Genomic DNA, 126,371 nt, shown 5'->3' with positions numbered 1-126,371 from the left:
TCCTAGAAATTGAAGGAAATGTAAAACATAGAAGTTATAGGACCCTTGGAACCTATTGTTCCATTTATTTTTGAGACTTGTAATAAAAAAATAATACATAGTATATATTACACATGAATAGAGTTTGAATTAACAATCTGAATTATATAGTATCTTAGAAGAACTCTTATTGTCACTAGCAAAATAACTATAACTAGACTTCAAAGATTGCCAACTAGAGGTTCTTAAATGGATTGATATATACATATATATATATAATTTTTATCATGTAAATATTTTGTAAACAATTTAGTGATTCCAAAATTCCTTGAAGGAACTTTAGACAGTGATGAAGCTTTCAATATTTACTTGTATAATAGGAGCTACACACAAAATCACTAATTTAAAATTTTTTTTTTTTCAACGTTTATTTATTTTTGGGACAGAGAGAGACAGAGCATGAACAGGGAAGGGGCAGAGAGAGAGGGAGACACAGAATCGGAAACAGGCTCCAGGCTCTGAGCCATCAGCTCAGAGCCTGACACGGGGCTCGAACTCACGGACCGCGAGATCGTGACCTGGCTGAAGTCGGACGCTTAACCGACTGCGCCACCCAAGCGCCCCCAAAATCACTAATTTAAAAGCTACCTGCTGCTTAAACTGTTATGCCTAAAATTAATTTGTATAGCAAGAAGTATGTTTTTGATTAGGAAAAACTTGTTAATACAATAGCCTGGTGTTTTAGAGGTAATTCTTCCACACATCCCTGAAAAATAGTCTAGAAGAGAGAAATCTGGACAAAGATTTCTTCATTTTACATTATAAGACATGTATTATATAAAGTAATTTTATATCTTATAATTAATAGGTATGCACACAAAATTAGTGTGTCTTTTCGTCTCCCCGTAAAGGTTGTTACTAAATCATGGGCTTGTCTTTAAATATATGGTATCTTGGGGTGCCTGGGTGGCTCAGTCGGTTGAGCGACCAACTTCAGCTCAGGTCATGATCTCATGGTTTGTGAGTTCCAGCCCTGCGTTGGGCTCTGTGCTGACAGCTCAGAGCCTGGAGCCTGCTTCTGATTCTGTGTCTCCCTCTCTCTCTCTGCCCCTCTCCCACTCATGCTCTGTCTCTCTCTGTCTCAGAAATAAATAAACATTAAAAAAAATTTAAATATATGGCATCTTATGCTAGGAAAACAGTAAAAATAATCAGGATTTTTCATCTTTATTACTACTCATAAAGGAGCTGGGTCCTTTGGAGGCCTGAAGAACAGTATAATGATGGAAAAGCAGAGGTTTAGTATAAGTAGACACATGAATTTAAGGCAGATGAAATCCTAAGATGAGATGCCGATAAAAGCTGAGTGACCAGGGCATTTTAAGAAAACTATATTAAATATTCCATATTAATTTGTTGCTTTGTCTATGCTTCTCAATCATCTTCTATGTTGTGGTAAATATCTGGTTGCCTTAGCAGTCCCTTGTTAGTGCAGGAACAGAGTCTAGTAGAAGAAATTCTCTAGCATGAATTACTGTGGAATACGTCAGCAGCCCCAAGAAGGGAACAAATAATGTGGTTGGTCAAGAACCCAGCAGAAGCAGGAAGTAGAAAGGCGTGAAATAGATTCTATAAGCTCTGTACTTGGAGTGAAGTAGATATTGAGTGAACTGAATGAGTGAATGATTAAAGCTGCATGTCCCACTTAGAATCTTCTAAGATCTTGGGGGTAGTGATACTTCTTAATTTGGATATACAGAAATGAGTGACAGCAGAAGGCAACATAATATATTTGGATATTAGACCTGAATTTCACATAATAAATGAAACAGTTTTCCCTAAAACGTTTTGTTCCACTAATTTATTAGCCAATTATTTCTGCCCAGATTATATAAAGGTAACTATTGATCCCAAATATCATTCGAATGCTTATATATTTTGAATTAATTGAGGAAAGTAAGTAAGGCTCTCTTTTTCTTCTTTGGTTCCACAATAGAAAATTCAGTAGCACTATAACCCCGCTACCAGCTCTTATTATGCATATAGATTATTATGGGAAAGCAAATAAATACTGAGGACACAGCACCCCCAATTTTGTACTGTCTGCTACAAATCATGTGGACAAATTCGTTCCCCACTCGGTGGGTGGTTAATGTTATTTCACACGTTTATAATATCATTCCTGGGTCCATTCATGTCTTCACTCATTCTTTTTCATTAAATCATTCATTTTGATTCATTTGTTCTATTTTTTAAAATATTTATGTAATCAATTCACAATTGCTATTCAAATACAGTTCATGTACAAGCACCATGTACTATAGGCATCACCTAAGAGCTTGTTAGAACTGTAGCATCTCAGGCCTCAACATAGAATCAAATTTATATTTCAACAAAGTTAAATTGTAATTTGTATGCGCAAGGTAATTTGTATGCACAGTAAAATGTGTAAAGCATGACTTTAAACCACTTTTAATCTACTCTCTAACAATATAGGGTAGATATAAATGATATATCAAACCGAATTCACGTCTTCTAGAAAACAAATTGTATCGACTATGCTACCCACCCCAATGGCGAGTCTCACTTTCATTCTGTGGAAGAGATTAAGTATCAAGTGCAGAGAGTCTGCTCAAAGACATACCACAAGTGAGTGGCAACCAGAAACAGACTTTGATTTATCTCATCCAAATGAGGGTGTTCATAATTTGTAAGGAAATTTTTCTCTGACAAAGCAGACTTGCCTCTGACCAAAACCTTAAGCTATTAATGCTGCAAAAATGTTGTCAGAGAAGCATGTATATGAGTAACAAGATGAAAATAAAGCAGCTGATTCTGAATACATACTAGTCACATCTGGAAAGTGGGTGTAACCAATTCAGGAATCTAGGAGTAGTAGTCCTGAATTGCACTGCCTTTGTGTGACCCACGGGTAATGATGAATTCAGAATTACAGGGGGAGATGGATGCAGTGGGGTCAGGTTGGAAGACATAATGTAACTAATGTCACTGAGCCTGATACCCTGGAAGGTGGTTTATGAATGATATTTAAAATTATAAAAATTAGTTTATAAACATCTTTTAAATCCTATCAGAAAGTGACATACAATTTTATGTGGTTATATATGATAGTCTACATGACATGACAGGTCTTCCTACTTGAGCAATAGGGAGAAAATTACAATATCTAGATTAGCTTTTAAAAAGATCAATGGTAGGGGCTCCCAGATGGCTTAGTTGGTTGAACATCTGACTCTTGATTTCGGCTCAGGTCATGATCTCAGGGTCATGGGATTGAGTCCTGCCTCGGCTCTGAGCTGGGCATGAGCCTGATAAAGATTCTCCCTTCACCCCCTTCTGTCTCTCTCTCTCTCTCTCTCTCTTCCTCTTGCCCTTCTCCTCTCCTCACCCATGTGCTATCTCTCTATCTCTCCCTGTCTCTCAAGAAAAAAAAAAAAAAAAGAGACCAATGGTAAAAAAGAGAAAAATGAAAAACAACTCCCCTCTTAGGAGAAACTAACTGAGATAATTGACATTAAAACTGAACGGTTCTTTTAATGAGAAAAGAATATTTGTTTCCATTTGTTTCACCCTAATGAAATCCAACTTTATTCCCCTATGAGGCATGCAGTTTCATAAGAAGACCCCCAATCCTGGCATGCTTCAGAAAAGTCCAACTGACCCTAGAAAAAGAAATGTGATCACGGAAAGCCCGAGAGACTGTGCACAGAATCAACAACAATACTGAGTTTCCTGTGGGAAAACTGGAATTAGGCAACAGCATTTAAATTGCAAACATGTGTTCAAAACGGAAATCACTAAAGAAGCCCAATGCTTTATGGCTGCAGGACAAAACTTCAAGACAAGAAATTTTAAAACGCAAATTTTACCTCACAATTTAATCTCCTTTTTCAGTGTTTATTTTCAGTCAGTGGTGCTGGCACCGAAAAGAACCCTGGGAGCTGATGGTAGTCCCAGGATGGCAGGGCGAGGGAAGCCTGGGGAGGCTCACTTCTGAAGCCAGGACAAAAGCAAGTTCAGGATTGGCTCTGCATATAGTAGTCAGTGACTTTACAGGCAGTTAAGATACAAAAAGTTTGAACTACACACACATTCACACACACAGAGGCGGGCACTGCTGTTTCAACAGCTGACAGAACCAGGAAGTGCGGAGAAGGAAATGGATCAGGGTGGTGACCAGAAGTAAGCACAGTCAGATTGCCTGGATTTGAAGGTTTCCACAGGGTTTCACAGGGTCTGAGAGAAATGCCTAGGGGAAAATCTGAAGCATCAGTGTATGTAAGCCTGTTGCTCCTCTTACAAGAATGTCTTCTAACAATTTTTTAAAATGCTTATTTATTCTTGAGACATAAGAGACAGAGCATGAGCAGGGGAGGGGCAGAGAGAGACACAGAATCCAAAGCAGGCTCCAGGCTCTGAGCTGTCAGCACAGAGCCCGACGTGGGGCTTGAACCCGTGGACTGCGAGATCATGACCGAGCTGAAGTTGGACACCTAACCGGCTGAGCCACCCAGGCGCCCCATAATAATTTTGATTATGATGAAAAGGCGTGTGTTTGTGTGTGTGCTTCATCTAAAAGCAACGTAAGTTTACAATATCGCAGAAAGGGCAAACATATACAAACATTTACTGACAATGAAATAACTTCGGGAAGCAGAAACAGGGTAGAACTGATGGTTTCTGTCACTCTAATTTCTACAACTTCTCAGCATTTTATTTTTATATGCTGAGTCACTATACACAAAGAAGGATTAAACAAGAAGCCATGTGTGGAGGGGAAGAAACTTTGCCCCAGAAATAGGCTCCTGTTCTCTACCCTTGTTATCTCAACCACTCTGTAAGATTTGCTTATAGTCTGCTTGCTGTAATCAATCCTTTAGTTAAGGCCACTTAACAAGATAGATCCAGCTATAACTGCCAAGCCCTTGTCCTGGAGATTATACCTAAGTAGTTCTGGGAAATCAAACAGCCTAGAAGGAAACTAGCACATTCCTTAAGACCCTCCATTTTACTTACAGATTGTTAAGGGCATTGTATAATTTTTTTTCTTTTTTTTCTTTTAGAAAGCGAGACAGAGAGAGAGAGAAGATGGGGAGGGGCAGAGGGAGAGAGGGGCATTTATATTTGGGCCTAGTCATGATCACCAAACTAGTAGAAATGATATTTTAATTTTTTACAGATATTTTGATAAACACCTGGATTCTCAAAATATTATAATGCCAAATATGGAAGTTAAATTGATTGGAAGTTTTAATCTGATATATATTGTTTTCCAGTTTGATTCAGCCAAATTTCTGAAAAAGATTCAACTTGCTGAGTCATATCCCAATACAATGGTATTTCAACCGATTGAAATAGATTGTAGACAATTTTGTCCTTATATTTGTTACTTCAAAGACATTTCTTTTAATTTTAAAATACATATTATGTAGCAATAAAATTTTACATAGGTTTTAAAATGAAATATAATATTTTAAGGAAATTTTATTTTTGATTTGGGTTCTACTTCTGAACCTGTCTGCGTTCCCCTCCCCACACTTAGGATCACATTTACCTTTGTCTTTTGTTAAAGATCTTCAACATTAGCTTTGAGAAGGGATGACAAGTCTGGAGTAGCAAAAGCAAATGTCTATGAATAGGGTGACCTATAATTTATCATCCAAACCAAGACACTTTGGAGACAAAGGTAAGACTATGAATAATTTTGTAGGACAAAGGTATAAACTGAGTCTGTCCCAGACAAACTGGAGAAATGAATCACCCATACATTAATAGACAATTTATTATTTTTTTAAATTATTTTCTTATTTTATTTTATTTTTTAATTTTTTTTTAACGTTTATTTTTTTGGGACAGAGAGAGACAGAGCATGAACGGGGGAGGGGCAGAGAGAGAGGGAGACACAGAATCAGAAACAGGCTCCAGGCTCTGAGCCATCAGCCCAGAGCCCGACGCAGGGCTCGAACTCACGGACCGCGAGATTGTGACCTGGCTGAAGTCGGACGCTTAACCGACTGCGCCACCCAGGCGCCCCGATTTTTTTCTTATTTTAAAGAGAGAGAGAGTGCAAGTGGAGGAGAGGGGCAGAGTGGGTAGGAGACAGGGAGAGAGAGAGAGACAGAGAAACAGAAAGAGAAAGAGAAAGAGAAAGAGAAAGAGAAAGAGAAAGAGAAAGAGAGAGAGAATCATAAGCAGGCTCCATGCTCAGTGCAGAGCTCAACACAGGGCTCCATCCCATGACTGTGAAATTATGACCTGAGCCAAAATCAAGAGTCAGACAATCAACTGACTGAGCCACCCTGGTGCCCCTCATAGACAACTTATGAAATAGCTTGAGATTAAGAAAAACAACAATTCACGAAAGATAATACTTTGTCTCTGTAGTGGGTGAGTAATGTGATGATGATGCCGGATCCAGTGTATTTTTCCATGCAGAAAACGAGGGCAAAATTTTTAGAGATCTAGATTCTTCTTGTAAAAGTGTCCAAATGCTAAATGCTCAAGTATGGACAACTAACCACATGCACCAATTAAAATAAATATAAACACTTTTGTATGACACATGGCAAAGAGTGCAATTTGCAAAGTTTGGCACTAGGTGTTAATTTCAGAAAAACTGTATTCAAATGTGTATGGATTGCCTGGCAACTACATTATCAATGAACTCATCAAACTCTAATCAGTATATATTAATTCAAAAGTAACCTAAGTCAGAGATTCTTAAATAAGAAGCAAATATTGGAGGGCTTCATAAAACACAGATTCTTGAGTCCCAACCCCCAGTCTCCAGGATGGAGCCTGAGAATTTGTAATTCAGACAAACTCCAGGATGATGCTGATGCTACTGGTTTGAAAAGCATGCTTTGAGAATCATGAATAGAAATTTGCTCTTGCTTTCAAGGAGACACCAATATTCCAGGGTCAATTCTTCCATTAATCTATCTATCTATCCATTCATTTATTTATTTAGTTTCCAAAACTATCATATTCCAGATACTATAACAGGGAAAGAAGAAAAGTATTGTGTTTGCCTTGCTGATTTATAAATCATTATTGATTTAGGGCAGGCTTAACGTCAGTAACTCAAATTTTACCTATGAAATTCAGAGATTCTAAATGATTTGGCTAAGGGCTTATCAATACTGGGTAACAAATCAGCTTCAGAAAACAACTTATGACTTCCAAGTCATGTAAGCTTAACACATAAAATAATAGAGATGGAAGAGAGATTAAGAAAGACTTACAGGGTCACCTGTGTGGCTCAGTCAGTTAAGTGCCTGACTTCGGCTTAGGTCATGATCTCATGGCTCCTGAGTTCCAGCCCCACATCAGGCTCTCTGTTGTCAGCATGGAGCCGGCTTTGGATCCTCTGTCTCCCTCTCTCTCTCTGCTGCCCCCAAAATAAAAATAAACATTAATTTAAAAACAAGACTTACAGAAAAGATTCACAGTGAATGTATTCCTTTTTCTTTGAAATTGGTCCTTTGTGTACATCAACCAGTCTAAACGGAAGTAATTAAGAAGTTTAGATTCTTTCAATGTCATTCTCCAGTAAAATAAATAAATAAGCAAATAAATAAACAAATGAATGAATGAATAAATAAATAAATAAATAAATAAATAAATAAATAAATAAATTCTATGAGGTGTTATAGAAATTAGAAAATTAGTTTATGGCAGGTGAGAAAAAAAAATTTGAGAGGAACTTAACATTTTAAAATATTTGCTTTTTGCAGGGTGCCTGGGTGGATCAGTCAGTTAAGCATCTGATTCTTGATTTCAGCTCAGGTCATGACCTCAAAGTCGTGAGATCAAGTCTGGTGTCGGTTCTGGGTTGGGTTCTGTAATGGGCCTAGAGCTTGCTTAGTATTCTCTCTCTCCCTCTCCCTCTGTGCCCTGCTGCTTGCATTTTCTCTCTTTCTCTTAAAAGTGATAATAAAATAATAAATAAAATATTTGCTTTTTTCTGTTTATAAAAATAAAGAGGCATATTGTAAAATTATTCTAGAAGATATAAGAAATATGAATTTAAATTTGTTCTAAATTTCATGTACAGAAACAACTATTAATATTTGTGTATTTAAAGAACATTCTAAAGTTTTGCACATTTTACCCCCAAGATAAAATTATATTATATATAACAGTTTTATGCTGAATTTCACTATCAAGTAAAATTATTTCTTCAGAAAAATTTTTAGAAGCAGAATTGCTAATCAGAAGTATGTAATTGTAAAGTCTCTATCAGTTTAAATTCTCATCAACAGAATACCAATGAACTTTTTATTCATTCTAGTGACTTGGAAAAACTTTATGGACTTTATAATCTTACATTCAAAAATGGTCAGTTATCTCATTGTTTTAATTGACATTTTAAAAATTATATCAGAGCTTGACTTTTTTATACTATCTCGATTTAATGTTGCTTTTAATGGGGTGGGTAAACTATTATTAATCTTTTCCTATTTTTCTATTAAAATATTTATGTTCTTGTCATTTTAAAACTCTGTATATGTTAAGGACAGTAACCATTTTTCTTCCATAAATAGAACAAATATTTCCCAAAGTTGTCATTTTTTGTGGCATGCAATTTGCCTTTGCATAATAGCTTGGCATTTATTAATAAATTTTAGTTTTTTTATTATCTTATAAGAAGATAAGTTCCTTGAAGACAGAGAATGTGTCTTATGCTTTTGAAAATAGCAGCTACGTGGATGGAACTGGAGGGTATTATGCTAAGTGAAATTAGTCAGAGAAAGACAAAAATCATATGACTTCACTCCTATGAGGACTTTAAGAGACAAAACAGATGAACATAAGGGAAGGGAAACAAAAATAATATAAAAACAGGGAGGGAGACAAAACAGAAGACACTCATAAATATGGAGAACAAACTGAGGGTTGCTGGAGGGGTTGTGGGAGGGGGGATGGGCTATATGGGTAAGGGACATTAAGGAATCTACTCCTGAAATCATTGTTTCACTATATGCTGACTAATTTGGATGTAAATTTTAAAAAATAAAAAATAAAATTAAAAAAATAACATATGCAAGGCAAATACAAAGAAATGCTGAATACATACTTTCTTTTTATATTTGCATTGGTATGGAAAAGGGTCTCTAAATTTTCACCACAGTCTTATAATGACCACAGTGCATGGTATATCTTACTGCATGTTTATAAAAATAGTAGCCTCAGATTATGAACCTAGTAATATTGAATAAATGTTCTAATTTTTTTAAAGAGCAAGTTCAAAAATGGAAAGTGGAAGAAATGTTGAAACTGGAAATGATATTTTTGTGATATTTAACTCAAGGCAAAAGAGATGACAGTTTTTCTCACATTATGATGTTTTTCTAGTTCCCTTCTACACTTTGAAGACATTTGTTTTTATTTTCCTTATATGAGTGTGCAATTTACTATCCTAATATCTATCTATGCTCTCCAAATGTCATTGTTTTTATACCAGTGGTTTCTGCATGCATATTTTTCTCAGTTACACTACTTAGGAATGTGTGAGTCCAAAGGAGAAGCCAATCCTTTTAGCAACTTTTGCTTCCCTACAAATTCTTGAGCAAAGGGCCATCTCTCTCTTTCTGTGATAGAAATAATGCTAAGAGTCATTTCCTTGAAATTCCTTGTGTCATCATAGCTCATCTACCTAAGAAGGCAGGGATTAGGGTGGAGATGAATCTACTTCCCTCTGTGAAGGCAGGTTACACGGACATATGTCACCAAAATGCTTTCTCCTCATTTCCTTCTTCCCTCATCTGAATATTGACATCCCTGTATGCCTCAGTCATCTTTAATGAGGAAGAAGATGACAGTAATGAAAAGTCATTATTGGGTAAAGAAATATCCACAAGAAATATGGGGTGCTTGGGTAGCTCAGTTGGTTAAGCACAGGGATCTTGATCTCAGCTCAGGTCATGTCGTGAGATCAAGTCCTGCATGAGAGTCCATGTTGAGCATGGAACCTGCTTAAGATTCTCTCTCTCTCTTCCCCTCTTCCCTGCACGTGCTGTCTCAAAATAAAAAACGTTAAAAAATTAAAAAAAAAATAAAGAAATGTCTACAAGAAACAAAAATTATTGACATTGAAAACTAAATGAAAATATCCAAAAGTGGGCTGGCAGAATCTGGACCTTCTTTCTTTAGATGTCTTCAAAAGCAAGAGTTCACTTGTTTAACTCTAGTTCAAACTCCTTCAATGGCAAAACCTAGAGCTTATTCCTCTTCATAAATGAATTGTCTTTCAAGTACACCACGTTGTGCACTGTAATATGAATGACCTGGAATTGTAGAGTGCACAACATAAAGAACTATATTTGCTGGTGCTATAGACTAGCACCTTGACCCTTTGAATGCACTTGCTAAATGTTTTGATGAATGAAAGCCTTTTAGATTTATGTTAATAACCATAGTTACATGATATATTAATAGGAGTTTTTAGTCTTAGATATAAGAAGTAGATTAATTTTATTCAGAAAATTGTGTTTGGTAAACACTAGCATGTAATTAACCTCACACTTATTTTACCTCTAATCATTAATTTGGCCCAAAGTCCAAGTAATCATCCTTCAATGAGACCATAGTACAGCAATGAGATCATGAACTTCAGTATGTGGAAGATGAACGAGTTCAAATTCTTCCACTTACGTGTTGCTTGTGGGGTACACTCCACTGAAACGAAAGTGAGCACAAAAGTAAATTCTCATATATAACTGCCACCAATCAAATATATTCTCTTCTTCCTCAAGAAAGGGAAGTTTGTTTAATTAAGCAAGACAAGGTTGGGGCTGTCTTTTTCAATGTCTTTTTCATTGTTAGTAAAAGTGATTTTACAGAACAATGGAAAGTGAATGTCTCAGCACCAAAGGTTATAATCTTGGGTGCTCCAGGAGTGTTTAGTTTCTTAGTTGCCAAAGAGAAAAGCCGTGTTTGATAACCATGGTTTTTGTACATGATCCTGGCTTTCCCTTGCTCCTGAGAAGGAAATAAAACCTACTACATGATTTCCAGTCTCTTTCCCATCTAGCCGCACTCCACCCCACCCAACTTCAACACACACACACACACACACACACACACACACACACACTCACGCACTCCTCTCTAGGAAGAAATGGAAGACAAGAGAGCTGCTTTCCTGGGAACCAGTGCAAGGCGCATACAGTCTGACTCACAAAAATACAAAGTGGGTAATCCCACTCTTGGGATTAACATCATAATGCTAAGGTCTTGAGTTGACGACGTTCCCTCCTCTTACTCCAAGTGGGGGAGAGAAGCCAGTGGAAACACAGGTTGGCTCTTTACTCCTTCAGGCCTGGGAAAGGTGAGCAGCTGCTTCCACTGTCCATACTTCTGTCTGTGGTTTCCATTTCCTGAAAAAAGAAACAAAAGTTCTCTTAAGGAAATGAGCCTTTGGCCTGAGACCTTACAGCTGTCTCAGCAAAACATTGAAATGATATTTTCTGTTTACATGTAATTTGCATTTCAATATCTCAACCTTTGCCCATCATTTCTCCTTCTCTAATCTCTACAGTGCTGGAGACTCCCGCCCTGTATCAGAACCTTGTTCACCCTCAGCCTGAGAAACTGTGTGGTTGGGCAAGAGTCCCTGTTGAATACATCACTTGGTATAAGGTTTTTTAAAAAATGAATATTTAGGGGCGCCTGGGTGGCGCAGTCGGTTAAGCGTCCGACTTCAGCCAGGTCACGATCTCACGGTCTGTGAGTTCGAGCCCCGCGTCGGGCTCTGGGCTGATGGCTCAGAGCCTGGAGCCTGTTTCCGATTCTGTGTCTCCCTCTCTCTCTGCCCCTCCCCCATTCATGCTCTGTCTCTCTCTGTCCCAAAAATAAATAAACATTGAAAAAAAAAAATTAAAAAAAAAAATGAATATTTGGTAATGCCTATTTTAGATTGAGAAGTAGTTCTTTGGATATATGTCAACAACTTTGTCAAAAATCCTATATAACCAATTTTTAAAAATATCGTTAGAAATTATAATTTCATAGCTGAATAAGTTTTTAGAAAAGTTTTCTGCTCCCTCTTAACCACTTACCTTGTAGATTTTTATTCAACTTGCTCTTGCAAATAATTGCTATCATTTACTGCTTTTGAAGAAGTTGTATTGTTAATACTTTTAGAAGTCTTGACTTTCATAACTAGATGAGGTAAACATATGAAAGAACAACTAGTCTAAGATGTTTGCTTTATGACTTTGAAATGCAAAACAAATCGTTGCTTTTATTTTACCTTCATGAAATAAAAAATATATATATGTATATATATTACAGGATATAATAATGACATTTTCATTTCACTTTTGATAAAATTAAAGTGATCTTATATGTTGTAGTTATTGAACTTTCCAAAGTTCAGATTAGCTTGAGATCTGGGAGACCCTTTTGGGTTTGTATATATCTAAAGAAATAAAGAGCTTACTGTCATGTTATCTGGATATACAGTATTTTAATTGACATAGAAAGTTGAATATACACCCTATAAATATCTGAATGTACTCAGAAAATAAAGACATTCCATCAAGAAGTAAATATGGAATGGTGATTCAAATTTCGGTAAATATAGGTGGCTCGTGTATTTGCTATTCTTGGTATCTTTTTTTTTTTTTTTTCAACATATATTTATTTTTGGGACAGAGAGAGACAGAGCATGAACGGGGGAGGGGCAGAGAGAGAGGGAGACACAGAATCGGAAACAGGCTCCAGGCTCTGAGCCATCAGCCCAGAGCCCGACGTGGGGCTCGAACTCCCGGACCGCGAGATCGTGACCTGGCTGAAGTCGGACGCTTAACCAACTGCGCCACCCAGGCGCCCCTTGGTATCGTTTTTAACTTTTCCTGAAGAGCTGTAACTCTCTGGGACAGCCAGACTACACCAAAAATCTGTGAAGGGGAGAAGTATAAAAAGTGTAGATTGGTGAATTACAACTTAAACCCTCACCTTATGCACATCATCTGTGTGTCCTTTGTCCAGGATGTAATTACCTCTGTTTTGTTGTATCATGACTTTAGTTTTAAATCCCCTTCACTATCTGGTCTGCACCATTTTCAGCCAATCATGTTAGAGATTTAGGGCTGAAAGTCAGAACTGAAGATACTTTCTAACCTAGTCTCTGCCCCTTTCTATCAGGAGAGGCTGGAAGCATTTTTAATTTTTCCAGTGCCAATTTTATAATTTATGAAGCACTAACTTTGGTTAGGATGAGGTAGGGTTGTGTAGCAAAGCAGAATTGACTAGATTCAAATACCAGTTCTATTGGACATTAGGGAAGCTACATACTATCTTTGTATTTCAGTCATGTCTTATGTAAAAAGGGGATAATACTGAGCTAAATTCATAAAGACGATGTGCAAATTTCAAAAAGCATTCGCGAAACACTTAGTACCATGCTCCAGTGGTAGTCAGCACTAATGCAAGTATGAACTTATTATTTCTCCTGTGTTCACTTCCTAATTCAATAGCAGGATAGGCTGGAAAAATGAATATGGCCTCTGAGCAGTGCCTAGACAGAAATGAGCTATTTTACTGAATTTTTAATAAACCAGATGCAGTTATGCTCAGTTTTGTCCACAACAGAAATAACTTTATTCCCATGGAACTGCCAACCATAGCTGGCTTCCCCCTCAATGATGCTACATCTCCTTTGCTTTAGAGGACAGTTCTAGAAATTATGTTTTATGTTTTCCATTGTGTTGTCTCAGAAAGCTCAGTCGGGACACTCAGTATTGCTACTATGTACCTATATTTGCAACTAAAGTGTCAGTGTGTGTTTGAATTCTTCCCTTTCTCTGGTTTTCTTACTGTCTTCTTTTTAAAAAAAAAATTTTTTTTAACATTTAGTTATTTTTGAGACAGAGAGAGACAGAGCATGAACGGGGGGAGGGCCAGAGAGAGAGGGAGACACAGAATCCGAAGCAGGCTCCAGGCTCTGAGCTGTCAGCACAGAAACTGATGCGGGACTCCAACTCACGGAGCGCAAGATCATGACCTGAGCCAAAGTCGGACACTCAACCGACTGAGCCACCCAGGCGCCCCTTTACTGTCTTCTTTTATCAGCCCAACCCCCCAAACTCACACACCACAGGCATCCACAGGAACCATTGCTCCCTACGCCGTTCACATTTGCTCTTACCAAATTTGTTCCCAGGAATTTTGAAACCCCCATAGTACTTGGGACATAGAAACTCTTACTAAAGACACTGCTATAACAATTGTAACTTCTGTTTTATTTATTTTTTTTATTTTTTTTTTCAACGTTTATTTATTTTTGGGACAGAGAGAGACAGAGCATGAACGGGCGAGGGGCAGAGAGAGAGGGAGACACAGAATCGGAAACAGGCTCCAGGCAGCCCAGAGCCCGACGCGGGGCTCGAACCCACGGACCGCGAGATCGCGACCTGGCTGAAGTCGGACGCTTAACCGACTGCGCCACCCAGGCGCCCCATGTAACTTCTGTTTTATAGATAATTCATTTGCTCTCCGAAGAAAAATCTACCATGGATTGCTGAGTTAAAATATGGTCTTGATGTATCAGGTCTGTTAAAACCTTTCACAGATCTCTGACAAGGTGATGTAAGTGGAGCATGCTTATCAATGCAAGTTATTTGACCCTCAGAACTATACAGGCACAGATGTCATTCTTTTTGGACATTGTCTTAAATGAGGAATGTTTGTGGTCTGAAAGTGGAACAGAGCATATGGCATCATAATTATTAGTAAGAATTCATACTCGTTAGAACTTGGGCTTAATATAAAACCGTTTCTTTTCTTTTCCCAGTTTCGTTCCCATTGCATACTAATGGAGTCTGGTTTCATGGACGCATTTTTGGGAGTGTTGTTTGCTGTAAAAGAACCACCACAATCCACCACCAAACTCCACAGTGCCGAAGCCACGGCTGCTTCACATCGCGCTTCTAAAGTTTTGCATGGTCCCTGTTTTTCAGTTTTTTGGCCAAGAATGCATAAAATCTTTTAATTGGTGCCATTTTGTAGTAGCCTCCAGTCACCAGCAGCTGTTTGGAATCAGAAGGAGAAAATGAAAACACAAACCAGGGTTTTTAACTGTGGCAAAAGAATGTTCAAAGAACCCTCTCTATGATAAAACAGAATTTATTGCAACAAGTATTGCAGAGCTAATGAAATCAGGGAAGCCCCACAATGAAAGATGTTTCTCTCTGGTAAGACTGTGAGTTGATAACGTTAATAACACCTCATTAGAATTTGTTACCATAAGCCTTCACCATGTGGGTCTGCAATCAAATATGCATGATCTACATAGACCTGCAAAGTATTAAAGCTGCAGTAATATTACCCCAAGTTAGTAGTGGCCACTGATGCCTGAGAAATGCAAATACAAATGCTCTCTGATGAATACCGTTCTAAATATGGGTCTTTCAGGATTCCAATATATGAAGTTCACACAATTATTACCTCCCAATAAAATTCCACAGTACAGGAGGAAATAATCCACTACGAAAAAGAGATTGTGGAAACAAAGTTAATGGGATATAGGTTTTTCAACATATTAAGGGTTGGTTTTATCACAGAGAGTTTAAATTAACTATGATAAAATATTTTAAGAAATAAAATAGCAATACAAATTAAACTATCAAAATGATTATGCAGCTATAAGAAAACACTAAACAAAATTTAAAAAATTAAAATCACAGAAATAAAAAAATCAATAGATGGGCAAGCAACAAAAGAGTAAAACTGAACAACACTAAAAAACTGAACAGTTCTAAAAAAGAACCAAAGCAAGAGACAATGCGAAAGGAAAGAGGAAGAGAACACACATGTAGAAAATAAGATAAAATGGGAAATTCTAACATATGTGTAATAAAAGTTTGAGAATGAGAAAACAGAAAGAATAGGGGAGATCAGTTCTTTAAAGAAATTATGGATGAGAATTTCTAGAAATGATGAAATCCGTAACTTCCCAGGTTCAAGATACACAATATATTGCAGACATGATACATTTTTTTTTAAATTCCAGTTATAAAGCTGCAAATATCAAAATAAAGAAAATATCTTAATTTTCTTAATGTTTATTTGTTTTTGAGGGAGACAGAGTGCCAGTGAGGGAGGGCAGAGTGAGGGAGACACAGAATCGGAAGCAAGCTCCAGGCTCCAAGCTGTCAGCACGGACGGAGCCCAATGGAACTTGAGATCATGACCTGAGAGGAAGTGGAATGCTTAAGTGACTGAGCCAGGCAGGCGCCCTGAAGAAAATATCTTAAAAGCAAGAAAAGAGATGATGTGTAAAGAAATAACAATTGGAATGCCAGTCAAATTCAAGAGCAACAATAAAAACTCGAGGCTGTAGAATAATATACTGAAGCACTATGAGAAAATATCTGTGCAATTTGAATTGTGCGTGACAAAAATTCTTTAGGAGCAAAGCCAAAGTGAAGACATTTTATGTCTTTAATTAAAAGCTAAGACTTTACCACCAGTGGAACTTCACTACAAGAAAAGAATAAAAGAAAAAAAAATATATATATATGAAAAAGAATTAAAGAATAAAATTTGAGAAGAAAGAAAGCAATCCTGGTAGAAAGTTCTGAGGTTCAAGAAGGAATGTTGAGAAAGCATGATAGTAAATATAAACAAATTCTAATTGTATAAAACTAAAAAAAATGTGAATCATAGGATTAACAATATATGGGGCAACTTAAATACAAAATTAGCATATTACTTGAAGAGATGAGTAGACTGTTATATAGGATTCTAAGTTCCTTCTATTAATCAGAGGTCAAGTTTTTGATTATTTTTTATATCTTGTTAATTAAACATGAAAAATTTTGTGAGAAGTTACTAAAATAATAATAATGATAATAAAGCTTCTAAGCCAGTAGAAGTGGAAGCAAGAATAGGGAAAAATCAACCCAAAAGGAGCAAGAAATGAGGAAAAAAGAGAAAGGAGGCAAGGAAGGAGGAGGAGAAAGAGGATAAATATAAAGTATAAAATAAAATAGCAGAAATAAATCCAAATGTATCTGCAACTGTAGTAAAAAAAAGGATTAAATTCATCATCAAAATACAGATGATACTTGTTATGTTGAGAACTGGGAGTTATATATAAGTAATGAATCACTAGATTCTATTCCTGGAAACAATATTACACTATATGTTAGCAATCTAGAATTTGAATAAAAATTTGAAGAAGAAAAAATAATAAATAATAAAATAGTGAAAAAAACAGATTACTAGATCAGGAAAAAAAATTCAGTAAATGTCTTTTCCAAGAAAATACCTAAAGCATAAAGAAAGAGTAAGACTAAAAGTAAAAGGAAGCTAAAGATATACTTGCAAAATGCTAATCAGAAAAAAATTTTTAGGCACCTTAAGATCAGGTAAAACAGACTTTAAGACCCCTACCATTTCTAAGGAAAAGCAAGTCATTGAATAGTGATATAAATTTTATTTTAAAATTGCAAGTTACTGGACACAGACCTTACTCCCTCTATAAAAATTAACTCAAAATGGATCACAGATCTAAATGTAAAATGCAAAATGGTAAAACTGCTAGAATATAGCATGGGAGTAAATCTAGATGACCTTAGGCATGGTGACAACTTTTTAGGTATGATACGAAAGGCATAATCCATGAAAGAAAGAATTGATAAACTAAAATTAAAAATAGAACTACCCTACAACCCAGCAATAGCACTAACAGGAATTTATCCAAAGGATTCAGGAGTGCTGATTCATGGGGACACATGTACCCCAATGTTTATAGCAGTGCTTTCAACAACAGCCAAATTATGGAAAGAGCCTAAATGTCCATCAACTGATGAATGGATAAAGAAAAATGTGGTTTATATATACAATGGAATACTACTTGGCAATGAGAAAGAATGAAATCATGTCATTTGCAGCAACGTAGATGGAACTGTAAGGTATTATGCTAAGTGAAATAAGTCAGTCAGAGAAGGACAGATACCATATGTTTTCACTCATATATGGAACTTGAGAAACTTAACAGAAGACCATGGGGGAGGGGAAGGGGAAAATAGTTACAAATAGAGAGGGAGGGAGGCAAACCATGAGACTCTTAAACACAGAGAATAAACTGAGGGTTGATGGGAGATAGGGGGGATAGGGGAAACTGAGTGATGGGAATTGAGGAGGGTGCTTGTTAGGATGAGCCCTGGATATTGTATGTAAGCAATGAATCATGGGAATCTACTCCCAAAACCAAGAGCACACTGTATACACTGTATGTTAGCCAGTTTGACATTAAATTCTATTTAAAAAAATTTTTAAAATTTTGGTCTTTGAAATACTGTCGAAAGAATGAAAAGACAAACCACACACTGGAAGAAAATATTTACAAAAGACACATCTAATAAAGGACTATTCTCCAAAATATACCAAAAAACTCTTAAAACTCCAAAATAAGTAAACAAACAACACACACGCACAAAAATGGGCCAAAGGCCTTAGCATACACCTCACCAAAGAAATTATACAAGTAGCAAATAAGTATATGAAAAGATGCTCCACATCCTATGTCATCAGGGAAATACAACTTAAAACACCAGTGAGATGCCACTAAAAATGATTAGAATGACCAAAATCTGGAACATGAAGACGTCAAATCCTGGCAACAGGAACTCTCGTTTATTGCTGGTGAGAATGTAAAACAGCACAGCCACTGTACAAGACAATTTGGCAGTTACTTAGAAACCTAAACATACTCTTATTATATGGCCCACTAATCCACACTCCATGGCATTTTCCCCCCAAAAAGTTGAATATTTATGCCTTCACAAAAACATGCACAGGGGTGTTTATAGCAGCTTTATTCATAATAACCCAAAGTTGGAAACAACTAAGATATCCTTTGGTAGGTGAGTGGATAATTAAACTCTAAACAATAGAATATTATTCATCTGTCAAAAGAAATGGGCTACCAAGCCACAGAAAGACATGGAGGAAAATTAAATGCTTATTACCTAGTGAAGCGAGGTAATCAGAAAAGGCTGCATACCATATGATTCTAATAATCTGACATTCTGAAAATGGTAAAATTATTGAGACAGTAAAAAGATTGGTGGTTGGCAGAGGTTAGTGGGGAAGAAGGGATGAATAGGCAAAACAGGATATTTAGGGTAGCAAAACTACTCTGTGTGATAATGGATACATTAATACGTGTTTACATATAACTATATACATAAATTATGTATGTTTTATATATTTTATATATAAATATTATACCAAGTTTGTATATAAAATACAGTCCATTTTTTCTTATCTTAAAAAAGTAAATCTGGCTGTGATTATATTCGTTAAAAATTTTTCAGGAATTCTCCCATACATTTCGTTGAAGTTATAAACCCTTTTATTTTCATAAATGGGGTCTTTCTTAAAGTCCTTGGTTGAGATAAAAAATTGAATATTTTTCCACTTTCTTCAGCACACTATCTATGGGTTTTTTTTTTCCATTTTGAAAAATAGAAATACAGGACATACTAATGGAGAGGATTCATAAGGTTAGTTTATTTTTGGTTTAAACTGTTCAAGGAGTCACATGTAATTCTATACTTGCTCAAAAGATAAAACATTTTACCTCCCTAAAGAATTGGAAGCAATGCAAGATAAGTTTCCAATTCCCTCTTTGGATGCCGTAGTCTTGGCATATATAAAATGGAATTCTCTCTCTCTCTCACTCTCTCTCTCTCTCTCTTCCTCTCTCCTTCTCTTCCTAGCTTACTAATTTTTAAAAACTATCTTAACCATTTCTTTCTTTGTCTTATTTAACATTTAATATGGAAATTCTGATCTACATCCATTACTGTTTGATTCTCATAATTCTCGCCACATCTTCCTGGTCCGTATCTTTTGACATATAGACCAGTGATAGTTAATTGTTTAGAAAGTTGTAACTTATAAAATTCTAAAGAAAAATGTCCCTCTTGGGGCACCTGGGTGGGTCAGTCCATTAAACCTCCAACTTCAGCTCTGGTCATCACCTCTCTGCTTGTGAGTTCAAGCCCTGAGTAGGGCTTTGTGCTGACAGCTCAGAGCCTGGAGTCTGCTTCAAATTCTGTGTCTCCCTCCCTCTCTGCCCCTCACCCACTTGCACTCTGTCTCTCCCTGTCTTAAAAATAAATAAACATTAAAAAATATTTTTAAAAAAGAAAAATGCACCTCTTTCTTTCTAGAGATAAAAACAATGCTGACAGGCAATGTGTACTCTGTCTCTCACAGCTGAAAGAAATATCTTATCAGAATTTCTGAGATATTTAATGTCTGAACAAGACAATGTAACACTTAATATGTAGTCCCATGTCTCTCTTTGATTTATTCAGTTGTAAGCTCCCCAAAGACAAGAGCCATGTGCTCAACATTTGTTTGTTTCTAACATGAATAGTGTAGTGATAGAAACATAGATCCATGTGTTCATGAATTGGTTGATGGAAACCAGTGAAAACCAAGCATAGGAAAGTGTGGTTTAAAGAAATAGTCCCATTTAATGGTTCCTTAAAGTTCTGTTTATATATATGGTTTTAATTTTTCTGAATATTGCCATTCTGAATAAAATATGTATGAATTTAAATCATATATGTTTTTATTCATATTCTCCTTCCATAGGAACAGCTCCACTTTTTCCCTTTATTTCTTTGGGCTCTGCATAAGCAATAAACATCCTAAAATATTACCTAGGTTGGTACACACACATATTATTATAACATTGCATAATATAATAATATGGAATTATACTTTTATATTTAATACAATTATTAATATTATATCATAGTATAATATATAATATTATATGGTTACTGAATTTATAAAACAGTTCACACTTTACAAAATTATTTAATCAACTAGAATAGGTCTGTTTATAATTACGTATCAGGAGGTTATTAGTTTGCTAAATTAATAGCATAAGGAAAGTGACTACATCTTTCACTGCAACATAAAAGCAACCACCTACAGTCTTAGTCTTGAGTATGTATTCTTTTTCATTTTACTTTAAAAGTGTCATGTGAGTGTGTCTAGAATAGTATCAGAGCAACTGTCTTATTTGTTTCAGGTGAATGTAAGATACTCAAAGTATAAATACCACATTTTTAAAAAATTTATTCACTTATTTTGAGAGAAAGAAAGAGCACAAGCATGAGCAGGGGAGGGGCAGAGAGAGAGGGGCAGAGAGAAGCCCAAGCAGGCTCTGCACTGTCAGCTCAGAGCCCAACATGGGGCTCAAACCCCATGAACTGTGAGGTCATGCCCTGACCTGAAGTCAAGAGTCGGATGCTTAACCGACTGAGCCACTCAGGCACCCCACTACCACATTTTAAAATAAAACCTAGGAACATGCATGCCAAGTTCAATTACTCAAGTGCTAATTTCAATAAATTGAGATCTCCTCTCTTCAAATTAGAGCTCTTGATGGTTATTATAATATTAGAATAATTGAGAGTTGAAAAGGACCTGGTTGATGAAATTATAGTATAGTATTTATCAATAAGAAAACGCTTCACATCATTTGAAGATCAAATGGTTTACATCAAATGTAGATTTTAGGTAAGTGCATTTGAACTCTTCCATTTCAATTGAGTGCTGAAGATAGACAGTATTTACTACCTTTATGCCCAAAGTGTTATTTTTATACTAAGTCAAGAATTACAAGTGCAGTGCTAATGTTTTCTGAATCAAAATACGGGAAATGTGGTCTGAAAATTACCTGTATATCCATGACAAAAAGAAGGCAAAGTATCTGAAATGAGAGACATTATGTAAATTCAGCTTATGTAGTTACTGTAGTTCATGGCGTGGTTTTACTTATCAGAGCATGCATGCCATGTTTATAGTTTCAGTACTGCATTGAATAGGAATTACGTTTTGTCTACATTTGCATATCTACTATATTTTTTAGAAATCTGAAGTGTGTTCGATTCTCTGCTGTCTTTCTCCAAAAACAAAATGAAACAAAAATTCCCTGGATGCCAATGTATTTTTATTTTTCTTAATGTTTTATTTATTTTTGAGAAAGAGAAGGTGAGCAGGGAGGGGCAGAGAGAGAGGGGGACACAGAATATGAAGCAGGCTCCAGGTTCCAGTCTATCAGCACAAAGCCTGATGTGGGGCTCGAACTCACAAACTGTGAGATCACGACCTGAGCCAAAGTTGGACGCCTAACCGACTGAGCTACCCAGGCGCCCCTGGATGCTAACATATTTTAAGCCAAAAATAATATCTTGATTCATTCAAAATACAATTTTAAATTTTTTTTTCAACGTTTTTATTTATTTTTGGGACAGAGAGAGACAGAGCATGAACGGGGGAGGGGCAGAGAGAGAGGGAGACACAGAATCGGAAACAGGCTTCAGGCTCCGAGCCATCAGCCCAGAGCCTGACGCGGGGCTCGAACTCACGGACCGCGAGATCGTGACCTGGCTGAAGTCGGACGCTTAACCGACTGCGCCACCCAGGCGCCCCTCAAAATACAATTTTAAATCTTCATTGAATAAAGAGAGCACAGAACATAGAGGATATTGGCAGAAATTTGAAATGACCACTTGTTCATTTCAATGACATATATTGGAAAACCGGTGTTGGTCATTTGTATTACAGAACAAATCTCATTACTTCTTAAATGTATGATTTGGGGAAAATAATTTAAATTCTTTGTGATTTTCTCTATCTTTAAAATAGTCATAATTGGGGCGCCTGGGTGGCGCAGTCGGTTAAGCGTCCGACTTCAGCCAGGTCACGATCTCGCGGTCCGTGAGTTCGAGCCCCGCGTCGGGCTCTGGGCTGATGGCTCAGAGCCTGGAGCCTGTTTCCGATTCTGTGTCTCCCTCTCTCTCTGCCCCTCTCCCGTTCATGCTCTGTCTCTCTCTGTCTCAAAAAGAAATAACCCTTAAAAAAAAATAAATAAAATAGTCATAATTATTAAGACTATCTATAATGTGAAGAAAGGTGAGAGGCACTTCAAGATCTAAGGTAAGTCAAAATAGAAAATAAATATGGATTAAAAGAAGTTTGAAAACTCAGTTTGTGGCATCTAAAACATATTATTATTAAATCGCTACTATGTGTATATATCACAGTAAAATAAAGTTAAAAATAAAATCCAAGAATAGCTATTATTTATTCCTACTTGAGGTTTTTTGAAGCAACGCAGTTTTTCTTATTGTTTCACAATGCATGAAATTTGAGAACTTCTGTTATTTTCCTCATCAGAGAAGATTTTCAGTGATCTTGGTAAGTTTAACTACATCTGAAATAGCTGGTAGTCATGAAGTGCGATTAACACACAATGGCAGGGATTTGAAAACATGAAAGAGGAAGAATACAGAATAAGTCAGAGAGGAATGTGGGGATAAGAGTTAATAAAAAAGGATCAGAAACCACATTGGCCTTTCTTTACAGAATATTTGTTATGTGTGTACTGATAGTTTACTGACTATGAAAATTGGGAAAAATTAGAATACCTATTTTAAAGAATAGAATGAAGATCAATATGTAAGTGATGAATCATTAAATTCTATTCCTGAAACTAATATTACACTATATGTTATCTAACTATAATTTGAATAAAAACTTGAAACAAAAAAATTAAATTAAATAACAATAAAAAATAAAGAATTGAATGCAGATCAGTTAAAGTATAGCCATGTAAATTGTATAGCACAGTGCTTGGTATGTAGTAAGCTGTCAGTAAATATCAACTACTGGTATTGTAGCTGTTTCTTATGTTCTTACAATTATTTCTCTGTATTTCCTTCCTTTTTTAATGTTAATTTTCTTATTTATTTATTTATTTATTTATTTGTTTTTAATTTACATTCAAGTTAGTTAGCATATAGTGCAATAATGATTTCAGGAGTGGAATTCAGTGATTCATCTCCTACATATAACACCCAGTGTTCATCCCAACAAGTGTCTTCCTGTGGGCCCTTGTCCCATCTCCCCACCTACAACCCCTCCAGCAACCCTTAGCTTGTTCTTTACATTTGAGTCTCTTATGTTTGTCCCCCTCCCTGTTTTCATATTATTTTTGCTTCCCTTCCCTTATGTTCATCTGTTTTGTACCTTAAATTCCACATATGTGTGAAGTCCTATATTTGTCTTTGACTAATTTTGCTTAACAAAATAACCTCTAGTTCCATCCACCTTGTTGCAAATGGCAAGATTTCATTCTTTTTGATTTCCAAGTAATACTCCATTGTGTGTGTGTGTGTGTGTGTATATGTGTGTGTGTGTATGTGTGTGTGTGTGTGTGTGTGTGTGTATATATATATACACCACATCTTCTTTATCCATTCATCAGTTGATAGACATTTGGACTCTTTCCATATTTTGGCTATTGTCAATAGTGCTTCTATAAACATTGGGGTGAATGTGGCCCCTTTGAAAAAGTACACCCATATCCCTTGGATAAATACCTAGTGGTGCAATTGCTGAGTCTTAGGGTAGTTCTATTTTTAATTTTTTGAGGAACCTTCATACTGTTTTCCAGAGTGGCTGAACCAGTTTGTATTCCCACCAGAAGTGCAGAAGGGTTCCTCTTTCTCTGCATCCTCACCAACATCTGTTGTTGCCTAAGTTGTTAACTTTAGCCATTCTGACTGGTGTGAGGTCATAGTTCATTGTGTATTTTTTTTCTTAGTGCTAATCTGGCTTAAATTTCTTTGAACGCATATAAACTATAACAGGAGACTACTACTGATTGATATACTATCCAAAATTTAATCTATAGTAAACCATTCTAGAGTAATACATTTCAGTGAACTCTCTGCACAAAAATGTCATTAAGCTTATATTACACTGGTATCATTCTAAGCATGTAACAAAGAGAAATTAAAGCCTCTTTAAAGTGAATATTTTGGTTCTAATCCATCCATCTTGAAGACTGTCCTAAATATCTTCTTTGCAAGTCCAATGACCCAGAACTTGAATTAAAAAAAAAAAAAAAAAAAAAGCAATGAGGCATCACCCAGGTCAGTCAGTTAGCACCCAACTCTTGATTGCAGCTCAAGTCATGATTGTACAGTTCATGAGTTCAAGCCCCCCATCAGGCTCTGTGCTGACCAGTATGGAGCCTTCTTGGGATTCTCTGTCTCCTTCTCTCTCTGCCCCTCCCTGTTTGCTGTCTATTTATCTCTCTCAAAATAAATAAATAAACTTAAAAAAATAAAGCAGGTATGTTTATAGATTTTAAACTTCATTTTATTATTTTGTCTTTAAGAATAGTAAGAACATTAATTAATTAAATCATAGAGACTATTGATTTTTTATATGTAGACTCCAAAATTCTTTGAATATTCTATTACAAAACACTACTATTAGTAAGTAAAGAAACATTTCATGCAGATTTTTTTTCACTAAATGTTTGAAGGGATTTTTTTTTTTTTTCAACGTTTATTTATTTTTGGGACAGAGAGAGACAGAGCATGAACGGGGGAGGGGCAGAGAGAGAGGGAGACACAGAATCAGAAACAGGCTCCAGGCTCTGAGCCATCAGCCCAGAGCCTGACGCGGGGCTCGAACTCACGGACCGCGAGATCGTGACCTGGCTGAAGTCGGACGCTTAACCGACTGCGCCACCCAGGCGCCCCAGGGATTTTTTTTCTAATTTAAGGGTTAGGTAAAGGAGTTGGAGAAAGAACAGTATTTCTTAAATCTCTGAACGAAATGACAGTGTAGACCCTTTCATTTTCTTATCATATTCTTTTTCAAATCTCTCATACTGGGCTACAGTGAAGTGATTTTTCCAATCTCCCAAAATACCTGAAAAGAAAGATAAAATGACAAATTTGAGACATCTATAAAATTTCCTTCTTAGATCAGTTTTAATTTGAATTACTATATATATATATATATATATATATATATATATATATATATATATTTAATTTAAACTCAAGTTAGCATATAGTGTAATAGTTATTTCAGGAGTTAAATTCAGTGATTCATCACTTTCATATAACACCAAGTGCTAGTCCCAACAAGTGCTCTCCTCAATGTCCATCACCCATTTAACCAATAACCCCACCCACTTCCCTTCCAGAAACCCTCAGTTTGTTCTCTGCATTTAAGAGTCTCTGATGGTTTTCCTCTCTCTGTTTTTATCTTATTTTTCCTTCCTTCCCCTATGTTCATATGTTTTGTTTCTTAAGTTCCAAATATGAGTGAAATCATGTGATGTTTGTCTGTCTCTGATTTATTTCACTTATTTCACTTATTGCACTCTTTTGTATCCTTTGGATAAATACCTGGTAGTGAAGTTGCTGGGTCATAAGCTAGTATTATTTTTATTTTTGAGGACCCTCCATACTGTTTTCCAGAGTGGCTGCACAGTTTGCATTCCCACCAACAGCATAAGAGTGTTCCCTTTCTTCACATCCTTGTCAACATCTGCAGTTTCCTGAGTTGTTCATTTTAGCCATTCTGACAGGGCTGGTTTTGATTTGTATTTCCCTGATGGTGAGTGATGTTGAGCATCTTTTCATGTGTCTGTTAGCCATTTGGATGTCTTCTTTAGGAAAGTATCTATTCATGTCTTCTGCCTATTTCTTCACTGGATTATTTATTTTATGGGTGTTGAGTTTAAGAAGCTATTTATAGATTTTGGATACTAATCCTTAATCAGATATGTCATTTGCAAATATATTTTCACATTATGTGGGTTGCCTTTTAGTTTTGTTGATTGTTTCTTTCACTGTGCAGAAGCTTTTTATCTTGCTGAAGTCCTAATAGGTCATTTTTGCTTTTGTTTCCCTTGCCTATGGCGACATGTCGAGAAGAAGTGGCTCTGGCTGAGGTCAAAGATGTTTCTGCCTATTTTCTCCTCTAAGAATTTGATGTTTCCTGTCTCACATATAGGTCTTTCATCCATTTTGAATTAAGTTTTGTGTATGGTGTAAGAAAGTGGTCCAGTTTCATTCTTCTGCATGTCACTGTACAGTTTTCCCAACACCATTTGCTAAAGAGACTGTCTTTCTTCCATTGGATATTCTTTCCTGCTTTGTTGAAGATTAGTTGGCCATATATTTGTGGGTCCATCTTTGGGTTCTCTGTTCTGTTACACTGACCTATGTTTTTGCACCAATACCATATTGTCTTGATAATTACAGCTTTGTAATACAGCTTAAAGTTCAGAATTGTGATGCCTCCAGCATTTGGGGTCTTTTGTGGTTCCATACAAATTTGAGAATTGTTTGTTCTAGCTCTGTGAGGAATGTTGGTGTTATTTTCAAAAGGATTGCATTGAATGTGCAGATTGCTTTAGGTAGTATTGACATTTTAACAATATTTGTTCTTCTGATCCAGGAGTATAGAATGTTTTTCCATTTCTTTGTGTCTTCTTCAATTTCTTTCACAATCTTTCTATAGTTTTCAGTGTAAAAAGCTTTTACCTCTTTGGTTAGGTTTATTCCTAGGTATTTCATGTGGTTTTTTTGATGCAATTGTAAATGTAATCAACTTCTTGATTTCTCTTTCTGCTGCTTCATTACTGGTGTATAGAAATGCAACAGATTTCTGTATGTGGATTTTGTACCCTGAGACTTTGCTGAATTCATATGCCAGGTTCCAGCAGTTTTTTGGTGGAGTTTTTCAAGGTTCTCCACATAGAATATCATGTCGTCCGCAAAGAGTGAAAGTTTGACTTCTTCCTTGCCAATGTGGATGCCTTTTTTATATGTCTTTTTGTTGCCTGATTTCTGAGGCTAGGACTTCCAATACTATGTTGAACAACAGTGGTCAGAGTGGACACCCCTGTCATGTTCCTAACCTTAGGGTGAAAGCTCTCAGTTTTTCCCCATAGAAGATAATATTAGCTCTGGGTCTTTTGTATATGGCCTTTATGATGTTGAGGTATGTTCTTCTATCTCTACTTGGTTGAGGGTTTTTATCAAGAAAGGATGCTGTATTTTGTCAAATGATTTTTCTGCATCTATTGAGAGAATCATATGATTCTTACCCTTTCTTTTATTAATTTGGTGTATCAGGTTGATTTATTTGCAAATATTGAACTAGCCCTGCAGCCCAGGAATAAATACCACTTGGTCATAGTGAATAATTCTCTTAATGGACTGCTGAATTTGATTTGCTACTATCTTGTTGAGAATTTTTACATCCATTTCATTAGGGATATTGGCTTCTAATTCTCCTTTTCAGTGGGGTCTTTGTCTGGTTTTGTAATCAAGACAATTGGTTTCACAGAATGAGTTTGGAAGTTTTCCTTCTATATCTATTTTTTGGAATTGTTTGAGAAAAATATATACTATTTCTTCTTAAATGTCTGGTGGAATTTTCCTAGGAAGCCATTGGCCCAGGATTCTCGTTTGTTGGGAGATTTTTTTTTTAAATTTTTTTTTTTTTTCAACGTTTTTTTTTTTTATTTATTTTTGGGACAGAGAGAGACAGAGCATGAACGGGGGAGGGGCAGAGAGAGAGGGAGACACAGAATCGGAAACAGGCTCCAGGCTCTGAGCCATCAGCCCAGAGCCTGACGCGGGGCTCGAACTCACGGACCGCGAGATCGTGACCTGGCTGAAGTCGGACGCTTAACCGACTGCGCCACCCAGGCGCCCCTGTTGGGAGATTTTTGATTACTGATTCAATTTCTCTGCTGGTTATGGGTGTGTTCAAATTTTCTATTTCTTCTTATTTCAATTTTGGTAGTTTCTATATTTCTAGGAATTTGTCCATATCTTCCAAATTGCCCAGTTTGTTGGCATATAATTTTTCATATTATTAGTCTCACAATTGTTTTCTGTGGTGTTGGTTGCAATCTCTCCTCTTTAATTCATGATATATCTATTTGGGTCCTTTCTCTTTTCTTCTGGATAAGTCTAGCCAGGATGTTATCAATTTTGTTAATTCTACCACACTTGTATTTTTAAATCTTTAACTTTAGAACTCCATAACTCCATCCCTCACTCCCAAACTCCCAGGCCTCCTTAGTTTTCCAAAATACCCATGGATTTTTCCAGTACCTTATATAAAGAAATAATCTCTCAAATAGCTTCAAGAAACGTCACTGGAAGAAAATTCAACGTCTCACAATCTTTATTCTTTGCCCTCAAGAGCTTTGTTAGCAAAAAATGATGTCTAACATCATTTAAGCTGGCTACTGACCACAGAAAAAATTGTAAGGCATGTGAAAAATATCTAGAGAGTTCACACAAATGAAAGGCATTCTTCTGACATAGCAATGGATGCCAAGACTCATGTTTATCAATGTATAGGCTCTTGAGTAACCATTTCTCATTAGAAGGTCTGTCTTACACGATAGGCTTACAGGAATTACAGAGTTTATTTGCCACATATTTCCCCTAAGTTTTTGTTGCTGTTGTTGTTCCTAATTTTTTTCTTGTCAGCATATTCAATCTCTTTCCATCTCCTACAGTATTGCTCTTAGCTCTCCACCTATCTATAATGTAATTAGCAAACTAGTATATGATTTCTCACCCTTTCTCATGAAGGGAGATATGGAATGATCCATACGAACTCCTGCTACAGTGGTATAATTTGTAAATGGATTCTGCTTCATCACGTCAAAAGAGCTGTAATAGATGATTTTATCCACAGTTTCTTCTGGCAGATCTTTGTCTAGAAACTTTAACAATTTCTGAATTTCACGCTTTGGATCCTAAAAAATTATAAAATAAAAGAATTATTTCAGGTAGACATAGTCATGCAATAGGCAATGTATTTAATAAGGTTCTACATATCTCAATGCAATTGAGAAAATGATTTTACATTTTTATGTGTATGTTTTACTTTGCTTTCCAAAGTACATGTCCTATTCTTGGTTATGCCAGGCAATCACCTGCTACAAGGAAGAATAAATTCTGTTTCAAAAAATGCAAAAAAAATTGGGTTAATATTCAACCTTTCACACTCAAAAATAAAATTAACCAGTAGAATAACAAATGGTAATAAAGCAAGCTACTATTATCATAAGGTATAATTTTCAAAATTTTGATCTCTTTTTTTAAAGCGTATCTAACATCAAGAATAGATTACATCTCAAAAATTTAGAGAAGAATTAATATCTATCCTTCTCAAACTCTCCCAAAAAAGTAGAAGAGGGAGTAACACTTCCAAACCAATTTCACAAGGTTAGCATCACCCAAATGCCAAAACCAGATAAGAACAGCACAGGAAAATAACAGACTAACATCTCTGGTGAATATCAATGCAAAAATACTGAACAAAATACTAGCAAACAAAATTCAAACGCACATTGAAAGGTTTGTATACCATGATCAAGTGGATTTATTGCAGTGATGGAAAAGTAGTTTGACATTAGCAAATCAATGTGATACACCACATTAACAAAATGAAAGATAAAAATCATATGATCATTTAAAAAGATATGGTAGTAGATGCTATGAAAAAATCAATAGCAAAAGAGACTTTTTAAAAGTTTATTTATTTATTTTAAAAGAGAGAGGGAGCAAACATGCAGGGGAGAGAGAGAGAGAGGCAGAGACAGAATCCCATGCAGGCTCCATGCTGTTAGAACAGAGCCCAACACAGGGCTCAATCCCATGAACCGTGAAATCATGACCTGAACTGAAATCAAGAGTCAGACGCTTAACCGACTAAGCCATCCAGGTGCCCTGCAAAAGAGACTTTAATAGATAAGACAAGGTGAAGTATTTGACATTATGGACATGAAAGAACTCTCTGGAGAGTTAACATTTAACTTAAGACATGAAGAATGAGGAAAAGTTAATTTGAAAATAGTGGGGAAAAATATTTCAGGCAAGCTCACTTAGTGAGAAAAAGGTGATACCAGAAGAGGTTGGAGAGATAGATAGGGACTAAATAATGCTGAACTCACAGTTATCTTAATGATTTTGTATTTCATGTAGGGACAGAAACCACTGAGAGATTTGAAGAAGGGAGTGGGCATAGTCTGAGTTTTCAAGAGGATCATTTTCTCTGAGTGGACAATAGAAGCAAAATGAGGTACTCCAATAAGTCAAGACAGTTGTCTGATCTAGCGCAGGAGGCAGTAGTGGTAGAAAAATAGGGGATTGAGTAAAATATCAATTTTCAAGGTGTAATTAATAGGATAGTGGATTGGTCATATTTATAGATTAAGAAGAAAGGAAAATGTGATATAAAAAAAGATGAATCTTAGTTTTCGTTAAAAAGTAAAAGAGAAATTGTACTGTAGTTGCCTCTTACCTCTTTCATGTCTTCATAGAATAGGTAAAGAATACGATAATCATTCCTCTTCTCCCACCAGCCCTTCACGTGATCATACCACGCACCAAAAGACACTAAATTGAAAGATACAATGTTTGGAAAATTAAAACCATTTGCATAAAGAACTGTTACATATTATTCCAAGTCATCTTTATCAATACAAAAGCACTTATCAGTTTAAGAAATTGGGATGATAGGGTAATTACTTCTGTTTTCACTAAATTTACAATCTACTTGAAAAGGAGTGGCAGGGAACTTCATAGAAGAAGAGAGGGAGAGAAAATGATAGGGGTGGAGAGGTTAAGAAAGGGCTCTGGAGAAAGAAGAATGTATTTGGATATAAGAGGAAAAATTGGGCTTTGATAATAGTAAGAATGAGTAGACATTATATGGACAGAGAATCATCCAAGCAGTAGCAGGAGTAAAAATTTGCAAGACACCATTGAGATGTACTTGCCTTGAGAAGAGAGTTTTTATAGAAGAATGTTTGTATGAGAACTATATGTAGAGCTACTACTATTGGCATAAGTATGTTTCCCTGAAAGACAATACACAGGTAGAGAAACAGAGCCTTAAGGATAAAATCTTTACTCAAGAATTTTCAGTCTATGTAATAAAAATAAGGGACTGGTAGAGAAAAGAGAGCCTAAGAAATATGTGTAAAATCAAAACAATACGATGGCTGCACAGCAAGGGATGAAAACACTTAATCGTCACTAAGCACTAATGAAACAAGACTAATAACTGAAAAATCTGTGTTACATATTCCCTAAAAGTTCTTAAAGAGAAGAGATGACTATGTATTCGGCTTCTTCTATAGTCTTTCTAATTCATTAGTAGAGTGCTGGGCACATATTAGTTTTATAATAACAGATTTATATTTGAACTTTCTATCTTCTTGCAAAAAGACTTTTCACTATGGGGAGCCTGGGTGGCTCAGTCAATTGAGCCTCTGACTTCGGCTCAGGTCATGATTTCACGGCTCGACAGTTCAAGCCCCCAGTTGGGCTCTGTGCTGACAGCTCGGAGCCTGAAGAAGCCTGCTTCAGATTCTGTGTTTCCCTCTTTCCCTGCACCTCCCTTGCTCACGCTCTGTCTCTCTCTCTCTCTCTCTCTCTCTCTCTCTCTTAAAAATAAACATTAAAGGGGCGCCTGGGTGGCTCAGTCGGTTGGGCATCTGACTTCAGCTTGGGTCATGATCTCACGGTTTGTGAGTTCGAGCCCCGTGTCGGGCTCTGTGCTGACAGCTTGGAGCCTGGAGCCTGCTTTGGATTCTGTGTCTTCCTCTCTGTTCCTCCCCCACTCACACTCTGTCTCTCTCTCTTTCTCCCAAAAATAATACAGATTTTAAAAAATTAAAAAATGAATAAAAAATAAACATTAAAAAAATTATTAAAAAAAAAAAGACTTTTCACTATAGAACACCTTGAGCAAAGTAAGAGTTGAACCCACCCTTTCCAGTCATGAATTTATCCAGGAACTCTTCCCAGGTGCCAGGCTCTGGATGCAGTTTTGCCATCTGGTAGAAATAATAGTAAGACACAGCCACATCTTTAGCATTTCGTGCCACGTAGACCATCTGTGGAGAGATATGGCAAATCATCGTTTCATTTATATTTTTTAATATTTTGTAAACTTGCTTGTCTTGCGAGAATGCTTATTTTCTCCTATCAATGTCCTGATCTCAGCATTTATATATATATCCTGACATGGAATATTCACAACTATGTATTGTTTAACGCAAAGATTTGGGCCTTCACACCCTGTTTCTCCTTAGCTTTTGAAAAGAACATCTCTTAAAACACAGAAAATCAAATATAATAAGAATTATAGTAAATGTTATATTAACAAAAATGAGCTAATATTGTTCTCAAATTTAAAATATTATTCTATATCACTTACTAAAACATGTAAAAGAAACAGAAATTATAAAACTTATAGAAAGCTAAAGTAAAATTTTTAAAACTGAAAAAATGCCCTATTTTTAATTGAAAATAAATTTTTTATTTTTTTTTTTTTAATTTTTTTTTTTTCAACGTTTATTTATTTTTGGGATAGAGGGAGACAGAGCATGAACGGGGGAGGGGCAGAGAGAGAGGGAGACACAGAATCGGAAACAGGCTCCAGGCTCTGAGCCATCAGCCCAGAGCCTGACGCGGGGCTCGAACTCACGGACTGCGAGATCGTGACCTGGCTGAAGTCGGACGCTTAACCGACTGCGCCACCCAGGCGCCCCGAAAATAAATTTTTTATAAGGATACATTTAATCAGTAAAGATTAAACATTCTTCATTTTGTTCATGACCATGGATACATAACAATTATTGCTGTTTATAGTGATTTGCTGTGAGATTAAAATTTATTTTATGTATAGAGTCCTAAAGTCTACTTGAAAAAAGAAATTTTGAACATATTCTCCAAAAGAAATGACATTATTATGTCTCAGTGTTAATTGGATTTTCAGGGAAGTCCACTGAAATCCATAATCCTACTTTTCCCCTGAAGTACATCTAATAATCCTGAGGTCCCAGCCACCCAGGCAGTAAACATAACTCTAAGGGAAAAATGCATTCAGGAAGAAATTTCATTTTCTCTAATTAGAATCAGCTTCCTTCTTCTCTTCCAATTGATGGGAAAAAGAAATGGGAAGTTTTATAATCCCAAGTCACTGATAGTAGTTCTCATATTCTGGCGCTAGGAGAGAGAGAGAGTAAAAAGAGGTTTTTCAAAAGATTGAGTATAGAGTTCTAAGAGTTGAGACTATTGCTGATCCAATTTCTTGAGATAAACATTTCCAATAACTTCCTATTTCAATAGCAGGAGTATATGGTAACAAATCAATCATTTTATTCTATCATCATGTAAGTTCTTTAGTGCGGACTGTTTCCACTTCTCACAGCGTAGATAGAAGGCCATCCTGAAGATATGCCCCAATTCTCTTAATAGCAAGACCATGTGTTTCTGGAAACATCTAAGGATTTTTACCTTTGGAATTAAGATGATAAACTGTATCCTTGCTTTCTTTTCATTTTTTGTTTTAATTAGAGTTTGAATAAAAAAGAAAGTCACACATAAATGCATGTACAGACTTACTTGTATAAGCTCAATAGTATTCATAAGAATTAAATAAAATAACATGCTCTTAGATGGCAGAGAATGTCTTATTTGTATTTGCATTTATAATGACAATTACAATATTGGTACATACACAGTAGCACTTCCATAAATGTTTACTGATTATATGCTTATTGAAGAATTTTGCTTACAGGTAGCTGAATCAGAACTGCAAGGAGAAATTAAAAATTTATAGTCAGATTTCAACATCCTTCTCTCTATAACTGATAGAAAAATATGAAAAGATGAGAAATGTGATTCTACATACATTAAAAGAATGTTAAAGGAATATCATGAGCAACTTCATTACAAAAATTTGCAGCTTATTTTTAAAAAAATTTTTTGAAGTTTATTTATTTATTTTGAGAGACATAGAGAGCTAGTTGGAGAGGGGCAGAGAGAGAGGGAGAGAGAGAATCCCAAGAAGACTCTGCACTGTCAATGCAGAGCCCAACACGGGGCTCGAATCCATGAACTGTGAGATCAAGACCTGAGCCAAAACCAAGAAATGGACACTTAACCAACTGATCCACCCAAGTGCCCCCCAAATTTGACAGTTTAAATGACATGGACCAATTCCTTACAATGCATAAACTACCAAAGATCATGTAAAGAAAAGTATATAATCTGAATAATACTAAATCTATGAAATACATTCAATTTGCAGTTAAAAATCCTTCCAGAAGAAGAAAATTCCAGGCTTAGATTGCTTCACTGGTGAATTGTACAAAATATTAAGAATGAAATAGTACCAATTCCAACCAAACACTTCAGTAAATTGGAAAAGAATAAATACCTTTCAATTCATCTTATTAGTCCCTATAGTACCAAAGGAAGGGGTTATTCCCTAATGATAAAGACATTACAATGAAAAGGAAAGTAGAGTTCAATATCTCCCAAAGATACAAATTATTTTTTAAAAATTAGCAAGTTGTACTCAATAATATGACAACACCAAATTAATACATATCATAAATGAATACAATCAATAATTAAATATAAGATATGCAAGGTTGTTTTAACATTTAAAAAATCAATTGGTGTAATTAATTAATCATAGTAACAGACTAAAATAATGGAAAACTGTATGATTGGTCTTTTTTTTATGTTTAATTTTGAAAGAGATAGACACAGTACGAGCAGGGGAGTGGCAGAGAGAGAGGGAGACAAAGAATCCAAGGCAGGCTCCAGGATCTGAGCTGTCAGCACAGAGACCTACACAGGGCTCTAACAAATGAACCAGGAGATCATGACCTGAATGAAGTTGGATGCTTAACCAACTGAGCCACCCAGGTGCCTTCATACGATTTGTCTTAATGGGTACAGAAAAAAATCATTAGACAAAATCTAGCATGCATTCCTGATAAAAACTCAGCAAAGTAAATAGAACAGAACTTCCTCAGCCAGGTAAAGGGCATATACAAAAAACCTACAGGTGACGTCATCATACTTCGAAATGAATTTTCTCTAAGATCAAGAGCAAGACAAGCGCATCTGCTCTCACCACTCCTATTCAGTATTGTATTAGAGTTTTTTCCAGTTCAATAAGGCAAAATTAATAATAATAATAATAATAAGCAAAAAGCATTCATAAAAAAAAGTAAGAATATTTTGTATTTTTTATTTACTAACAGCATGAGCATCTACATAGAACAATGAATGGGATCTACAAAAAATCTATTAGATCTATTAAGTGAATTTAATAAGGTTTCAGGATAAAAGATTTATGCCCATATACCAGTAACAAACATTCATAAAATAATGCTAGTGTGTGTTTGTGTGTGTGTGTGCATGAGGAAGACAGAGAGAGAGAGAATTACTACTATATGAGAAAATTTAAAGAAGAACATCTTTCTTATAGGTATTAGATATTTAGGTCTAAATGTGATAACTGAAACAATAAAGCCAATACAATTAAACAGAAGAGAAAATATCTTCATAACTTTGGGGAAGGCATTCTCTTAAACAAATATACACACACCAAAAAATAAAAAATAAAGAAAAAAACTGATATATTGACCAACCTCAAAATTAAGAACTTCTTTAAGACATTATTAAGAAAAAAAAAATAGAGTGAATTAGGATATAAAAAAATTCAATGATCTCATCCAAGGACTTGTATCCAGAATATATGGAGAATTTCTACTTTAATAACAAAAAAAAGAAGCACTTATAGGAAGAAAAAGGCCAAGGAACTTGAACAGATACCTCAGGAAAGAAGATATTTAAGCTATGTAAAGGTGTTTCACCTAATTAGTCATTAGGGAAATATGAAGAAAACCACAATGAGATGCCACCATACATCTACTAGTAGGGCTAAAATTAAATATTTTTAGGTATATTTTAGGTTGATGAGGATGTAGAGTAACTTTAACTCTTGCACTACTGGTCAAAGTGTGGATTGGTCCATATGTTCGAAAATATCTATTGAAGCTGGATACATGTATACACTAGATCCAGCAATTCCATCCCAAGATATAACACCAAGGAGAAATGTGTACACACACGTGTGATGAAAACTTTTGTTAGAATGTGAATTGAAGCGTGCCTGGGGGGCTTGGTAGGTTAAGCATTGGACTTCAGCTCAGGTCATAATCTCCCAGTGAATGAGTTTGAGCTCCGCGTTGAGATCTCTGTTAACAGCTTAGAGCCTGGGGCCTGCTTTGGGTTTGGTGTCTCCCTCTCTCTGCCCTTCCCCTGCTTCCACTCTGTCTCTTTCTCTCTCAAAAATAAATAAACATTAAAAAAAAATAATAATCTGCATTGAAGGAGTGACTGAGTCTTGATTTTGGCTCAGGTCATGATCTCCCCAGTTGTGAGTTCAAGCCCCACATTGGGCTCTGTGCTGACAGCGTGGAGCCTGCTTGGGATTCTCTCTGTCTCTCTGCTCCACCCCCACTTGCTCACTTTCTCTAAATAAATAAATAAATAAATAAACAAACTTAAAAAAAAAAAGGATGTGCATTGAAGTACTATTTAATTACTGACAACTAACAACCACCAATAATACTGTGGGTAAGTAGGTTATGAAATACTCACATAGATGTAATGGAATGCCTTATATCAGTGGTTCTCAAACATTAGCATGACTCTAATTCACCTTGAGGTCTTATTAAAACTCATATTTCTAGACCTCATCCCTATAGTCTTTGATTCAGTAGGTCTGAATTGGGCCTGAGATTTGCTTCTCTAACATGCTTCTTTTGTTCAAGGTACCACATTTTGTGACATATGATATAGCAGGCTACATTAAAGAAAACAAAACAAAAACAATATAACAAACATGATAAGAATTGAACACACAAATATGGTGTTAAATGAAGTAAGTCAAATATTCAAGATTACATACTTTCTTATTATAGACAAAACAGGCAAACTAATTTATGGTGAAAACATTTAGGATAGTAGTTATCTTTGAATACAGGGATTGTTGCCCAGAATGTCAAGAAACAGAGTTTTTGGGTGTTAGTAATGTTCAATTTCTTGATTTGGATGCAGGTTTCATGGGTATGCTCACTTTGTAAAAATTCATCAAGCAGTATGCCTAGGATTTATGTACTTTTCTAAATGTTATACTTGAGGGGTGCCTGGGTGGTTCAGTTGGTTAGGCTTCTGACTTCAGCTCAGGTCATGATCTCACAGTCCGTGAGTTTGAGCTCCGTGTCAGGCTCTGTGCTGACAGCTCAGAGCCTGGAGCCTGCTTCAGATTCTGTCTCCCACTCTCCCTGCCCCTCCCCTGCTCATGCTCTGTCTCTCTCTGTCTCAAAAATAAATAAAAACATTAAAAAATTTTTTTTTAATGTTATACTTGAATTAAAATGGTTGTTTAAAAAAGGAAGCTTGGGGCGCCTGGGTGGCGCAGTCGGTTAAGCGTCTGACTTCAGCCAGGTCGCGATCTCACGGTCCGTGAGTTCGAGCCCCGCATCAGGCTCTGGGCTGATGGCTCGGGGCCTGGAGCCTGTTTCTGATTCTGTGTCTCCCTCTCTCTCTGCCCCTCCCCCGTTCATGCTCCGTCTCTCTCTGTTCCAAAAATAAATAAAAAACGTTGAAAAAAAAATTAAAAAAAAAAAAAAAAGGAAGCTTAACTGAATCCACATCCATATATGTGTGTGTGTGTGTGTATGTATATATATATATATATATATATATACATATATGTGTGTGTATATATATAATTATAAATCCATATTTGTAAATTATAATTATATTGAATTCATGAATAAACAGTTATTGGGTTATTTAAATATTAAATAGTTGTTTATTTTCATATTAGATATTTATTTGAGTATTTTAAGTATTTATTTAAATACTTAAATATTAAATATTTAAAAGTAGATAGTGAGTGAAGGGATTTAGACAGAAAAACAGGCATTTTAGAGAATAGAAAACCTGAGAGAGTCTCAGTGCTTGGGCACTAAGTCTACATCTATTTATCTATGGCACTGGTGTCCACTGGTGTTTTTTTCAATCTTTGGGGTATAGGGATCACATTATTATTTTTGCAATTATTTATCCAGGGGTTGCAATTGCCCATCGTAATTTCTGCATGATTAGTAAAAGAAATTTCAACACAAATAAGGATTTGTTTTCTTTAAAATTTGCTACCTTGCAGTTATTCTTCCAAAATGAAGAAGGGAGAAGTTGAACAGGTAGGTGTGTTTTCACTAATCGAGGAGACTGCTTTTTTTTCAAATCCTCCACACCTACAAGCACAAAAGTTAAACTATATTATAAATGTGGAATCATAAAGGTTAATGGCAATGTAATCTAAGATTTTGCAGACATTAACCCCACTCACTATATGGCTTGAAATGATTATATGGCTATATGGCTTCATATAAAATCTGCAATGAGATCAAAACTGATAAATTCTGGCTACTTATGTGTTTTATTTCACATGTATTACAGTCAATAACTGTCTGTAATATCCTCAGATACAGTACCTCGATGAGGTGGAAACAGCAACAGGTCCATGTCAAGATATCCAAATTTTCCTTCATTTATCTTTCTCTTTTTCTTATTTACAATATGGGGAAATTGAACTAGAAGATTTCAAATTCTTTTTCCAGCTTTCTTATATTCAAATTATAAGATCAAATTGAACCTTGAGGCTCATAACTAACACAATTTTAATAATGCATTACCATCCATTGTTCTGTTCTTGAATCTGTAAACATCAGCTAACAAGAAGTAGACATGATTTTATATTGGATCAAACACTGAATTTTCTGTATATAATGATTGTACAACATTTAAATGTTGAAGACTTCCACCTGTGCTATTAAGAAAAAAAGTATTCTCATCAAAATCTCCTCTAACACAGATATTATCTTTGGGTGCAAGAGGAGTATAATATTGGTATAGCCGCATTCTTACTCTTCTATTATAGACACTTATGAGTCAACTGTCCAAGTTCTGTCTATATCGATTCTATCATGACTCCTTCAGACACCAAAAAACAATAGGGGGATTTATTGCTATGGGGAAAAGAAACATTAAGGGAAAATACCATTATCCAGTCCAGGAATTATCATTTCCATGAACGGCACTCGTTTGTATATTGCGTTCTGTTTGCATTTCTCCACATCCCCATTATTATAGATCAAATCCAATATTTCACTGATCCAGGTTGTTCCTAAGGGGGAAAAAATGGAACAACGTTACACATTTCTGTCAAAAACAGTATAAGAGAGTCAATAGAGGTAGAGGAAACAGAAAGGTGCTCTTCATTCCCATTCCCTTTCTCTCTTCTCCCTTTTATAGGAGACACCACCATCTACTTGAACATATGCATATGTATTGTGTATATGTGTGTGTGATGTGTGAGAGAGAGTAAATATGACTAAAATAATTATAAAGTAAGTCATGAAAAGTAAGGAAAACATGGATAATGTAAAAGACAGGAGGTAAGTTATGTAGCAAACCCTCCTGAGTGGAATGGAGAGGGAAGTGGCCAATTTCGATTTGTACATTTCTTATTAATATCAAAAGATATTACTAGGCTTTGGGACTGAAGAATACTTGAGGTAAAAATGTTCAACATTTGGTGGAGGTGTGAAGAGAGGATACAAAGAGAACTTTGTGAATTGTGTCTGTGGTGACTAGTGTGCTACTCATAAATAGAAGACAATACATCCTCACTGAGCAGAGTAGATCAAGTCGCTCAGATCTTTATGAGACTACAGATGGTCCCCTACTTATCATGGTTTGACTTATGATTTTTTTTTTTTTTGAGTTTATGATGGTGTGAAACTCAGAGGCATTCAGTAGAAACCCAACATTGAATTTAAAATTTTGATCTCCTGGTCTAGGGGTCAGCAATATGATGCTCATAGATATCTACAGATACTGGCCAGATGCTGGACAGTGCAGCTTCAGCTCCCATTCTGAATGGGGGTAAAAAACAGATTCCCTTACAACCAGTCTATACCTAGGCAACCATTCCATTTTTCACTTCCGGTACAGTACTCAATAGATTACATGAGAAATTCAGCACTTTATTACAAAGTAGGTCTTGTGTTGGATGATTTTGTCCAGTTGCGGGCTTTGTAAGTGTTCTGAGTACATTTAATGTAGGCTAGGGTGAGCTATGATGTTTAGTGGTTTAGGGGTTTAAAATACAGTTTCAACTTATGATGCATTTATAGGAAGGTAAAATTATCACAAGTCTGTATGTAAGGATATTTAATCGTCTAAAGCATTCAAAGATCAGTTTCTTGAGGCTGTGCTAAAAAAGCAAATACGGAGCGACTGCATAGCTCAGTCAGTTAAGCGTTGGATTCTTGATTTTGGCTCAGGTCATGATCTCATGGTTCATGAGATCAAGCACTGAATCAGGCTCTGCATTGACAGCCTGGAGCCTGCTTGAGATTCTCCCTCTCTCTCTCTCTCTGTCCCTCCCCTGCTCACTCATGCACATACGCTCTCTCTTGAAATATAAATTTTTTTAGAAAGTAAATATAAGTTTGGAGAAAAATATCTTCTTAACTGTTCCCATCCCTTTCCTCTTTACCAAATGTGCAATAAATGATAGTCTTTAAATTGAATAATCATGGTTAGAAACTAAAAATTACATTAAATGATCTATGCACTGCATAGACATTGGAAGTTTGACCTGCACTGTAGCAGGATTCTCGGACAGAGAATTGTGACACCGAGGCATTTCTTTCCAGGAAGCAACTTTATTCGTGCCCGCATGGCTCAGTTCGGTTTGTACCCAAAGAACTGAGCCCCCAAATGCCACGTGGTGTAGTGTTTTGTATATTTTTTATTTCTTTGTCTCCCATATATGGTAACACACTAACATACAGTCTGATGACGTGATCTCATGCTACAAGGTTGTGAGCGATGTTGTCACCTATGTGTATAGTCAGGTTGTCTTCAGTTTTTGTTTTTTTTTTTCTTTCTCTCCTTAGGTAGGGAACCCTACCCCCCTTTGATGCTCAGATCCCTCTATTTTGGGTCAAAGAGCATCACCTTGGTTTAGAGGTTTATATTTCCGTAACATCATTACATGAGTGGCCATCTTTTTTAAAATCGTGGCCTCAGTGAAACAGGAGACAGACTGTACGACAAGAGGAGTTAAGCAAGGTAGGAGTAAGCAACTTCCCAGAATTAGGAGGATAATTTTTATGAGAGTTTTGAATCCCTGGAAAGTTGAAAACCATCCTCCAAATAACTCCCTGGAATTTTAACTGTTCTGGGTCTGGATGGGGACATGAGCCATCCTTCTCATTTGATTTGTGATCTCCTCTATGACTTTTTCCTCCTTATCTGTCTGTAGGCAGCAGTTGCTTAGGTCAAACTTTTTACAAACACCTCCCTCAGAAGCAAGCAGGTCCGGGCAATATTTTAAGTCCGAGCAATATTTGATAGATAACATTGCACATTTTGGTTTGCTGCTTGGCTAGTAAGTTAAGAGCTCTGGAAGTTTTACTGGTTATAATTTTTATAACTGCTTGTAGTCTGATTATGTGGTTTAGCATGCAAATGGGAGGGCAGTAGCCCCAGGACACATCCTCTCCCTAGTGGCACGACCATAATAGTGGATTATATGCTCGGGAGGCCATTTATTATATTTTTAATCGCCTATTTGTAAGGCACACCACTTCATTTGAGTCGCCCTGTCCCCATACACTTTGACCCCCAAATGTTTCCCTCTGGCAAGTGGGAGCAGGAAGAAAGATGGATGAATAGTTTCCAGCACATATGACCATGCCCAGATTGAGGGAAGTACTATATATAGGCTGTCCTTCCACATATCTAGTATAGTCCACCTGTGGCCCACCATTTGATGGCTGCATGACATTGTCCCAGGTCTCTCAGAGATAAGAGAAGTTAGACAAGGGGTGGGGATCTGGCTCAAGGGGACCTGGGGCCCCCCACTATTGGGTTTTTCAGGCAGTTGAGTTATAAAAGCTTTGGCCTAGGCATGTGAAGTATTGACCAGAGATGATGATGAACTTTTTCCCCACTAAGCAAGACAGCTTTTTTTTCCCAATAATTGAGCTTTTGAGGAGCCAAACCCCGACAGTAGGACTGGGGTATTTTGTTTACTCTAAGGTTTGTGGGGATCTACTTTTCTAGTCTCTTATGGCCATTGTTTTCCCATGTTGGTACCAACAAAGTATACTATCCACAAAAGGAAGGTGAGTGCTCACAGAAACCTCTCACCACATTTCCAGCCGGCCAGACCAGACTCCGCTGATCCTACAGCACAGAGTAGAGCAAGAATCACAATAATAGTGAGAAGGCATGACAGTGCATCAGAGTAAGGAAACAGATATAGAAAATAAGGACAGTCTTTTGTTCCACTGGACTGTCGATTCCTCAAGCTTCTGCCATGTGTAGATTAGTTAGCTTCCAGAGTGACTAAAGCAGGGCTGCAGTCTCCCAGAGCCTCTAGAGTTGCAGATTGCTTCTTCCGTATGGTCAGTTTACATGGCATTGATGGATCAGCTCCCAGGAGATGCTGGCTTCACTCTGCTGTAGTGAATGCAGAGACCCACTTTGGCCACCTTTACTAAAGTAGGGGTGGACAAAATGACAGTGAACGGGACCCTCCAGGGAGCTTTTAGGGGGTGGACAGTTTATTTCTTTATCTATATTGCATCTCCCGGTTTAAAGGGGCCAGTGTCTGTGGTCAGACTCACAGGTAATGGCTCCCTGACCCAGTGGAGTAAGGTGGTTAGGGTACAGCCAAGGGCTCGCATCTGTTGTCTTAGATTGGGTTAGGTTGTCTACCTCATTTAGATCCCTCCATATGCACTGGATAATGGGGAGAGGGTGCCCATAAAGGATTTTATAAGGGGAAAACCCCATCTGGTTCATCAGCCTCCCATTTGTAGCTGCAGTCTGCCTCCTGAACATCCCTTATTTCTCCCTGCCTAATATTAACCCTTTCCCTATTTATTTCTTCCCTGGAATAGGGCCTGTAACTGCTGTTAGAAAATAGGGATGATGACTGCTCTGGCTTCTTCAAGTTGATAAGGGATGGTGTAGGGGTTCAGCAGTTAGAGTCTACCCAAGGGTCAGTCGACTGGCCCACAGTATAGTTCTACAGGAAGGATGGCAGGCATGAGGTGGCATAAACATTAGCAGACATAAAGAGAAAAACACACAGTAAAGATTATACTGACCTACAAAATGGCATCTTAAGATAATGTCCCCAGTTCCAAAACCTGTCAAACAATGTAGGAGAGACCCTGACTTTGTAAACAATTTATGTCAGGGAATATCTTATAACCCAGGTGATGGAAAAGCAGGAGCAGTAAGTGATCAATGGTGGATCTATTTCCAAGAATTTCGTCCTAACTTAATCAAAATATGTTTTTAAAGCATCTAATGCTTGTGAAGTGTTATTTAGAGTTTTGCTGCGTATAAGCAGACAGTTTGCTTTACTTTGAGGTGTAAAACTTTTCCAAGATCCAGAAGTTCTACTAGAGAAAGAGTCAAGGCCACCATTTACCATTATTAATTTACAAATGTTTAGGTAAGCCAAACCTGGGTATTATTTACAAAGCAAAATTTTTATTACTTTTTGTGCCTTTTTTCTCCTGCAGGGGAAGGCCTTTACCCAATTAGTAAAAATATCAACCCATACCAACAGATGTAGGAATTCCTTTGACCTTGGCAATGAGTGAAACCTAATTGTCAGTGTTTTCTGGATAGCCTCCAGTTCCTTGATTGCCTGGGAGAGCAAGTTTGTGGTTGAGAGGATTGTTTGTAAGACATACTTCACAGGCTGATACTACTTGGTAAACTGTCCTTTACAAATTTTTTTCCAGTAAACATCCTTTGGGCCTTTTGATAAGTCCCTCCCTCACTGAAAGGCCTGGTGCTGTGTTTTAATGATCTTTTAGCTCTATGAGCTTCCCTGCTCTGTTTGTAACCATTCCAAGGGCTGGAGACAGTGTCTATGATTCAGACCCCATTTTATTTTCTTGGGAGAGTAGGTAGGGTTGAGTCTCCTTAATAATTGATATAGCACACAACTTATTTTCCTGACCCCTGGTGTCTATAGCCTACAATATCCAGTAATTCCCCAAAACTCACATAACTGTTTATGTGTTCTGGAGTTAGTACACTATAGTCTGCAGTTTAGTTATAATGTTTCTTCCAAGCAAGGGAGTAAGGTTCTCTGGTATTATCAAGAAAGAATGAAAAAAAAAATTAGTTTTCCCCATATGTATCCCAGAGGCTGAGAGAAAATTTTAGTTATGTTTTCTGGAGATGCCTCTAATCATCATGGTGCATTTGGATAGTGGGCCTGGAGTAGAAAGGAGGACAGAAGAGGTAGCTTTGGTGTCAAGAAGGAAATCGACTAGTTTTCCTTCTATATTCAGAGTTACCCAATGTTCTGGGTTTCTGATAGACAGTTGGTTTAGGGGAGCCACCATGAAGAGCCCCAGGCCCCATCAGTCCCTTCCAGGGACATTGGTTATGTGAGCCCTCATAGATAGAGGTCCCCGAGAGCATTCAGATCTCCAGTGATTGTCCCACATAAGGGGCATGGCTTATGGGGTTTTTGTTTTGATTGTCCCCTCTGAGGACATTCTCATTTTTAGTGCTCTGAACAGCCATATACATGGCACTTGGTGCCAGCACCTCGGGAAGTTCGGTCTGACATAGTGTGTAAGGCCACAACTAAGGCCTGGGATTGGTGTTTTCTGTTCTGTTTTGTTTTAAGCCTCCTTTTCTGTTTTTTTTTTATTCTCCTCTTGATCTTGGTTGTAATATACCCAATTGGCAGCTCATAAGAGCTCCTCCAGGGTGCCTTCCTGATCAACAGTCAGTTTCTGCAGTTTTCTCCAAATATCTGGGGCCAATCTAGTGACAAATTTGTCTTTTAGAAACGTCTCAGTCTCAGCGGTGTTAGAGCCTCCCTTAACCTTTCCAGGAAGGCCACCAGGGTTTTATCTTGTGTCTGTAAGATAGTGGCTAATTTATCATAATTTCAAGATTTAACCTTAGACCTCCTGACCATACACACAAAAAAATTTTTTTTTAAGATTTTTTCTTCACAAACCTTTTACAACTGTCCTTTGCTTTTAGAGTTTGACCTAAGCCCTTTTCTTTCCAAACAACCAGTCTCATTTAACAAAATTACTTTCTTTTACCTTTAACAAAAAATGTATTTTTATTCCTTATATATTTTTATACATCTATTCTTTTACATACAGAGTTGTCTTCCTTATTTTCATCAGTCTTAACTACATTTAGCAGAATTTTAACTCTTAGAAGCCTTAGTCACCAGTGAAAACTAAGTAGTAACCAGTAATGCAGGCTGCCCCCCAGATGGTACAGAAGCAGGAGGGGGATGTGGTGGGAAGGCAGAAGAGGTGAGGAGCTAGCAGAAAGCAGAAAAAGAAAATTCCTAGATTTAAATTTTGTCAGCTCAGACAAGGGGGCAGCCTCCAGGTTTCTTTTGTTTTCCATCAGTGGAATAAGGCAGTCAATGTCAGTACAGAGAAGACAGGGAATTTCCCCAAAACAAAGGAGTTTTGGCAGCTGCCTGGGAATATTTCTTAAAGTCCCCATTCTAAGTAGAATAACCAGAGACTGTTGGCTCTAATTATCATAGTCATTGACCCAGAAAACGAAGGAGACACAAGTCCCCATACATAGGTGACTCCAACCTGCCGCCCCAGCGCCCAAAGCCTTAGAGTTGGAGCTTCATTCCTCCTCCATTGCGGAACTACTAGGGCAAGTCTGGGAGGTGATCAGGCTCCCCTTCTGCCTCTTAGTGGCAGGTCTGCCAAAATGAACCCCAGGTTCTTACCAGTCTGATGGGTGGAGTTCCCCCAACTGGTTCCTGGACCTCACGGGTTCGGTTGTGCTCACACAGGGTCCTCGCCCCGGAGCGCCGGGACAGGTTAATCTCCTGTGGATCGAGGTGCGCGCTGATGCCAGGGGAGCTCACCTCTCCTGGCGCTCCAAGATTAGCATCCTGGGCAGCAAGGGAGGTGGAAATGCACCGTCTCCGAATCCCAGATGAGAGCCCCCAAGAAATGTAGCAGGGTTCTCGCACAGAGAGTCTTGACGCTGAGGCTTTTCTTTCCAGGAAGCAACTTTGTTAGTGCCTGAATGGCTCAGTTGGGTTCATACCCGAAGAACAGCCCCCAAACGCCACGTGGTGTAGTTTTTTGTATATTTTTTACTTCTTTGTCTGCCATATATGGTAACACACTAACCTGCAGTCTGATTAAGTAGTCTCATGTTACAAGGTCGGGAGGGATTCTTGTCACGTACTCCTATAGCCAGGTTGCCTTCAGGTTTTTTTGTTTTGTTTTTTCTTTCCTTAGGGAGGGGACCCTACCACAGCACAAGGATGCACCTTTGGGTTGGTTCCATAATTGAGAGTACTTTCGGCCTCCTTTTTAGTTCTTTCTTATAGACAATTCTTTCTGCTTCTTGTCCCTGAATCATGAGTATGAGACTCTCTCTCTCATCCATCTAACACAGACAATTACAGTGTTAAGAAAAATGTGAGTCAAATTAATACTATCCTTGAAATTTTTGTTGCCTGATCTGGGTTAGGCTTAAGCAAAGATTCATGGGGACGAAGAGACCTAAATTCCAAAATATAACACATTTTATTTCCTGTCAATGGATGATTCAAACTGTGGCCATTGAGATCTGACGGAAAGTACCATTTTTGCTATGCTTAAAATTGGAAATGCTTATTTTCCATAATTTTTTTTTTAAAGCACATGATTTGCCTCATATAAGGAATAAGTTAGCTTGGCTTCTCAAAATTTACAGGGAACTGATATATTAATAACATTAAGACACATTTTCAACAGCTTGTAAAGGGAAAAAAAATCAAAGACAAAACGTGACCACAGAGTATTCAATTACTTTACATGTAGCCAGCTAGCCACCTAGCTTTCACTACGTCAAAAGAAATCCAGCTTCAAAAAGCACTTTCACAAATGAAGCACTGTATAATGGTGCCTTCCAAAGATCATCCGAATGGTTTTCTGCTTGTGAATATATTTTTTTAAATAGCAAAAACAAAAGATCATGTACATTTTTAGTAATTGCCCCACCTTTTCTAAACTTGTGCCTCAACCAGGAAATGCAAAGTAGTTTTCGTTCCAAACAATCTGGGTCTGCTAAATTGCTTACAGAGCAATGTAAGTAGTAAGAAGAAAGAAAAAACTAGCTTTTGCCAAAATAGGCTTGTTTTCTATTCCTACAAAGGTCTGTATTGTACATTTGTTTGTTTTCTGATAAGAGCTCTTTGTTCTCATGCAGTGTTTATAATTTTGGCATTAGAATCTCCAAAAACTCAGGTGTTTCCTCCCAGGCTTTTTTACATAGCCCTATGAAGTAATTTCAACATTTATAAAATAAAAAGAAAATTAGTAGTCAATGTAATTATTAAAACCTTCTCTTTCTCAATTCCTTTCAGAAATGAAGCAGAAAGCGTTGCCAGGGTGGTTCAGTCAGTTAAGCAACCAACTCTTGATTTGGGCTTAGGTCATGATCTCACAGTTTGTGGGTTCAAGCCCTGTGTCAGACTCTGTGCTGACATCAGCAAAGAGCCTGCTTGGGATTCTTTCTCTGCTCCTCCCGCACAAAAAAATAAATAAATAAAGTTATAAAAAAAAAAAAAAGAAATGGAGCAGAAATATAAAGGAAAGTTGACATTAGAGAATTTAGCAATTGGAACACTTGATTGATTATGGGCTCAAGTAAATTAAGTGGATAAAAGGCAATAAAAACTCATTCTCTGATATTTCTCTGTATATCTATCACTGGATGAATTGGAAGACTGTCATAAAAATATCTGGAGAGGGGCGCCTGGGTGGCGCAGTCGGTTGAGTGTCCGACTTCAACCAGGTCACGATCTCGCGGTCCGTGAGTTCGAGCCCCGCGTCGGGCTCTGGGCTGATGGCTCAGAGCCTGGAGCCTGTTTCCGATTCTGTGTCTCCCTCTCTCTCTGCCCCTCCCCCGTTCATGCTCTGTCTCTCTCTGTCCCAAAAATAAATAAACGTTGAAAAAAAAAATTAAAAAAAAAATAAATAAAAATATCTGGAGAAATAAAAATTAGTGATTCTTATTGAGTCATCTTAAGTTATTTTTTCTGAGATCAGAGAAGGTCAGCAGCTTTTAACACTGAGGTCAGCAGCTGTTTAACATTATAGCAAAACATTTCTAAATGTGTTTAAAATAATAATAAAGTGTTTAAAATAATAAAATATTTTACCAAATATGTTTAAAATACTACAATGAATAATGTAAACATTAAAATGCATAGAAGGAATATAAATATGTAAATAATCTAATGTACCTAAATCATTTTAGATATGCAGTTTTCATCATTTTTGTTTGGATTTAAAAAGGAAAATAAGACAATGGCATTAATTTTCCCTCAGATTAGCCCCTACTCAGTGGCAGATCTTTTAGAATCGAAAGTGAGTTTTATCTGATTTCCGACAAAACTGTCCCAGCAACTGCTGCTGTGTTCCCTTCACTAGTGATGAGATCAGTGGGCTTACACATACAGATCGATAACTAATCAGCGAGTACAAACAACTAAAAAGTTCTTACCGGATTTGGGGTAGGTTGAGATCAGAAGGTCATCTGGTCGGGCCTCAAATGACTCCACCTGGGACCACTCCTCAGCAATACTCCAGAAGAGGGGGACACCCTGAACATCCACTAACTCCCTCCTGAAGATATCCAGCTTCTTGTCCATTTTTCAGAAACTAGATTTTAAACAAAAAGGAACATGTTAAGAAGTATTTGTTTTAATAGCGGTAATCAAAGTAAAATAAATTGATATTTTATTAAATTAGTATTTCATTACTATAGATGCAGCAGCTTTAGATCACATTACTGTGCCTTATGAACCAGTGGAAGAAAAAAAGTATTATAAAAACTCATAGGTCTTACACTATTTATTTCATATGTGCTGTTTATACATTAAATACCATCAACATGTTCATTGGACAATTGAGGCCGAGATTTGTGGGATAGATAGTAAAAGTACTGGGCTTTGGAGTAAAGGGAGAGTAACCACACCAACCACGAGACTCTGACCTGAACTGAAATCAAGAGTCCAATGCTTAATTGACTGAGCCACCCAGGCTGTAAACTAGAAACTGAAGAGTGGCCTTAGGTAGTACTTCCCTCCTTTAAATTACTAGATGAGACTGGCAAATGATTCCATCTAAATTGTATTTAACAGACCACAAGAATGAAAGTATGTATAGAGGGAGGGCGGGGAAGAAGAAGGGAATGACAACAAAAGACTGGGTGAAAGAAACAAGCTTGGGGTAGGTGTAGCACTGGAGATACATTGCTCCAATGCACTTTGTAACACCAGTGACATCATGTATAGTTTTATATTCTCAGCATAGTTCTAATAAAGGTACTTTTATCTCTCTTTAGCTATCATATATAAGTGGAAGAGCTTGAAATATATCCTAAGCACTACTCTGAAACATATTGTTGTTTTCCCAATTTAGCATGAGCCTAAGGGGTTATTTTTCTTTGTTTAAAGTGCTAGAAAAACAGAGACTATGTAACAAGCGTGGGTTTATCAGGCTTCCTGAGCCCTCGGGCAGCTGCTGAACTTCTCTTCAAGAATTAAAATCAGAAGTCTCCGGACCCGGAGTCAAAGGATATAATTTAACCTGTTCCTTTTCTCATGTGCAATTTCTTATCTTTTTTTCCTTTTCAAATCCTCCTCACTCCACCCGTACCCTGCCTCATGCAAATACTTTTTATTTTAAAAGATTATAAAGTTATAGTATACAAAGTCAATATATAAAACACTTTTGTGTTTCTATATGCTAACAAACTATCAAAAACAAATTAAGAAGACAATCCGTTTATAATTGCATCAAAAATAATAAAATATCTAGGAGTAAATTTGACCGAAGAGTAAAAGAACTGTACACTGAAAACTATTAGACATTAATGAAATAAATTTAAGAAGACACAAATAAATGGAAAGATATTTTGTGTTCATGGATTGTAAAAGTTAATATTGTTAAAATGTCCATACTACCCAGAGTAATCCCAGCTATGTTCTCCACTCCCTCAAAGTGTAACAAAGGACAAAATGTACAAGTTCTTGCATGGCTAGCTACCAGGTTTTTGTTTGATTTCTAGAACAAGGTGTTATTATTTTGTTACTTGTTTTATTTTGATTTTCACTACCCTTGTACATACTAACATAAAGGACAATGTTGTGAGAGCAAAATTAATTAATTAATTCAAAAGTATCGATTGGATATTATTGTTTAATATCTGGGACACACTGCACTGGAGAATCTAACTACTATAAAAACTTTCAGCTATCTTCATGGTGCTTCGAAGAGAGTGGGAAAGAAAGATACTGATCAAACAATCATACCAATAAATTGAAATTTTCGTTGATGGTAAGTGCTATGAAGCAGAGATATATTCCATAAATAGAGGGAAACTGACAGAATCAAGCTGCTTACAAATGTTTCCCCTGAGAAAGGAGCAAGCGTTAATTTTGAGAAGAAAACTTTCCAACCAGGAAAGAGCACATCGTGCAAAGACCCTAAAATGGGAGAGAGAAGGCTAGAGTGTTAATGAGGTTGGGGTATGTAAATACTTTGTCAAATTATGTTGTAAGAAACTAGAGACTTCAGGATTTTTTCTGGGTGATTAAATGTGTCTGGGATATAACTGCGTTTCTGTCTGTTCTCCACCAGAATAGGAGAAACCACTGACCCGCCATTATGCACAGAGTTAACAATAGTTCTGACCTAGTTTGAAAGGATGGTAATGTGTTAGTGGTTCTGAGATGTTCCTGAGCATCATGGGGGAGGAGTATATATTTAAATATTATTATTATTATTTTAAATGCTTATCTTTGAGAGAAAGAAAGAGAATGAGAGCTGGGGAGGGGGACAGAGGATCCAAAGTGGGCTCTGTGTTAAGAGTAAGTAAACATTATTTTTTTATTATTATTTTGCTTTTACCAAAAGTCTTAGGATTTATAAATACCCTAAAGTTCCAATACAATAGATAGTATTAAGTTGTACTTGTGTTGCTACACCTCAAAAGTAAATTTATGACAGCACTGGGTTATGATTTGATGGTATTGGTACTACTATATTTCCTGTCATTATTTGCAAATTTTTGTGGATATCTGCCTGTGAAAAGAAAGAATAAGAAATGTAAAGTTTTAAAAGTTCATAGTTAGTCATTGTCCACCCTCCTCTGTTGCTAAATAACAAATTCTGATTTTTAAAAAAATAGTATTTGCTGGGAAGTACTGAGTACCTTTGGTACTATTTATAGTCAAGGGCCAGGGCAGAGAAAATGCTATGTGTTCACAATACCTTTACCTCTTTCCAAGCACAGAGAGTATTTTTTAGTCTCCCTTGAAGTTAGATTGGGAAGATGTGACTAAGTTTTGGTTACTGGGCTGTGGGTGACATAAAACTTTTCCTTGACCCTCCAGTCCTTTCTTCCATGGCCAGGGAGCCTTTCTAGTCTGTGTGTTCAGATGCCTAGTCCTGCCATGATTGAGGTGATCTTCCCACCTTTCTTTAGACCATGACAGGAAAAAATAATTCTTCATTATGTTAAGCCATTGATATTTTAGTGTTGTGGGTTGTTTTGTTTTGTTTTGTTTTGCTATGGTTGTTGTTGTTTTCCTATAGTATTGTAGCAGGATTCTCGTACAGAGAGTCATGACACCCAGGGTTTTCTTTCCAGGAAGCAACTTTATTCCTGCCGGCACCACTCATTTGGGTTCCATACCCTAAGAACTGAGCCCAGAATGCTAGGTGGCGTAGTTTTTTGTGTATTTTTTACTTTTTTGCCTCCCATATATGGTAACACACAAACTTGTATTCTGATTAAGTGATCTCATGTTACAAGGTCACGAGGTATGTTGTCAGGTAACAAGGTTGCCTTGAGGATTTTTTTTTTCCTTTCCTTAGGGAGGGGACCCTACCACAGTCCCCCCTTTGGTGCTCAGACCCCTCTATTTAGGGTCAAAGGGCATCATCTTGGTTTAGAGGTTTATATACACTGTCCTCCCACATATCTAGTATAGTCCACCTGGGGCCTGCCATTTGATAGCTGTGTTGACATTGTCCCAGGTCTCTCAGAGATGAGAGAAGTTAGGCAAAGGTTGGGGAGTCTGGCTCAAGGTGATCTGGGATCTCCCACCATTGGGTTTTTCAGGCAGTTGACTTATAAAAGCTTTGGCTTAGGCATGTTAAGTATTAAACAGAGACGATGATGAACTTTTTCCCCACTAGGCAAGACAGTTTTTTTTTCCCCAATAATTGAGCTTTTGAGAAGCCAAACCCCGACAGTAGGACTGGGGTATTTTGTTTTACTCTAAGGTTTGTGGGGATCTACTTTTCTAGTCTCTTATGGCTATTATTTTCCCATGTTGGTCCAACCAACAAAGTATCCTATCCACAAAAGGAAGGTGAGTGTTCACGGAAATCTCTCATCACATTTTTAGCCAGGCCGGGTTGGCCTCTGCTGATACTATGGCAAAGAACAGAGCAAGAATCATAATAAAGAAACTAGGTGTGACACTGCATCACAGTAAGGAAACATATAGAAAACAAGGACAGTCTTTTGTTCCACTGGACTGTCGATTCCTCAACCTTCTGTGTAGATTAGTCAGCTTCCAGAGTGACTAAAGCAGGGCTGCAGTCTCCTAGAGCCTCTGGAGTTGCAGATTGCTTCTTCCTTATGGTCAGCTTGCATGGCATTGATGGATCAGGAATGCACTCCCAGTTTCGAGATGCTGGCTTCACTCTGCTGTAGTGAATGCAGAGACCCACTTTGCCTACCTTACTGCAGTAGGGGTGGACAAAATGACAGTGAACGGGACCCTCCAGGGAGCTTTTAGGGGGTGGACAGTTTATTTCTTTATCTATATTGCATCTCCCGGTTTAAAGGGGCCAGTGTCTGTGGTCAGACTCACAGGTAATGGCTCCCTGACCCAGTGGAGTAAGGTGGTTAGGGTACAGCCAAGGGCTCGCATCTGTTGCCTTAGATTGGGTTAGGTTGTCTACCTCATTTAGATCCCTCCATATGCGCTGGATACTGGGGAGAGGGTGCCCATAAAGGATTTTATAAGGGGAAAACCCCATCTGGTTCATCAGCCTCCCATTTGTAGCTGCAGTCTGCCTCCTGAACGGCCCTTATCTCTCCCTGCCTAATGTTAACCCTTTCCCTATTTATTTCTTCCCTGGAATAGGGCCTGTAACTGCTATTAGAAAATAGGGATGATAACTGCTCTGGCTTCTTCAAGCTGATAAGGGATGGTGTAGGGGTTCAGCAGTTAGAGTCTACTCAAGGGTCGGTCGAGTGGCCCACAGCATGGTTTTACAGGAAGGCTGACAGGCATGAAGTGGCATAAACATTAGTAGACATAAAGAGAAAAACACACCGTAGAGATCATACTGACCAACAAGATGGCATCTTAAGATAATGTCCCCAGTTCCCAAACTTGTCAAATAATCTAGGAGAGACCCTGACTTTGTAAACAACATATGTCAGGGAATCAATCTCATAACCCAGGTGATGGAGAAGTGGTGGCAGTGGCTCTATTTCTAAGAGTTTGGCCCTAACTTAATTTAAAAAAATTTAAGGCATCTAATGCTTATCAGGTGTTATTAAGAGTTTTGCTGAGTATAAGCAGACAGTCTGCTTTATTTTGATGTGTAAAACTTCTTTAAGAGCCAGGAGTTCTACTAGAGAAAGAGTCAAGGCAGCCATTTACCATTATTAATTTGTAAATTTTTAGATAAGCTAAACCTGGGTATTATTTTATAAAGCAGAATTTTTATTACTTTATGTGCCTTTTCTGTCTTATAGGGGAAGGCCTTTACCCAGTGAGTAAAAGCATTAACCCGCACAAACAGATGTTGGGATTTTTTTTTTTTTTTTTTGACTTTGGCAGATGAGTGAAACCTAATTGTTAGTCTTTACTGGATAGTCTCCAGTTCCTTGATTTTCTGGGAAAGCAAGTTTATGGTTGAGAGAATTGTTTTTAAGACATACTTTACAGCCTGATAGTACTTGCAGAACTGTCCTTGACAATTTTTCTTTTCGTAAACATTCTTTGGGCCATTTGATAAGTTTTGTCCCTCCCGAAATGAAAGTCCTGATGCTGTGTTTTAATAATCTTTCAGCTCTGTGAGCTTGGTAATAGTAATTGCCCTGCTCTGTTTGTAACCATTCCAAGGGCTGGAGACAGTGTCTGGAAGTCAGACCCCAGTTTACTTTTGTGGGGGAGACTAGTAGGATTGAGTCCCCTTTAATAATTGATATAGCAGGAAACTATTTTTTTGAACCCTGGGATCTACAGCCTACAATATCCAGTAATTTTCGAAAACTCACGTAATTGTTTATCTGTCCTGGAGTTAGTAGCACATAGTCTCTGATTTAGCTATAATGTTCCTTTCTAGCAAGGGAGTGAGGCTCTCTGGCATTATCAGTAAAAAATGAGAAAAAATTAGGTTTCTCCATATACATCCCAGGGGCTGAGAGAAAAATTTGGTTAGAAATTTTTCAAAGATGCCTCTAATTATCATGCTGCCTTTGGATAGCTGGCCTGGAGTGGAAAGGAGGACAGAAGAGGTAGCTTTGGTGTCAAGAAGGAAATCAACCAATTTTCCTTCTATATTCAGAGTTACCCAATGTTCTGGGTTTCTGATAGACAATTGGTTTAGGGGAGCCACCGTGAAGAGCTCCAGGACCTGGTTAGTTCATTCCAGGGACATTGGTTATCTGAGCTCATAGATAGAGGTCCCTGAGGGCACTCAGATCTCCAGTGATTGTTTCCATACAAGGGGCATGGCTTATGGGGTTTTCATTTTGGTTGTCCCCTCTGAGGATGTTCCCATTTTAGTGTTCTGAAAGGCCATATAAATGGCACTTGGTGCCAGGACCTTGGGAAGTTCGGTCTGACATAGTATGTAAGGCCACAACTAAGGCTTCATATTTCTTTTCTTTTCTTTCTTTTTTTTTTTAAAGCTTCCTTTTCTGTTTTGTTTGTAATATGCCCAATTGGCAGCTCGTAAGAGCTCCTTCAGGGTCCCTTCAAGGCCAACAGCTAATTTTTGCATTTTCTCTGAATACCTAGGGCTGATTGAGTGACAAATTTATCCTTTAAAATCATCTCAGCCTTAGGGGTGTCGGGGGGATTCCCATATATTTAATGAGAGCCTCCCTCAACTTCTGTAGGAAGGCCATTGGTCTCCCCATTTTATGTTTGTAAAATACTGGCTAATTTAGCATAATTTAAGGGCTAAGTCTTAGATTCCCGCCCCCCCCCTTTTTTTTTTCCAAACCATCTGTCTCATTAAGAGTCTGATTTAACAAAAGCATTATATCTTTCCAGGTCAACTCAAAAACATATGTAATATTCTGAAAAGCCTTTATATACTTACCCAATCAGAAAGTTTACCTAGATCTCCTTTTATCTGTCTTAAACCTTGTAATGTAAAGGGTTCCCCTTCCCCCCACCCTATTTCCTGCCTGTAGGACCTTGGGCATATGGACTGTGACCAAGCAAGATTTTCTTGGTTGTCATAGGGTGCATTAAGTCTATTATGGCCCAACAATAACTCACATATCGATTTTTGCCGTTGAGGGAGGGGCTTAAAGAGCCAAAGTCAAGGTCTATTCCCCTGCCTTTTCCAACAATGCCCACATAAATATGCTTCAGCCATGTGGATATCCATTTTTGGCATACAATGGGCTAAGTTTAGTAAAATGGCTCCCATGTATCTTAGTAAAAGCCCTTTATATTATCCATGCCTCATATGGCAGAGGCATCCATTCCTCTGCTAAACAGAAACAACACAAATGTGGAGGATTTGGAGGCTGGCACCAAGAGTATTGCCATTATTTCCCCATTATTTGTATCAAAGGAGGAATTTTAATCTTAACCCTGTGTACTTTTAAAATCCATTTATTTTAACCTTAGTCCATCCTGACCACACAAAACATTTCTTTTTAAAGATTTTGCTTCACGAGCCTTCTACAACTTTTCTTTGCATTTAGATTTTGTCTCAAGCCATTTTTCTCCAAATAGCCAGTCTCGTTTAGGACAAAATTACTTTCTTTTACCTTCAAAAAATATATTTTTTCATTTTTTATATCTTTCTTTTACATCTCTTACTTGTCTACATAGAGTTGCTTGTCTTATTTTTACCAGTTTTAACTACATGTGGCAGAATTTTAACTTCTAGAAATCTTGGTACCAGTGAACTAAGTACTGACCAATTGTGAATTCTATGTTACATCAGAACTATTTTTTTAGATGGCAAACTTATGAATCCATTAAGTAGAAAGCATGCTTTTCAATAGTTCCAAATATCCTTAGTTTTTTTTTTTTTTTCTGCAACAAGTCAGAAGCACAAACCTACATCTGGTAATTAGTGCTTTCACCTCTTATCTCATTAGATATCCAATGAATTCAATCTCAATTTATCATGCAAAGCTTTAAAGTTTTAGGTTACCAAAGACTTTGAAAGCTATCTTAACAATTACCCATGAAAACTTTGAGACAGACAAAATTAACCATCACTTTAAGTCATCCTTTTGTTAACAAATTGGAACAGAGATAACATGAGCTTATTTGACCTACAGCAAATCTAGGTAGAATAATTTTTTTTTAATGTTGTTAAACATTGTCTATCTCAAACCAACAAACTTAAATTAGCTTAAACACTGAATATGCTTTACTTGAGTCCACTTAAGACAATTTGTTCCCCATGGTTAATTTTTACCTGGAATGTTAGTGGGGAAATCTGTCTTTGGTGGTCTTCAGTTCTCAACATCTAGGGTGGGAAGAGGAGTTGATGGTGCCTGAGGTATTGAGGAGCCAGTTATGCAGGCCTCCCCCTAGGTGGTGCAGAAGCAGGAGGGAGGGAAGGGAAGGGAAGGCAGAAGAGACAAGGTGCCAGCACAAGGCAGAGAAAGAGAATTCCCAGTTTTAAATCTTGTCAACTCAGACAGAGGAGCAGACTCCAGGTTTCTTTTGTTTTGTTTCTCACCAGTAGAATTAGGCAGTCCATGTCAGTCCGGAGAAGACAGGGAACTTCCCCAAAACAAAAGGAGTTTCGGCAGCTGCTTGGGAATATTTCTTAAAGTCTCCGTTCTGAGGTAGACTAACCAGAGACTGTTGGCTCTAATTATCATAGTCATTGACACAGGAAATGAAGGAGACACAAGTCCCCATACATAGTCACATGGTGACTCCAACCTGCTGCCCAGCGCCCAAAGCCTTAGAGTTGCAGCTTCATTCCTCCTCCCTTGTGGAACTACTAGGGCAAGTCTGGGAGGTGATCAGGCTCCCCTTCTGCCTCGTAGGGGCAGGTCTGACAAAATGAACCCGTGTTCCTACCAGTCTGATGGGTATTCTCTGAACTGGTTCCTGGGCATCAAGGGTTCCATTGGCACACACAGGATCCTGGCTTCCGTGCGCTGGGAGGGCTAGTGCGCTGGGAGGGCTAGTCTCCTGCGGATCGAGCAGTCCTCTGGTGCCTGGTGAACTCCCTCTCCAGGCGCCCTGAGGTTCGCATCCCTAGTGGCAAAGGAGGTGGAAACGCACCATCTCCAAATCCTGGATGAGAGCCCACAAGTAATGGAGCAGGATTCTCGCACAGAGCGTCATAACACTGAGGCTTTTATTTCCAGGAAGCAACTTTTTTCCTGCCAGCACCACTCAGTTGGGTTCGTACCCGAAGAACTGAGCCCAGAACGCCACGAGGTGTAGTTTTTTTTATATCTTTTTTACTTCTTTGTCTCCCATATATGGAAACACACAAACTTGTAGTCTGATTAAGTGATCTCATGTTACAAGGTCTTGAGGGACTTTGTCAAGTAGCAAGGTTGCCTTGAGGTTTTTTTTTTTTTTTTTCTTTCCTTAGGGAGGGGACCCTACCACAGGAGAGTCTGTATTGTACTATCCAACATATTGTGGCTACTACAGGAGCATTCTCAATGAAATATCTACTCTTATGGAGCCAATGTGGAGTTTGATAAAATAAGAATAGACATACTATATGGAGATAAGTACCAAGAAGAAAAATAGAACATGGTAAAGTGATAAGGAATGAAGAATTAAGTAGTAAGAGAAAAATGATAACTAGAATTCATACATAAAGGACAGATAAATGAGTGCTCACACCTTAAATGTGATAACTTCAAATCTAGTGTCAGCATTCTTATCTACTCTGTAAACACCCTCGATATGTGACTTACACGTATTAGTGTCAACATCACCAGGCTGACAAAGACTTATATATTCTGAACATTTCTATGAATGTCTTGACTGTTTGACAAATTCGAAACGTTTAAATCTGAGGCCATTTCTTTCCTCCTAAATATGTTTTCCCTACTGTGTTATCTAGGCCCTACCTTAACTATAAATCTTTTTAGAAAACTCACACATAACAACATGAGAAAGCTCCTCTCTACTTGCTATAGATGGGATGCTGCCCAATTCATGAATCATTTAACAAATTAGATCTTAAAATTTACTAGGTTGAACTTTGTTTCCTAACCGATTTGGTGATAACATTGGGATCAAAGTGAACTTCTTATTTTTAAGTTTTTAGTTTTAGTTTTGTAATTTTTTCATGTGTATTTATTTATTTTGAGAGAGAGAAAGAGACAGAACATGAACAGGGGAGGGGCAGACAGAGAGGGAGGGAAAGAATCCAAAGCAGGCTTTGCACTGTTAGCACATAGTCCGATGTAGGGCTCACACCCACGAACCATGAGATCACGACATGAGCGGAAATCAAGAGTCAGGTGCTTAACTGACTGAGCCATTCAGGCTCCCCATGGGATCCAGAGTGAACTTCTGACAGCATTTGGGGGGCAACAAGAAACATAGGTATGATGCCCCACAAGCCCTTTGAGTCCACTGTTTTTCTTGTCCTTTCTGAGGGCTCCTGGTAAGTCTTGGTTTTAGCTCTGTTCTTATATTCAAGCTACTGATCTAACTGGATTTCTGACAGGAGGCTTTCACAGAGCAGAACACCAGTTCTTAGCTCTTGGTTCAGTCCACAAGTCCATGTTGGAATCCCTTCCCCAGTTCCAGTCCAAGGTCCTTATTTATTAGAGTTTGCTGGTTGAATGCTTTCCCAATTTCCTGTCCAAAGTCTCCTGAAGGGCATCTGCTGGTTAAGCCCACATTGGGGTTTGCTTGTGGTATGCATGGGGCCTTCTCTTGACCAGTCCAGAATGACATGTTTTGGTTGCTGCAGGTGTATTAAGGTGCACATGTTTTTTTTTGTCTTGTTTTGTGTAAATAAAAGTTATTGGTAGCATGGATCTTGGAGGCCAAAAAGCTGCAAAACTTAGTGGGCATAGGTTGAGGATTTAAGAGCTGTTAGAGCACTCACTGCCTAACTCAAAGACTCTGTGTTAGGATAAATTTGTCACAGAATGAGTTAGGTTGACACTAGGTCACCAACCAACCTCAAGAAAGTTTCCATGCAGTGAGACACACTGCAAAACACCTCACTAAATCCCAACCCCTTGACAAGTCCCTCTTAAGTATTAGTTTGGCTCCAAGAAACCCAAAACCTAGCTGAAAGAAATGGGATCCTCTGTATATAGAGAATTGAGTGTGCTTCCTTCCAGCTCACCTGCTTATTTTATGTCTAAGAACTATAGTTCCAGAATGTTCCAGATGTCTAGCAAGATGGAAAAATGTTACTAAAGACAATGTGGAAGTAAAGTGGCCATACGTGGATCGTTCCGATCAGATAAGATGATTTAAGAAGCTCACTTGAAAGTAAGGGTTCTCAAACAGAACTGAATACCTCTTTTAATTGGCAAGCAGAAGCCTCCACAAGGCTAAAAAAGTTCAAAATAGTTTCATTAAAAGATTACAAAAGGCTAACAATAAATTAAAGATGTAAGAAGTGCCTGAAACAAAAGATTATATGACTGACTTAACTCTGCTGCTCCCCCAGTGTGATCCTCTGTCTGAATTGTTTCTCCTGAAGAGACTACATAACTGTAAACAAAAATCTCAGCTGATGGCCTTACAGACACCCCTAGATCTGCCTCCAAAGGATGGCTCCTATATGGGCCCCTCCTAGACAGGACAAAACTGAGAGATTTTTCAGGTAAATGGTTACTTTTTTTCTTGAAACAACTAAGGGAAGACTCTGGCAAATACCAGAGCCAATAGAGAGGATCTTTGAAAAACCAGTAGAAGCCTGCCAAAGATAAAAATTCTTACCAAAATCAGTTCTTCCGAGTCTCTGTACTGCCCGCTAAAGATTGCAAAATGCAGTGTTACATTGACCCTTCCTTTCGAAATCCAAACCCATTGCTTTTTGAACCTTTTTGTCCCAGGGACAGCCTTGGCCTTCTCACTGGTCTCATTTTGCATAACTGTGCTTGGCTTTCTGCCTGCCTGTTACATGCAAGGTTTTGTTTTGCTTAGCTTTGCTTTTTTCTTATTTTATAAGTGACTCCGGATTTTGAGAAAGTAATTTTTTTTTTCATTCTCTTTAGGGACCCATCTGACACCTGGAGGTTATTCAATATTGCCAGAAATATTTAAAATTAAAACTATGTATGCAGAGGGAAAGGAGCAAATTGAAGATAATATAATTGGATAGGTGAATCAATCCATAATGTCAATTAAGTTACCACCCAATTCTTCGAGGGATTGAGAAAAACTATCCTTAACTCACAAATCCTTTTGCAAAACAAAAGTCAGCTGTGCAGGCGATTCAGAATTCACCTATTCCTTTACCATTGGAAAACTTTCCCTGTTCCTAAGGCTTCTGAGTCCCAGCCCCGGGTTTCTAGTCCTCCCTCATCCTGCAGGGACCTTCCATGACCCTCCAGGTACCTCACTTGAGGTTGAGTGTTGCTGCTTTTACTGCTGCACCAATGCCCTTGGCCTACCCCTGAACACCTTTGTATTCTGTTTGCTGAAGGTGGGAGACAACTTGACTTGGTGGCTTGGCTTGACTCACCAGCCTGGGTGTTCCCACCTGCCCCTGCTGCCCAGTTGTGGCTGTAGCCACAGATAAAAACCTTGTTTCCCAGGAAAAAACAAAACAAAAGTCTTCCCCTTTTTATCTCTAAAGGCTTGTAAAGCATTGGCCTTAAGAAATTAAAAGTGCTTCTTGGAAGAATATCGGTTCTTTCTCTGTCTTTTGAAGTTATACCTCTTATTATGCATTTAAAATGTAATGGATGGGTTAAATGGGGAACCAGCATAAAGGAGGGTACTTTTCGGGATGAGCACTGGGTGTCATATGTAAGAGATAAATCACTGGGTTCTACTCCTAAAGCCAAGACTACACTGTACATTAAGTAACTTGAAAATAAAAAAGAAATAAGGTCTACGTGTCTGTGTGTTTGGGTGTATGTCCACTCGTATATGTTGTAAATATGTGATATGTTTCTACCTCTGGATGGTATTGCTAAAACTAATTTCTGAAAGAGTTCTATTTAGTTGGTTTGAAGACAAGTGCTTATAAGGATTTGGTTTTCTAAACCTCTCAGAAAGATAGAAACTAACCTACATGTTTTTTTTAAGTTCACATGGTCTGGGAAAATATTTGATATAAAAGTTAGTTTAATGTTGATGTTTTAATTGAAACAGACATGTCTTTAGACGTTTCAGCATTAGATATAAAACTTTCATTCCACCTGGGTTCACTAGTGAAATAAGTTCATATTGTCTCTTACAAGGTCTGTCAACTACACCAAAAGAATAGACTGGAATAATGGCTGACTTTGTCTAATATTTAATGAAGTTTTTGTAGGTAATTCAAATGTAATTATTAATTTTAAATGTTTATTTTTGAGAGAGGGAGAGAGGGAGACAGAGCCTGAGTGGGGGAGGGGCAGAGAGAGAAGGAGACACAAAATGTCAAGAAGGTTTCAGGCTCTGAGCTGTCAGCAGAGGGTCTGACTCGGGGCTCAAACCCAGGAGCCCTGAGATCATGACCTGAGCTGAAGTCAGACGTTTAACTGACTGAGCCACCCAGGCATAATCTTTTTTAAAAATTTTTTAAATCAAATATAATTACTAAAAACAAGTAAATTAAATAGATGTAAACAAAATGTCCCTTGAAATATAACTTCCTCTGGAAGATAATTATAAGTCCTTGGAAACTACTTAATATTCTTCACACTGGTAAAAGTCAATGTTAGTCCATGTTAACCTAAACCAAACATTGGCTTTCATGCCTATTAATGAGTTAAAATAATGAAATATTGTACCTAAGGATATGATGTGTCTTAATCACAAAAAAAGTTAATATTAAAATCACAATAATCAATACATTATTCCCCTAGAAAGTGATAATATTTTGATATTCAGATTCTTTTTTAAAAGGCATTTATTCTGAGACAGAGAGTGGAAACAGAGGAGATGGAAAGAGGGAGAGAGAGAGGGAGAGAGAGAGGGAGAGAGACAGTATCCCAAGCTGGCTCCACACTCAATGTGGAGCTCAACATGGGGCTGGAACTCAGCAAACGTGAGATCATGACCTGAGCTGAAATTGAGAGTTGGACGCTTAACCAACTGAGTCACCCAGGTGCCCCGATATTCAACACACCTAAACAGAACAGATTTTATGAACTCCTTTTTAAATGTGTAAAGACTAAACTATTTTAGCAATAGAAATGCTGTATTTGTGGGGCTTTTCAAAGCACAGCATTGGGAATCTGAGGTGTGGCATTTGAGCTGTTTCACAAACCAACCGTATAAACCTGAGTTACTTACCTCCTATTTCTGAGCCAAGTTTTACCTGTCTAAAAAATATGGGAAATGCAGGGGCGCCTGGGTGGCGCAGTCGGTTAAGCGTCCGACTTCAACCAGGTCACGATCTCGCGGTCCGTGAGCTCGAGCCCCGCGTCAGGCTCTGGGCTGATGGCTCAGAGCCTGGAGCCTGTTTCTGATTCTGTGTCTCCCTCTCTCTCTGCCCCTCCCCCGTTCATGCTCTCTCTCTGTCCCAAAAATAAATAAAAACATTGAAAAAAAAAATTAAAAAAAAATATATGGGAAATGCACAAAATGGTCACTCTGGTTTGTTTCACCCCTGACATTCTCCAATTCTAAGTAAAATGAATATTCTCTGGTTACCAACTATATGTTTAAAAAAAATTTTTTTTTATGTTTTTATTTTAGTTATGAGAGAGACAGAGTCTAGCAGGGGAGGGGCAGAGAGAGAGGGAGACACAGAATCTGAAGCAGGCTCCAGGCTCTCAGCTGTCAGCACAGAGCCTGACGTGGGGCTTGAACTCACAGGCAGTGAGATCATGACCTGAGCTGAATGAAGTCGGAGGCTTAATCTACTGAGCCACCCAGTGCCCCCCAACTATATGTTTTAGGTCATAACAGTAGAAACAAGAAAGGAACATGTTTATCACAACACTCCTCTATTGCTGAAAAATTCTGTTAGGATACTGCTAGTTAAAATGCTGCTTTGCTTTTATCAAACTTCAAAGTGTACATTTATAAAAGCTTCTTATTTATAAAATCTCAAAAATAATACATACAATATTCTATATTTTTCACATGACTTTTGGCAGTTTATGTCTGTAATAAATTATCCAATTATGTGCCTTTTGACTGTTGTCTTTTGTTTGTTTGCTGTCTACATAGAAATGAGCCCATGTTCTTTTCCCACACACTGTATCCTATAAATGATCTTAGTTTATGTTATCAAGTTTAGTTGGCTAAGATAGCATGGATTAACACCAAGGCATAATACATGAAAAATACTAATATTTATGAGCATTTATAGTCATTATAATTTTCATATTATATATCTCCACTTGACTTAATAATAGCTTTGAAAATGATATATCATTGGAAATTTTCAGAGTTTATGCAACCTGCCCTATAACACAAAACTTCTAAATGGTAATCAGATTTCACATCCTGGAAATTAACTCATCCAACAGTGAAAGCTCTCAGCTTTGTTGCTGGAAAGGCCACTGCTAGAAAAATCTAGAACTTACCAACTATGTAGCTTTGGGCAAGTGAACTTTTTTGAGCAGAGAATTCTTCATCTGACCAGATAGCATCCATTTCATAGAATCATAGTCATTGTGTCAATGTCATTGTCATAAGCTCATAAATGAAGCGAACTGGAATTTAAATAAAAACTTGAAAGAATATCATAAATGAAATAATGTGTATGAAAATGCATCATGCTACTGGGTGTTCTATGTAAATGATGAATCTCCAAATTTTACTCCTGAAACCAATACTACACTATAGGTTAACTAACTTAAATTTAAATAAAAACTTGGAAGAAAAGAAAAAGAAAAAATGCAGCACACTGTCGGGCATGTATTTCTAAAAGTGTTATCATATGGTCACCATTTATACCATCATAATCTCAAAATACACGCTTTTAAAAATTTTAACACTGTCTCAAACCAGAAAAAAAATACATTCTCTTTCATCTAGAGAACTATTCTCTATCTTTGATTCAGTCCCACAAAAAAGAGATAATGGTCTAAGTTTTTATATTTAATCTTTGCTTTATAATCTCTCTCTTTTTTTTAAACGTTTGTTTGGGGCGCCTGGGTGGCGCACTCGGTTAAGCGTCCGACTTCAGCCAGGTCATGATCTCGCGGTCCGTGAGTTCGAGCCCCGCGTCAGGCTCTGGGCTGATGCTCAGAGCCTGGAGCCTGTTTCCGATTCTGTGTCTCCCTCTCTCTCTGCCCCTCCCCCGTTCATGCTGTGTCTCTCTCTGTCCCAAAAATAAATAAACGTTGAAAAAAAAATATTTTAAACGTTTGTTTGTTTGTTTGTTTGTTTGTTTATTTTTGAGAGCTGGAGCTGGGGAAGAGTAGGGAGAGAGGGAGAGAGAGAACCCCAAGCGGACTCCGTGCTATCAGCACAGAACCCAACGTGGAGGTCCAACTCAAACCGTGAGATCATGACCTGAGCTGAAGCTGAGACTCAGATGCTTAACTGGCTGAGCAACTCAGATGCCGCTATAATTTGTCTTAAGCAAGCCATTAGCTTTAAAAATGCTTAACAACTTTAGTATTTAAGTGGAGATAATTGCAATTACCTGTTTCCTCCATCTCATACAGATATTCGCAAGATGAATGTACCCTATTATTTCATATCCTCAGGCAATTCTTTGTACATAGTCAGGAAGTAATTGATGCCATTTGCTACCAGGCACTCTTACTGTCAGGGTCTTTTAACGTAGGTATTTTATGGTAAAGAGTTAATTATATTCTTCGTCTGGCATCCCCAGGGCCTTGTTAAATCCAGAAAACAGCTCTCTAATACCTAGCAATGGAAGAGATTGGTGAGATCACTATCTCAGTTCCTGAAAGTATATACAACTCTGCTTTATAATAGGGCCTTCTTGTTTGTAAGTGTAAATGATATACATGTTAGGAATAGTATAACAAGCATGTATCTTCATTGAAAATAGAATTGTGTATGTCTGTGTTTGAATGTGGGTTGTTTTTTTCTTTAACTTGATTTTGTCTTTCTTTCTTTAAAATGTGGCTTTTCTGTCACCATGGTGCTGTATGATTTCACCTAAAAAGTAGGAGCTTTGGATTTCTCCTGCAGAGAAAAAGGCAATATTTGGCAGAGTTGGTTAGAAGGTTGAGCAAATGTTTCCTGTTTTGTACGATCAAAAGTAGGCAAAGGCAGATGGAAGAAGGTGGGGAAATAAACATTTATGGAGCACCCACAATGGATTGGAGCCAGTTTTCAAAAGGCCCTTTCAAGTGTGATTCTGAATAATTTTTGTAAATTTTTTTGACTATATATGTCTTCATCCCATAAAAAATGGGAATTATTTTATGTCTCATCGCATTGGATACTTGTAAGAATTAAATGAGTAAAGTACTTGGAACAATGCTTGACACAGAGTAAAGATCAATAAAATATTAACCACAAAAAATTATAATAATAACTTACCTTTCTAGCAATATGTGAGATAGATATTATTTACTCCTATTTTCCAGAAAAGGGAACTGAGGGTTGGAGATGTTATGAGAAATTCCCAAAGTCAAACAACATGTACATAACGAAGTGAAGGATCATAACCCCAGGCAGTATTTCTCTGACATCAGCCCTGGTAACATTTTTCTAGATGTATCTCCTTAGGCAAGGAAAATAAATGCAAAAATAAACTATTGGGACAACATCAAAATAAAAAGTGCTCAATAAAGGAAACCATCAAGAAAACAAAAAGGCAACCTATGGAATGGGAGAAGATATTTGCAAATGATATATTCAATAAGGGGTTAATATCCAAAATATATAAAGAATTTATACAACTTAATACTTAAAAAACAAACCAACTGATTAAAAAATGGGCAGAGGACCTGAATGCTTTTCCCAGGAGGACATACAGATGGCCAACAGACACATGAAAGGATACTCAACCTCACTAATCATCAAGGAAATGCAAATCAAAACCACAAGAGCTATTACTTCACACCAATTAGAATGGCTAAAGCCAAAATGACAAGAAACAACAAGTGTTGGTGAGGATGTGGAGAAAAAAGAACCTTGTGCACTGCTGGTGCATCCATTATGGAAAACCATATGGAGTTTCCTCAAAAAATTAAAAATGATCCAATAATTCCACTACTGAGTCTTTTACCAAAGAATATGAAAACACTAGTTTGAAAAGACATATGCTTATCCCCTCCTATGTTTATTGCAACATTATTTACAACAGCCAAGATATGGAAGCAATCTGTGTCCATCAATAGAAAATGGAATATTTCTAAGCCATGAATAAGGATGAGATTGTGCCATTTGAGACAATATGGATGGACCATACAGTGTTCTATGCTAAGTGAAATATGTCAGAGAAAGACAAATATCATATGATTATACTCAAAAGTGGAATCTAAAATAAAAAAGAAGAAGAAACAACAAAAAGTAGAATCAGATCTATAAATACAGAGAACAAACTGATGGTTGCCAGAGGGGAGAGAGATGCAGGGTTGGGCAAAACGGTGAAGGGGAGGTGAAGATAGAGGCTTCTAGTTATGGAATGAATATATCATGGGAGTAAAAGGCACGGCATAAAGAAAACAGGCAATGACATTTTAATAGAGATGTGATGGGACAGATGGCAGCTACACATGGTGAACATAGCATAATGTGCAAGTGTGTCAAATCACTGAGTTGTACACCTGTGTATAAATTAATGTAACACTGTGTGTCATCTATACTCAATAATACACAGATTTATGGATTCTGGACACCATCCTGTTCCTTCTTTGTTTTTTGTTTTTTTTGTTTGTTTTTCAGTTGAATAATTGTCTTTAATTTAATATGAAAACATTTAAGGATTTTTAAATAACTTTTTAAATGTTTATTTATTTTGAGAGAGAGAGAGAGGGAGAGAGAGAGTGGGGGAGGGGCATAGATAGAGAGTGAGAGAGAGAATTTTAAGCAGGCTCCATGCTGTCAGCACAGAGCCCGATATGGTGTTCAGTCTCACAAACCAAGAGATTATTACCTGAGCTGAAATCAAGAGTTGGTTGCTTAACCAACTGAGCCACTCAGGCACCCCAAAAACATTTAAGGCTTTGAATTTGTCACTGGTCAGTTTTGGCCAAATCCAAGAGGCTCAAATATTTCCAGTTTTCATTATTTACTAAGTAATTTGTATTTAATTATATGATTACTAACCCAATAGATTATTATAAAAAAAATGTATTTGATTCAGCTTTAATTTGCAAATTTAACTTGCCTCATTTTACAATTTTTAATTAGATTCTCTATGTTAATTTGCTGGTTTAGAGAATTCAAACATCATAAATTTTATATTTTACATTTGCTTATGATCAAAATGATCAAAATGATCATTTTGTGGCAAGTTGTATTATCTATTGGTAGTATAAGATATATCTATTGGTATATCTATTAGTGTCCATATGTAGTGTATATATGTGTATGTATAAATCTGTATATATATGTAAATGTGTATATTTATAGATGCATATATACAAATGTATTCAATGTCAATATATTTTTGAATCTTCAAAATATTTTAATATCTCTCAGATAGATTAATGTTGTGTAGGATTTACCTCTGCATATCTATTTCTATCAATTTCTCTCAAAACTTTTAACATACACAGTAAATGAGTTTTTCTTCTTACTCTGAAAGTATGCTCTCTGAACTATAAAACTGTGATTGTGTTCATTATGGAATATAATATTTATTAACATAGATTTAGCTAACTCTTGATCTTTTTTGTTTTGAATCTATCTTATTAGACAATAACACTACTTTTTCTTAGCCTATATTTTTTCTCTGTTTCTCAATTCATCCTTTTAAAAATCCATATGTGTGTGTGTATATGTATATATATGTATATATATATATATATATATATATATGCACACATATGTTTATTCCCTTTTAATGTTTAAACCAATTTGAGCACTTTTGTTAACAAAAGTATTTCATTATTCTCCTTTAAAATATGTTTCTTTCTTTCTTGTCCATCTATAATTTCTATGGGTACTGTAACTTTTAGCACAACCTTCTTTGGAGAATAAGATATAAAATTCAATGTCTTTGAGAAATAATGATATTTATATAGGCTGAAAACATTGACTTCTGCTAACTTGACAAAACTGGAGTTAGATTAAGCCTTAAACCCACATTGACAAAGGCAAAGTGGCCTATAGTGGGATGAATCAGACCTAAAGAAAATTACCTGGGCAATGTCAGATCTCTTATCACCAAACCTTTTCCAAAACAAAGAATTACTCTTTTCTAGGAAAGATTAGTGTTATCCCACTATTCCTCCTCTCTAAAATCTATTCTCAGGATGTGGTGCTATGAGATGCAATGAGATGAATGTACCTGTGTATGTTCTGCCAAAGCGAGCGATAGATGTGTGCGTTGTGAAGTTTCATAAAGCTTTAATTTTTCCTAGAAGGAGATGACTTTAACTCAGGTGTGCATGTTCAACTGCAACGTCTTAGATTCTGCCCGGACACACACCCTTGAAAGTATTCTTCAAACTTTTAAAGGCTTTGGATAGCTACTTCTTATTGACTTTTGAAATCAGTTCCAAACTCTTTTGAGTTTATTTCTGTCAAGTTTCAGAACACAACAGGAAGTTGTTCTTAGATGCAATGAAGAAGGATACACTTGCCAACATTCCAGAGAAAACAAAGGGTCTAACTGTTTGCTGAAAATACCCTCTGCATAGTCTGAGCCATCATGAAACACTAAATGAGTCATGTGGCCCCAAATGAATTTTTTTTTTACCATATAAAATACCTCTTCTAGTATATCTGGAAATTTAGGCATCATATGATCGTACAGCCTTCAACTATATTATCCCCATTTTCAGTCGGGAATATAGTGATTTTAAAGTTCAGTATAGCTTTATTCATGTTGATAGCTAATAAATCTATTTTAATGGTGTAAAATAAAATATAATTTTGGAACATTTTCAGAACATTGGCTTCTAATTTTCACATCTTGAAGAAAATATTTATATCTTTCTTTTTAAAAAAACGTGATTGTGAACATTTATGCATTGAAAAAACCTGTATTGACTGGTCATAGGCATTAGCCCAAATAAATTAATCTGACTTACTAGAATCATTTTAATTTCAAATATTTAGGTTTAAAATGTATTAAGCTCTTTTCATCAGTTGTTAAAATACAATGCTAAATAATCTCATTACTACAATAAACATTTAGTGATATCAAGTGACTCTTCATTTATTAAGGTTTTCTGTACTAATGTGGGGTTTTTAAAATATTGCTTAAATAATAAATCTAAGGTAAAAGTCAAAGGGATATAGATGAGACCATTCTGAAGTAGTTTTTCATTAAAGTGACAGTAGGAGAGTGCGCATGAAAAAATAATCATGTTTCAAAACCTTTAGGAAAGTAATATATTTGTAGAAACTGAAGAACACATTACTGTAGTGGTTCTCTAATTTAAAGATAAAAAAGATCATATATGCATTGTAGTGAAACACATGCCATATAGTCAAATCATTTTTGAAAAAGGAAATAAAGGCAGTCATCAATGGAAAATGCATTTATCTAACATCTATACAATACAATTCTTTGGTAATTTCAAGAAGTACAAAAAAGCAGACTTGTATCTTTACCTAGATCGGATTTCCATATTCTCACACACAGATTTTTAAAGAATTCAACCAAGTAGTTGAGATATTCCTTTGAGATAAATATTCCTTCGAGATAAACAGAAATACTGAGGTGGAAGATTAATAACCTTTAAAATTAGTTTTAGCTTTACAAAGTTAAAATTAGTAGAGCAGACTACCTCTGCAGACAATACAATTTTAAATATGAAAAATAATGCTTTGAATTTATGATAGAAAATCTGGACCTAAGAATCCCCAGATAGTTCCCATTTCACAGCAAAACATCCATACGAGAATTTTCCATTTCTCATTCTCTAATTTCTCAGTTGTTAAATTTAGTTTTATACAAAATATTGACACTTTAAAGAGAGAGTTGATAAATCACTTACCAGATGCTTGTCTTGAGGAACTGGAGGCCCAGAGTTTGTTTCTACAGAAATTGGTTACTGGAAATTTCCCTCTATATATTGTTCAGTCAACCAAGATAATCTGTCTTATGCATTAGGAAGAAAAGATGAAATCTGTAGGGCTATATGAGGTTGATAATTAGCTGTACAAAGTCTATTTATTACCAGTTTAAGTATTAAATGCTTAAGTGAAGGCTTTTTGTTGTTACTTGTGGTAGATAGATGGAAACAAAGAGCCTGTAGAAATCCATGGAATCTGGAATGAACACTATCCAATAATTATGCGTAGTAAATGGAGGCTCTTTAACTTTCGCTTTTGATTTCAGCTATAAAAGCATAACACGGATGACATTTCATGGCTCCAGTGTTTTTATTAGAAACCCTCACTTAAAGGTGATTTATTTGTACCTCTAGAACTGCATGGGCAAATTAGACCAGCAGGAACATGTTCCCTGTGTCAGAGCAAAGGGAAAAGAACATGAAGCCAAAGAAAGTTGGAATATCTTCTGTTCCTTAAATGAAGCCTCTACCATCCAGAGCCAGATCTATATCACTTTTTTAAGCCCTGGGTCAATAGTGGTGACTGTGGTAAAAATTCTGTTTCCAAATAGAAAAACTGGTTTGAAACTCTTGTCATTTTCCATATGATCACCTATATATGACATGCTTCCTTTTTGTTTCTAGGTCTTGAAATCATGCTGTTAACACAGGGCAAAGTTATTTAGAGCTGTGAGTTTATCAAACTGTACAGAAATGGAATTTGAAATTGCAACCTCTCATTCAACAAAGTATAAAGATGTTTTTAAAATGTTTATTTAGTTTGGGGGGGGGGAAGCACAAGCAGAAGAGGGACAGAGAGAGAGAGGGGGTGAGAGAGAGAATCCTAGGCAAGCTCCACACTGTCAGCACAGAACCCGTCCCGGGACTCAAAACCATGAACCATGACACCATGACCTGAGCTGAAGTCAAGAGTCAGATGCTTACCCGACAGAGCCACTCTGGTGCCCCAAGGTATAATTAATCTATATTATCATCCTCTGTGAACATCCAACCGTTCCTTTGGCTCTAGTGGGAAAATCTTGATTAAGGATTTTATCTTGTAGTCTGCTTCAGGGAAGAAACTAAGAAACAACCTGAATGTCACACTGCTACAGAATTACAGGAAGGCAACACATCTGGAGAAAATTAGATACCATTTATAGATTAGTCTGAAAAGCAGGGGAAAATATTTCCAGTTTGCCTCTCCACAGGTCTTGCAGCTAGAATATGATGCTCAGGCTCTTCTCATGCCTCCCTTGCATGAGATTGAAGATTTATGTTCCAGAAAAATTGCAACTTATGGATTCAGGACCTAGTGTTACTAGATATAGCTGAAGAAAGCATGCCATTAATGAAAACAAGGGAATTCAGGGATGAGACTTTTCAGGTTAGTTTGATTGAAGGATGCATCCCACTTAATTTGACCTCATGAGAAAGGTCCAGGGAAATAATCCGCTTAACTTTATTCTCCTCTCTTCTTCAGATCTCCTGCCAAATAGAAGCCAGAGAGCCCAAAATCCTGTTAATGTAATCCATACACTTCAACCTCCCAAGGCAGAAAACAGGATGGAACCTGGAGGGGTAAATGAAAGGTATCCAGCCTAGTAAACTTGCCCCATTACTCAAAGGGTTTACTTTCCCAAGCCCTAATTATTATTGGTCTAAAAAGCATTGTCAAGTTGATTGCTGAAACAGTATTTTAAATATTCTTTTCTGTAGGGATACATTTTATAAATAAATATTGCTTAGAAATAAGTTTTAAAAATTTTCATGATCTTGTGCATATGCCTCCAAATGTGTGTGTGTGTATATATATGTGTGTATATATATATATACATATACATATATATATATATATATATATATATATATATATGAGAGAAAGATATAGAGAGAGACATACTTTAAAGATGAATTATATATAGAATGAGACTATAAGTGTTTGAGGGTTGGCAGCAACACATCAGTAGATTTCATCAATACTACCCTGATCAGATAAGACTGAAACTTAGGTCAAGATATCTCAAAACATAAATCTCTAGTTTCTTATAACTATGTTACTATGTATGTAGTATGTACCCTGAATGATCATTTAGGTATAGATCAGTTCAATGTTTTTGTCACTGTCAAGGAGTCACCAACAATTCTGACACTTCAGCCCAAACATTGGGACTCTCACAGGCCTTCCCGTGAGACGAGAATGAGTAACTGAGTTTTAGGTTATGGCGGGGAGTTAAGAGAAAAATTGGGAGTGCTTGAGCTCTTCATCATACAATTCTTCCTGCAGGATTTCAAATCAATGCCAACAATTTTGATAATAAAGAGCTGTAAAAAGTTGAGAGAAGGCCATGGGAGTTGATTATATTAATGTGGGCAAATATTCACGGTCCTGTACTTTGCCTTTGAAAGCAGTATACTTTCCTGCTCAATAACTTTGGACTTAAGCCGTGATCTCTGACCAATTACATGTGAGTAGAAGTGAGAAGATGCCGTTGGTGGGAATGCAAATTGGTGCAGCCGCTCTGGAAAGCAGTGTGGAGGTTCCTCAGAAAATTAAAAATAGACCTACCCTATGACCCAGCAATAGCACTGCTAGGAATTTATCCAAGGGACACAGGAGTACTGATGCATAGGGGCACTTGTACCCCAATGTTCATAGCAGCACTCTCAACAATAGCCAAATTGTGGAAAGAGCCTAAATGTCCATCAACTGATGAATGGATAAAGAAATTGTGGTTTATATACACAATGGAGTACTACGTGGCAATGAGAAAAAATGAAATATGGCCTTTTGTAGCAACGTGGATGGAACTGGAGAGTGTGATGCTAAGTGAAATAAGCCATACAGAGAAAGACAGATACCATATGGTTTCACTCTTATGTGGATCCTGAGAAACTTAAGAAAAACCCATGGGGGAGGGGAACAAAAAAAAAAAAAAAGAGGTTAGAGTGGGAGAGAGCCAAAGCATAAGAGACTGTTGAGAACTGAGAACATACTAAGGGTTGATGGGGGGTGGGAGGGAGGAGAGGGTGGGTGATGGGTACTGAGGAGGGCACGTTTTGGGATGAGCACTGGGTGTTGTATGGAAACCAATTTGACAATAAATTTCATATATATAAAAAAAAAAAAAAAAGAAGTGAGAAGATGCCAATGATGCTTTAAGAGACATTGTATTTTACCATGGATCTCTTGTTCTTTTTTTGTCTACCTTGAGAGTGAACATGTCTGCTAAAGGAACTGCTCCTTCAGCCTGGGCCCCAAAATGAAAAACACATGTGTCAAAGTCTCAGCCTGTCTAAAGCCTGGAACCATGTAGCACTCAAAAGCAACACAAACAAGGAATAACCCTTTGTTGTAGTTAACAAGAAGTCTGAGATTGTTTCATTTCTTAGTAAAGCTGACTAATACAATCTCTTTTCATAAAACTTGCCTAAATGGTGGCTAAGTTGGAGACAGGTTTAATATTTTCCCTATAAGCAGTTGCTCTAAAGTGTCTATAATAAATATGGCCCTTTGTAGACAACTTTGGTTTTGATATTCACAGATTTGGACAAAAGTACTAAAAATTTTAGTTAATGTTCAATGGTTTCAAAAATTGACATAAATGAAAAAAATATTTTCATTGGCAAATGAGTAAGGAATTTCTTTTTTCAAACTCTTGCTAATGACAAATATATATATATATATATATATATATATATATATGTGCCTAGGAAGACATAAGATGCTTGACTTGCATGGTTGTTGGCAGGATGCCTCAGCTCCATTGTGGCCAAAGACAGATGATCTCTTTTTTTTTTTTTTTTTTTTTGGCCATAAGGGTCTGCCCATGGAGCTGAGTATATTTATGTCATGGCAGCTTTTTTTTTTTAATTAATTTTTTATTTCCAGATACTAAAAAGACTTTTTTTTAAAAATTGAAGTATATTTGACATATAACATTATATTAGTTTCAGGTGTACATGATGATTAGATATTTGTGTATATTGCAAAATGATCACCACAATAAGCCTACTTAACATCTGTCATCATGCAGAGTTACAAACACAGTTACATACAAAATTTTTTCTTGCGATGAGGACTTTTAAATAACTTTCAAATATGCAATACAGTATTATTATAGTCACCATGTTGTACACTACATCCCCATGACTATATTATAAATGGAAGTTTATACCTTTTGACTACCTTCACCCATTTTGATCACCCCCAGCTCTGCCTCTGGTAATCAGTCTGTTCCCTGTATCTATGACCTTTTGTTTTTGTTTGTTTATTTTTTATTTTATTTTTTTAGGTTTCACATATAACTGAGATCATATGGTATTTGTCTCTGTCTGACTTCCTTCACTTAGCATAATGCCTTTAAATTTCATCCATGTTGTCACAAATGGTAAAATTTCATTTATTGATGAAAAAAATCATCAATCAAATACAGAAAAATAATATACAAGCCAAGACAACATTGTTTAAATAGCAGCTAACAATTCTTCTTCTCTTACTTTTGTTTTTGTTTTGTTTTACTAGCAAATATCACATTCTTTAGAAGTTTTAAAGAGTACAGAGCTTACATTCATTGCATTGTATATATTAGGGCAGAAAGACCTCTAGAGCATAAATATTTCAAATTAGCTAAACACATTCAAGCATAAATAATACTCATTGGGATTATTTATAGACATCTAGAAATCAGTCCAGTTCTTCCCAAAACTTATATTAGACTAAGATAAATTCCAAAGTAGGCCATTTTTCAGAAAATAAAAGAAAATACAAAAGGTATAGTTATGCCTCCAAATGTATTTATTCTTTTTTTTTTCAATATATGAAATTTATTGTCAAATTGGTTTCCATACAACACCCAGTGCTCATCCCAAAAGGTGCCCTCCTCAATACCCATCACCCACCCTACCCTCCCTCCCACCCCCCATCAACCCTCAGTTTGTTCTCAGTTTTTAACAGTCTCTTATGCTTTGGCTCTCTCCCACTCTAACCTCTTTTTTTTTTTTTTTCCTTCCCCTCCCCCATGGGTTTCTGTTAAGTTTCTCAAGGTCCACATAAGAGTGAAACCATATGGTATCTGTCTTTCTCTGTATGGTTTATTTCACTTAGCATCACACTCTCCAGTTCCATCCACGTTGCTACAAAAGGCCATATTTCATTCTTTCTCATTGCCACGTAGTGTTCCATTGTGTATATAAACCACAATTTCTTTATCCATTCATCAGTTGATGGACATTTAGGCTCTTTCCACAATTTGGCTATTGTTGAGAGTGCTGCTATAAACATTGGGGTACAAGTGCCCCTATGCATCAGTACTCCTGTGTCCCTTGGGTAAATTCCTAGCAGTGCTATTGCTGGGTCATAGGGTAGGTCTATTTTTAATTTTCTGAGGAACCTCCACACTGCTTTCCAGAGCGGCTGCACCAATTTGCATTCCCACCAACAGTGCAAGAGGGTTCCCGTTTCTCCACATCCTCTCCAGCATCTATAGTCTCCTGATTTGTTCATTTTGGCCACTCTGACTGGCGTGAGGTGATACCTGAGTGTGGTTTTGATTTGTATTTCCCTGATAAGGAGCGACGTTGAACATCTTTTCATGTGCCTGTTGGCCATCCGGATGTCTTCTTTAGAGAAGTGTCTATTCATGTTTTCTGCCCATTTCTTCACTGGGTTATTTGTTTTTCGGGTGTGGAGTTTGGTGAGCTCTTTATAGATTTTGGATACTAGCCCTTTGTCCGATATGTCATTTGCAAATATCTTTTCCCATTCCGTTGGTTGCCTTTTAGTTTTGTTGGTTGTTTCCTTTGCTGTGCAGAAGCTTTTGATCTTCATAAGGTCCCAGTAATTCACTTTTGCTTTTAATTCCCTTGCCTTTGGGGATGTGTCGAGTAAGAGATTGCTACGGCTGAGGTCAGAGAGGTCTTTTCCTGCTTTCTCCTCTAAGGTTTTGATGGTTTCCTGTCTCACATTCAGGTCCTTTATCCATTTTGAGTTTATTTTTGTGAATGGTGTGAGAAAGTGGTCTAGTTTCAACCTTCTGCATGTTGCTGTCCAGTTCTCCCAGCACCATTTGTTAAAGAGACTGTCTTTTTTCCATTGGATGTTCTTTCCTGCTTTGTCAAAGATGAGTTGGCCATACATCTTTGGTTAGATTTATTCCTAGGTATTTTATGCTTCTTGGTGCAATTGTGAATGGGATCAGTTTCTTTATTTGTCTTTCTGTTGCTTCATTGTTAGTGTATAAGAATGCAACTGATTTCTGTACATTGATTTTGTATCCTGCAACTTTGCTGAATTCATGTATCAGTTCTAGCAGACTTTTGGTGGAGTCTATCGGATTTTCCATGTATAATATCATGTCATCTGCAAACAAATGTATTTATTCTTTAGTGTTTTCTCCCAAGGTCTTCAAAGTCCATGCACAGTTATTGATATATATTTATGCATATATGTATATAGAAGCATATGCACATACTAAATATACTACTAAATGAAAAAAAAGTAGCCATAAATATAAAGAAATTGAACTGTCTGCTTATGTTTTTTGATATTTAACTACTTTTATTTTTGGGGTTTTTTAAAAAAATTTATATATTGTTTAATTTACATCCAAGTTAGTTAGTATATAGTGTAACAATGATTTCAGGAGTAGATTCTTAATGTCCCTTACCCATTTAGCATCCCCCCAACCCCTCCGGCAACCTTCTGTTTGTTCTCTATATTTAAGAGTCTTTTATGTTTTTTCTCGTTCTCTGTTTTTATATTCTTTTTGCTTCCTTTCCCTTATGGTCATCTGTTTAGGATCTTAAATTCCTCATATGAGTAAAGTCATATGATATTTGTCTTTCTCTGGCTGACTAATTTCACTTAGCAGAATACCCTCTAGTTCCATCCATGTAGTTGCAAATGGCAAGATTTCATTCTTTTTTATTGACAAGTAATATTACATTGTATATATATACCACATCTTATTTATCCATTCATCCATTGATGGACATTTTTGGTTATTTTTGACTCGACAATTCAAACTGTGTGTTCCTACATCATACACATAGATCATAGATTTGTAGTAATTTATAGGTTATATATTTGTGCAATATTTGTAAAAAAAAAAAAAAGGAAGAAAAAGAAAGAAAACAAAAAAGACCATAGCCTGGACAAAAATCTTGTTTTTATATTAACATTTCAATAATCATGTGAATCCGATCATGATCCTTCATATGATTCCTTCTCTACCAATCCAAAATTTGAAAAAAGTGAGGAACGATGAGAAGAAAGCTTTAACCTTAGATATGTTAAGAAAACCCTTCTTAGATTTCAGTTCTTAACTTTAGAGTAGACCCTTTCATTTGCTGCTCATAATGTATATCAAATTTCTCATTCAGTGCTACTGTAAAGTGATTCTTCCAGTCTCCTGCAATCCCTGCAACAAAAGAGAAAACATAGTAAATATGTTGTCCAGCCAGAATCATGACATTCTCTAACATTTATTATATTCATTAACACCTAATCAAATTTTATTCTTATAGTCTTCAATTATAAAAGTAAAATATATACCATAAGTAGTATACACACACACACACACACACACACATTTGAGCAAAGAAATATTTGTCCTGATTATTAAAAAACAAACAAAACTCAGCAAATTTCTTTCTCTGACTCTTCTCTCTTGTGCTACTTTACTTAATTTTTCTTCTACAGTTTCCTCTGAAATGTCAGTACTTCTAAGACGAGATCCATGTTTTACCCACTCCCAAGATATGAAATATTATCTTCAAACTAAAACTCAAATCCAGGCTTATGTCTCCATATCCAATTGCCTATCTGATATTGCCACTTGGATTCCTTGTAAGTGTCTCAAATTCAACTAGTTCAAAATTAAATGCATTTTCTCCCCACAAAACTGTGTTTTCTTTGTGTAATTTTCCATAACTTGGTTAATGACAACACTAGATATCCAAGGCATAAATTCATAAGTTGTCCCTCAACTAATTCTAATTCTATACTCATATTCATAATTTTTTCATATCCTTTGCTTCCTCTCAATTTTTGCTTCTGCTGATAGTTAAGCTTCTCAACATTTCCCAGCCTTGTGTTATTGCAAGTCTAGCAGGCTCTTTTGTTTTCCATTACACCCAACCCTCCCCTGGGAGAAGGAGTATCTTAAATTAGTAGTTCCCTTGTCCCCTTAACTCAAGGAGGTCTAAACTTTCATAATTAAATAACCCAAAAAGATAGAAAATATGTGTCCTGAGAATTGAGTAGGGTCTGAGGTTATAGCAGTATGCAGCCCTCTACAAGCATGACTACTATTTTAAGTCCATCATTTTATCATAAAAATACACGTGGACACTATGAAAAAGAAGACTGAGATTATTTGAGAAGTAAACAATGAAAATATAATCCATTTGTTAACTCTCTTTTCAGGGGCTCTCTACTGGTGCCAGTGGCGGGTTTGCTATTCCTATTATTTTAAAAATTCCTGACCCTCTCACTGAAAGTTTCCTTCAAAGAGCAAGATTTTCTCTATTCTGTTCTGCTTCACATATCAGCAAGACCGATGTCCCAATACTCTGTATAATCTATATGCCTTTGGATTTATAGACTGACCATATCTCATCAGATAATTCCTCCTCTCAATAGAATGTCACCTCACTGTATTTTGATATTTTTGGTTAAACAAAGCTGTATGTGCCACAAGTGTTTTGAAGCTTAATCTTTTTAAAACAACTTTAATGAGGTGAACTGATATACAAAGAACTATACACATTTATTGTGTACAATTTGATGAGTTTGTATATTTGCCACTTGGTCTTGAAAAATGTTTACCACTTCGTGAAGGTAAAGCTCATTGTTCCAGGCTTGTTTCCTCATCTCAAAGTGAGGTAACAAAGAAGTTTTCTTTTGAGTGTCTAGTTTGAATTTAAAGAGAATTAGAATTTTAAAATCATATACATTTATATAATGTATAAATTTATGTATATATATTTATATATGTATATTTATATATGTATATACATATATTTATATATGTATATTTATATATGTATATACATATATTTATATATGTATATTTATGTATATATATTTATATATATATTATGTATATAATGTATAAATTTATGTGATATATATAATATAATTTATATAATGTACATGGCGCAGCACCAAGGCCCACAGACTTTATAAATGATAGCTAGTAGGGTCTGGTATTAATGCTGGTACTAAGGCTGGGGTGGCTGCTAGCCTTTCTTAATATGCTGCAGATACTAAGTAATCAATAAGTAGTAGCAATTTAGTAGTAGCAGTAGTAGCAGCAGCAGAAATACTAATGTTTTAATGCCTCTGTAGAACTGGTAACTCAATACAAAAATCACTCAAATGTAAAACAGCTCTGAAGAAAACAAGCTGGGTCCACAGGCTAGAATAACTTCAACAGGTGTCTGCCGGTAACTATTTCAACTTGTGACTTCCTATAGCAATCGGGGCAAATTGCAGGACAAGCTCACCCTTTCTCATGAAGGGAGAAACTTTTTGGTTCATGATTTCTTCTGGTAGTGTTGTATAATTGGTAGATGGGTTGTTCTTCATCTCCTGGAATGAAGTATGTTGTATAATCTTGTCCACAAGCTCTTCTGATGGCTTCCTTCCCAGAAATTGTATCAGTTTTATCACCTCTTTTCTGATATCCTAGAGAAAAAAAAATATTTTGAAACTTTAATTACTAAAGTTAAATATATTGCTATTTGGATTGAGAGAGAGAGGGAGAGAGAGAGAGAGGGAGAGAGAAACTCTTTTTCCCCACTGACATTGGCTTCAAATTAGGTTTCAAGTGAAAATAAAAACAAAACACTTCTTGGAGAAGTGGAATTTTTTTTAACTTCTCTAGGCATTATTATTTTATCCATAATGTAGATATAAAAGATGCTTCAAAGATTGTTAGAATCAACTAAATTAGCTCATGTTTATAAAATATTTTTTATAGTTCTTGATGTTTATTTAGTACATGCTCAATAACTATTATCTAACAGTATGAATATACACTCTCAAAGACTATAGTCTCACCTATAACAGATTAAGTTTTGGGCTAAAAATATGTACACAGTTTTCATTTTTCTCTAATTTATTGATGTACATACTGAGAAGCAAAGTAACCAAAAAGATTAAGAAAAATTATAAAAACTCAAATAGTCAACATGGAACATCAGATGTATATGAATGAACCATAGCTATAAACATCCCCATTCCTATGTCACTCTTATAGTGTGCCCTACCATCCAGGAAAATCATCCAATGCAACTATTCGCAATACCAACTATAACACTTATCTCTGGTGTATAGTTCCCTTTACAAAGAATGCAATTTTCAAATTCTCTGTTCTAAAAATTACAGCTTGCCTGTCAAGCTTCAGCTCAAGTATCACCTTCTTTGGGTAATTTCTTTGAACTAATCCAGTTTGAGTGAGATAACCCTATTTTTGCTCCTATAAATTCCCATATAAGTCTTTATTCTCATAATTTTATTTACTTGTCTATCTTCTACCAAAAAGTTTGTATATCTATATATAATATTAATATATCTTATTCTCTTTCTACTTGATACATTGTAGAAACAAAGGAAAACTAACTTATTCTCTTAGGCACCTTACTGATTCAAATTTGGAGGAGACTTCAACATGGTCATTATCAACCAAAATAGGGAATAAGTGAACATAGACCCTGGGGTGGGAAGGTTGAAATGGTTAGATTAGTTAATAAATTTTTTGTGTGTGAGTTTTAAATTTACTCTTTTCAATATTCTAGTTATAGAGCATAATATTAGGCAATATAATAAACTACATATCATGGTTGTTTCTCTTTTTCAAATTTGTTATACTGTTAAACTCTATAAAGAAATAACACTTCAGTTTCTAAAACATTATGTATGATTTTATTTTAAATTTGTTCTGATCAAAACAACTCTAGAATTTTTGCAACATGGATTTTAATAACTGTACAAAGATGTGAGCAAGAAACAATTATTGATTGCTTTCTTGGTGCTAATAAAGAATGAGAGAAGAAAAGACATTTCTCTTAATAAAGAAACCCGGGATTTGTCTATTTTTGCAAAAATTATTTGTGTACATTTGTGCTTCAACCTACTACTCAATTTATGGAACAGAATACTCAAAATTTCTAGAGTTCTTCCATTTGCAAGTTTTGAACTTCATTCATTCCACTTTCCATTCCCATAAACAACAAAAAACATCAACATAAAACCTGCCGTTCTAAAACTGATCTAATCAACCCTGTGCCTTACTTAATAGTTTTCAAACATACACATATTATCCACAGACAATATATGATTTGGTTTTGCCCAACTGATGTGCATATTTGACGTTTACTCTTTTTCATTCCGATATCATACTTAATTGTAGGACAAGAGCATATATCATGATTCTTGAGCCTATGTATATTTGGGTTGTTTCCAATTTTTATAGTTATGGAGAATGCTGCTTTGAAGATTATTGTACATATAACCTAATGTACACAAACCAGAGTTTCTCAAGAGTATATACGTAGGCATTTGGGAGTGTTAAATCCTGTTTGGTTGCCCTTCTTAGATAATGACAAATTGTTTCCATAGTGTTTCTTATCTTCTGTATCTTCTTATACTTCTATCAGTAATATGGTACTTCTCAATGGTCCACATTAACTGACTTGTTAATTGTCAGTTTGGTGCGTGAAATGCCATCTCATAGTGACTTTTATTTTGTGTTATCCTGATTACTAATGAAGTTGAGAAAAAATACACTATGAGGAAATTTGAGATCATCATACTTTTGCATATTGCTGCTCTGACATTCTGTTTATTCTCTTCTTCTGGAAGTTTGAGTTGATAGATGTGGAATCGTATCACTATCCCACATATCTATCACTCTATTTTTAAAGTATTCTACTCATCTCATTGTAGTACATTCTACGTAATTTCCTCTGCTCCATTTCCACTTCACTAACTTACTATTTAGCCATGTTCTGTCTGTTATATGAACCATCTCTTAATTTTTTAATTTTTAAAAATTATTTTAGAAATTCTATTTTGCTATTTTTTTCAAATCTGCTGAGTCAATTTTAGTAACCTCTTCTTTCTTTGTAAAATATTTTTCTTCTTTTATTTCTTTAAACATATTAAGAATAATTATTTTATAGGGTTTATCTGATAATTCCAACACCTATAGATTTGGAGGCAGTTGACACTTCTTGTCCATCGTGATTCCTTATGTGTTCATATCTGTGTGCGTGTGTGTGTGTGTGTGTGTCTGTTTGCTGTTGTTTTGTGAACTCAAGTTCTTTCAAATTTTATATTTGTTAATTTTTTGAGACTCGGTTTAAATATATTTATTCACGGAAGAGTTCTATTTAATAGCTTCAAATCTGTGTTAATGTATCTGAATTATTATAACTTTCGGAGATGCCTGAATCATCTATTTAAAGACATATTTTTGTATCTAGAGTCTTGTCAAGTGTTAATATTTTAGAAACTATTAAGTTGCCCATATGTTTTCTTTTTTAAAAGTGTTTAATTCCAGTTAGCTAACATACAGTGTTATATTAGTCTTAGGTGTACAATAGTCCATAGGTTTTCAATTTCTCACCTCCTTCATGTCTTCATAGAAGAGAAAAAGCACATGTGGATTCTTCCTCTTTTCCCACCAAGATTTTGCATGTTTATACCAGGAACCATAAGGCACTAAAGTTAGACATAAAAGCAATGTAAGGGCCTGGTATCATCTCTATAAAGCTTGAAAATGAGTATGTAAACAATAGTAACCACAAATAAATATAAATAAATGATCATGGAATGAAAAATAGAGGTCAGTCACAGATCTTAAGCAAATTTCTCTGCAGCAAGAGAGGCAAAGTATGTTGAATAATCCATGTACAGAAATACATTCTAGACTTTCAACATTATGACATGGTTTATGACATGGTTTATGGTTAATTATCTGATTAACTTGATTCACAGCTTATAAGAGCATTTTTGAAATGTGTGCGTGTGTGCGTGCGTGTGTATTTGTGTGTGTGTGTGTGTGTGTGTGTGAAATCAAGTTGTCAGTGAAGGGAGTTGAGTTAATGAAACTATTAATGATCTTATAATGAGAATTCAGTCTAGGTTGAAATTTACTATTCATAAAACTAGCTTTTACAATTAAAGCTGGTAACTATATAACTTTTTATTATATTACTAGCAGTTTATATGGTAGGGATGTTTTCTTAGGGACTCTTAGTGTTATTCTCATTTTTAAAAAGTTAGAAGACTTTTTTTTATTTATTCTTGAGAGAGACAGAGAGACAGAGAGACAAAGCACGAGCAAGGGGGGTGGGGCAGAGAGAGAGAAGGAGACACAGAATCTGAAGCAGGCTCCAGGCTCCTAGCCTAAAGTGGAGCTCCAACCCATGAACCGTGAGATCGTGACCTAAGCCAAAGTCGGATGTCCAACCAACTGAGCCACCGAGGCACCCCCAAAAAGTTAGAACATTTTGAAGATGACGTGATTTGCTCAAAAGTGGTCTCTCTTCCCTTTTCTTTTCTCATGCATATCCCAGTGTTTCACCCAATAAAAAGCTGACCAAATAATATAATGCTGTGTGAGTCAATGCTGTGTGAGACAAGACACTGCTTTGCATTGTCATTGTCCACCACTTCTGTCCTTTGACTCTACTGTCAATTGTTTTTAACATAAAATATTGTATATATGTCTGTATATGTATATGTATATGTATATGTATATGTATATAATTGGATAATTGGATGATCTTTTCATCCAATTTGCAGAGGTACAACATTATCTTTCTCTGACTTACAATATGGGTTTTGACCATCTTTAGACATATGTTAAATTTGTGATGGTTTAGCATAAATTTTTCCAAATTACAGCAACAAACATAAAGTCCATATATTCCACTTTTATTGAGTCAATATTACTCAATGGATATAAAGACATTATTACCATTTTTTTTTTGCAATTATTACGACAGGATCAGAATGGTCTTCTTTAGAAAATACTAGACTCTCTTGAATCCTTTCTTCCTCAACTTTAAATAGTTGCTATAGTCTGGAGTTAATTAAAAGGTAAAATTTCCCATAATTTCTGCTCTAATAACTCTTGTATGGTTCTGAGAAATCTAGTTAAAACATTCAGACTGTACCCTGGATGAAAAGAAAAAGAACTTTGTAGATACTCAGATTTCTTCGTGAATGCTCATCCAACAAAGCACTTGAAATTTTCCTTGGAAACAAATGGGCACTCTCCCTTTTCTATTTCCTTGCCCCCTTATTCAATAGAGTTGTAATGCTATGAGATACTTTTTCTAATAAAAAGAAATGATACAGAATTGGACACTGAATCTCAGTCTTAGAGAGGAAAATGGCTACCTCCAACCTCCAAACACACTTTTATATATTTATTTTTAGGCACTGAACTGGAGTGTCCAGATTCTGCATTTTCCATCCACATCTGGAAACACTGTGCTTGCTCTAAAGTTCAAAGTCTTCTAGAATTTCTGTTTTAATTAAGGATCAGAGAAGATAGCAGACCACAACAGACAACAAAAATATTTGCTCAGAGACGTCATTTGTCTTGTATCATTTACCTTGAAAGAATTCCAAGTAAAGAAGGTGTCCTACCTTGTCCATCCATGAATCTCTCCACAAACTCTTCAAAAGATCCAGGATCTGGATGGCCATTTACCATTAGAAAGAAATAATAAAAGGAAACAGCGACATCTTTGGCGTTCCGGCAAAGATAGATCATCTAAAAGGATGACATTATATATTACGTCACTTGATTTTTTTCAAACATAGTCTCATCAAGAAACATTTATCTTTCCAACTACAAACATAATACATATTCATTGTAAAAAGTATATAAAATATATAAAATTATAAAGAAGAAAAATTCAATAACCTGAAGTGAAAGTATCTTTTTATTCAGTGCCTGTTCTCACTTTTCATTTTGTATGCCATTTTCACGTATAATAACTCATTTTAATGTCACAAATGCAGTCTTTCATGCAGTCTTGGAGGGAACAAACGTATTTAATGGGGGTCTATTTAAATGCACGTTGATCACAGTGAAAATGTAATCTTCACTAACATCGTGTTGAGTTTCTGTACTACATGCAGAAGAAACACCAATCGGAAAGAGCAGTCAGGAAGCCTTGGTTAATTGCCAGTCTGGCACTAAAAAGTTCTATCATCTTGTGCGAAGCACCAGTTTTGTATATAAATTTTCTATCCAGTAAGCAAGTGAGTTGCGTCTGATCTTTACGGTCTTTTCTAGGTCCAGTACACAGTGCTGCAGGAAAAGATCTGCAAAAGGAAACTTCAGCATTCCTGTGGTCTCCACTTCTGCCCTCAGGAACCTGAGCCTTGCCATCAGGGAAGGCTGTTCATGACTCTCCACTGTTTACTGGATTTGATTGGGCTCACTAACTTTTCTTAACTCTTCAAGTTTCTACATTTGCAAACAATTTTAAAGATTTCTTGTAGTATATTCTAAGAAATATGGCTCTCATTTTTAAAGTCCTGCTATAAAAACCTCCAATTACTGCAGAAAAAAGTGAATTTTCTTTTCTTATGAAAGCTATCAATAGCCATATTGAACTTTTCCAATGTAATGTAACACTCTCCTTCTTGCGTTTTGCATACTAGCTGAATAGAACTCATTGCCACTGCATGCATGAATTTACTTCAGATCTTTACCCCTTGCATTTCTTCATGCTGTTCCCTCTGTCTTGAATATTCTCTACATCTCAAAATACTATCCATATTTTAAAGCTTGGTTGCAGGTCTTCATGAGACTTTTTATTTTCTCAGATAGGGGGTGGGGATAACAAAAGCAATCCCTCTTCCCCCTAAACTCCCATTTAGTTTATCTTATCTTCATTTTGACAGATACTATTCTATACCCCAAAGTTTTTGCCATGCATGCTATTCCTGTCTTGGAGGGAAATCTAGATCTTTCTAAAAGATAGGGCTTTGCCTGTATTGCTCTCCAGACAAAGTTGCTAGTTTACCCACAATTCTCTTGGGATCATAATCCACTTTAAAATGCTATACTTGAAACACCCCTGTTCCTGTGATACTTCATACCTCTCACAACTAAAGCTTGTGGTGATTTCCTTGCTTTAATTGAAAATATGAACATCTGCCTCATTGTATTACTCTCCATTCCCAATCTTGTCATCATCCAGTGTAACTTTAGTATCTGTATGCATGAACCATCTAATTCACTAAGTTCTTGTATTCATTGATCATTTCCTTTAGTTTACCACAGCTAACCACTTTTATGACCAAATCACAAATAATGTCAGCACCCTAAAGGTTTCACTTCTGAAGACCTATGCTGGAACATCATGTTTTCTTCCAAGAAATTCCTACTCCTTCTTTCTTCCTTATCAGTTTTTCCCAATATATCTGTCCTGAAACAATTCCAAGGTCTGAAATTTATTGTCCTCAATGTTTCTTTTATGTGTTAGTTTGACCCCCTTTCCCCTCACTTTTTAAAATTCTCTTTTAGCTTCTGGTTCATCACTGTAAATACACTTTTACTAATAGTCCCAATCCATCTATCTTCTTGTCCCTCAGTGAATTACCTCAGAAATGCTCAGGACATGATTCTATCTAACTGTTTGATTGATGTCTGAGATGATAGCCAGTTTTGTGAATGCTAAATAGTTTAGTGAAGACTAAGACTATTGTAAATGGATTGTATCTATTTTCATTTGAGACCTGAAGGGGCCACAACCCATTCTCCAAAAGAAAAAGAGGTAACTTGGTCAAATCTCTTGAAAAAATGGTGATTGCACATCTCCCGAAAAATATATAAATGGTCTAATGAGAGAAACTTTATGTAATGAATGATGTCAGCAGGATGTACATGTTCCATCTAGGATTGTTTTGATGAAAGTTAAACAACAAACAAGAAACTAGAACCTTCAGAATTTTGGACCATCGATCTCCATAAAAATGTCAAACACACCAGCTATCATTAGAGTACAAAATAGAAATGTTTCCTGACTGTGATAAACCCCCAATTTTGTTATTACAACTGCGTATAGTACTTTGATATCTCATACTTGTAGCATATAGGGTTGTGGTATATCCTAAAGAAAGCTAGAAAGGTGTTGAGAAACAGCATCAATAATCCAAGACATAATGTTTTAGGGTTATATATCATTCTCTGTAAAAACCAAAACTGATCACGTCAATCATCAACTCAAAATGTCTGTAACTCCTCATTACCACCAAATAGAGTCCAAACTTCCTAACTTAACTTCAGTGTCTGTTGTGATCAAGCCCTAGCTTATCTCCCTTCATTTATCCAGCCAATGTGTATAGTCAACCTAGCAACTGAAATGAACTTGTTTCAGATCATCATTAGGGTTGCCTCTGGGATTGTATAGACTAACTCCAATACATCTTTTAAATATCAGCTGAGATGTTACTTGTTCTTGAATACCTGCCTTACTGTAATATCTGGGCCAGAATTCTCTTACTTGACCTGTGACACCTACTGCATCGTCTGCTTATTTGTCCCTTTCCCCCAATGGACCATGTGATCATGAAGACAAGGCTTGCACATATATTATTAATCCTTACATTGCTGGCACACAATAGATACTCAGTAAGTAATTATTATATAATACTTGTCTGGTTTATCTTTTTCTAGTTTGCTTGAATGCCTCAACATGCCAAGTACAATAGTTTGCAAAAAGGAATACATTCAATACAATCATTAGTAACAAATACAAAAGTAGCTACCATTTACCAAATGTTTATAATATACTAGATACCGTGTTAAGCACTTAACAAGCATTATTTCACTTAATTCCTATAACAGCTCCACCAGGAAGATGCTGTTATTATCCCCTTGCAGATGAATATCTTGGAGTGGCTTAGAGTTTACCTGTTTTTTTTCCAAATAACCTCTAGAGTTGGAGTTGAAATATAGACTCTAACTACACTGACCTTAATCCATATTTATTAAATATCTGTAGGTTCCATGAAAGAACAAATAAATGTGTATAAGACACAGGATGCTACCTGACTTGATCATTGCAAAATTATTTTGAGTTGGATGACTTTTTTTAATGTTTATTTATTTTTGAGAGAGAGAGCTTGTGCAAGGCGGAGGAGGGACAGAGAGAGAGGGAGACAGAGGATCTGAAGCAGGCTCTGCACTGACAGCAGAAAGCCTGATGCGGGGCTCAAACTCATGAACTGTGAGATCATGATCTGAGCCAAGGTCAGATGCTTAACCGACTACAGCCACCCAGGTGCCCCGACTTGGATGAAGTTTTAAGAATACTAGACTCTGGTTACCTTACAGTTATTTTCCCAAAATGAGGCTGGAAGAATGTCAGCTGGCAGATGAGTCTTCACTATTCTAGGAGATGCCATCTGTTTTAATTGTTTTACTCCTGATTTTTAAAAAGTTAAAGGTTATATACAACTTCCAAAATTATAAATATTTATGTGGATTTTATAGATATTTTTAAAATAGAAGTAACTTTAAGATTCTATATTGTATTCATAGTAATAATACATACTCGCTATGATAGAAGTTTACATAGAGGAAATTATAGAGAAAACAACAAGATAAGATACAATTTCACCATATTGGAAAAAATAAGTATTAATATTTTGGTGAGCAGCCTTCCATATAAATGCAGTTGACCTTTGAACAACATGTGTTTGAACTTCCCAGGTCCACTTATATATGAATTCTTTTACAGTACAATACTATAAACGTAGTTTCTCTTACTTATGATTTTGTTAGTAACATTTGCTTTTCTCTAGCTTACTTTATTATAAAAATACAATATATTAATACATGTATAAAATACAAAATATGTGTTAATCGACTGTTTACATTATTGGCAAGGTTTCTGATCCAATAGTGGCCATTAGTAGTTAAATCTGGGGGGAGTCAAAAGTTATATGCAGATTTTTTTATTGTGTGAGGGGTGATCATCCCTAACCTCAGCATTGTACAAGGGTCAACTGTATATCTCTATGCCCAGTCTCAGAGCCATCTAAATACCACACATGCAGACAGAATTTTTAGTACCTTCTAATTGATTTTTCCTTAACATATTATATTGAAACTACAAGGAACATAAGCCAACCTAATTTTTTTAATGATTTCATAGTGTTATTGTATCACATTAAGCTATTCCTTTTTTTGATTAATGCTTAAGTTGTTTCTAATTTTTCACAATATTTAAAGAACCTCTGATGAATATCATTTTGGATATATCCTTGAAAATTTACATATATTTTTCTAATGTTTAAAGTATTATCACATTCAGCCATATAGGGATAAATGCTTACATATTACTAGACTCTACTGAGGGCATATAAAAGCTATCCTTATTCACTCTATATCAGACAAATGCTATACCATAAACTCTGTCAAGATTTAAATTTAAATTTATGTACTCTCCATGTAGAGGACATCATACTAATTGTCACTCTTGCTTCCTCTCTCTTTTCTTGCACCTGCTATAGCCACACTTTAAAATATATGTAAACAGCTTTAAACATCTACTTAAATATTACCATTCATCAGCTCTTCTCTTCTGCACTCCAAGAAAGGTATTCGATTAAAAATGACATCTTCTTTGCATTTTTCCACATCACCCTCTTTGCAGATCATGTATACAATTTCACTAACCCAGGTTGTACCTGTAAAAATTAGACAAACCTTAGTGTATCACTGACAATGCAGGGCTGATGATGCAGGTAGTGGATTTATAGCTGGATAAAGTAGGAAGGTACCAGTGCAATATTATTTGAAAGATAGAACAGCCACAGAACTTGGGGCATCTGGGTGGCTCCATCTGTAAGCATCTGACTCTTGATTTCAGCTCAGATCATGATCTCACGGTTTGTGAGATTGAGGCCCATGTCTGGCCCTGTGCTTGGGATTCTCTCTCTTCCTCTCTCTGCCCACCCTGCTTGTACTCTCTCTCTCTCAAAATAAATAAACTTAAAAAAAAAGAAGCATTAAAAAAAAGAATCGCCACAGAATTCAAGAAATATTTCTTCTAATACTTACTCTTGTAAGACCCAAAAATAGTCTCAAGAAATAAGGATGAATATTGTAGTAAGACACGCCTATGGTAGGAGTCCAAATTTGTCCATGATTAATTGGGACATTATGCAAGCTGATAACAATTTGGGATTTAAATTTTTACATCTAAAAAGTAGGGAGGCTTGATTTATCAAAATATTCCTGCAAGGAAAGCATTGTATTTAAACATTATCAGGAAAAACAAAGAAGAATAAGACATAGTTCCTCACCTCTAGGACAAGTTAACAATAAATACGCTTAAGGCAAATAAAGTCATACAAGGGAAAATAATACACAACTGAATGCTGAGCTTAATTCAAAGAAAGAAAAGATGACTATTGGAGTATGGAGAAAGAAAGCTTTCAGGTAAGTCTTGAAGAATGGACTAAATGCAGGTGGGCTAGAAGGAAGAACTGAAAGAATTGAAGAAGCCAGAGAGCATACTCTCAGAGTCTCCCACATCCACATATGTGCTATTCCTTCAGCCTGGAACCCTCTTCTATGAGCTAAACTTCTCATGTCTTTGCTTTGCTCATTCTAAGAAGCCTCTGAAAGGCTCCAAGTGAGGTGCACCTTCTATATGTTGTCGCAATACCCTACTGGACTTCCTTCACCCAAAGCGGTTTCATACTGTATTGTATCTGCCACTTTATTTATATTTACCATCGGATTATAAACACTGAGAGGGTAGAGATTAGGTGTGTTTTGTTCACCATTATATCTCCAGTGGCTAATATTACACTTGTCACATAGCAGGAACTCAATAAATATTTGCTAAATGAATAAATGAGAAAACAGAAAAGGAAAGCTCATGCAAAGAAATAGTGAAGAGGCAGGCCAGTGAGAATAATCAGTCCCTACATTTTTCGGAATAATGTGAGTAAGGAGGTGTCATTTATTCATTCATTCATTCATTCATTGTTTTCAACATATATATTGAGTACAAGGTTGTCACTATGCTAAATGCCAAGAATACACAATTAAATAAGATATGGTCACTATGCTGATGTTACAGGAGGATTTAGACTACCTTTTCTAATAGATATCTGTAAATACTGTGCCAAAATACAAAATGTTAATTTTGAAAAAAGAAAAAAAAAGTAAAGAGACTTGAATAACAGAAGATACACTGAAGCACGCTTTAGCCACAAATTTACTGATAGCTTCTTAAGCCTCAACTTGAGTCCCCGTTCAGAGGATACAGAAAAGAATAGATCGAATCCTTGCCTTCTAGTGCTCAGATGTGCTTTGGAGAGTTGCAAACAATGCTTGATAATTACAACACTTCTTTTTTCTTAAGATGCTGTAATACAGGTGGGTACAGGAATTCAAAGGACTGCAAAGGAGGAACATTTAACTCAGTGTGCTGCTGCTGCTGTGATGTTTCAACAAGAAATGCCTTCAAGACATGAGAATTGAACTCAGCCTTAACACATTATTGGCATTAGTTCACTGGTTTTGTGAGTCAGAGACTGGTTCTACCAAGCAGAACTGTCTTTTTTTTTCAATCAAAGGTCACATACTTAAGAATAATATAGTGGTGAAGAAAAGAATTGGAAATAGATTATAAAGCCTAAATTGAAGAAGAGATAGGTGGGGAAGATGCTGCCAAGGCAAGCAGACAGCAAGCATAAAATTCCTTGTAGTTCATACTAAAGAGTTTGAGCTTTTGATAAGTTTTAGAATGGCAATGTTGTACACTGAGCAAGAGAGTAAGATTATCAGGATTGTGTTTTGGAAGAATTCCTCTGGTGGAAGGGTAAAATAACAATGGAGTGAGAGATATTTAGTGCTTAACATATGTAAATGTTTAAATGTAGCAACCAGAGAAGTCTGGATCAGATCTTCCTAATTTCTCAAGATCTATGGCTGTAAAACTTCAGAACTACGAGCTAATTTCAGGAAAAAAAAAAGATGTTGCTTAAAAAAGGAGTTTGGGGCATAGCCTTAAAGAAAAAGAGCTTTAGCTGAAAAAGAATTTTTTAAAAGTTTGCAAAAATTGCTTATACTTTGTTTATGTGATGACGATAATGACATTAGATAAACACAGTTGGTAGTTTAAATTTTTAGTTATGATTCTATATTCATCCATTTATATTACATAATTTTCTAAAGTGGCCAACCATACCTATCTCTCAATGTGCTACTCAGGTTATAGGTACAGATTGTGCTCTTAGAATACAGCTATGATATTCCACTTTTTCTATGTCTAAACTACTGTATCTTTCACATGAAAAATGAGTATGGTAGAAGTGAACAGCTTAATATTTACTATTCAAGGTGGGTTTGTCATTTCTAGGTGAAAAGAGAATGACATTGACATACTAAGGAGACTTACCAGATTTAGGATAGGTGGCAATGACAATGTCATCTGGTCTTGCCTGGAATGTCTCCACATCATCCCAATGTTTTATAAAATCTTTATACATTAGAATTCCATGGATTTTGCCAAAGTATTCACAATAGTCAGAAGATTTGGAAGAATCCATCATAAAGCGGTACACTAAAAGAAAAAAAATGTATGTTTTCCACTTTATATATACTTTAAAATATTTTAACATTAATAATAGCTCTAATTGAGGTTCTATTGGGTGTCTAGCATTTCTTAGCTATTGAGCATTTAAGGTAAAAAGCATATTGAAGGAGTATATAATATAGTCTTGGTGTTTTAAGAATCTCTACTATTAAGAAGGTAAGTCTAGCATATAAAAAGAGTAAGAAAGTACAAGGCACTATAAACTGTTTAACTACATTAAAATTATATTTATATACAATATTTGACATAGAAAATTCCATGATGAAGGATAACACAAGAACACTCTATTTCTGTACAAATTGATGGGGTATATAAAGAGATGAATATGCTCAAAAATACAACAATATTTTGGTAGATAATCACTCTGATTAAATATGTATACATTAAATAACAATAAAGATTGATGGTAACATTCGATAGCTATTGCCATATAGCTTCCTTAGTTCCTGAATATATTTCATTTAATGAAAAAATTCAAATGCTCAACGAGTGTATATAAAAGAAGATAAAATGAATGAAACTGTAATGGATATTTCTAAGACATGGATTCCTGAGGGAATAGAAGATTCCTCTGGGAACTCTCGCATTACTTTTAATTTTCTCTTTCACTTGATTAGTAAAGTAGTGGATATTCCCATTGAATAACTTGTCTGAAACCTATAAGGGTAAACAAGATGGTTATCACAGATAATTCATTTCCTGATTCCATGACAACCCATTTTGTGTTCAGGGTTGGTCATAGAATTTTTAATTAAGCAAAATTTCCTTCATTGACTCAACTTCTTCTACTATCTTTTCTTCTCCATTCTGTTTGTGATATAGCATCTCAACAAATTTCGTCCGTCTTTGATATTAGCCACTCTAGATCTCCTTTTTATTCATCTGTGTGAACCAGACTAATGCAAATCCACCATGATGATGTCTCTGTGACCTGAAGCCTTCTTGAGCACATCACCTCCTACCCTTAAGTATACCCTTGGGGCAAAATGTCCTTGATCCACTCTGGAGACATGACTATGACACACACTTATTCTTAAACATTCTCCTCTTGGATGGTCCCCTAGCAGTGCTCCCAGCCTGTAGCGTTACAAAAGCAAATCTTAAGGGAGGTGGGGTTACAGAGATCTACTTGTCTTGTGTGACCCAACATACTCTTTTGTCCGTAAGTCCTCTTAATAAGCCATTTCTTTTTTTTTTTTCAATATATGAAGTTTATTGTGAAATTGGTTTCCATACAACACCCAGTGCTCATCCCAAAAGTTGCCCTCCTCAATACCCATCACCCACCCTTCCCTCCCTCCCACCCCCCATCAACCCTCAGTTTGTTCTCAGTTTTTAAGAGTCTCTTATGCTTTGGCTCTCTTCCACTCTAACCTCTTTTTTTTTTCCTTCCCCTCCCCCATGGGTTTCTGTTAAGTTTCTCAGGATCCACATAAGAGTGAAACCATATGGTATCTGTCTTTCTCTGTATGGCTTTAATAAGCCATTTCTTGTCAAGCTGGACTTGGCCTTTTTCTTTGGTTTTATAGTTTCTTCAGTCTTTGGAAGTCATTTTGCATATACCTCCCTCTCATGAATCACTCTTGCTAAAAGCTGCCTGATACACTTATACATTTGTAACTGCTATGGCTTTTATTGTCTTTTTCAGAGAGCTTGTAGTATAACAGGAGCCTTCTGGAGGTAGCAGTTCTTTTAGCCACTCAATGTGTTTCCTTCAATATAGAGAATCCCAATTCATGAGAGATGCATTATAAAGAGAAAACGAGGATGGGCGCCTGGGTGGCGCAGTCGGTTAAGCGTCCGACTTCAGCCAGGTCACGATCTCGCGGTCCGTGAGTTCGAGCCCCGCGTCAGGCTCTGGGCTGATGGCTCAGAGCCTGGAGCCTGTTTCCGATTCTGTGTCTCCCTCTCTCTCTGCCCCTCCCCCGTTCATGCTCTGTCTCTCTCTGTCCCAAAAATAAATAAACGTTGAAAAAAAAAATTAAAAAAAAAAAAAGGGAAAACGAGGGTCACCTGGGTGGCTCAGTCTGCTAAGTGTCTGACTCTTGATTTCAGTTCAGGTCTTGATCTCATGGTTTGTGAGTTCGAGCCCCACATTTGTCTCAGTGCTGACAGTGCAGAGCCTGCTTGGGATTCCCTCTCTGCCTCCCCCTCACCCTGCTTTCTTTCTCTCTTTCTCAAAATAAACAAACTTAAGAAAAAAATAAAGAGAAAAATGAAATTGCAATTACCATGACAAATGGATTCACCTAAAATAAGAAATACCTGATGGTAAACTTTTAGTAAGAGAAGTCTTACAAACCAAATCAAATGAATAGACCATTGACTTCTAAAGGCTATTTCCAGTCATGTTTTCCCCACTATATTTGTAGCCTGCACATTACAGATGGAGACTTTCAGATGTTGCCTCCTAACTCCCAATCACTAGCACCTGGCACTAATTCCATGGATTCAGTCCCTGTCATTTCCCTCATTTTTTTCCTTTGCACTCACTGCTCTCCTTCAGAACCTATCCAACTATTGATTGAATATGAAACTGGCTTTCCAACTGGCTTTCCTATAAAAAGTGAAAATCTCTTCTTTCTACAACCACCAGTAAAAGGAAATGGATATTCTTTACTAGGCATTTACTTTGTGCCAGATTTGAAAAGTTTTATTTTAAAATCTTATTTATATGTCATAAAATTACATCAAAATTACATCATTACATCATTACATCATTAATTAGGTTAAGTCTGTCCTGCATCAGACTCCTTGAAGACATAAAACATATTTTTCTTATGCAAGGAAGGGCAAAAGTGCACATTTTTATGTATACATGTAAATGTACATATATAAATATCTATCTATCTATTTATTTATTTTGTCAGAGAGAGACAGAGAGCAAGCAAGCAAACTGGGGGAGAAGCAGAGAGAGGTGAGAGAGAATCCCAAGCAGGCTCCACACTGTGAGCATGGAGCTCCATATGGATGTCAATCCCACAAACCATGAGATCATGACCTGACTCAAAATCAAAAGTCAGATGCTTAACAGAGTGAGACACTCTCAGACACCCGAAATATCCTTATTTTTGATACATAATTGGTGAAAAAAATTAAACAACATATAGAAAATGAAAGTGCCTTCTTTATCCAAACTAAAGAGATAATCGCTCCTAATACCACGATATTTATGCTTCCAAATATTTAAATGTACATAAAACCTATACACTTATGTACCTAATTTAATTTGTATTATTATTTTTTTTAATGTTTATTTATTTTTGAGAGAGAGAGAGAGACAGAGTGTGAGTGGAGTAGGGGTAAATGGAGAGGGAGACACAGAATCCAAAGTAGGTTCCAGGCTCTGAACTATCAGCACAGAGCCTGATGAGGGGCTTGAACTCATGAATCTCAAGATTATGACCTGAGTCAAAGTTGGACGCTTAACTGACTGAGCCACTCAGGCGCCCCTAATTTGTATTATATTTTACATTCACTTTGTACTCTATTCTTTCACTATATAATGTGAGCATTTTGCTGTTAATATATAAATTCTGTTTTTATTCTTATAAATTATACATAGAAGTCCATAGTATGGGTGTAATATAGAAAATAATTCTTTTTTTAAAATGTTTTTTGAGGTTTATTTATTTTTGAGACAGAGGGAGAGAGAGCACGAGTGCGGGAGGGGCAGAGAGAGAGGGAGACACAGAATCCAAAACAGGCTCCAGGCTCCAAGCTGCCAGCACAGAGCCTGATGTGGGGCTCGAACCCATGAACCGTGAGGTCATGACTTGAGCCAAGTTGGACACTTAACCGACTGAGCCACCCAGGCGCCCCGAAAATAATTCTTTAATGATGGAAATTCTTGTTTTTCCCAACTTTTTTTAGATATAAGTAGCACTCTAATGAATGTCTCTATGTTTTTCACAATTATCTTCACAGTGACAATGGAATTGCCAAAATAAAAGGTATATTGTTAAATATTTTTTAATCACTAAAATTATACCAATTTGCACACTATATGAAATTGCCTATATTCTCACGTGCTCACCAGTATTTGCAAATTATTTGTTGTAATCTTTCACAATTGAAAATATATGTTTTTAAAACTGTGTTTCAGAGATATTTTATAACTTTTTGTTTTCATCTCTTATAAATTTATTGGCTTTTTAAATTATTTTGATCCATTTTGTCTATTAAGGCTGTTACTTTTTCCTAACTGATTTTTTACCTAGTAATTTACTGTTGATTTTATATTGAAAGTATGGCTTATTTTTCTGTTTTATATGCCAGTAATATTTAAACTCTTTTATAGTTTAATATTTAATAATATTTAAATTAATATTTAAACTCTTGTATAGAAGTTTATTGCTCATAAAATCAAATGTGTCAAATTTTTGCCTTATGTTTGATATGGTAGTGTAAATATTTCAATTCATATGTTCATATAAAGAGAAATACATGTGTTAAAAGTTTATATATTCCTTTTAATTTAGATGATTAATGTGTACATAACAAAGAATAGAATATAATTTTAAGAGTGTGGGCCCTAAAGTAGACCACACTGCTTATTTTTTTAATTGTTTTTTAAACTTTATTTACTTATTTTTTTAAAGCAACAGAGTATGAGTGTGAGCAGGGGAGGAACAGAAAGAGAGGGAGAGAGAGAATCCCAAACAGGTTCCATGCTGTCAGAGCAGAGCCCAATGTGGGGTTCAAACTCACTAACTATGAGATCATGACCTTAGCCAAAATCAAGAGTCAGATGCTTAATGGACTGAGCCACCCAGTTGCCCTTAGACCACCTCATTTAAATCCTTGCTGTGCTATTTGAAATTATATAATCTTGGCAAATTATTTCACCTCAACTGAAGTATAAATTCCCATTATAAATGCTTAATAAGCATGAGTCCGTATTGTTATTGTGTCAAATCCATATGATAATAGAGCGTAGAGAGCAAGATGGAGTCTGTCATGTCACGTAAGAGCCTGGGTCAAGCAATGACAGTAGCGGTTAAGGGTACTGCAGCCCAGCCAAGATACCGCCCGGACCAGCATCAGCTGACACCCAGAACTGATAACAAGCAGAAGCAGAGGAGGTCTGCAGGGGGCCCAAGACCCTTTCAAAAGGGGAGGATTTTTGCAACAAACTGTCAGACTCTTCAGACATGACCCTTCTATGTCTGACCACTTAAAAAAGTCAGCTGCCTCTGAGGGCTCTGCCTGACTGATTTCTGAACAGAACTGAGGTCCTTCACCACTTGAACATAATAGGCAATACGTGCTGGATGCTGACCTGGACGTGACCGAAGCTCAGCTTTGAAGCTTTGACTGATTTTGCGTTTGGTTCATTAACTGACTTCCCACACCCTTCTGTTGCCTTGTTGGTTGTGTAGTGTGTCTTCTATTCTGCTCTGTGTGCTGTGTAAGAAACCAAGTTTAATCATATGGTGAAATGACATTGAGTTTGGAATCCTGAGCCTGCTTTATGATTATGATTAACTTTGCCTTATGATTCAATAAAGCTGACAATGTGGAAAGACACAACTTGCATGTGTGCCTTCACAGCCAGCTCATGACAAGGAGCCAGACACTTATGACCTTCTAAGTTAGAAACAGTACACATTACGTGGTAATATCTCCTTTCAAATCAGGGAAAATATGTGTTGTCAAAATTCCCAAGAATATATTTCAGAAATATAAAATTATCTGGCAAAACTGATGATCAGTTATCTGTTTTCTCACTGGGGAGAGTAAAATCTGTAAATATCCAATGTGACTTTCACACAATGTGACTTCTAGGTGTTTACTCCACTAAAGTTCTTTGGGACAACCCAGTATAGCATTTATTTCATTTCGGCCTCAGATTACACACCAGAAGAGAGACAAAATGAAAAATTTTTTCAATTATTGTTTCTGACTCAAGAATGGCTTAATGTATGTTTTGGAAACCACAGAATAACACTAGTCCTGCATGTTCTTACTTAAAAGGGAAAAAAGTTCCAGTTCCTATTGGCAAACTCAACTCTTTCAAGACCTCTCTCTCAAGTATGTTAGATGTAATCTCACCAGAATTATGACATTTTGATTAAAAATCAGTTTTGTTAATAAATCACCCTGTTCCTTAAACCTTCTTTGTTGTCAGACAATAGAAATCTTTCACTAGAAGAAATGTGTATAAAGGTGTTGCTTGCCCAACCTACTGATTTGTTTATTAATGTGAACAACTTTCTCGGTATTCTGCCAAGTTTGCAAAAATTGGCTTACAGTCAATTGGGAGTAGCTGATATATCATTCGGCACTTGGCTGACTTCTAGCTGCCCCTTCATGGTCAATTTTGGTCTCAGGGTTAAGCAAAGAGGCATATAATAATATCTATTTTCTTGTTAACGTCTTTTGGTAAATTATCTCTTATCACAATGTATGGACTTACACTCTAGATGATCTCTTCTTTCTTAAAAATTTATTTCAGTTAGAAATTGTCAATTTTATTTTCTAACTCAGTATAAAGGTTATTGTGGTCTAGAAACACCAACAAAAAATTGTTAAAACTGTGATTTATAAATTCAGTTGAATTCAGAAAGAATTTTTCTTTTTATTCCTCTTTTTTCTTCTTTTCTTCCTGTTTTCTTTCTCCCTTTTTCTATCCTCCCCTCTTCCATCCCTTAATCTGACTCTCATTCAGCAAATAATCTCTGTGAGTGCCTACCTCATTTCCAGACACAGTGTTAAGTGTTGAGCAAACTGTGGGCAGTGCAGATGTATAGGGTTTGCTCAATCCTCATCATCTTCTGCTTACTTGGATTTGGGTAAAATGGCTGGAAGCAGAGAATATCCTTTTCTCCATCAATCTACCCCAGCCTCAGCACTATGTCACAAAGCAGATGCTGAAAAATACTTGTTAAATTTAATTGCTAGATCAAATCTCTCTGGGCTTTCCAATTTTAATTAAGGACTCCTAGATAAAATAGGTACTATGCTGCCAAAAATCTACCTGTCAACTATTTACTAAGGACTTGGATATATGCTGTATTTTTTCTGATGTATCTCACCTAAAAGTAATGATAATATTTACAAGGCCCATGGTACTATGAGACTGGTTCTGACATATTTCACAGAAGTGATCACCAGACTAGAAGTCACTCTTCATTTTAACTGTTTCTACTCTGCTTGCTCTGTTTCCTTATTAATGAAATGGATAACATCCATTAATGAAATGGATAACAGCATTCAGGACTTACAAGGTAACTATGATATTGTAGTTTTGTGTTAAAATTATTTAAACAGAAAAGCATTATGTAATGCAAGATTTATTTTTAATGTCAAACAAGGGACTTAAAAAGGCTTTAACATGCTTTACATTATTAAGTAACTAAAGTATTAATATAGACTTTATTCTCTCTATATTTCCTTTTTTAACAGTTTTGTGATATATAATTTGCCCCTAAACTTTTTATATCTAAAATTTTAATATTAATATCAGTAATAAAAATAAAAATACAACCTGTCCAGATGATCCTGGGAAGGAAACTGGATGGTCCAATTTAGTTTTCTTTAAACTCCACTCAGGTTTTAGGCTGCCAAAAAAGATGAGAACCACTTATGCATTTGGGATGTTTCCGGTGAGCTTTTATTCTCCATGCCAGAGAAGGAGGCGGAGATAAATTTGTGGGGGTTGGTCTTCTGGAGTCTGTGATTCACTGGAGTATCACAAATATGTATACATACCAGCTGATGCACTTAGCCAGAGTCATTCTCATTCATACAGAGATGTTAAAAAGCCTCTGCTGTTATTTTTCATTTCTGGCTCACAATCAAATTCCTAAATTTGCCAGTAGCAATCAGTGGGTGGGGGAGAGGGAGGGAGAGGAAGTGACTGGGAAAATGAAGGAGAAAGGGTTTGGAGAAAAATATATGAGAACTTGAAAGGGGGGTCCTTTATTTACTCACTGGCAAATAATAAAATGAGGCTGACCTTCAAAAAAGTAAACTTCCTAAAGGAGTGAGAGAAGAAAAAGAGAAGGAAAAGACAGGAGGGCAGTGAGGACCCTGGATCGGGAGACCCAGCTTCGCTTCCTGAGAACTGTTTAAGAAGGCTTTGTAGTACCTGGTTGTGTTCTAACAAGCCAATTGGAAAACTACATCCTGCTTAAGATCTTTGCCTTTAACTCTGAAGCAGCCCTGAAAACAGATGACAGCTAAGGAAAGAATGTAGACATCACTCACCTTTGAGCTATTATTTTAAAATTCTCTTCACTCCCAAACACACACTTAATGTATAGTGTGGAATTTCCACGTAAAGTTAATCATTAATCTCAATGGAATTTAGATAAGAGAATGTAAAAAATAAAAGGTCAAAGGTTTGTGCAGCCCAAGAACCCTTCACCTTTCTTCTTTGCAGCTCTCTGCACCTGGTTTGTCTTCAGTTGAGGAGATTCTTCCTTGTTCCTGCCCCTCTACCCTCACCAATACCTTCAAACCAATTAGTTTCAAACCTGATTACTTCCCATTCGTCTCTTGATTTTTTTTTTTTCCAACGTTTATTTATTTTTAGGACAGAGAGAGACAGAGCATGAACGGGGGAGGGGCAGAGAGAGAGGGAGACACAGAATCGGAAACAGGCTCCAGGCTCTGAGCCATCAGCCCAGGGCCTGACGCGGGGCTGGAACTCCCGGACCGCGAGATCGTGACCTGGCTGAAGTCGGACGCTTAACCGACTGCGCCACCCAGGCGCCCCTCGTCTCTTGATTTTAATGAGATGGCATTTCCTCTGAAAGGCCTTCCGTGACTCTTGCAGAACTGAATATCCTTTAGAGTCACCTTCAAACCCTACACTGTCCTCTGTAACACTTTCTCCACTGTGCTGAAGTTAAACTTTATTTGTCCTGCTCCTTATTAGCACATAACTGATTTAGACACAAGGTTTTCACTATGTCTGGCATTCAGCAGGCTATGCATTGAATACATATTAACTGAATGAAAGTGGCTAATGTGTGCAAGGGACATAACAAGCTAAGAAAACCATAGTCCTTAGTTATAGACGGCATTCATACCTAGCCCTACCAAAGCTAAAAAAGAACAGATGAGTGGTTTCTGAGAAATGAGGCTTTTCATGATAAAAAATCAAGGTACAGCAGGAATAATCAGAGACTCAAATTTAGATTTTATATTACTTGGTTTTGTGTAGTTGGTCATTTTATTTTTTTGTATTTTTTGAGTTAGATAAAATGTATGTGTTAAAACATTTAATTATTAAATATACAAATTAAATATAGACTATAATTTTTAACCTTGTGGCATAGTTTAATTTTTTAATTATTTTTGTTTAAGTTTATTTATTTATTTTGAGAGAGAGAGGGAGAGAGAGAGAAAGAGAGAGAGAGAGAGCATGAACAGGGCAAGGGCAGAGAACGAAGGAGAGAAAAAAATCCCAAGCAGGCTCTGTGCTGTCAGCACAGAGACTAACACAGGGCTCCATCTCATGAACCGTAAGATCATGACCTGAACCGGAATCAAGAGTTGGGCACTAAACTAACTGAGCCACCCAGGTGCCCCTATTATTTTTTAATGATAAAGATCTGTGAGACTTCCTTTATTCTTTGCCAAAAATAATCTTTTATTCAAAAAGTCAAGATACAAATACAAGCTAACCAGAATAGGTTTAACTTTCATGCTGTCTCTCTTATCTTTCACTTGTAAACAAGTGGTTGCAGGGATGTTCAAATGCTTCTAGTCATGTGATGTTGGCAACCTCCAAAGGCCAAAACAGACTGAAGCCTTAGAAAATCTTGTAAATAAAAAGAAAAAAGAAAGGACATAAATAAATAAAATCACAAATTAAAGAGGAGAGATGATAAACAATACCACAAAATATAAACAATTATAAGAGAATGTTATGAAAAATTATATGCCAACAAATTGGGCAATCTGGAAGAAATGGAAAAATTCCTAGAAACATACAAACTACTAAAATTAAAACAGGAAGAAACAGAAAATTTGAGCAGACCCATAATCAGCAAAAAAAAATTGAATCAGTAATCAAAAATCTCCCAACAAACAAAAGTCCAGGGCCAGATGACTTCCCAGGGGAATTTGACCAAACATTTGAAAGAGTTAATACTTATTCTTCTGAAATTTTTCCAAAAAAAAAAAAAAAAAAAAAAAGAAATAGAAAGAAAACTTCCAAACTCATTCTAATACTCTTTCTACAAATCATTACCTGGATTCCAAAACCAGACAAAGACCCCACTAGAAAAGGAGAATTATAGGCTTATATCCCTGATGAATATGGATGCAAAAATTCTCAATAAGGTACCAGCAAATTGAATCCAACAGTACAATAAAATAATTATTCACCACTAGCAAGTGAGATTTATTCCTGGGCTTCAAGAGTGGTTCAATACTCACAAATCAATCAATGTGATTCACCACATTAATAAAAGGAAAGGTAAGAACCATGTGATCCTCTCAATAGATGCAGAAAAAGCTTTTGACACAATACTTTTTGATTCTTGATAAAAACCTTCAACAAGATCGGGATAGAGGGAACATACCTCAACAGCACAATGGTCATATATGAAAGACCCACAGCTAATATCATCCTCAATGGAGAAAAACTGAGAGCTTTTCTTCTACTGTCAGAAACAAGACAAGGATGTTCACTCTCACCACTATTATTTAACAGAGTATGGAAGTCCTTGCCTCAGCAATCAGACAACAAAAAGAAAAGACATCCAAGTTGGCAAGGAATAAGTCAAACTTTCACTATTTGCTGACAACATGATATTCTTTGTGGAAAACTCAAAAGATTCCACCAAAAATTGCTAGAACTAACATATGAATTCAGTAAAGTTGAGGTTATAAAATCAACATACAGAAATCTGTTTCATTTTTATACAACAATAATGAAGCAGCAGGAAGAGAAATCAAGGAATCAATCCCATTTATAATTACATTAAAAAGCATAAGATGCCTGGGAATAAACCGAACCAAAAAGGAAAAAAAAGATCTGTACTCTGAAAACTAAAGAACACTTATAAAAGAATTTGAAGATTACACAAAGAAATGGAAAAACATTCTATATTCATGAATTGGAAGAACAAACATTGTTAAATGTCTGTACTACCTAAAGCAATCTACACATTCAATGCAATTACTATGAAAATGACACCAGCATTTTTCACAGAGCTAGAACAAATAATCCTAAAATTTGTATGAAACCACAAAAGACCCTGAATAGCCAAAGCAATCTTGAAAAAGAAAAGCAAAGCTGGAGATATCACAATTCCAGACTTCAAGCTATATTACAAAGTGATAGTGATCAAGACACTATGGTACTGGCACATAAACAGATACATATTCATTGGAACAGAATAGAAAACCCAGAAGTGGACCCACAACTCTATGGTCAACTAATCTTTGACAAAGCAGGAAAAATATCCAATGGAAAAAAGACAGTCTTTTCAGCAAATAGTGTTAGGAAAACTGGACAGTGACATGCAGAAGAATGAAACTGGACCACTTTCATAAACCATACACAAAACTTAATCCAAAATGGATGAAAGACCTAAATGTGAGACAGGAAACCATCAGAATCCTACAGGAGAACACAGGCAGAAACTTCTCTGTTTCAGCCAGAGCCAATACTTACTAGACATGTCACCAGAGGCAAGGAAGACAAAAGTAAAAATGAACTATAGAGACCTCATCAAGATAAAAAGCTTCTGCACAGTAAAGGAAACAGTCAACAAAACTAAAAAGCAAACTTCGGAATGGGGGGAGATATTTGCAAATGACATATCTGATAAAAGATTAGTGTCCAAAATGTATAAAGAACTAATCAAACTGAACACCCCAAAACAAATAATTCAGTGAAGAAATGGGCAGAAGACATAAATAAGCCTTTTCCAAAGAGGTCATCCAGATGGCTAACAGACATGTGAAAAGACGCTCAACACCACTCATCATCAGGTGAATACAAATCAAAACCACACTGAAATACCTCCTCACACCTGTCAGAATAGGTAAAATTAACAACACAGGGAACAAGAGATGTTGATGAGAATGCAGAGAAGGGGATTCCTCTTACGCTGTGGCTGGGAATGCAAACTGGTGCAGCCACTCTGGAAACAGTATGGAGGTTCTTGAAAAAGTTTAAAACAAAGCTAACCTATAATCCAGCAATTTCACTACTAGGCATTTACCCAAAGAATAGAAAAATACAGATTTGAAGGAGTACATGCACCTCGATGTTCATAGCAGCATTATCAACAATAGTCAAACTATGCAAAGAGCCAAAATGTTTTGGATAAACATATCCAGCCAAAATGGATGGATAAAGAAGATGTGGTATACACACACACACACACACACACACACACACAACCACACACACACACAACCACACACACACACAACCACACACACACACATTCCACACAACGGAATATTATTCTGCCATCAAAAAGAGTGAAATATTGCCTTTTGCATTGATGTGGATAGTGTTAGAGGGTATTATGCTAAGTGAAATAAGTCACTCAGAGAGAGATAAATACCGTATGATTTCACTCATATGTGGAATTAAGAAATGAAACATGTGAACATATAGTAAAGGCGAGAGAGAGAGAGAGAGAGAGAGAGAGAGAGAAACCATAAGAGACTTTTAAAGATAAAGAACAAACTGAGGGTTGATGGAGGGAGGTGCATGAGGGATGGGCTAGAAGGGCAATGGGTATTAAGGAGGGTACTTATAGTGAGCACTGGGGGTTGTATGTAAGTGATAAATCACTGAATTCTACTCCTAAAACCAATATTGCTCTGTATGTTAACTAGATAGAATTAACTTTTTTAAAACATTTACTCGTTTTTGAGAGATAGTGACAGACAGAGCATGGACGGGGGAGAGGCAGACAGAGAGGGGGACAGAATCTGAAGCAGGCTCCAGGCTCTGAGCTGTCAACACAGAGTCCCACGTGGGACTCAAACCCATGCCATGCGATCATGACCTGCGCTGAAGTCGGATGCTTAACCAACTGAGCCACCCGGGCTCCCCTTAACTAAATAGAATTTAAATAAAAATTTGAAAAGAAAATCTTGTAAATGATGAGGATTTACTTGCTGATCAAAATAAAACAATAGGCAAAATGGCCACCTTAACTAACCTTCATCCTTCTCCATGATCAATGAGTACAGAAGTTACAAAATGATTGAGTCCTTGGCCTAAGCTTTCCTTCTGTGTATACTCATTCTAGAAAAAAAAAATCCTACATAAGCACCTATTTTTTTTTTCAGTGTTTATCTTGACCATTAGAACTTAGGCAGAGTTGATATTATACCACTGTCATTCTCCAAAACACTGAAAACAAATATGAGATTGGCATATCTGTGTGACAAAAAGCTAAGACACTTGTTGTTCCTTATTTGTGACCACTGAGCTTTTTGTTTTCCTTCTGAATCACACACTTATTTCTTCTGGGTGGAGTTTGAGGGTCTGTTTCATAAATGACAAGTTTTCAACACTAATTGTGAGAAAATAGGTGGCAGTGTGACTGTTTTTTTAAATTATTATAATTAACAGACTTTATTTTTTAGAAGTTTTGCACTTACAAAAACATTGAGGGGTGCCTGGGTGGCTCAGTTGGTTGAGTGTCTGACTTCGGCTCGGGTCATGATCTTGTGGTCAGTGAGCTTGAGTCCCACATCAGGCTCTGTGCTGACTACTCAGAGCCCAGAGTCTGCTTTGGATTCTGTCTCCCTCTCTCTCTGTTCCTCCCCCACTCACGCTCTGTTCTCTCTGTCTCTCAAAAATAAATAAACATTAAAAAAAATTGTGCAGATTGTACAGAGAGGTCTGATACAACTCTTCTCCCCTGTATAGTTTCCCCTATTTATGAACATCTTCCATTAATGTGGTATGTTTATCAGAATTCATGAACCAATATTGATACATTAGTATTAAATAAGTCCATAGTTTACATTAAGGTTTACTTTTTGTATTATAAATTTCGATGAGTTTTGACAAATGCATAATGTCACATGCCCACCATTACGGTATCATTTGGAATAGTTTCAAACCCCTAAAACCTCTTGTGCTCTACTTAACAATTCTGTGTCCCCTCCCCTGAACTTCAGACAACATTGACCTTTTTATTCTGTCTGTAATATTGCCTTTTCCAGAATATCATGTAGTTGGAGTTAAACAGTTACGTAGCCTTTTCAAACTGGCTTCTTTGACTTAGCAATATACATTCAAGGTTCTTCCATGTCTTTGGTGACTTGACAGCTAATTTCCTTTTATTGTTCAGTATTATCCAATTGTCTGAATGTTACCATAGTTTGTTTATATCCTCACTTATTGAAGGACATCTTGGCTGCTTCCGATTTTGCTATTATGAACAAAGCTGCTATTAATTAACATTTATGTGCAAGTTTTTGTGTGGACATAAGTATTTACCTCATTTGGTTAAATACTTAGGAGTTCAGTTGGTGGATCATATGGTAAAACTACATTTGTAAGAAACTAGCTTTGTAAGAAACTTTCAGTATAGCTGTACTATTTTGTATTCCCACCAGCAATGAATGAAAATTACCATTGATCCACATTGTCACCAACATCCAGTGTTCTCAGTTTAGGACATTGTGTGCTATAGTGTCACAGACTTCAATTATTTCTAACATCCTTGTGTTATCTCCACTGTTGTCTTTCCCTCATCTCATTTATGAGACAGGAAGGCCAGAGGGACTTTAGTTGAGTATTTCCCTTCTTCCAGGTTAGATAAGTCTCTGATAATATCTTTTTCCATAGTGAGTAAGACTTTGTGGTGGAGAACACTCTACGTTTATCTTTAAATGGTTATTTCCCCCCCTCCCTCTGCCTGAAGCTCAAGGGTATTTTTCTCCATTTATTTGTCATGATAAGCTAGTGAGACTCCCAGAAATAAAACTCCCCAAAGTATGGAGCCTTTCTAAGATGGAGCTCCCAGGAGTTTTTAAATCTTAAACTAATCCACACTCAGTCTCCAGCATTACATCAGTTACCATGTAATTTTTCCTATCAGTTACAGGCTCCAGTGGCTTCTACTCTCATTTGCTCTCATTCTATGCATGCTGTCTCTCCAGTTTTGGGAGGTGCAGTCTTCCTTGTGACCTCCTCTCTCTAATAAATCTAAGAAGAATTGTTGATTTCCAGTTCAGTTTTTGTCATTGTTGCAAGGATGAAGGATGGTGTGACTGATGCTCTTTCTATGTCAAAGCTGAAACCAGGGATATGACTGCTTTAATACATTGATGTAGCCTCACTTTTTCATATTCCTCAAGTCTAAAAAAAGTGATTACAATAATCTCTCACTCATGAAAAGTCCCTGGGAATCTTAACACAAAAGAAAGACATAAGTACTCACTTCTTAGTAGCATTTATTTGAGCATACGGGTACTTTGAACTGCTGGCTACTTGAATGTCAGGAATTTTAAAATAATTTGCATCTTTGTTTAATCTTAGTAAAAGAAAATCTTGAATTCATATTTTGTCAATATCAAATTTATTAGTTTATCTTTTCATTGTCACTCCCATCAGATATATTCTTGCTATCCAATTATTAGTTAGCTTTAATGCTAAAAACAGGAGTTCTCAGCCTATAAATTACATTGTTAATTCCAAATTAGATTTATCCAATTAGCAACCTTGTACATTTTTTTAAATGCTTATTTATTTATTTTGAGAGAGAGAAAGAGAGAGAGGAGAGAGAGCGCATGAGCAGAGGAGAGGCAGAGAGAGAGAAGGGGGCAGAGAGAGAATCCCAAGCGGGCTCCACATTCACCACAGAGTCCGTCATGGGGCTCACAACTGCGAGACCATGACCTGAGCTGAAATCAGGAGTTGGCCGCCCAACTGACTGAGCAACCCAAGTGCCCCAACAACCTTGTTCATTTAAAAAATAATAAACTACATGTAAAATAGACTATAATTCATATTCTTTTACTACCTGTGCCATCATCACATAATTAGTATAGTATTACTGTATCTTTTTTTTTTTTTGAAATTTTATTTATTTTTGATAGACAGAGAGAGACAGAGCACAAGTGGGGGAGGAGCAGAAAGAGAAGGAGACACAGAATCCAAGGCAGGCTCCAGACTCCAGGCTCCGAGCTGTCAGCACAGAGCCCGATGCGGGGCTCGAACTCACAAACTGCGAGATCGAAGTTGGATGCTCAACCGACTGAGCCACCCAGGCGCCCCTGTATTACTATATCTTTAAAAATAGGGGCGCCTGGGTGGCGCAGTCGGTTAAGCGTCCGACTTCAGCCAGGTCACGATCTCGCACTCCGTGAGTTCGAGCCCCGCGTCGGGCTCTGGGCTGATGGCTCAGAGCCTGGAGCCTGTTTCCGATTCTGTGTCTCCCTCTCTCTCTGCCCCTCCCCCGTTCATGCTCTGTCTCTGTCCCCAAAATAAATAAACGTTGAAAAAAAAAATTAAAAAAAAAAAAAAGTTTAAAAAAAAAATGGTACTGACAATTTTGTAAAGACTTTTGAAAATCCTCATATTATGACCTAATTTTTTGTGAATCCCTTTATTTTGTGGGAATTTCTTTCTCTTGAATTCAAGCAAGTATCAGCTGGTTGGAAAATTGTGAAATCCTATTTTTCTCTTATGGTTTTCATTCCTTTCCTCCTCAATGGGTCTAATTCTCGAAAATGATACCGATATGTAGGTTTAAGTTGTTTCATTTTACCCCTTCCTGAACTCTCTACTCCAAATCCTTTGCAAATTAGAAAACATTTTGGAAAACTATTAATAGTATATGTATTTTGTAGTAAGTCAACTTTGTTACTGGTACCATGTTAACCTATGTATAGCAATTGGGCTCTTTCCTTACTCATGCATCTGTGGCAACAACAATGACAGGAAGAAGAAGAAATCGTGAAATATACAGAATACCTACTATATGCCACTCAGTTTATGTATAGTTATCTGTGATCATCACATTTAGCATATAGATTATGTCTTGGAATTATATTCTGAGACTTGGTCAGCAGGTGGATACTGGAATGATGATACTGTGATACTGGATTCTAGCTATAAGAAGAAACTTCAGGGTAAAGAGAAGGAGAATATGGGCTAATCATAAACCCTTTCAAGAAAGTATATTCTTCATTTTAAACTGATTTAGATTTGAATTAGATATCTTGATAAAGTAAATGATAATAATGACACATCAGATAGACAGAAGGTGCTAGGACAGTGGAATTGGGAGAGCATGGTGTAATAGGTAATATACATGTGGGTATCAGGAGTCAGGAATTGGAGAATGGGAGAGTTGGTGGTATTCTAAGAGTCAGGCAGTAATCAATAGCTGCCAGACAGGTTAAGAAAGAGCTAAGGAGGTTGGCGAGATGTTACTACCTGGAGCTCAGAAGCAGGACTAATTTCCAGAGTGACAAAAAAAAAGCAAGTCTAATTTCTATATGAGAGGAAATTAGATGAATATTCTGATATGTGAAAAAAATGAGAAATCTGGGACATAAGGCAGGTGTTTGGTCATAAGAAAAAGTCACTTACTTGATTTGTTAAGCTGCTAAATCATAGCTAAATAATGATGATAATATCTAATGTTTCACAAGGCTTAATGCATCTCAAAACTATGCAAGTACTTTACATAGATTATCTCATTTCTTCCTTACAATAACCTTATGAATTAGTACTATTTCCTCATTTTAAGGCCAAAAAAGAAAGAAGAAAGAAAGAAAGAAAGAAAGAAAGAAAGAAAGAAAGAAAGAAAGAAAGAAAAAAGGAAGGAAGGAAGGAAGGAAGGAAGGAAGGAAGGAAGGAAGGAAGGAAGGAAGAAAAAGAGAGAAAGCCAGTGAGGTTAGTCAAGTTGCACAAATTTATAGCCACTAAGTGGCTGACTTGGGTTTTGAACCTAAACTGACTAATCCAAGAACTCATTTATAAACCCCTGTGCCAAAGGACTATAGCAACTGAGTACCCCCAATCTCCCTCACTATCCTTAGCTTTGTCCCTCCACTTCCCACTTCCCCCTTATTCCTGGCAGGATTGGCCTCAGGGAGTTAGAAGATGTCACAGCTATGGAAACCAGAAAGATTTAGGCCAGGTTGCGCCTGGGTGGCTCAGTTGGTTCAGTGACCGACTTCAGCTTAGGTCATGATGTTTATGAGTTCGAGCCCCACGAGCCCCACATCAGACTCTGTCCTGACAGCTCAGAGCCTGGAGCCCGCTTTGGATTCTGTGCCTCCCTCTCTCTCTCCCCCACTTACACTCTGTCTCTCTCTCTCTTTCAAAAATAAACAAAACATTTTGTATTCTTATGGGACTTCTATCAGATTCTTGTCGCTGGATTTCTGTGCTGATACATAAAAAATCCTTTTGTGGGGTGAGAGGATATTGCTTTTTAGATTTCTCCCAATTGCTTAGTTTAGTCCAATAATTCTCAAGCCTGATAGCACCAGGTAACATTTAAAGACATTGACTTGCTGCATCATGTCCTCTCTCTTTTTCTTCACTAGTTCTCTCTCTGATGAGATCACCTAGTTAGAATTCAGTCAGTTCTGAAATGGGCAAGATATAGCATCAGAATCATTCTCACCTACCAAGAGGGTTTTGCTTCCATGTGCAGAGACTTGGTTATAATACTTATTTTTGAATTGTCCCTCAGGAATATTTCTTAGAGTCAACAATACCAGGGGACTGGTACTCAAGGGGCAAGTACTAAAGATCTAAAGTCACAGAAATAGCTTATACGTATGCTTGTCCAGGCAGCTGTGGATTTCTGTTCTGTTTTGCATTCTGCGGTCAGCCCACTTTCTACTACTTCAGCCACTTCTTAGGAAAGGATTCCATCTTGAATCTCAACCCATTCTCTACTTCCTCAATTTCTGATAAGTTTTGTAGTTAGACTCTTGAATGGTCAGGGACAGAGCAGAAGGAAGAAAAATGGTGGTAGATTTATAATTTATTTATAAGAAAGTATTCCCCTTTCTACCTATTATAGGTTTGATTGTGTCACCCAAAATAGATATTAAAATTCTAACTCCTAGTACTTCAGAATGTGACCTTCGGGTCATTACAAATGCAACGAGTCAAGATATTTTACTGTAGTGAGGAGGGGGCCCTCAATCCAATATGAAAATGTCCTTATAAGAATAAAATGGTAAAGATAAGAGGGAAGGACTCCATGTGAAGACAAAAGTGGAGACTGGAATTATGGACTACAAGCCAAAGAACACGAAGTCTTGATGGATGTCACCAGAAGGTAGGAAGAAGCAAGAAAGATTTTTCCCACAGTTTCAAAGGAAGCATGACCTGTTGACATCTTGATTTTGGACTTCTGGCCTCCAGAACTGGGAGAGAATAAATTTCTGTTCCAGTTTATAGTCCTTTGCTATGGCAGCCCGAGGTAACTAATGTACTGCCATTGCTAGTTGCCGGTAGAGTCTTGTCCTCTACTCCAATGATCTTAGAATTGACCATGTAACTTGCTTTGTCCACTTGAATGTGAGCAGACATAACATAGGCTATGTCTGAACAAAAGCCTGGAATATTTGTATGTGTTTTGGACGTCACTCTTGCTCTAATCCTTTACTATAAGAACATAATATACTGGATAGTACTTCTTCTTTCACCTTCATTCCCCCAATGAGAAGACATGTGAAATTTAGCAGAGCACAGCTATGCTATAATTGAGTTGCCACCCTCAAGCAGCATGAGCAAGAAATTACTTTTTCTCATTGTAAGTATTGATGTTTTGCAGTTGTCTGTTCTTTAAAAAAAAATGCCAACTAAAAAAGGAATCCTGAAAATAAAGTTAATTTTTTCCAAATGATCCCATCTGATTAAATAAATAATAGTCACATTAACATAGGTCATGTATGTGATGTAGATAAAGAAGAACACTGCATGTTACTAAAATACAGAAGGCACTAATCTAGTAGTTATGTGTGTTTACACAGATTTGAGAAAGAAAATGTACTTCTATAATACATTGAAATTTCTTCTTTTAGCTAAGAAATGTAAGGCATATGTACTTAGAAGTGGGAAGCTATAAAAGGCTATGAAAGTTCAGGACTGATATTTTGAAGATTGGGCAACAGCAATTAATCCAATACAGCTAAGAACATGGGAATATCAAGGTCAGATTAATATTTCAAAAAAAAGCATTTACTCAGGCAGTAACAGGGAGAATGTTCTTTCTCAATTGTAATCATGTAATGTCAAAAAGAATCCCCAAAACCAGAAACAAATCTGGACTTAGTAAGAAGGGACTTTATTTGAAAGAATTATTTTAAGGAGTTAGGAGGTCTGGCGGGGGCAGGAGAGGTACTATTGCAATAGGGAGAACATTCTGACCATGAGATTAGTAAGCATTTTAAGAGTTAAGTAGGGTAAATACTATATGATGTTATATGTGGAATTGAAAAGTTGAACTCAGTGAAGCAGAAAATAGAATAGTGGTTACGTTGGTGGGGGGGGAGGGCTGGAAGGTAGGGGCCAATGGGGACATGTTTGTCAAAGGGTACAAGCTTCCAGTTTTCAAAATGAATGAATTCTGGGATCTAATGTATAGGATGGTGACTATAGTAAATAGTACTGTATTGTATATTTGAAATTCGCTGAAAGAGGAGATCTTCAGTATTCTCACCATACACACACCAAAGGAGGGATAACTATGTGAGGTGATAGAAGTGTCAATTAGCTTGATTGCGGTAATCATTTCACAGTGTTTATTTATATCACATCATCACATTGCACTCCTTAAATATATACAATTTGTATTTGTCAGTTATGCCTCAGTAAAGCTGAGAATGGGGGGAGGAGTCATACAACAGGGTTTTTCTTTCACACAAAAAAGTCAAGGAGGCTGGAAAGAGTCATGCTTGGTGATGTGGGGTGAGAGGGTGGGAATAGAAGATCAGAGAATGTTTAGCCTGAGGCCAGCCTATCTATTCTCAGAGTGAGCTCTTGTTAATTGATTCAGATTGAGGGTAGAAGAAAGTTCAGAGTCCTGGGGGATGGAGGGAATCTTAACCAAAGTCTAGTTAACAACTATTTTGTTCCTACTGATTAGCTGGACAACCAGTTCAGCTGATCATTTACATGGCAAAGAATAGGAAACTGGAGAGTCTGTGTCTGGCCCTGCCCTTAAACAAGAGGGCATCTTTGCATTTTATCTTAGTCCTATGGGGAAGAGTGTCTCTTTGCAATAAGCCCTTCTCCAAGACACAAAACTGTGAGGAGATTCCTTCAGCCTCCCCTCTTTTCCAGAAACTTGGGGTTTAGGTACAGTTCAATATTGTCAGCAATGTCACAAAATTGTAAATACACTGACATAAGGAATGAAATGTAGTTATCTGTTCAAAAGTTCACGGAGCCCTCCATAGAATACCATACAACACAGGATATTGAATGAGAACAGGCCAGATCCTGGGGCTATGCTTACTATGAACTGAACGATGCAAGGTAATTATTTTCACTAATATTTCTTAGTATAAAATACAATAACACTTATCTCCCCTACTAATGGAAAGGAGCAATTATTATTAAAATTTTTGTAAGCTGAAAAGCATCACACATGTTATTTTAATATGAGTAACATACACATTAACTGAACAAACGAGTGTGGGGAGTATGAGGGGTTGGGAAGAGCTCCATGTTCTCTCTTTCCTAGTTAGAACATACTGCCTTCTCTGCCCTATGCTTGCTTCCACATCTTGCTCAAGTAGAAAACAAATTAAATTTAACCTGTCAAAGATAGTAACTTTGAATTCTCTGCTGTCCAGTATTTATCAAAAGCCTGGGTGTGATAAGCAATATTTATGGAAAGTTGTTTGAAGGGAGTGGATTCTATCTGTTCCTTTGGAGATTTAAAATGTTACCCCTGGATTAAGCCAGGCCACCAAAGAGCTATGCACTTAGACTGAATTATTTTAGACTGAATGCTTTATTAGCTAACAGGAAAAATTGTCATGTGTCTGAGTTTGTGTCTTCCTGTGTAAAATCATAGAATCTTTCAATTACTCAAGTCTTAATTTGCATCTTTTTGTAGGCTTCGTGATTTTTTTTTCATGAAGTCTTACATTATTCCAGCAGTATGGGTAGGCGTATTTCACCTTTGTTGTTCTTGCCATTATTGTCCTTTTGTGAATAGCTACTTTAATTCATTATCTCTTCTAATAGGTGGTTCCATGATTATTTACAAGTTCTTGCACTGACAGTTGCATGTCAAAGTCAGACTTTCATCTTGGAAGGTAGAAAGTTGATGGTGGTTACTAAGCAGTCACCAGTGCGTATTCTCCTTGCCCTTCTTCTATTTACTTCCTCACTATCATATTTGGCCAATCTTAAACAAGTTGGCACCAAATGTTATACGGATTTCCCCCACATTTATATTTTAATTTAAAAAGGTCTACAGAGTCACTGTATAAAAAATTAGAAACCAAAAATATTTTAATAGATGAAATAAAATAATCAAAAAATAATCTTAGAAATAATCTCCTATTAATTAAAACTTATTCTTTTGTGATATATTGTAGAAAAAGAAGGCATATGAATATATATGAAAATTTTAAACTTTGAGGTTTTTGTTTGTTTGTTTTTGTTTTTTTAGAGAAAAAGAGAGAGAAGGGGAGGGACAGAGTTAGAGGAAGAGAGAGAATATTAAGCAGGCTCCATGCCCAGCACAGAGCCTGATGCAGGGCTCAATCTCATGACCATGAGATCGTGACTTGAGCTGAAATCAAGAGTCAGATGCTTAACCGACTGAACCACCCAGGCACCCTAAACTTTGAGTATTTAGGATCTTACTTAAGTCTCACTATTTGAGAACTTTTTAAACAAAATTGATGCAGTGTCACTATAAAAAGAAAAGGTCCCTGGTTAATTAATTATATAAATACCAGCTCTTTGAGTGTAAAAACTGTATCTTTTCATTATTTTTTTTATTCATGTAGTACATTTCTATATGAAGAAGTAGAGAGAGTGCCTGGCTGGCTCAGTCAGTAAAGCATGTGACTCTTGATCTCAGGGTCAAGAGTTCAAGCCCCATATTGGGTATGGGGCCTGAAAGAAAGAAAGAAAGAAAGAAAGAAAGAAAGAAAGAAAGAAAGAAAGAAAGAAAGAAAGAAAGAAAGAAAGAAAGAAAGAAAAGAAATAAAGAGGAAGAAAGGAAGAAAGAAGAATTTGCTGTTGAAAACTTTGTGCCACCTGATGAACTCCAGAATTTTCTGAGCCTTTAGGCCATGCTAATTTTTTTTTTATTTATATATGAAATTTATTGTCAAATTGGTTTCCATACAACACCCAGTGCTCATCCCAAAAGGTGCCCTCCTCAATACCCATCACCCACCCTCTCCTCCCTCCCACCCCCCATCAACCCTTAGTTTGTTCTCAGTTCTCAACAGTCTCTTATGCTTTGGCTCTCTCCCACTCTAACCTCTTTTTTTTTTTTTTTCCTTCCCCTCCCCCAAGGGTTCCTGTTAAGTTTCTCAGGATCCACATAAGAGTGAAACCATATGGTATCTGTCTTTCTCTGTATGGCTTATTTCACTTAGCATCACACTCTCCAGTTCCATCCACGTTGCTACAAAAGGCCATATTTCATTTTTTCTCATTGCCACATAGTATTCCATTATGTATATAAACCACAATTTCTTTATCCATTCATCAGTTGATGGACATTTAGGCTCTTTCCATAATTTGGCTATTGTTGAGAGTGCTGCTATGAACATTGGGGTACAAGTGCCCCTATGCATCAGTACTCCTGTGTCCCTTGGATAAATTCCTAGCAGTGCTATTGCTGGGTCATAGGGTAGGTCTGTTTTTAATTTTCTGAGGAACCTCCACACTGCTTTCCAGAGCGGCTGCACCAATTTGCATTCCCACCAACAGTGCAAGAGGGTTCCCGTTTCTCCACATCCTCTCCAGCATCTATAGTCTCCTGATTTGTTCATTTTGGCCACTCTGACTGGCGTGAGGTGATACCTGAGTGTGGTTTTGATTTGTATTTCCCTGATGAGGAGCGACGCTGAACATCTTTTCATGTGCCTGTTGGCCATCCGGATGTCTTCTTTAGAGAAGTGTCTATTCATGTTTTCTGCCCATTTCTTCACTGGGTTATTTGCTTTTCGGGTGTGGAGTTTGGTGAGCTCTTTATAGATTTTGGATACTAGCCCTTTGTCCGATATGTCATTTGCAAATATCTTTTCCCATTCCGTTGGTTGCCTTTTAGTTTTGTTGGTTGTTTCCTTTGCTGTGCAGAAGCTTTTTATCTTCATAAGGTCCCAGGAATTCACTTTTGCTTTTAATTCCCTTGCCTTTGGGGATGTGTCGAGGAAGAGATTGCTACGGCTGAGGTCAGAGAGGTCTTTTCCTGCTTTCTCCTCTAAGGTTTTGATGGTTTCCTGTCTCACATTCAGGTCCTTTATCCATTTTGAGTTTATTTTTGTGAATGGTGTGAGAAAGTGGTCTAGTTTCAACCTTCTGCATGTTGCTGTCCAGTTCTCCCAGCACCATTTGTTAAAGAGACTGTCTTTTTTCCATGGGATGTTCTTTCCTGCTTTGTCAAAGATGAGTTGGCCATACGTTTGTGGGTCTAGTTCTGGGGTTTCTATTCTATTCCATTGGTCTATGTGTCTGTTTTTGTGCCAATACCATGCTGTCTTGATGATGACAGCTTTGTAGTAGAGGCTAAAGTCTGGGATTGTGATGCTTCCTGCTTTGGTCTTCTTCTTCAAAATTACTTTGGCTATTCGGGGCTTTTTGTGGTTCCATATGAATTTTAGGATTGCTTGTTCTAGTTTCGAGAAGAATGCTGGTGCAATTTTGATTGGGATTGCATTGAATGTGTAGATAGCTTTGGGTAGTATTGACATTTTGACAATATTTATTCTTCCAATCCTTGAGCAGGGAATGTCTTTCCATTTCTTTAAATCTTCTTCAATTACCTTCATAAGCTTTCTATAGTTTTCAGCATACAGATCCTTTACATCTTTGGTTAGATTTATTCCTAGGTATTTTATGCTTCTTGGTGCAATTGTGAATGGGATCAGTTTCTTTATTTGTCTTTCTGTTGCTTCATTATTAGTGTATAAGAATGCAACTGATTTCTGTACATTGATTTTGTATCCTGCAACTTTGCTGAATTCATGTATCAGTTCTAGCAGACTTTTGGTGGAGTCTATCGGATTTTCCATGTATAATATCATGTCATCTGCAAAAAGCGAAAGCTTGACTTCATCTTTGCCAATTTGGATGCCTTTGATTTCCTTTTGTCGTCTGATTGCTGATGCTAGAACTTCCAGCACTATGTTAAACAACAGCGGTGAGAGTGGGCATCCCTGTCGTGTTCCTGATCTCAGGGAAGAAGCTCTCAGTTTTTCCCCGTTGAGGATGATGTTAGCTGTGGGCTTTTCATAAATGGCTTTTATGAACTTTAAGTATGTTCCTTCTATCCCGACTTTCTCAAGGGTTTTTATTAAGAAAGGGTGCTGGATTTTGTCAAAGGCCTTTTCTGCATCGATTGACAGGATCATATGGTTTTTCTCTTTTTCTTTGTTAATGTGATGTATCACGTTGATTGATTTGCGAATGTTGAACCAGCCCTGCATCCCAGGAATGAATCCCACTTGATCATGGTGAATAATTCTTTTTATATGCCGTTGAATTCGATTTGCTAGTATCTTATTGAGAATTTTTGCATCCATATTCATCAGGGATATTGGCCTGTAGTTCTCTTTTTTTACTGGGTCTCTGTCTGGTTTCGGAATCAAAGTAATACTGGCTTCATAGAATGAGTCTGGAAGTTTTCCTTCCCTTTCTATTTCTTGGAATAGCTTGAGAAGGATAGGTATTATCTCTGCTTTAAATGTCTGGTAGAACTCCCCTGGGAAGCCATCTGGTCCTGGACTCTTATTTGTTGGGAGATTTTTGATAACCGATTCAATTTCTTCGCTGGTGATGGGTCTGTTCAAGCTTTCTATTTCCTCCTGATTGAGTTTTGGAAGCATGTGGGTGTTCAGGAATTTTTCCATTTCTTCCAGGTTGTCCAATTTGTTGGCATATAATTTTTCATAGTATTCCCTGATAATTGTTTGTATCTCTGAGGGATTGGTTGTAATCATTCCATTTTCATTCATGATTTTATCTATTTGGGTCATCTCCCTTTTCTTTTTGAGAAGCCTGGCTAGAGGTTTGTCAATTTTGTTTATTTTTTCAAAAAACCAACTCTTGGTTTCGTTGATCTGCTCTACAGTTTTTTTAGATTCTATATTGTTTATTTCTGCTCTGATCTTTCTTATTTCCCTTCTTCTGCTGGGTTTAGGCTGCCTTTGCTGTTCTGCTTCTATTTCCTTTAGGTGTGCTGTTAGATTTTGTATTTGGGATTTTTCTTGTTTCTTGAGATAGGCCTGGATTGCAATGTATTTTCCTCTCAGGACTGCCTTTGCTGCGTCCCAAAGCGTTTGGATTGTTGTATTTTCATTTTCGTTTGTTTCCATATATTTTTTAATTTCTTCTCTAATTGCCTGGTTGACCCACTCATTCGTTAGTAGGGTGTTCTTTAACCTCCATGCTTTTGGAGGTTTTCCAGACTTTTTTCTGTGGTTGATTTCAAGCTTCATAGCATTGTGGTCTGAAAGTATGCATGGTATGATTTCAATTCTTGTAAATTTATGAAGGGCTGTTTTGTGACCCAGTATATGATCTATCTTGGAGAATGTTCCATGTGCACTCGAGAAGAAAGTATATTCTGTTGCTTTGGGATGCAGAGTTCTAAATATATCTGTCAAGTCCATCTGATCCAATGTCTCATTCAGGGCCCTTGTTTCTTTATTGACCGTGTGTCTAGATGATCTATCCATTTCTGTAAGTGGGGTGTTAAAGTCCCCTGCAATTACCACATTCTTCTCAATAAGGTTGCTTATGTTTATGAGTAATTGTTTTATATATTTGGGCGCTCTGGTATTTGGCACATAGACATTTATAATTGTTAGCTCTTCCTGATGGATAGACCCTGTCACTATTATATAATGTCCTTCTTCATCTCTTGTTACAGCCTTTAATTTAAAGTCTAGTTTGTCTGATATAAGGATGGCTACTCCAGCTTTCTTTTGGCTTCCAGTAGCATGATAAATAGATCTCCATCCCCTCACTCTCAATCTAAAGGTGTCCTCAGGTCTAAAATGAGTCTCTTGTAGACAGCAAATAGATGGATCTTGTTGTTTTATCCATTCTGATACCCTATGTCTTTTGGTTGGCGCATTTAATCCATTTACATTCAGTGTTATTATAGAAAGATATGGGTTTAGAGTCATTGTGATGTCTGTATGTTTGATGCTTGTAGTGATGTCTCTGGTACTTTGTCTCACAGGGTCCCCCTTAGGATCTCTTGGAGGGCTGGTTTAGTGGTGACAAATTCCTTCAGTTTTTGTTTGTTTGGGAAGACCTTTATCTCTCCTTCTATTCTAAATGACAGACTTGCTGGATAAAGGATTCTCGGCTGCATATTTTTTCTGTCTAGCCCACTGAAAATCTCGTGCCAATTCTTTCTGGCCTGCCAAGTTTCAAAAGAGAGATCAGTCACGAGTCTTATAGGTCTCCCTTTATATGTGAGGGCACGTTTACCCCTTGCTGCTTTCAGAATTTTCTCTTTATCCTTGTATTTTGCCAGTTTCACTATGATATGTCGTGCCGAAGATCGATTCAAGTTACGTCTGAAGGGAGTTCTCTGTGTCTCTTGGATTTCAATGCCTTTTTCCTTCCCCACTTCAGGGAAGTTCTCAGCTATTATTTCTTCAAGTACCCCTTCAGCACCTTTCCCTCTCTCTTTCTCCTCTGGGATACCAATTATGCGTAGATTATTTCTTTTTAGTGTATCACTTAGTTCTCTAATTTTCCCCTCATACTCCTGGATTTTTTTATCTCTCTTTTTCTCAGCTTCCTCTTTTTCCATAACTTTATCTTCTAGTTCACCTATTCTCTCCTCTGCCTCTTCAATCCGAGCCGTGGTGGTTTCCATTTTGTTATGCATTTCGTTTAAAGCGTTTTTCAGCTCCTCGTGACTGTTCCTTAGTCCCTTGATCTCTGTAGCAAGAGATTGTCTGCTGTCAGCTATACTGTTTTCAAGCCCAGCGATTAATTTGATGACTATTATTCTAAATTCACTTTCTGTTATATTATTTAAATCCTTTTTGATCAGCTCATTAGCTGTTGTTATTTCCTGGAGATTCTTCTGAGGGGAATTCTTCCGCTTGGTCATTTTGGATAGTCCCTGGCGTGGTGAGGACCTGCAGGGCACTTCCCCTGTGCTGTGGTGTATAACTGGAGTTGGTGGGCGGAGCCGCAGTCAGACCTGATGTCTGCCCCCAGCCCACCGCTGTGTCCACAGTCAGACTGGTGTGTGCCTTCTCTTCCCCTCTCCTAGGGGCGGGATTCACTGTGGGGTGGGGTGGCCTGTCTGGCTACTTGCACACTGCCAGGCTTGTGATGCTGGGGATCTGGTGTCTTAGCTGGGGTGGGTAGGCAAGGTGCACAGGGGCAGGAGGGGCAGGCTTAGCTTGCTTCTCCTTAGGTGATCCACTTCAGGAGGGGCCCTGTGGCAGCAGGAGGGAGTCAGATCCGCTGCCGGAGGTTTGGCTCCGCAGAAGCGCAGGGTTGGGTGTTTGCGTGGAGCGAGCAAATTCCCTGGCAGGAACTGGTTCTCTTTGGGATTTTGGCTGGGGGATGGGCGGGGGAGATGGCGCTGGCGAGCACCTTTGTTCCCCACCAAACTGAGCTCTGTCGTCCGGGGGCTCAGCAGCTCTCCTTCCCTTTGTCCTCCAGCCTTCCCGCTTTCTGAGCAGAGCTGTTAACTTATGACCTCCCAGACGCTAAGTGGCGCTTGCTGTCGGAACACAGTCCGTCAGGCCCCTCCGCTTTTTGCAAGCCAGACTCAGGGGCTCTGCTTGGCCGGCGAGACGCCCCTCCGCCCCGGCTCCCTCCCGCCAGTCCGTGGAGCGCGCACCTCCTCGCCGCCCTTCCTACCCTCTTCCGTGGGCCTCTCGTCTGCGCTTGGCTCTGGCGACTCCGTTCTGGTAATCCTCTGGCGGTTTTCTGGGTTATTTAGGCAGGTGTAGGTGGAATCTAAGTGATCAGCAGGACGCGCGGTGAGCCCAGCGTCCTCCTACGCCGCCATCTTCCCTGGTCTCCCTAGGCCATGCTAATTTTAAAGAAAAAATTATTCATGAAACTTGCTAAAGACTGTAAGGCAGACATGGACTTTATTCAGGACTATTGCAATGGGTATGGAGATTACTGCACTAGGGTTTCGCAGTAAGGGAGACAGATTGGGCCCAGCTCCCAATACAGCAAGGAAAGACGGAGATAAAAGGAGCACTATGGGAGAGGGGGTCAATAGATGGAAAATTACTAAGAGGGTAGAATGCAATTCTTTGCTAAAATGACCAAAGAAAATTTGGGCTGAAGGTAACCAACACGATGAGATATTACCTTGGTAGATAGACAGTGATAGATTGGTCAGATATTGAGAATGATCAGATATTGAGGATGGGGGTTTCTTACTAAATTGACTTAGCAGGATTCCTGCCAAGACTAGATGCCACAAACACTGAGATGAAGCCCAAGACCAGGCCTCGTTGAACAGAGGGCTCAGAGGAGCCTGACTGAAGTTTGGTCAAGGAGAGTCTTTGTTACCGGCAGTACAGGATCATTCTGCTCTCACATACCAGTAACTGCAACTAGATTGACTAGGCAACATTATTTCATTTTTGAATTTCTAGCTGGGGGCACAATAAAAAACAAAAATGATCAGAAAATTTAAAGGTAGTCAATTCTATTAGTTTTCTGTTGTTTTTTGAAGTTCTGTTGAGAGGGAATGAATCTAAGGTTCATTTGTGGATGCAATTCAAAAGATTATTTAAAAGCTAATTCAAGAAACCATTTCTGAGCATCAACTAAGTACCAGACATCATATTAGTCACTGGACACACATAGTGTGATCAGAGGTAGTTACTACCTTCAAGAAACTCACCCTATGATAACACTAGCAGAAAGTGTCATTTATCATAATGGCAAAGTACAAAGGAGTACAGAGAAGAAGAGTAAATGTCTTCACTCTCCTCATCCTTGATCAGTTACACTTAAAGATTTTCATCAGCAATGCGTAGTTTTTGAGACGAATTTGCTAGAACTTGGTAGAGGATAAGAGGGTTTTGATTGTTTTCTCATTTCAGGGTATTCCTCATATCAAAAAGGAGATATGAGGCTCAGAATGGAATCATTTGTACTAAACACCACCTCAGCAAACTAAGACTTACTACCTCAGCTAATTGTACTTTCAACCCTGCCCCCTCCCTGGAATGTAACTCTAACCAGTCAACCTGGAATTACCTTGTTAGCACTGGAATTATCACTTGTTAGTGAGGTTACCCACTCCATAGGCCCTCCATTCCTCCTAGGAAGGCAACCTTGCCTGAAACAATACATTATTTGCAAATAGTTTCCTTTTTCTGCCCCTTTTCCACCTTTAAAAAAAAGAGGGAGAAGAACAGATACAAGATGTCTAATGACTTAGTACTAAAGAAATAGTGATGTATATATATTGAAATAAATTTTCTTCAGGATATTCTTGAGTGACAAAAATGACAAAAACTGGGGGAAACAATTCATACAAAGTGTTCTCCTTATTGTAAAATAAACAAAAACATTATATGTTTCTTAATATATGTATGTGTCTTAGTATATATATACATACAAGTAAATATTTGCAAATTGATCTCTAAAGGCCCTCTGAAAAAAGATACAAAATGGAGTGGCATCAAAAACTGGCTTTGCTTTATCTAATTGTTTGGATTTATATAATGTGATGGTATAGATTTGAACGTGGGGATGTATATTAGTGTATTCCCTGGGAAATTAAGAAGAACTTGTAGAGAAGATGGAATAAAATTACTCAGCAGAAGAAAAGAGAATAGATAAAAAGATGACTGGATAGAAGGACACTAGAGAAAATATTTTTATATTTTGGTTGTATATATTTGGTTACGGCTTTCTGAACAAAGAAATCTTGGACGTAGGTCAACAAACAAGGTTTGGAAGTTAAAAGATGGCTGAATAGATAGTGAGAACTGAGATTAACTCTCCCTTGGATTTATGTGCTTACATTTCCAAGTGGAATAGAATCAAAATCTGGAATGGGGAAACTTTCCTGGGTTTGCAAACTGTAGGACTTTGGGTCTTTTACATTCCAAAGGATAAGTTCCTTGAAACCCTCTTCTTCCTTTCCCAGTTATAATTTGTTTAGACTGGGGAGACTAAACTTCTTTTCATCTCTCAGGACCAGAGAAGGTTGACATGTATATAAACCCCCAAATGCTTATTTTTTGTGGGTTCTTCTCCTGTAGTGCAAAAATTGCCTTTGCATTTGCAGTCTATCTTGCTCATGTCACATTGCTTCAGGAGAAAGGCAGAGAGAAGGGGCAAAGGGAGAATAGGAAGATTATCACCATAATTAATAGTACCTCTGATCTCTGCTATAGGAATTTCACATTTACTTTCAGATTATATAAACAAATATAGGTATTAAAAATTTATAACAGCACCAATATTCATTCCACTGAGAGTACAACTTTTGTGGCAAGGTTGAAGTGGCTGTCTCCCAGCTGGTTTTTAATATCCCATCATTTTTCGTACACAGATGGAAAGACATTATTTTCACTTGATTCATTTCACATGTACTTATTAAGGGCATAGTGGGAACCCAAAAATAGGCCTAAATCCCCACAATCTGTTGGGATGAGGAAGACAATAGACAAATAAACCAGTAAACATTCAGAAAGTCAAATAGTGATTAGCATTAATTTTTAAACTAAGGAAGGATAGTAGGGTGTAGGGTGAGGAGTTTGTTTTAAATATGGTGGTCATGTCCTTTTGGAGGAGGTAGCATTTGAACAGAGATCTGAATGTGTTGAGTGAACCAAAAAGGTATTTTGGGGGAGAGCACTCCAGAAAAGAGGTCACAGCTAGTGTAAATGTGCCAAGTCAAGGACGTGCCAAGTATGTCTTAGGGAATAGTGAGGTTAGTATGGATGTAGGAGAAAAAGGGACAAGGAGGAAGTGAGGTAAGAGAGACAGGGAGCCAGATGGAAGGTTTTGCAGCCCAGTGCAACTTCTTGGGCTATTCTGGGAGAACTCATCACAGGGATCTGACAGGACTGAGAGATCTGAAATCCATTTTATTTTATTTTATTTTATTTTATTTTATTTTATTTTATTTTATTTTATTTATTTTATTTTGTTTTATTTTATTTCATTTTTTTACAAATTTTTAAAATTTTGTTTTAATGTTT

The 126,371-nt window shown here is 36.8% G+C and overlaps 2 protein-coding genes across 7 annotated transcripts; both read right to left on the bottom strand.

Moving 5' to 3' along the window:
* Positions 1–24,703: 24,703 nt before the first annotated feature.
* On the bottom strand, positions 24,704–71,695 carry LOC112858721 (sulfotransferase 1 family member D1-like). Of its 5 annotated transcripts, none has more exons than XM_086704895.1 (9): positions 57,584–58,171; positions 49,380–49,537; positions 39,832–39,957; positions 38,928–39,025; positions 32,662–32,788; positions 31,189–31,283; positions 29,458–29,638; positions 25,612–25,770; positions 24,704–25,390 (listed from the first exon to the last, which is right to left on the bottom strand). In XM_086704895.1, exons 2-8 carry the CDS (start codon positions 49,525–49,527, stop codon positions 25,658–25,660), a joined length of 888 nt encoding a protein of 295 aa, XP_086561021.1. In that variant the 5' UTR covers positions 49,528–49,537; positions 57,584–58,171; the 3' UTR covers positions 24,704–25,390; positions 25,612–25,657. The 5 variants fall into 5 exon arrangements, with proteins under 5 accessions (XP_086561021.1, XP_086561023.1, XP_086561025.1 ...); XM_086704897.1 differs by lacking the exon at positions 24,704–25,390 and adding an exon at positions 61,057–61,150 and having other exon boundaries at positions 25,605–25,770; positions 57,584–57,698; XM_086704899.1 differs by lacking the exon at positions 24,704–25,390 and adding an exon at positions 61,057–61,139 and having other exon boundaries at positions 25,605–25,770; positions 57,584–57,634.
* Positions 71,696–77,930: 6,235 nt separating this feature from the next.
* On the bottom strand, positions 77,931–101,669 carry SULT1E1 (sulfotransferase family 1E member 1). 2 transcript variants are annotated; one of them, XM_025921805.2, is made up of 9 exons: positions 101,527–101,664; positions 99,319–99,443; positions 93,840–94,004; positions 90,988–91,113; positions 89,749–89,846; positions 86,050–86,176; positions 84,017–84,111; positions 80,892–81,072; positions 77,931–78,802 (listed from the first exon to the last, which is right to left on the bottom strand). In XM_025921805.2, the coding sequence occupies exons 3-9, from the start codon at positions 93,991–93,993 to the stop codon at positions 78,690–78,692; spliced, it is 894 nt and encodes a 297-aa protein (XP_025777590.1). In that variant the 5' UTR covers positions 93,994–94,004; positions 99,319–99,443; positions 101,527–101,664; the 3' UTR covers positions 77,931–78,689. The 2 variants fall into 2 exon arrangements, with proteins under 2 accessions (XP_025777590.1, XP_086561020.1); XM_086704894.1 differs by lacking the exon at positions 99,319–99,443 and having other exon boundaries at positions 101,527–101,669.
* Positions 101,670–126,371: the final 24,702 nt, after the last annotated feature.

Source organism: Puma concolor, chromosome B1, assembly GCF_028749965.1.
Source record: "Puma concolor isolate L17-30 chromosome B1, mPumCon1.1.hap2, whole genome shotgun sequence".
In the NCBI taxonomy this organism is placed as follows: Eukaryota; Metazoa; Chordata; class Mammalia; order Carnivora; family Felidae; genus Puma; species Puma concolor.
Note: the sequence above shows the minus strand (reverse complement) of the source record. Positions and strands in the feature narration are given on the sequence as shown.

Excerpts from the sequence above, each read along its gene's own strand:
- LOC112858721 (XM_086704900.1), bottom strand. The coding sequence starts at position 49,527 with ATGGACAAGAAGCTGGATATCTTCAGGAGGGAGTTAGTGGATGTTCAG. Across the intron at positions 39,958-49,379 it reads CTCAACCTACCCCAAATCCG|GAACAACCTGGATCAGTGAA; the intron begins GTAAGAACTTTT and ends TTTCCCCCTTAG. Across the intron at positions 31,284-32,661 it reads TAAATTCATGACTGGAAAGG|TGTCTTTTGGTGCGTGGTAT; the intron begins GTGGGTTCAACT and ends CTTTCAATTTAG.
- SULT1E1 (XM_086704894.1), bottom strand. The coding sequence starts at position 93,993 with ATGATGGATTCTTCCAAATCTTCTGACTATTGTGAATACTTTGGCAAA. Across the intron at positions 89,847-90,987 it reads AAGAGAAGAGCTGATGAATG|GAGTAAAACAATTAAAACAG; the intron begins GTAATATTTAAG and ends TTTAAAAATCAG. Across the intron at positions 78,803-80,891 it reads TTCTCCCTTCATGAGAAAGG|GGATTGCAGGAGACTGGAAG; the intron begins GTGAGCTTGTCC and ends CTTTTGTTGCAG.